Consider the following 125,623-nt stretch of genomic DNA (forward strand, 5'->3'; position numbering starts at 1 on the left):
ATTCAATCCCACGACATTCTATTAAGATGCAATGAATGTTAAAATAAAAACACTACAATTTAATACACTTCAATTTATTATATCATATTGTACAAATATAAAATAATTTCTTATTATTTGAATAAAATAAAGTATACGAGCACATTAATATAAAACTACTGTTGGCTTTGAGTTTTATATAAAAGCCTGTATGCAACACAAAATGCATTAAATAAATAAGTTCGCCTTTCATGTATATTAATAACATAATGGTCATACTAATCACGAAGTGCAGACTAACACTAATTTATAATTAATTACAGATTTGTAAGTATATTTTGCTGTATTTGTTATTATTACGGCGTTGTTCGAAAAATGTATTGTAATTTAAAACAATTTATCATAGAAATATACTTTAGTCAATATCCTCTTAGTGAATCGTTATTTTACAAGCCAAGCAAATTCAATAGATATTACTCTTGTACATCAATCAATACATACATACAGAATACACACAAATACTTATTATGATTAAAGCTTGCACAACATACAATAACATGTACAGTCGTAAATATCTCACGGCCGGGCTAAGGCGTCCTTCCCCTTTGAGGAGTATGTTAGGAGCATATTCCACCTCGCTGCTCCAATGTCGGTTGGTGGATTCACATGTGGCAGAATATCGTTGAAATTAGTCACATGCAGGTTTCCTCACGATGTTTTCCTTCACCGCCGCGCACGAGATGAATTATAAACACAAATTAGGCACATGAAAATTCTGTGGTGCTTGTCTGTGTTTGAACAACTCGGCCATCTCGGATCTCTCATGATTGCACGCTTGTAAACCCATACGGAACTGTGGGCGGAAACTAGTTTATTATTTAATACATTTATGTTTCGGTTATTTCACAAAAGGATATTTAAAAAAATGTTTTTTGTAATCAAGTCATTGAAAGTTGAAATAATATGATTTTTTTTAGTGTAGTAATAAATTGAAGGTCATAAAAACATCTACTGAAAGTCCGCAACAGCAATCAACGTTAAGAGCTGTGATTCGGTCAAAGCGAATATTCTGTGTATTGGCAGGAATGCACATTATACCGTCCTGTCTTTCATAAAAAGCCAATCATTGGTATTTGCGTGATCACCGTACACTACTGTGATCGAGATACGAAAAGGCAGACAATAATTTGGCCGTTACATCCGCAATAACCTCCACCGCGATTGGCTCCCACAAAAGATTTCATGTGCAGTAACGATCTCGTTGCTGTTTTATTTTATGTATCGATTTTCATTTCGCTTCAGTTTGTTTATTTAACCAGAATCATTACCATTGTGAAGCATTTGAACGACCGGTTTCAGAATTTTATAAACCATTATATATATATATATATATATATATATATATATATATATATATATATATATATATATCTTTAATATAACTGATAGATGATTTTGTTTGCAGTATTATTTATTTTCGAATTTCGAATTTTTAATTATTAATCGATTTTAATAAAGAACAATTTGTTGATCTGTTTTTTTTTTTAATTGCATTATTAGTGAATTATTTCCTTGCGGAGTTTTCTCATCTGATCATCGTATTTGAAAATCTTTGCTTATATTAAATATCAAAACTTAAACTAATCAGTATGATTTGCACACTAACATTGACAACACCAGTATTCTTCGCCTGCCTTTTCGATATACACGGAAAAACGTTGTTCAAAGAACCTCAATTTTCGAAGCTTATTACTGGATTCCGTATATTAATTTAATCGGCGGTAGAGATTGGAACCGATTATCTGTTGAGAAGATATCTGCTGTGAAGGAATCCAAGGGTTTGTTTATGAACTGAAACATACTATGATGATGTGCTATGTAATAATGACTATGTCTAATATAGATTGCGTTTACACGTAGTTTGGCTATTATACGAACTGCCACAGCCAGAATTAATCATACACACGTCCAACGTTTGAAATGGAATTGCGTCATCGGTGTACGTAATCACTTCGCATTTTTGGTCAAAGGCTTCAAAAATAATTGAGTAGGTTTTGTAAACATTTCACGTTATCTAAAACACGTGAATCTTAACCAATGATTGCGCGTTCAAACTCTGGTGAGTTTTCATTATGTTTGTGCCTTGAAAGAAAACTTTATAAAAAACCTATATTCGCATGAAATTTTGCCGTACGCATTTCTAACGGATTCGAGCAGCGTTTGGTATAACCAATGTTTATATATTTATTTATACTTATATAAATAAATTATGCGAAATTTAATTATTTTTCAAACTCAAATGAAGTTTAAAACACCTTTAAGAATGGTGCTCAACTTAGCATTAAAATATCAAAAGTGTTATCACGAAAAGTAACACAATAATAGCATTTACCATCGACTATCAACCTTTTTAAAATACAATAAGCATACTTAAGTATGATTTAAAGTTTAAATTAAAAATAACGAATTCGTATTAATTTCAATTTATTCATAGTATTTTTCCATTCCACATGTATAATATGCAATTGCTTTCGATTCAAACCTATTCTTTTATTGCAGACATACATTTTAAAAAGCGCCGAACTAACCGAGACTGTACAGTGAATCTTTTTAAAAAACACTGAAAACCAGGCTTCTAGCAACATTAACATTGTGAGCCAACATTCTGTCTGAAACCTTTGCTGATCCAACGTTGAAAGCTTAAACCACGCGCGCATTTTCCTTATACTTACAATAAAATTGAATCGTAAAACCGCATTGGTCCTCTACGTAATTTTACAAAACAACTATATGAACTCTCAAAATGTTTACGTATGGTACACATATAATATTATTATTATGTAACTACTACTTATATACTTAGTATTTATTCTATTCGAACATCGGAAATTGTTTGTGTATTTAAATAAAATAAATAAAGTGGGCTGGTCACATATGTCGAAGGACACATCGCCGTTGGAGTCCTAGAAATTAAATTATAGGCGCACCCTTCAGCCAGGTAGACTTGAAGAAGTGGACTGGTGGTGGACCGTGAACGTAGACGACGTAGACGTGGACGTAAGCCCAGCAGTGGATTGCGATTGGCTGATGATGATGATAAAGATAAAAGCACATGCAACTCAGTACATATAACAGAAGTAAGAAAAGCTGGACTAAGACCTAATCTTTTAATCACGCGAAAATCTAATTCAAACAAGAAGTTAAGATTTACATTTTCAAACCACTGGCTCACTTCAGTTCACCTCCGCTTTAAATGATGTATAAAATTTTATGATTTAACAACCACCGTTAATTTAAAATAAAACATGTTTATATTAAAAAAAGTTGTGTAAAATAGGAGTAGGCACTCGTGTATTTTAAAAAAGCTAAGTTTCATAGCTTATTACATAATGAGATAAACTTTAAAATGTACTAAAACCCAAAGCTGCCATTATAATAATTAAAATATATTTATTATTTACTTACCATTTTTTAATAATAATATTGTTAAAAAGATTGTTGTCATTTGCATCTTAAACGTATTTGGACTCAGTAACAACGAAAAAGTCAAAATGAAAGAAAAAAAAAAGATTTTGATCGTCACTTCGGTACTTATCGCTCTGCTCTTCATCAATTTAACAATTCACAAACATCGTATAATAACCCCCCTAATAATCATATCTATAGTACGTCATTATATTACAAAAAAGAAGCTTGAAGCATTTATGAAGTACCTACTTTAATAAGCAGGGTTATACAAGAAGTACAAATATACATCGATGTTGGTATTATTATGGGAAATTGCGTGAGACTGACATGACGTATTTTATATTTGTATGTATTAACCAGCACAAATACAAATATACCCTCAGCCAACCAATCTCCCCTGCATAGCACTCGCATCATTAGGGGAGTGCTACTCGTAAACCACGCGTAATGGGTTTTATCTTGGACTATAAAATTTATTTACACTTCTACTACTACATTATCGAACCTCATTCCGTAATGTGCATTGCAAGTGCGATCGCCCAAAAGCGATCAACAAGATTCCTTGCTACAAAGTGTAATTAGGGTAAGGGTGACAAAAACTCACGTCACATTCCTTTTTCAAATACATAACAATCTTGTCAATATGTTGCCATGTCAATTGTAAATAATTTTTCATTTACCAATCAGGTATCAAGTAGTCAAAATCAAAATATTCTTCATTCAAGTAGGCTCTTATAATCGCCATACTGTAAGATTAAATTAAATTACCATGTCTATTGGATTAAGTACAGATAAGTCAATTTAAAGAATAAAATCAACAAAATCTCATCAATCAATTTAATCTACTTTTTTATTAATTTGAAACAAATTTCAAATTAATAAAAAATACAAATGAAAAAAGGTTTTTAAACAGTTTTATTTAGAACGAATCAAATTATAAATTCAATCTACAATATTAAAAAACATCATTTCGATTAAATTTAAAACATAGATAACATACGAGTTAAATAAAGTTGAATATTTTTGAACACAATTGAAACCCATGGTCAATTTCAATCTAAATTCACAAGTAATACGCATGAAATATTTTGAAAAAGCTTTGGTATATCATAAAATAGAAGGCCTCTAATATAATATCCTTGTTTATACATACTAAAACCTAATTAATCTCAATTCCCTCACACAAGCCCGCAAAACATCTAGCGGCTTCTGCCGATCTGTGGACATAATGGAAAATGATCCCTTGCAGGCTGCATTCTCGGGAATGTCCCTTCGGTGCCATAACAAGTTGTGTCGTGAAATAAATCTTTCCACCCCAGCTGAAACGACGCTACACGGCCTACTCTCACGGTTGGGTAAAAGGTCTTTATTTTTTCCCGTTAAAGCCTTTTTATGTGATGTAGTTTGATTGGTTCGAGTTTATTACCAGTTGATTGCTGTTTTTACTTTTGATGTCTGTCTGATGAACCATGCGGTAATGTGAAAGTGATGAGGTTTTATTTTAATTATAAATTCAGTTAATAAATTTTAATCGATCTGGAACCTCTTGATTTTTGTAAACCGACTCTTGACAATACATTGAACGTAATATACCACATCTTCTTTACGAATTGTGTCTACTTAACGAAACGTCAAACCGATTTTCGAAAACAGCCCTCAAAATTCATTTTATATTAAAATACGTTCGTCAATATCAACATGAACATTTAAATATGTATGTATGTTCGCAGTCTCACATGTACGCGTAAATTATTGACAGAGGCCGTAGTGTAAAATTGAAATAAACTGACTTAAATCTGAGCGTGAAACGAATTTTTAATGGATACAACGTCAGAATTACAAACAAACCGAAACGCCATACGAATTTGGTGCAGACAAATAAATTAAAAGCCAATAGACATCGAGCCGGATACGGAACGTATTTCGGAAAAATTGGAAAAGTCTCCAAAATTTATGCTACAATTTTGGCTCCTTTGCCGAGACCATTAAAACTGCCCGTCCATCCGTTTGCAGATTTAAACCAAACGACTGACCGTCACGAATCTAAAAAACACTTTATCACTCTCGATTTTCCGCCCATAGCCGTGGGCTAGCACTGTGGACGTTACTATATTTTCCAATGCCGTTGAATAAACCGATGGGAACATTTTATGGGATCAAGGGAGTTTCAAAAACGATGTTAAGTTATTGTCTGAGGACGACGAGAAAATATACCTCACGAGTTCGACCAAACTATCTAATGAAGTCCTAAAATTAAAACATTCTAAATAATTAATAAATAACACTCGACACAAATTTTATAGATAGAATCGAAATATCCGTAAGAATGTTTGATAAGTCTTTATTCTACACATATGTCAAAGATTCGGTAGTAGATCTTTTTTTGCGTATATCATAATTATACTGTATTCTGGTAGATAAGTTGCGTGAGTTTTAATCGAATGCAATGAATTGGCGCATCAGCAATAGAAGGAAGAAACAATACCTCTCACTTTATAGTCTCTTTACTTATTGGAAGAAGTGGTTCATCTAAAGTCCAGGCTCGAAATATATAAGGAAAATAGCAATTCTTGCCAAGGCATTGCTCGCAAAATCTAAAATGATATCAGTTTGCTGTCAGACACATGACACATTTATCCAATATCAAAAATTAAACAGACACTAAAACGGATCGATTTGATGATATTTAAAAATGAAATTTTCGTATAAAATGTTTCATAATAGCTAGAAAAACAATATTTATATATTTGTGTATATAGACATAGATAAATTGATATATATATACTATAGTAGGTACGTATGAAACATATGGTTTTCGTTAATTATAAGTTATTTTAAAATATTTATTTGTATATTCTATACAATTTTTTAAATACACTGCACTTGTAGTGATGATTTGATATGCAGTGTAAGGCTTTATTTAATATTCATTATGAAGTTGAATAATAACCTTTTATACCATGCATTTACAGAACGATACACAACAAATATTAAACCTAAAATTATAGTTAACGCTAAGCGATGATAGTCCAACAAACTGGATAAAGTATTTTAACCGGAGCTCCGGCTTTACACGGGTGCAATTATTAATAAAGAAAATGAGAAGCCTACGCTCAGCAAGAAAATATATATTGATTTATTAGTTTATATATATTTTTATAAATGAAAAATATAAAAAATTATTAAAAGTTATGATTTTTTCGTGAAATATAGATCTAGATCGACAACAAAACCTATAGATTCAAATTTCGGTTATTGTAAATGTTTCATAGCGACCGATTTTTAGGGTTATATTCTAAGAAAAAATTATCAATATTTAATAGCCAAAATAACTAACATATTTATATGAATAAGGATTAATGATTAATTGGAGTCAATGGCCTCTCAAATAACCTATAGTTTTTTACTTATCTGTAACAGTTAAAAGTAGTTATTATGAGAGTAGCTTAGAATAAAGCGACATCCATACATTCTCTGTAGGTCTTTTTAAGATTGACAATTTTCTAGTACATTATTTTAATATATCTCCTATGGCTTAGCAAGCGTTATAAAAGATGCTTGTTTTATTCTATTTATAGATATACAGATGCATACAGATATACACTAATAAGGATTTAATGGTGCGACTCATTTATTAAATAATTAAAATAATGATCGTTACTTATTATAATACTTCATTCCGTATGAAGCTAATACTCTCTGTGTCTGTAAGCAAATGAATACGAGCTAAAATAATGCTTAATTGCAATATAAATGCCATACACGTTAACTCCATTACTTTGTACTAGTTGTTTTACTTTTCAACGTAATTTTACTTTAGGGCTACCCCACCTTTAGCTGTTTAAGCGTTCATTTATCTTTATTACAAATCTGCGGTAGTACTGGAACCCTCTCATACGCATCCCCCTCATTTAAGAATAACAGAAACACGCGATTTTGGAGGTTGATGTTTACTTAATATTTCAATATCAAATTGTTTCCGAAAAGTAAACAAGCATTTATTTAATAGTTATATACGAAAGTAACTTTATCCGTCTGCTTGTTAGGTCATAACGACTAAGCCACTAACGTTTGGTTATAATCAAGGATTTGTCTTGTTTCGTATGTTAGAATTGTCTTCAAAGCGTAATTCTAAAGCGTTATTATTAAAAACGCTTCATAAGTATAGTTGTCGTGTGTATTTGATGTGCAGAGTCAAAGGAACTACTGAGTTTCTTGCCAATTATTTTCTTATTCTCTTTATTTGGCTGTTCTTTCCGGACAATTAGCTTCTAAAATTGCTAGCTTTCTTTTAATAAAATTAACCTTTTTAAATATCGACTCTTAGGTGCAATAGTCTACTTGAATTAAGAATATTTTGATTTTGGTTTTGAATGACTTTAACGGCTTATAAAAATGCCTAGTGATTGAAGAACTAGTTTAGAAATAGAATATTTTTGTACCACCCGCTTATTATTATTATTCTACCACCAAGCAAGTGTTCCGATATGAAGAATGAATGCTCATTCATCCTTCATATCAGTGTAACTACAAGCACAGGGCACATAAAATAGTTCCAATAGTTGGTGGCGCAAAAATATATGAAATACACATATAAATTACGACATAAACGCAAAAAATAAATATTATGGACTAACTCGCGTTAACAGACTTACTGAATATAAAATGCTACAAAGAAGTATAATTACTTCTAGTTTCCACCCAAAGCTGTGTAAAGTGTTAGGTACCATATAACCTTTTTCGTAACCCTAAAAATGTGTATGAGTTGTTTCATGATGATCGGCTTAATAGTTTCGATGTATACAAACTTTTAAATTTATATTAATGGTTAACATTACATTGATATAAAATAAACAAAAAAGTTAAGTTCGTGGAGATTAAATAAAAAAATTACATTAAAAAAAAATGAACGTTAAATTTTGTATATTGGTAAATGTAAAATTTTCACTCATAGCCTCATCGACGTCCAATGACTGTCATCGGTTGACGCTGTGGAACAAATGACTTTATCATAATCAACTTGTTGCGAAACCGAACTCATTATTGGAACATATTCATCTCATAAAACGTTAAATTACCATTAATTGATTGAATATTTACGTTAATATTCATTTTATGAATTAAAATTAGCTGTTATGCTTATTTTAGATACTTAATTGCGTTGTCGATATTATGGCTAGTTTATAAGACTGGAAATTCAGAGTCGGGCCAATAAAAACATACGGGGTTTTTGCCCAAAAAAAATTAGTAGCAGCCCGTTGTCTTGAAGTCTGCAATGTTTATGAGCACGCTCCTAAGAGAGCACTTAAAGCAGTTGTTTTTGCGCCTGTGCTTTTTTCCGTTTGTGTCGGATTTCCTATCCTATGGGATTATGTGGGGGTGTTTATGCTTGCGCACACCTGTATATTATAATTACATAGTTGCCTATTTTCTATTGTGGATGGAAGCTCTGACTGAAATCGGTCTAAAGGACACCACCATCACAAGACTGCCAAAACTTAAGATCTATTGAGGATATTCAATTAAGTATTACTTGCAAAGATAAATTTCCTAAACAATTCGCTTTGGCTAAACTACTTAAATCGCAAAATATTGATGGCGTTATGAAAATTAAATATGTTAATCCTCATAAAATTCTTATGAGTTTTAACACAGAAGACTTAGCGGAGAGGTTTATGAACTGCGAAGGACTTCGTAGTCTGGGTTGGAGGAGCCAAAAAACATGAGAGGTAGGAATTACTTATGGTATTGTTAAGGATATCGATTCAGATTTATCAGAAGAAGATTTATTAAATTATCTACAAAGTGAAATCGAAATTTTGTCGGTTAAGAGTCTTAGTCGTAGACGCGGCGATGAGTGGACAGCAAGTGAATCTATTAGATTTGGGTTCAAAGGATCTTCCTTACTTCCTTATATTTTTATACTGGATTTGAGAATCAAAGTTGAACCTTTCATATTTCCTGTAACACAGTGTTCCAAATGTTGGAGATTCGGACATACAAAAACCTTATGCCCTTCTAATAAAATGATATGCCCAAAGTGTGGTGGACATCATGAAAATTGCGAAAGTACCTCATTCAAGTGTGTCAACTGTGGAGGAAAGCATTTAGCGTTATCAAAATCTTGTCGAATTTTAATAAGCTTACGAGATCGAGAAAAAGTGATAGTTTTACATTTTGAATTATTAAATGATAATTTGTTTCTTATAGTCCAGTCAACTACAGCATCGATATCACGTTGTAACGCTACACAGTCTTTAGTCTCAGTTACAGATAGGTACAGTTTCAAATCATCAGCAAACATAAGGCATTTGGCATTAGATATAACACTTGGTAAATCATTTATCATTATCAAAAATTGCATAGGATAAAAATTCTTTAAATAAAGAAATAAAAAAAAAAATATTTGATTACTTTTTAGATGACGAATGTATGGTAAACTTTAACTTTAATCATATTTAAATTATATATAAATATAATTTCATTTTTCTTAATTTAAAATTATATACAAACTTTAGGACACAAATAATCCCGTAGATATATTTAACGCTAAAGCTGTTGTAATAAGCGATAAAATCATAATCTCTTAACACGTAGAAAAGTCAATATTTGTATGTAATATTTATCCTCTGAATTAATTTCATATTTTCAAACTTCGAATCTTAATATTATTTTATCGACTTCGTGTTTTCAATATAAATACATAATCTTCACATATTTAACTATATAAAAGGGATTCATAATAAAAATCAAATGATTGTTTTTAATTGTTTATTTGTCGTTTGTTTCAATGCATTATATATTTAAATAAGTTTCATAACAAAATTTTTAAAGTAGTAAGTATGTATAAATAGTCTTATGCTATCACTATGACTGTACTATCGATTGAATAGGTATAGTTGATTGGTTATGAAGTAGGCATATGTTATGAAAAGTATATGAGATAAATAGAATTGTTAAAAAAGTATATTTTAAGATTAATTTCAGCTATAACATTACTCTCGTGGCTCTAAAGTTACTAACAGTAAGATAATTATTTAGGCAATTCAGTGAATATATTTTTAAGTAAACAATAATATTTTTCGAATTTTTAAATTATTTATAATGTCAATTTTTCGACCTTATTATTATTAATTAAATTTATTGCTTATAATATAAATGTAAATACTTTCTATTTATTAATAAAATGATTAATATTTATGTACGTCAAGAAGATATAAGTATACGAAATTTGAGCAACTTACGTACACAAACTAAGTAAACGAACTTTGTTAGTAACTTTGAACCACGTTTCTCATACAATTAATATTCCCTAAGTATAAAAATATTAATTCAATATCTTTTCAACAAAATGCTTCAAATAAGTCTCATGAAATCAATATACAAAAATAGCCAATAAATAATGTAATTATTTGATTTGTACCCCTCACCATCAGAGCAGCTGGTTTATAATAATATATTCTATATGATAAGTTTCAGCGCTAAAGTATTTGCCTTAATTTTTATTTTAAACACAAAATTTATTCCACTACAATATACTTTATTCGATTGGAATAGAGTTCATAATTAAAAATTTGCTAATCAAATATTTTATTAAAAGAATAAGATTTAAATTTAGAAAATAAATAGTTCCTATTAATCTTGGTAATATTTTACAAAAAGTAGGAAGACACAATCGCATAGTCCAACAAACATTGGCTTCAACATTGGCCCCGTACAAACAACTCCAACTCATCCTTGAATTCGAGACCTTGGCATTAGCTTGCATTATACCCAAACAGATGTAACAATGCTCAGATGATAATTGATTGTTCTATAATCTGCTTCAATGCAAGAATGTTAATTATTATTACAAATTTAGGCAAATACTCTAGAATTTCTATGCAGATAGGCTATGATTGTTCTAAGCAGTACATATACATGTTATTCTGTTTTTTTTTTCTAAATACAATTACATGCTATAACAATGATTTAATAAAAATTAACGTATTATAGTATTTGAAATTATTAATCTATATTGCTCACATTTGTACAAAGTTTTCATCATGTTTGGTGTTTTAATTCAGAAAATATATGCATAACTACTATGCAATTACACAGATATTTATCATACAATTACATGCCATTATTACTTTTAATTATATTACAAATCTCATCAATATTGTTCAGGAACTACTTAAACGAAACGATTAAACAATATAATGTGTACATATTTTATACATTTGTGTTATATCTGAAAAACTTACAGCATAAACTTAAATTCAAACATAACCACATCAGCTGATCATTACAAATCAATACTAAATCTAAAAGGATATTAATAATAAAGGGCGAATTAATATAACGACGTCAATATAACATGTCAAAACAATTTAAGTACAAAATCGAAAATGTCTTTATCGGTAATATTATATTTACATATCTATATACAAAGCTATCACATATTACAGTTTTAACCATCACTATTTACATTATTGCAAAATTCAATATCTTCGTCGATCACTATGGCTATTATGAATGTCCTCCACGACACGACGAAGGAATGAAATTAGTCGATTTTTATTGTCCATAATTGTAAACTTTTGTTAAACGTACACTATGTGTGGTTTTTCTGGGGTTCTGTGATGAGGTATAGTTTCATATGCGAATTGCTGGTAAATATGTTCTTCGCTATCTTCTTGATAATATGGATTTTTGTCCACACTATGCCAAGGAGGATTTAACGAGTGAAAATTGTTAGTTACTGACGAACCAATCATAAGATATCTATCCACTTCTCTTTTGTTCTCCTGTTCCCTACTACGCGTTGAGTATCCTAATCCATTTCCTAATTTAGATACGTCAGCGTTTAACATTACACTGTTCATAACTTGCTTTGATTTGTCTCCTTTACACCTTTTTAACGGACCCATGAAATACAGGAATCCACCCACCACACTTATAATTATACTCACAGTTAGCACCACAATCGCAACTACCACCCATCCACTTGAACACCCAAACTCTGATTCCGGAATTTGCACGAATAAAACGCCCCGTAAATGCCCAGGCGCAGCACATTTTACATCTTCATAGTCGATCCTCAATATAGTACTTGTATTATCAAACTTTTTGCTACGTATTTCGCAGTCTCTACCAAGTTTCCAAAGCCAAAGTAAAGAACAATTGCATACAAAAGGATTACCAGAAATCTCTAGTTCTTGAAGAGTATCAATTGGGAAGTGAGAAGCTTCAAGTGTTTCTAGGGCATTATTTCTCATATAAATATGGGTTAATTTTGGATTTCCATGAAATAGTCTCGGTGGAACCTCTCTCACTTTTAAATTCTCATTCATCCATATTTTTTGTAAATTAATATTATCTACAAACGCCCTGGAATCCACTTTCTCTAGCTCATATAGTCTACTCAGATGCAAATGTTTCAAGTGGAACAAACTTTGGAAAGACAACGATGAAATGTTATGAAAAAAGTTTCCGCTTAAGTACAAATGTGACAAGTTTGATAGTTTCGAAAGAGCAGATGTAGGGATCGATGTCAAATTATTATCGCTGAGATCCAAATGGCGCAATGAAGGTAAATTGTGGAGACCCAACTGATCGACACTTTCAATAATATTATTGTTAAAATCTAAATGCTTCAACTCTTTCAAAAATGGAATTCCATGCTTATCTATTTGTTGAATTAAATTTTCAGAGAGATCTAAATATTCCAAATGTACAACAAAAAACAGATTCGCTGATGGTATTTCCAAAATTGAATTATTTTTGAGAGAAAGTATCTTAAGCGACGAAAGTGGTTCAAATGTTTCAGCTTCGAAATTCACAAGTTTGTTGTTTGATAAATCGAGCCGTTCCAAGGTAGTTAAATCCTTAAATGTTTGCAGATGTATATTTGATATTTCATTATCTGATAAGTCTAAATCGATCAATCTCTTAAGACCCACAAAAGTGTCTTTATCCAGTCGTTTAAGCGCATTGTGACTAACATTCAGGTGAGTCATCTCCATATTGTTATCGAAATTCTTACTACCTAAATCTTGCACTCGATTGTAAGATATATCGAGGATGGTAAGTTGTGTATAAAAAGCGAAAGTGTACAAAAGATTGTCGATGGCATTGTGAGTTAGATTGATGTGTGTTGCTTCTGGGTTCAATTGGATGGGAACGATCTCTAGACCAGCGTTTGCGCATGAAGCTGCTCTCAATGCGTCGTCGCATGCACATCGTGGTGGACATAGAGTTCTTGCAGCGGCACCACATGCCCACGCTACGACTACCACCAACCACCGCCACTTTTCAATGCCGCGTGAGCCCATAACATCTCATGTAAATGCCACCTTGGACCTGCAATAAAAGAAAATAAAGTTGTAATTTCAATCACCAAAAAATGTAAACACTGCATAAACTCCCCAAAAGAATAAAAGAACCGAATAAGCAAGTCAGTAAATACAGAAAGTATGTTCGTTTAGAGAGAAGCTAAATACTTAAATTTATATAAACATTTATATCTCAGTTGTTATTTTTCTAATTCGTATTTCATATTGAAATAAATTTCGTACATTTGATAGACTATAAAACCATGTTACAATATGATTATAGAAAATTTTAACCGCAAAAATCGGATGCAGAAATATTTTTAGTTATCAGCGGAGGAATACATTTTTTAGCCCTAAATTAAAGCGATAAGGAGTCGTTCTTCTTCAGAAAGGGGTAAAGTGTTTTAATGCAAAAAGTTGGACATTCGTAGATTCTAAATTATACTTAATATACATAATAACTATTAAATTAAGCCATTCTTGACAATTGAAATCTAATCTTGGTAATAACAATTATGACGTGCATTTTAAAATTAAATCAAAGGAAAAGTTGTTGTGTTGATAGTTCAAGTAATGAAATTGATTTTGTAATAACAATATTACATACTTGCTTAATTATGATTTGTTAAGTACGTATATAGTTTTCTAAATATTGTATATCATAGTAACCGCGAAACCAGGACAACTGTACATAATTTTGACGTCATTTCTTGCACTGGCGCCAGAATAAGACCACATGGCGCAAGGAATAATGCTTCAGCTAGTCTCGTTCTAACCATTTAGAGGAAATATTGCGTGCCTTTATTTATCGTCTCGCGGTTGCTTGGCAAGATGAATGTATTTTATAAAAGGAAAACTAGAGCCTAAACCTGTTATACTAATCCGTCACCGCCCAAGTGATCCTTCGATAATACCTTCCAAAATGTTTCATTGCTCAACAAAGGAACATCGGTACTTTATATTAAATGTTCAGCTTTACATTTCGATGGAATGTATAATGAATAGCATCGTAACATCTGTTAACGAAGGCGAACGATCTCGAAAGTTTTCACGCGCGGGAATAACTAATTGCGAAGGTTGGAATTCAATTTATAGCTTCTAGTGTGCCTCTCGGGAGATCACGCTATGCCGAAGTATTAATAATGCAAAACAGTGTCACGAAAAGTTTTTGATTTCGAATGCAAATTGAATTAGAAAACAGAGTCAGGAATATGGCGCTCGTTCCATCTCTTTGTCAGTTATCGTTGATCTAAAATCAAATATTCAACGACTTACTAATTATAAGCGACGTACTCGAAATGCAATATTAAAAAATAAACATCAAATAAAATATAATTTAGGAGTGACGTTGCGTCGTTGACGTGAGAAGTTGTCCCCTAGCAATTCGATATCACCGTACGAATGGATTACGCCAGCTCGCCTGAATTACAGAAACCATACGTCTACACACTTCGTATACATTAGATTCCCGTATAAGACCGGATTAATTCCGTTATGTTCGAACGGTATTACTTAATCACGTGGACGAAAATGGTTGCATGTTAAATATCAGCTGCTGCAGGTGATCAAAAACATTGAATTATTCCAACGTATTAGTTATAATAGTTATAGCTGCGTTTCTAAAACATAATAGTTAATTTGATTATAGCTTTGACACCATTTCTTTAAGAACTTTAAGATATTTTGATAGACTCACTCACTTGATTGATTTAGCACTTAAGGCAGTATGGTTTTGAATAACACTTCAGCTATAATTTCACTCTCAGTCTAAGATAGTCGTGGCTAAGCGGCTTCGATAAAGAAGCGAAGGGAACGGCACGCCCTCCATTTCCGAGTCCACATTGTTCTAAGCGGCACTCTTTTGTCTTTTAATTTCCTGTCCACCAGAGCGCGCTCCGATCATGAATTTCGCTTTCGTGAGCTTCGTTAACTTGTATCGGCCTTTGTTGTTACCTATTGAACTTTTCCATTACCAATCATCATCGATCGAAACCGCTAAATTTGTTGGAAATTTTTTACACAACATCCATTCCGTGAAATGAGCAGTAGCTATGTTTTAATTTCCCTTTGATAAAATCAAATGTGAAGAAAACTTTGTTTTGATTTCGTTTCTTAAACGCACTCCTAATGGAATTTGAATGTTTTCTTATTGAAAAGTTGAGTAACGCTTTTGACATTAAGAAGAGAGATTTTGATAAGTCTAATTCCCTTTGAATTCTTTTACGACATTTATAAATACGATTTCAAAATCCCTAATCGAAAGATTCGTAATAAATGAATAATAATTGTACAAGAAAAGTCTTAAAAACTTTACCATTAGCAGTTCAATAAACGCAAAGCTCGAAGTTACATATTGAATTATGAACCAAAATTTATTTTGCCTATTGCGAAATACACAACCGAAACGAGCCATAACAACATTAAATGTAATAGAGCCGCGCGTAATTTACTGAACACCTCGTCCCAAAGCAAATTCAATATCAGTTTTGGTACTCCTATTAATAACAGTCAAAATCATCGGCCCATTGAAATTATCAAAACTATATATAAACTTTGGTATAATTGTGGAGGTAATAAACAGTGGCGAATGTTGGGAGCATTTACTAAAGTTATCACGGTGTTAATACAACTTGAGACATTACTAACACAAAGGAGGGTTTACAGGGGGAGTTGAGACAATAAAAGCAGTGTAAAAGTCGGTTAACCGCTCCTCTTCCCGAGAAATATCCGAACCCTCTCTGCTTTTATGAGTTGCTTAAGACGTGTGTTGCCGTTTTAAAAATAGTTATTAATTTTAAATCAATATTTTTGAACTGCGATACAAATATTATATCATGTTTCGTATCGAAGTCCACTAGTTGATGTTTTGTTTTGGAACGAAAATATTGTTTTATATTTTCAAATTGTTTAGGTTCAATTCGATACAACAATAAATTCTGACATATTCCAGCGATGCAGCTCGGTCGAGATATAAAAACATTTTTTGAACGAAACGAAATCAAATACGCACTCCAAATCATAAAACTTGCTATTACGTTACAAACAAATGTTTGTATGGTCTGCCTAATATTCAGAGTGGTGTCGGGATCTAAGTGGCGTAATGAGGAAACTTCTCTGACTAAGAAGTCCAACGGAGAACAAACAAAACCAAGCTGAGTGACAACGTTCGAATAGCTTTACACTAAATTTTAGGAGAATAAACGACAAAACTTCTCTTTAAGGAAGAAGAGTAAATTGAATTAGTTTGTGTGTTAAAATCAAGTGTAGCAATGTTGCAATACTTACTTTATTTGTAACAATTTTTACTATGGTCATTTCAATTAAAGTATGGCAACATAATATTATTTGATAATATAGATAATAAATGATTATTTTTATTTTATATATTATTATCTATACATATATTATATTAGAATTTGAATTCGTTATTAACGAAGCAAAATAAAGCAAAAAATAAAAACTTAAAAATGGGATGGACACGAAAGTACTTCTAATTATAAATTGTAGAATAAGAAGTTCTAGGTAGAAAAGATCTATGATCATCTAAAGTATATTTTCATTTAATTTATAAATAATGTCTAGTTCCATAATTTATCTCAATCGATCATAATATTAAAGGCTAATCATAATAGAAAAATGAACTAACGTATTTTGACAATTACCTAAACGCCTTCGTTATTTTAGTAACGCAATCGGTCTTTAGGGTCGTTTTAATTAAGGCGATATGAAAGTTAATCTAAATAAACGATGATAAAGTGTCCACACCCTATTTCGCTGCGGCTAACAAATTTTAATGTTGCGAGGGAGAACACCTGCCAATAGTTGTGTTCCGTAGATATTGATTTTGTAATCAATGCCAGATTAGAGAACCCCAACGCTTTCTCGCAATCACAGATGGATATATCAATTCATATTACGAATTTTACGTGTAAATAGTAGGTAGATTCTAAAAACGAATAATTGTGCTCTTGTTTCTACTTCACTCTGACAGATAGTTTGACATGGCCCTAAATAGCCAATGTGATAATAGATGACATGTTAATATTTGAAATGATAATAATATACAAACATATTCTATTACAATGCTCAAAATATATTAGGTGTTCTTGGTGAATTTCTTGAAAAATTAACGCTATTTGACAACAAACGCGTGAAATGTTACCTCGTTACATTCACAATACAAGACATTGGCACAAAAATTCTCTTTAGCCCGTCCTCAAAACAAACTTATAGCTAAAAGGATAAAAAAAGAACCTTCCCGAACAAAACGTCTACACAATCCCATTTTCTCTTTCATCGCAACAGAGCGGTCTTAGTGAATCAGGTTTCTCTATGGGCGCTTTTATAAACGCAATAATGAGGAGTGCTAAGGCGGCATTCAAGCGTGAGCCTTAACGAGAGGCGTCGATGAATCGTCCATGAGGCGAGCACAAAACTTGCCACTTGGCCCTGTAATGGCGTGAGCTAGAAGGCTGCTGCGCGGTACCAACTCGCTGTACTCGCCAAAGGGCTTTTAGTGAACACCGACATGCTTTCGCTTTGACTTTCGTCGTTTGGATTACGTTCAACTCGCCTCGATTGGATGCGGGCTACGGATGAATAGTCAATGAACGAATTTGGGCCAAAGCAAAAGGCGCAGATTAAAAGCAAGCTTGTATACATTTAACTCGATTAAAAAAAATACTCAGACATTGAATGCTTCGTTAAGGCCGGCTTTGTATCGTATATTTCACATTAAGTTTTCTCTTTGCACATTAGCGTGTGAGCGAAACTTTGCCTTTACTTTATCGAAAATTCAAAAATTTTAAGAGATAAGCCATGAAATATTAAAACAAAGGCATTTGTATATTATTGCGGTTATTTCAAAGAAAATTTGAATACATATCTAAAATATTATATAAAAAAAAAATCGAGAAAGAAGTAAAAGTTATGATTACATTTTCATAATTTCGTATCAAACGGATGAAATGAAGTCGTGGTATTTTAATGGAGATGACTCAGAGAAGTGCAAATGACGTACTTACGTCGGTAATATCGCGCGGATCGACCTCTAAACCTTCCAAATGGCTTAAACCTAATGAAGATTCGTAATGGTATGGAGGAAATACTGGAAATTAGTCAATCCTATCGGAAGCGTATCTTTGCAAAGTTGGTAAGGCCGAGTAATAAAATAGCTCATGAGGCGTTGGATCGTTATCATCACTTGGAAGCCATTGGGTGCCAACGCCGACCGAGCCAGGGCGAATATCCCTCGGATTTTGTATGAGATATATAGCGCCTCTTTTAGGGTTATTAAATTGAGTGGGTTTTAGGGAAATGCCTCACGGAAAACATTTACATTCTTTTTATAGTGAGAAATCGATGCTTACAATAAATTAAGATATCCATTGTTTAACGAAACAATTTGTTCGATTTTCAAAGAACTATATCAGACATACAATTTCAGCTCATTATGAGGGGGATTCTAAATAATTTACAATAATATTACATAGAAATCAAAATATATATACTTTATTTAATCGTCATTTTACAAACTATATTAAGTGACGCTACCACCGAAAGAACCGATAAGAAAATCAGTAGTTACGGTTTTTTAACATTTATGAACTGGCATTATTTTTAAATAAAGAGACTTAATTGAGCATTAATTAAGCTATTATTATTATTACAAATACGAGTTTCAACAATAACACAATGTCGCTAAATGAACTGAGATAACTTTTGATCCGTAAGTTCCATATTAAACTTCAAACATTTGAATACAAATGCGGAATAATCGATAATATTCTTTCAGTTTTATTAAAGGCGAATACAATACACAGACGCTTGATACCCGACGGCTGGATAAAGTTGCACACCCATACGGCTAAGCTTGCTCGCATTTCCGAAAGCGTGGCTCGCAACCAAATCCAACATTTCACTACTCATTCCCTATTTCAACGTACGAGGGATTCTCCTACGTATCCACAGCAGCCGAGACGGGGTTAGGGCACTCGGCGACAGTAATGCGTTTTATGAATGAACGAGCGAATGAATAGGAGGATTTCATTTCCAACTAACCATTCCGTCGGGCAAAACACAATCCTTGCATTGAATAAGAAAAGTTTTTACGCTGAATCGGCGACGTTACCTATTACACCGTCCGTCACGTTCAGCGCTAGCGATAAACATACAATATTACGAGTACAATATATCTTACAGTTCCCAAGATTTGATAAGCAATACGCGTATACGGTAATAAATATATTACTGCTGTAACGGACAACTTGTCGCTAGAGGATTTACGTTGCAGTTTTATGAGACATAAAGTAAAGATCTGACTTGAATAAATTTACGATTTTTGAATGAAAAGCAGTTTTAAAGGTACGGAAGTTATTTACGTTAAATTAAAAATTTAATTGAGTTACGTTTTCATCTATAATGCAAGGATTTTTTTACTATGTAATTATAAATTGATCAAAATTTTGATCCGTTGAACGTGAAACAAAGAGCGCCATGACCGTACTTATTGGTCGAAAGTCATTAACGTCTTGATTAAATCAATTTGAGTTAAATAAAAATAAAAGACAAAGCCAGCTTGACAAAGTGGCTTGAAAATTAAGCATAGCCTTTATTTATTAATATAACGGCGCACGAAATATTGTTTTAACGGGTGCACCCATCAATTGTCAACTTAATTCAAACGTGCAGAGGGTTATTTTTTTAAGTACTCGAAGACAAAGATTTTTAGACAAATGCTTTTTTGAGATTGCTTACGAGCGTGTCCCGTTAAAAACGCATAATTATATATTTTTATTTTTTTATAATATAAAATGACAATATTTAAACTTTTATTTTTATTATAAATATTTATATTTAGCAATTTCCAGAACCACTAATAAATTATATTATAATTATAAAACAAAAATAAATTATTATATATTACGCAAAAGTATTATTAAAACATGACCCATTTGTACTATCATTGCAAAGTCAAGTTTATCAGGAACCTATACGTTCCGCGACTGATAAAGAACTAACGGTCATAAAAAAGAAACGCATATCTGAAATTCTATAGCGGTTTCACATCCTGCACTTCGCTAGTAAAAACATGAATGAAGCAACCGTAAGATAAATGGGCGCGCTCTGAACCTGCCTTATCGCTTGTCAGCTGCTTCCGGAGGTCATTGTACCTACAGATAGCTGTCTTAGATTTATTGATGTATCTGTTAAAGATTCGATATTTTTGCAAATATTATACATAAGACGGATCACGTGTTTATTTGAGCGTAAATTACTTGGAGAATACAATTTTATTCGATCGTTTCCTCAATCATTTATAAAATGGTTTGTAATAATTAAATATTTCCCTTTTTTAAATTTAGAATCATAACAGAAGCCGAGTATAAATCATATAGTAAAATAACTTTTGTGTATGTCATTTTCTTACAAGCTCCTGTACGAGAGCGAACTTTACCTTATATGTAGAAACATTTCTACAAAGTAACAGGATTCATTAAAATAGCTAAGCGAGACTAAAGTGGCAAGATGCTGTGTTTTTCATTACTCGGCACTCATATGGCTGCATGGAATAGGCATATGCATGCGTGTGTATACACTCTATGAGTGTTCAACTAGGATTTCCTTACAAATGCGACGGAATTAAGAGCGAGATTATGAAACATACTGGTTTTTTCAAAACATTAGAAGCTTAACTTCTGGAATTTATACAAGGGAATATTCTATTGTTGTTATTTGTTATGTAACTAATAATCATATCATATCAAAACAATAAACATGTTTCCTAAAGAATAATTAAAATTTAATTATTTCTAAAATATATTTAGCCGTATTATATCTTGATTTTAATTTAAAGAACAAATTAATTGCTTGAAATTGGTCTAATTTATTTAAATCCAAAATGGATGTCGGTAATAACAAACGTGTCATACGGATCTATTATAAATAGAAAACATAATATCATTATTTTAAAGAGTATTTTGTAAAGGTATGCAAAATATTAACCATCAAATATAAAATACAACATACGACGTATTTTCCGTTTAATTTAAAAAAAAAATAGCTCGACGCCAGGCTCTTTAATAAATTGAATGAGTTCGCTAAAATTAAAACCTGCGTTCCTTTACACATAAATTAATTAATCTTCGTTTATTAAACATATAAATATAATAAGGAATAATAATACATCCGTCTACAATCTACAATTTATTTCGTTGCTATAAAACTCGTCAATATAAATCAAATTGAAATCCAAACGATTACTAAATAATTGTTATCTGTATTAATATACTGTAAATCGTTCTATTTTTTACGATGGAATTAAAAAAAATGTTCCCATGAAATCTCACTAAACGTCAAAACATGTCTATAGGTTTACAAAGCAACTCTCACGAGATTCGAAGTCTACCACAGTGGCCTTACCCTGTTATCCGATGATCTATGTACACAAGACATACAGGTATCGATTACAACTCTATTCGATTAAGCTATCTTGACATTTATTGTAATGTATTACAGCTCGGTTTTACTTGAATGGTTTAATGTTATGTAGCAAAGAGAAATGCAGTAGGTTGTACGATGATACTTAACCCATTGAAACACTATCGAATATCAGACGCGGTATATTCAAATATTCAAACCGATATTGGGATATGGACCATGAAACCGCATATTAAAAGTAAATAAAAGTATATTTTTATCTATAAATCTCGGTAAACGGTTTAAATAAACGTTAAAAGTTATTTATTTTGATACCTCAAAGCATTTATATGCGTCTACTAGAATATTATTTTACATTCAATTTAATATAATGAAAATATAATAAAGATCTATTCGATTAAATGCTTAACAAGCCATTATACGTAAAAGAAACGCGATTTGGAAAAAAAAATATATATATTATTAAATAAGTTGCTTGAACTTTATTTTCTTCTAACATATAAAGATTGTATATAATAATACTATAATATATTATTTGTAATCTACTTGAATTTTAAATCACTAAGCGTGAAATAATATAGCACGTTTGTCGTAAAAAAACAGTATCAACATTGTGGTCTAAAAAAACCACTAAGAGTTTCGTTCGGATCAAATGTAGATTAAGCCAAATTTAAAACGTTCCCACCGTTTCGCTTGACCGCCCGAGAATATAACATTTCAAACTTCTATAATTATTTTTCTCGTGAACCAATACAGTAATTATAACATTCGTCACGATCTACAAAGATTCGAGTCTATATAAAACGTGTTATAAAAAATCCGGGATTGCCTTGTAATTGATCTGTTTGTAATTAAACTCAAAGTAACTTGAATCGAACGAATTTTGAATTTAGAATAAGGTATTTTTTAACGTTTCGTTCTGCGAAGTATTTATTTATTAATCAATAACCTAAAAGAAGAATTTTCCAATTCCATCCCTATGAATATTTTATATTTGTCCGCGCATCTGTTCAAGCAGAGATGAATGAATTTTTATACAACACTCGTGTAGATTCACTCTACATTTTCAGAATAAATGTATGTTTTTATAGACTTTTTTATTCTCTGTGTATTTCCACACAATTCTTTTATAAACCTCACGACGTCAAAATGTTCAATAAACCGTATAAAGAAACATATTAGTCACGTCTAACTTTTATTAAACTGGACAAACTTATTATACTTCGTGGTTTCATAAAGATATTTTGTAATAACATCATTTTTCTTCCGCAGCGTTAAACGTATTTCTCAGTATTGAGCGGCTTACAGCGGCAATTTCACTCCGTGTTGGTTAAGTTTAGATATCGGAGTAAGTGTTCGCAACTTGTCGCACTTACTCTAAGATATAACAATATAACAAAGAAACTATATCCCGTGCGAGACCGAGGTACAAATAGTCTAACTCATTCGAATTCACGTCAAGTCAGCGTATTTGTAATTCAACACGGAGTCCCCACGCGGCGTATGTATTGTTTCAACTACAACCGCTAAAGGGGAAGCTCTTTGTTCATAAAACATTTATTGGACGCGAATCGTTAAAGAGAAGTTCGTGGCTGCTTTCAAATTAGGCAAGTGTCGGTACTGAACGCAACCAACGCATCCTTGACAAACAATATGCTCCCAGAGTTCCAGCATTCTTCGTTTCTCCTTTACATTACACAAGTACACTTAAATTAAAATTATTTTTTTGGTACCTTTTGAAAAATCTCTATATTACTACCAGAAAATAGGAAACCGATATATTTTTCATGCAATTATTATAAAACGAGTGGAATATAACCTTCAAAAATGATGATCGGTAGGTACTAATATTGTATATAGGAGTATATAATATTTATACATAATATAAATTCTTTTTCAAAATGTAATCAAACCCAATTTTACTAAATTTAATTTAATTTCAATCTACCAGCAGTTCAGTAATGCTATTTTGTGAGGTAACTTCGTATCTCATTCGCGGAAGGTTTAAAACCGAATTATTTTAACATTTTAACTATAAGAATAAGTGTTGAATATGATTTCACTTTCTAACATATGACAGTCGTGTTATGCGATGAATTATGAGTTTCTTATCACTGAATAACTCTACATAATCTATATGCTTCTGAGGAACTCAGACGACAGGGTACTGAGTAGTTATTATTTTTAACACTTGAATACATTTGATCATTCTACAAATAATAATCCATATTTAATATCTGTAATATTTACCCTATAATGCGAATTGCTTATAAATAATGATTTAATTCAATTGCTAAAACCATCTTAATTATTTTACAAATTACCTGAACATTTGCATCGGGAACTGACTTTGTGAAGCTCTCCTTAGGAGTTATCGAACGTATCATAAATAGCCGATACTAAATAACTTAAATATGATATAAACTAACAAAATACATATGTAAGTCAAGTAGTACTTGTAGATCTTTTAAGTGTTTATTGTATATAGTGTTAATGTATAGTAATTTTACCACAAGAAAGAATGCAATGAAGAAATTTTATATCAATAACAATTGAAGCCTAACAATAGGATGTGCTCTAAACTTTATAATGAATGCAATTCAATTCAAATTTTATTATTAATGAACACTAGTTATTATACAAAGGATATATATTACGTAAAATGTCATTAACTAACCTTGTAATTAGAAACTTTGATTACATTCGAACAAATTTAGGTATTCAATACATAGATAGAACAATATCGGGGCGATTCTAATTTCGTATAGTAGAGCGTTGAGATGACGAACCAGCTTCGAGGTCCGAAGAGAGCGTTAAGGCTCTTCATTAAGGGTGAGGGAGGGATTGAAAGTGGAGAGAGGGGACCGTGCGATGGCTTTATGGGACAATTTGCATTTACACGAGCCCAAGCACAGATTACGCCAGCACTTATCCGCCGGCTGAAATGAGGCTCACCTCCAAGCTACAACCAAACAAACCTTTGTTTATATTCTCTTGAATTTTTTACCCGCCATTCATTTCGACGGTCTATTTGAAAATGTTATGTTCTACAATGCTTGATCTTTTGTTTTTCTTTAATAACCTCGTTAAAAACTGTTTACAAAACCTATAAAAATCTAATTTTTATTTATTCAAGTAGGCTCGTAACAGCACTTTTGAATCGTCTTGTTGCTGTGTTGAATTAAATGTAAAGTTATCACCGGTTCGGAAAGTAGATTCTATCGAGAAGAACCGACCAGAAACTCTTTAATTAAAATTTTGGAAAAGAGTAACTAAGTCAGTAAATTACAATTATTTTTTTGTGTATCCTGCCTAGAAATCAATTCGATAATACTAAGTCTATGCTTTTTTTATCTTTAATATAATCTTGATTGAGTAATATGCCTTATATATCAACGTTTTTTTTTTACATGATTAAATTTTTAATAGACCAATTTATTAAATATTATCAACAAAAACATTACCTAATTATAAGTCAATAAAAATAATTTCATAATTACTGAATACCACTAATAAGCAACACGACACGCAAGTTTTTAAAGTACTTTTCACGTACCGCATAAAAGAAATAAAAGTAAGTAAGTAAATATATCGAAGTACCTTTGCCTAAAATACCATTCAGAAATCTCTGACCCATTTCCAGATAACTACCTTTGAATCTCTGACAAAAGCATGTCGATGCAGGGACAGGATGTCTGGCCGATCGGTACTTCAATTTAGTACCCGCATGGACCATCAATGTCAGCCCGAGACAACGAAGCAAGTACCCGGTATTATCTTAAAGATGTCATATAAAATTTCAGTAATAAATAACACATCAATTATAATAAACACTACTAGAATATTCTTAACTAAAATTCTATAATAAACACTACTAGTATAGAAATCTTAACAAAAATTCTAATTGTGATAGTGAGTTTGTTTGTTTGTTACCCGTAAACGTCTTAACTACTCGATGGGTTTTCGTGATTTTTTTAATACACAATTTCAGGAACACTGAAGATATTCATAGTATACATAGTGTACCTTACACCAAACGATACATAACCACTCGCTAGCTAAGCTGCAAGTGTCAACTAATCTGTACGAATATTATTATATTGTGCTGATAATATAACGCGAAACGCGAAAGTAACTCTGTCCGTCTGTTTGTTACGCTTTTACGGCTAAACTACTCATTAAAATGATAATTGGTACGAAGTAAACTTAAACCTCTAAGACAGACAGGTTACTTATTGCCTTTTAAGGGGGTAATTTTGCGAATAAAGGTTTGTAAATAAGTTTACATTTTTATCACAAACTGAATCCCAAGCGAGAGAAGATACGAGCTCGTCTAGTATATTATAATTTATCCTTTCGGTATTCCGTTTGATTCGAACACACATCGACGTGTTTAATAGTGAACGCTACATAACAATATTAAATTGAAATTGACATTATTTTGCATAATAAAAGAGAGATTTAATTTTATACCGCAATCATTTATTTCGGGTATGTCGATAAAATATTGAAGTCGTAATTGATACATGAATAAATAAATTATTGTTTTTCAAGTGGATTAAAATAATTTTATTATATTATATAAATTACGTTATTTCATTTTTAACTATATACGTTAACAATATAACGATTACGTAATAAATAATTTATGCGTCACTTATAAAAGTCGTTTCACGGGGTTTTTAGTTACACATTGATCTCTCTATCTGACATCACTGAATTGTCATTTGAAAGAAAGCGACAGAACATTGTGTAATCTATCAAACTAATCAACATTTACAGATATATGTTAATAAATAAATGACAAATTTATTCAAATATTCTTTATTCAAATATATAGGATACTAACTTCACTCTGAATAATATTGTATTACAAAATACCGTATCCAAATATTAAGTTAGCTTATCGCATAAATATTCATGAAACTGAATCGACCTATTTGCCGCGCTGTCGCCACCGTACATAGGTATCGATGCCCTTAATCAGGGAAATTGCTAAGTAACGGAGCTGAATTTATACGTTATAATTGTCACTGATTGGAAGGCATATTCGATGTAACGTTGTTATATATGTTCCATGTTAATATATAATCTTTTAAAGTATCAGTGGGATATTTCACTATAAATATATAAAAAACATAGAGAACACATACTTTATATACTTATTCAATATAAAATATACATTTCGATCTATGAAGACAATAAAGTGATCGCTTCGGTGTGAATGCTTTAAATTATAGTTTTAAATGCTCGTTCGTGTAATAAATATCAGGGGTTTTCGACGTGAGCTAAACAATCAAACAATAAAAGTTGAATTTATGGCAAGCTTGGTCCAGGCCGGCGTATATCCCGTCACTCACCCCGCGTGGTCATTTGAACGCAGTCGGTCGTGGGATTGACATATTGGAGAGTCGGAACAGCGAGCGCTTTGGAAATGACATCAAGCTACAATGTCGGCTAATTCATTTCAAATAGCTTAAAAAAAAAAAACCTCTATATTCTAGTTTAGTTCGTTTTTTAAATACAATTAAAATAAAGACATGATTCTATTATAATACTTTTTAATATAATATAAGATTTTTTTAAATAAATTAAATTAATGGTTAATGTAACAATTAATTGGTTATTAATGAATCGCTCTGAGCTGTTTTATATTCAACTGTTACTTGTAATTGGTCGTGCTTGATTAATGATTTTCTTCTTCCATCGGCTCTTCTAATATGGGAACCGACGTTATGTTTTTTACAAAATTCTTAAAATCATGAATTAACTAGATTAAACCGGTTTTTATAATTTATAACAATAATTCAAACTGGCATGTTTCTTAGCGTGATCATTTAGGGTATATAGCAATATCTACACGAATTCGTAATTATCATTTTTATGTGTAAATATTTATGCTCTCAACAAATAATAAGGTATCAAACGAAACTAACTAAATAGACCGCACAAAGTTTAAATATATACATCAAATAAAGAACGATTTTTGTTACTCCGACTTTGGTACCATTTCTAACACATTCTCGATGCTTAGTTTTATGACATATTTGAAAATACGCATCATTCAAATACATCACTATATACGTCCAAAGGGAGTGTCATTGAAAAATGATCGGTCATATTTTGTTTGTGAACATGTATCAAAACATGGACGCATAAGAGCGTAAAGTTGAATTGATTCTGGTAACCCCTTTTAAGGATTATTTGTCGTCGTATATCTATGTCCAATCTGTCAAAAAACTTAAAGAGAATTTAAATGTAATTTTAAATCAAATATTTAAAAAAAGAATTTATATTAACATTTTTAATTTTATTATAAGTGAGTTATATGCGTAATTTTTCTTTATTCAAAAACAATCGAATTAATTAAAGTGACATCAAATATGATTCATTCGAAATAGAATTCCTTTTTTAAAATTCAAATTCACTGCATTCTCACAATGCCACTCTTAGAGAATAAAAAAAATTAACATGTTTTTTGTATTTGGAATTTTCCTACAACATAGAGCTTTCAATGGCCTCTCTGAAAACGACCAGTAAAACCGGATATAAATACGAAAACCGGTACCAAACTGTTGCAGTTGTATGAAACAGTTTTTCAATCTAGCAACAAATGGTTCAACATTTACAAAGCTCGCAGCTTAGAGGAAACACCGCACAAATGGCTCTCAGGTGTTGCTATATTGAAAAACTGCAAGGGGTACCTCGTATGTTCCCAAGATTGATGTTTATTTAAGGCTCGTATTAAAAAAAGTGAATAGCTACGGTAGAAGAAAATAATTTAATAGATTTTATACGCTTATATAACTATACTTATAAAGGTTTTATATTATATGTAACCTTATTTACTTGAGGCTTTTAATAACAGATTGTATTTCCTTTTATATTTTCGAATAATAATTTCAGTAAAGAGAAAGAAATTGTACATTAAACTTGATTAAACTTTACCAAAGAGAGTTCAAATTTGATGAATCCATTACCTTATTTTAAAATAATTAAACTATGGTAAACCAGTCTTACTCACCGAAGTAGGCAGAGGCTTGTCGTTATAAAGTTTTCTTTTGTGGAGTCATGAGCCCTTATAGCGATACCGTTAACGTGTTTGCGTCTGTAACAATAAAATCAAAATTAAGTTAAATTAAATATAATATTATTAAATAGCAAATATTTATTTTAAAAAAAAAATCCAATGCAAGTTGGTGGATAGAAATGCAGCAGTTGTTTTTTTTCTACCGACAAATGTAGGTTTTCTCGCGACGTTTTCTTTAATCGCTAAGCACAAAATGATTTATAAACACAAATTAAGATCATTGAAATTAAGCGATTAGTCGGGCTTAAACCCACTATTTTCAGTCAATTTTAATGTGCTTTAACGACTAAGCTATTACCGCAATTATATATATATAACGTTAATAATGTAATTTACTCGATTATATTTTTAAATATATAGAAATAAGGTAATCAAAATATAATTACATAGGGTTCTTTTTTTTTGCTACAGATTACTGTCTGTGGTGTTAATGGATGTAGCCTATCATATTTATTACCTATTTCGGGCACTATTACTGCTATTATAATGAATCGATAAAAGTTTCTCGCGTTTAGGGCTTCATAAAACAGACCTTCATAAACAAGAAGTATTTCTTTATGGATACTCGTAATTCGTGTTTCTTTCTTTTTTGGGTAAGATGTCTAGTTGTATTATTTAAAAAAAGAATCCAACACATCTCGAAAATGTATAATAGCTAGCTATCCCTCCTGGCTTCTCACGAGTAGAATAAAGATTTACACATTAAAAAAAAAAGCCTTCTTTAGTTTTCTATTTTGCCTGTACTTACATTGGGATCAGTGTAATGTATGTGATGTTGTCCAACATTTATATTGAAGGACAAAAGTACAAACGGAGCTGACGTCGCCAGAATAACAAAAAGAAATTCATCACAACCTGATTAATAGTTTAGCAACGTATAGCGGACAAAGAAATACATATACAAATATTAATCAAAAAGATAATCGTAAATCAATTTCCTTTAAAAAAAAAGATAACGTATTAAGCTGAAAAGGATACAAAGTTCAAACAAACTCCATTTGCGTTTGCGTCATACAAAAGTCAAATGGTGCCCGCATCGGAACTGAACGATAAAACTTTGTCAGAACGGATCCGGATTCGTACAAAGCGTGCTGAAAAGTCAACTCTTAGACACAGGTGTCCCGGGCAACTGTCGTTCTCTAATCAAGTGGAAATGTTTGCTTGGACGCTCGGACGAATCTAAGCCGGAACGTACGGCCCCAGACTACCTTATTCACCTGAGCGCCGTTCACCCCATGGAATTCAAATCCCTCTTACAATCGGTTAGCCCTAAGTGAATGACCCAGACCTATTCTTTTTACCCGCTCGATTCGACTCATAAACATTTTTATAACGAAACTCACTCAGAGCTTTTTATTTCGAAACCTGAATACGCTTAGCTTACTTAATAAAAGTAAGATAAAAATAACAAAAACACAATAGAACAAAGAATGATTAAATACATTTACGTTTAATTTAACAAACTCCGTGCTTAAATTAATGCTTGTCGAAGTTACTGTCTTATCTGAGAGAGAGCGGTTGGATTGCGTGCGTTCGTTTGAACTGCGAAACACGCGCCGATGGGCGGATAGCAAGTGAGCATTCTTTTGTTTCGTTGCGAGTAAGCGTAGCCCGTTACCTCTAAGATCCGTATAAGCGTTGTGACGTTTCGCTAAAGGGTTCATTTCGGTTGATTAATGTTGTAATTCTCGCGGTCGCCGTACAAAAAAGATTCAAAGAACGTTTATTCGGCGACGGGTCGTGAGTGAAAGAAAAATGAAGCAAATTTATCAGAAACGTGTATCGTGGCAAACGACCGACTTGTTTCTATTTTAGTACGTCCGTTTTAATGCATAGAGTTCAAAATATATTCGAGAATATCAAAAAGGGGACAGTGGGTATTTCATATTTCAAAACCAGATTAATGAGATCTGGTTCTCGTACATAAACAAACTGTAGCAAACATGCCAAGGGGTATTTGTCATAAGAGTCCAGACAGCCTCTACAATAATCTGTAGGCTTGTTTATTGCATACGATCAGATGTACGATTATTGAGTATAATAAATTTTTCGTCTAAATAAAGATATGATCATATTTTAAATTTTATATTAAATAATTGAAATCATATGTGGTTATTTACTTGGTGGTAGGGCTTTGTGCAAGCCCATCTGGGTAGGTACCCACTCATCAGATATTCTACCGCCAAACAGCGTACTCAGTATTGTGTTCCGGTTTGAAGGGTGAGTGAGCCAGTGTAACTACAGGCACAAGGGACATAACATCTTAGTTCCCGAGGTTGGTGGCGCATTGGTGTTGTAAGGAATGGTTAATATTTCTTACAGCGCCATTGTCTATGGGCGGTGGTGACCACTTACCATCTGGTGATAAAACAGGGATAGTATTGTTAAATAGTACATAATTAATACTCAATATTATTTAGATGATAATAAATAGGAGTTAGTATTTGTTGATTTTCAAATAGAATTTATATTTAATTGGTGCAAAGAGACTAACTAACTAACTACTGAGTTTTTTGTTTTGTAGTTCTTCTTTGGTGAATTTACCTTTTAAAACGGCTGCTGTACATCTTACTAATATTATAAGTGTTAAAGATTGGATACATTGATGTATGTTACTCAATCAAGCCAAACGTCTGAACGGATCTGAATAAAATTTGGTACAGAGATAAATTTCCCTATTTAACAGCACATAAGTTTTGTCCTGGAAAAAATGCATTCCCCCTAACCAACTACCGTCATACGTGGGACTAGCTACGTTCGGAAACTAGTTTAATATAATCCTGTAATGTGACATTTGTAATTAAAAATTGCTCGTACAAAAATCATGAATAAAGAATATTATGACTTTTGATTTTAGAGCAACAAAATACGCCTTCATAAAAAAAAGGTATCAAGCTCATTAGTACAGTTAAATACCTTTTGCTGTCGTGATCTTCACAGATTAAATATGCTCATCAAATTTCAACGCGTTAACGAGGTAACTCAGTGTACGTAACAAAGTTACAAAATGCAACGACTTCGGCAGTAGCGCTTTCAGTCTGCGCCATTCCCTTAATTATTTTCTTTACAAACTCTTTAAATTTTCCATCGCTTTTAAGATTCGCGACTCAAAACGCTTTGCAACGAGAAATTGTGCAGCTACTGTGCAGGCTCGTAAAAGATGCAGCTATCGCATTCCAGGTTTGTTGTTTATGGCTGTTCATTTTCTTCTATTTCGACTATCCTTTATTTTCGTTCTTTGACTACAATTTTTCGTAACTATTTTAGTTTTAAAAAATTTACATAGATATAAGTATTTTTGAAAAATTTAATTAATTCTATATAAATATATAAAAACGTAATACCACTCATTGATAATTCACGAAATCTCTGAAACCATAACACCTACAAAACTACAAATTTTGCAGGTAAGTTTTTTACAGGGTGTAGACATCCACTAAGAACGAATATTTTCTATATCGTAAGGTATATATATACTCGAACTGTATTTAATATATATATAATAATAAATTAGTTTTATATATCTTTTAGTATAAAGCTACGTCTACAAAAGACAACAGAAAAAAATTGTAGAGTTGATGAAAAAAAAATGTTAGTGACTTACTGCTGAATATAGCATACAGTTTCAAATACAGAAACGCACCACAAGATCTTAGGAAGTTTTCTAAAGATTCCGCGAATCGTGACTATAAGACAAACATAGTTTATTATATCTCTACAAGCCGGTTTCAAATTTATTGCCACTTACTGCCCTGTATCACTCGAGTTAATCTTTTTGGTTGGCCGTATTCTTACAGATTTGTCAGGACAGGTTATCTATTCTGTAAGGCGTTAAGCAGGCGTGGGTAGGTTGTTTATTTAGGGACATCTCGAGCGCATATTTGAACAGACATACACTTGTAATGTCATTCGACGGGCCATCTTAAATTGGATTTACAAAGCTTTTAAATTTTATAAATGACCATTGATTAGACCACCAAAATTAAGCGATTTTTCTTGAAAATATCTAAAGTGTAAAGAGGTTTTATATATGTATATATTCTTTTAATAAGTACATTGTTGTACAAGATGTTGTAAGAATTAGTAATAACTAGTTTGAATTTGCGGCTTTGCCTGCGTGTCATGTACTTTTCAGTACCCCTGATAACATATTTACAAAATTTCATAATAAATTTCAGTAGTTAAGACGCAAAATAACCAAACAAATTTACAAACTTACTGATTAATTAATTATCTTAACTAGTGTCCTGACTTTGTACGAGGTTATTGTCACTTAGTCATGTTTTTTTTGGACATGAAGCCCGCATAAGCTATACCATCAATTACATTTTTATGCTAATATTAAATTTTAATATTATTTCCCTAAGTGGTAATTAACACGAAATAATAAAACACATAAATAGAAATGTTCTTGCTGGTATTAATGATAGCCATACATTATATACACATTTGTAATTAATATCACTTTTTCATTCGAATGTATAAAGTAGGTGATGTGTGATCTAGACGAGTCAAAACAGCAGTTTCTTCTTAGAAAATAAAAACTCGACGATAAATTCTAAGAACACTCGCCGTTCGACTCAGTAACTACTTATGAAACTTTATCTTATAATTATCCATCTGTATTCTGTTAAATTAAAAAAATAAAACTTTAACCTAAAGAGTTGCTTCGGATACAAAAAAAAAAAGAATTTCATTACTAATTAAAAGGTCATAAAACAGTTCTCTAAATTTTAAAATTATTGTATAGATTTACTATATCGAGTTGTAATATTCGTAATTTAATTAATAAATAAACCAAATTATTCAAAAGAAAGAAAGGAATGTTCAAATTAAAAGAAAATATATGTGAAAGATGGATTCATCTTTCTTATTAACGATAATCTTATTAATAAAATTAACAGAGTTCTGCTGTGTCAAATGTTATTTATAACACTTTAATAAACGTCCGAATTAAACTGCACTCCAATGTTTTGACAGTTACATTTTAATCGCTCCTTTATAATCTGTATTCTGATTTAATTATCAAGTAAAATATTATTATTTATATTGTATTTTGTAGCGTCTTCTGTACATATATACTATATATAAAATGCTAATTTTATGAGGCTGTTGACCTCGCAGTTCTATCTACAAGTCTCAAAGCCGGGATAAGAAAAAAAGATAAAGTTATGTTGTCGAAGTATTCTTAGCAGAAGCTCAAAGTTTGGAACTTGACCCTACTAATACTGCCTTGGTTCGGAAAACACATAGTAATCAGTTGGTCTTGTATATGAACACTTTCCGTTCGTGTTAGATTGTCATCCCATCTGAGTATCAGAGTTATAGAATAGATATGGGCTCAGTATTGAAGTAACCACTGTGGAACTATAAAATCTCCTACACAGTTGGCTAATCTTGAGACTGGACGATCGCAATCAGGCAAACAGAAAGAGACTATAAATAAATATGTATTAAAACAAGTTCAAATATAAGACAAGCACATACATTTTAAATTTTACTTTAAAATGTAAACGATAATAATAGTGTAAGCTGATGTAGACAAGTGATAATTTAACTGAGCGACCCCACCTTGTGCGGCGAGCACGCGAAAGGGGTGACGTAATGGCGAGTACAGAAGTACGACGTAATTTCGCCTTATTTATAATAATTCGCTTGTCTTTTTTCAAAATTGGATTCCTTATGTAAAATATAAAACATGAATTTATGTATGTAGAACTAGTTATTTAAAACAAATGAACACATTTTTTTATAGTAATAAGGCGGTGTAATTTTAACTGTTAAACTAAAAAAATATATAAATTGATTATATCAATTATTATTTTTATTCGATACCACATGCAAAATTCAATGTTAAGTCTAATTACGATTTTTTTTTAACGATTCTGATATATTTATTTCATATACATATATGTATTATTATAATATATTTTTTTAAATTCCTTAGTAGTCGAATTGAGTTAGAAAATACAAAAATAAACTGTTGTTTAAAATAAGTTTTATTGTTCAAGAAACGGAACAGTAATGAGGTTACGAGTTTATATACGATGAAAACACTGAAAGAGAGGATCGCAAATAAACGGAGCCCGTTTTTATTTTTCTTTTATCTGCCCCACTAAGTAAAATAACGAAATAAGGTCGATTGGTTAAATAATAACAAAACCAGTTTTATAATAGAAAAAAAGTAACTAAGTTTTATTCGTTGGTTCGTCTCAGTAGTATCTTACCTCTACAATTAATCGAACCTACTTGAATAAAGAATATTTTCATTTTTATATCATAGTTACATTTACTGGTAGTTGATTTGTATCTAACTTAATATTGTAAATATATTGGAATATTGAACACAATAGGAGATAAATTGAATATTTTATATATTATTTTATAACTAACGGTCTCTACGACTCCATTTGTATGGAGTTTAGACGTCAGGTTTGATTCCATTTTATTTTCTGGTATAAATCTATCATACCTACTATTTCACCTACTTGAATGTCGTATTGAAATATAATTGAACGTTATGCCTTGAGGAGTTTCATCGGTATTTATGCATCTAAAGTAGCTTTGGTATTATGAGTGCAAAAAAATTCAATTGATTTGATATTTATATTATAAAACATATATTGTAACAGTTATGTAATCGATAGTTCTAAAATAATTCTAAGTCGGTTAGATAATGACCACATGTCGTAACGTTTATGGTCGGTGAACAAAAAAAAAATATATGCAAAATACGTGGTTAATTTCCAACCCTATAAGGGGTTTACTCACCCTTATAAATTATAACCCACCTGCCACCTTTCTGTATTCTCTAATTGTAAAAAAATATTGCACGCAATCGTTAATTTTTTAGGCACAGTTGTTTATCTAAAACATTTTTTTATAATATTTACTTTTTAAATTGTCATCATTCGTTACAAGTATAAACAAACACGTCATGTTTTTTATTTTTCAAATTATATCATGACTCATAAATATTTATAATTTCATTTACGTTACAAATAGTCGAATGTCATAGCGAGCCGTTATGAGGATAAGTCCGTCTTTTTGATTAGAAACAATACAAAAAAAACTTTATTAAATATTAAAATAGTGATATTAGTATTAATATTATATGTAATCACTGTAAAAGGAACGATACGGGTCAAAATAAAAGACCGAGGCCGTCTGTAAGAGGCGGTTCGTAATATAAAATTAATCGCTTATTATAAGACTCGTATGTTTGCGCGGGTGAAACTTTATGAATAAATGGAAAATATAACGATGTTGACAACAATAAATATCCTTCCTCAAAGATTAGACACGAAGGCGGGCTTTAAAATAATGCTTCCATTATCAACTCATGTCCTTGTATTTTGTCACAATCTTCCATATTTTCATGTTTGAGGTTCTTCGCTAAAAATACCGGTTTTTTCATGGGTGGTTTGTTATTAATCATTTATTTATATTGATGGTTCGAACACGTGAATATTAACGGAAGATTGCGAGACTAGCACCATTTCATGTGTTTATTTTCTGTTTATAATTCAAATCTCGTTCTCGAGAAAAAATGTATGACGCAGCATGATGGAATAAGCTCCAAACCCTCACAAGGAAAGAGGAGCTTTAGCCCAGCAGTGGGATAATTTGAATTTGAAAATGTAATATTTTAATACATTAGTAAATAATCCTAGTGATTAAAATGCATCTATCATTGTAAGTAATTCATAGTATTCGATAAGATTGTTCGGTTCAGAAGGCTTAATGCGACAAAGCCTGTGAAAGTCGCATTTGTCAATGCCCGCCCAGGTGGGCGTTGTACAGTTATTACTTTATATTTTAGTTCATTTCATAGTAATGCTACCTTACTTTTGACGGCACAATGTGTATTTTAAAACCAAGCTTATCTGAGCTTCATGCATCTTATTTATATATCAAACGAGACACAAATGCAATACAATAAAATTCATATTTCAAGCACAATCTTCAATCTTGTGGCGTCTTTATTTCCGTCGTAGGCATACAATATTTTGACAAAATAATTTATGGATTATGGATCTCATCTTAGATAACGAACTTTACTGTTAGCACAGGCAGAAGTTTGAGTATCTGTGTACGAAAGCTTAATTGTAATTTAGATTATTATATATTTTGTTCGGAACTAGTAAGGTGATAAAGAAAATTCCCAACTGGACTACATAATATTAAAACCTATACTTTTTCATATTTATTTGTTAAGTTATTCTCACTGACAAGATCGTTCATTTGTTTCAGTTTCCGTCCATGTATACTATCCACGGGACCTGGTGATTAAAATATTTTAATAAACGTCAGATAAACGAGAAATAATACCAACCAGTCATTGACCGGATCATAACCGAATCTTCAGTAAGTAAGTGCCACGGGCCGGGTGAAAAACGACATACATTAAGGAAGTGAATACATTTAAAATAATCGGCTTAGTTGTCCGACGTTGACGTATATTCGTACTTATCTTACGAAGATACCGACACAGATACCCGGACTAATCCCTTACACAAATATCGGGAAAAGACTCGGCACTCCTTGAGCCGAGTGATTGAATGGGTCGAGTCCAGCGCTTCGATTTGAACAAAAGTAACTAATAATTTATGCCTATAATCTGACGCGCTCGGTCTTATACGTTTTTGGAATCGGGAGTACGTCCGCCTTTGTTAGAATCAGATATTAACTCGACAATAGCGGCGACAGTCACAATATTACGAACATGTTCTCTATTCGCTGTCAAGTTGCAATATTTATATGTTGCCGGATTAAGAACGCTCGTAGAGTGTAATATTTCAGTGAATATACAATCGCCCTTTCGCTCGTAAAATACGGTTTGTTTATCTTTGTATGTACAGTTTGAATACCAGCTTTATTGTAGCTAATAATATATACATGCTATTATAACTAAATCTACAGTTGTAATTAATGCTACGCCATCGCGAATTAGTCTATGACATTTTTATGTCCATTTCATTTATAAATATAACGACGTGTATCTGAGAGGTCATTAATACGGGTTGTCAGTTGACAACGAAACACAAGTGTGCAATTGACGCGCTTCGATAGAATACTCATATAACCAGATGTTCGCGCAAGTCGATAAAAAGGGATATTTCGTGTCACACAAATTAGATTATTACACATCGTGCGATACAATACAATAACAAAGGACGACAAACGATGAGTAACAAGATAACAATAGATAAGCTAATAGTCATTTCTTTAATTGAATTTTGAAATTGCCTTTGAATGTTTAAATATATTATGTAACTGGCTGTGCCCACGATTTCAATAAAAAAGTTATTGTTGCAGCCTAAGTTACTCCTTATTACGTCAGCTATCTGCCAGTGAAAGTCATGTCAAAATCTGTCCAGCCGTTCCAGAGATTAGCTGGAACAAACCGACTGACAGAAAAAAAATGAAAAAATTGTTATTTTGGTATATTTCTACCGTGTATACATATGCATTTAGTTAAAAGCGGTTATTTAATGTTACAAACAGACACTCCAATTTTATTATATATATATATTGAAATATAAATTATATATTTCTTTGTAGTTTAAGCTATGTAAAGCAATAACATTCTAAAACTATATTGTAATCAGGAAGCAGTCGTGAATCTTTAATTATTTCCGTCGTATTAAGGAGCTGGGTTTGTTTATTTGTACTTCGTGGCATCAGCCACAAATCGTTATATCAATGACTTATGTATCCGACAAGTAATTTATACTATCTATACAGTTTATTATGTAAGTAAATAAAATATATTAAATTTTATTTGATCTTAAAGAAAATTGTGGGTTTAAATTTACGTTTTCATCAATGAATTTTCATATGCTTATATTGCGTTGATAATTCACCTCGTGCTTGGTGATGATACGACCGCGAAGATACGAACTGGTCGAATAAAGATCTGCCAAATTTTTATCAACCAACTAACATTAGAATAGCATGGCGGAAGCTCCAATTCTTCTGAACGCAAGATTAAGCCTTGGCCCAAAGGTACATTCACAATAATTTTTATTTTAAATTAAAAATAAAGGCCTAACCCAAAGTCACCGGCACGTTAAATGTATTAAAGGAGATAAAATTAATTACATTAATCCAAAATCGATACGGACCGAGATCCCATATAAGTCCGGAAGCAATGCCTAAGGATAAATATTATTACGTAAACACAATTGCACGGAATAGCCGAGTTTGCTATAACTTAGTTATTTAGAGGTAAAATAGATTGTTGCTTCTCAACAAATCAAATAAAAAAAAATTATCTTCAATTATGACATTATGAAACATGGATTCGTCTATAAACTTACCTTATTCAAATATATATAAAGCTTGTTCAAAAGTTATATTTATGAAAGTGATCTAAGGGCCACGCTAAGGGTTTCTTCTCAATTAAAATCGTTTAAACAAATAAATATATTGTTACGTATTATATACGTATTGTTGCACGAGTTTATGCTCAGAAACAATAACTTTATAATCACTTACAAAAGTATCTAGTTTTTAAAGTAATCTAATTATTATTATTAGTGTATATCATTTCCAAAATCTTAAACTCAAAACGAATGTAACATTTAATTTTTGAACCAGTTGATATTATATACAAAATTGAATAACTTTACGTGTATTTAGCCTCTCATAACAATTCCCTGCCAATTTATCGATCAATTTATATAAAACACAGAACAAGTACTATAACAATACATAATTACGTTTGTGAGAAATGTTTTTACCAACTAAAAAAACCTCTACGATCATACAGTGCCAATTCCGTTAATTACGAGACGTGTGTAGATTTGTGGGACGCCTATTGAACTACGGTAAAATGGCAGAACTCAATGAGCTTTCGCGTGGTATTTAATCAAACAAGAACTATTGATTTTTGAACTAAAATTATAGATACGTGCCTCCAATTAGTGCTTACGCTCGTAGAATATTTACAAATGCTAGAGTCAGACTAGCATCGTTTCGTAGGACGTGAGGTCGCAGCTTTATCTGTTATTGTATTCCAGTTCTCACACGTTTACGTTATCGTGTTATTCTGTTGCAACTGCGTTTTATAAAAATAAACGCAACACGTAACCTTTTATATTTAGTATAATTGGAAAAACATTTTAGTCTGTTAAATATTTTGTAAATAAGCATTTTAAAGCTGAGGGTTCTTAACTATTTTATATTCCTTATAAAAATAATGCGAAGGTAAGCTCTAGTGACCCTTAACAAGTTTAAGAGTGGCTACCATCGAAGCGTCAGAGTGAATTATGAGAGAATCGAAATTTGAAGTTGTTTCGACGTCTCTAGACGTAATAAGCATTTAAGGGATTACATCCGTAATGTAATGGCTCTAAGGGCTATAGTTCTTCAACTGAACAGTCTCTTGCATTTTAGCTTCCGATTCAAGTGTACAAATAAAAACAATTACAGTGACAGTTCTCATAGGAATAACTTTGTACTCTTACCTATTGTCAAGTCAACGGAATTCGTTAATTATATCATCTGCGATGAGTCTTATATTTTCTAAGAATATACGCATATATGTACATAGTTTCTTTAAAAAACTTAAGTTACAATGCGTTATCATCCCACTGAGTTAAGACCTTCTTTTAAGAAGAAGGATTGGAGCTTACTCTACCACGGTACTTCAAGGACGGTTGGTAGACACACATGTGGCATCGTGGCAGATTACCATAATAGGCGTATGCACAATTTTCCCGGGCTTGAAGTTGAAATCTGAGGTTGAGTTTCATCACTTAGCTCATTTATTATCTTAATCTTTAAAGAAGACATACAATGAAAAGTGCTTTTTAAATAAAAACCACAACGAACCATTACTATAAAAACATATTTATCGCATATTGAAGAACCATAAATTAAGTTCTTAGAGAGTTTGTTTTAATACACAAAATCTTTTTAGAACATCTAAAGTAACATCTCTGTTGACTGATACAACTATTTCCGTTCAAAGAGGGTGTTAAAACGATGATCCTTTTAAGTCGCATCCGAAATAACTACCGTTTCAATAGTCAATAACTAAGACTCTAAAGAAGCATCGATCCACACAAATCGCTCTGCGGAAACTACACTTAATACGTTTTAAATGTTTGACATCGTGACGCATTAAGATGAAAACATACTAAATATAAAACGTTGTGTGAGATGTTACTGTTTTCATTGTTCATCTTTTCATTCTATTTAAATAAAGAATTAGTTTATTTTTTTGTTGTTGTAGAAAAAGTTGTACACGCAAATGATTCATATGGAAGACCGTTCAAAATAAAAACTCTTTTGTGATATATATATAATATAACTGATTTATTAATTTAAAAGCATCATAGAAATTTATAACAATGATTTAATTATTGTTTTGTACTTTAAACAGTTCATTTATACGTGTACATTATAATATTACATATTTAGATATAACAAATACATTTTAATTGTACTTTATTGACATATTCTGTAATTTAAATAATGGAAAAGTGTAACCACTGATTTTCTTGCCGGTTCTTCCGGAACCGATGGTAACTTTATATTAATTTAACACTGTAACATAACGATTCAAAAGTGCTTTTTACTGCTTGAGTCTACTTGAATAAAGAATATTTTGATTTAATTACTATTTACAATTCAGTATTGGTATGAATCGACTCTAATGTTTCTCCATCGGTACATTTCCCGGCGCCCGCGCTCATGTAACTAGTATGGCGTCGTTTGGAAATCCTCTTCCGCACCCTTGGCTCTGACGAATTAAGTTATTAACGCTCCAAACAGCTGCTACACACAAATCAAAGTGCCGATCGCCCAGCGCATCTAAAGCACGCTCGGTGCTCCCTACCACTGTTTACGACTATTTTATGAGCTCTCTCGTATTCAACTTTCAGCTACGAAGCTCTTAAGGAACACGATTGTTTCCAGGACGAAATAAATTAATATACACTCGTAAACGTGTTCATTTTCCGTGTCCTGCCATATCCACGATAACGACTCTTTGAAGATCCTAAACAGTTATTACTACTCGTCACCTTTGATCCTGGCGGCGCTCCTTAAATGAATTTTCATTGCGTATTTGTCATTCGACTGATGCTATATTAGTTTCAAATGCTTGAGTTGAATACGATTTGTATTGGGACCTTTGAAGTGCTTGCGTGGTGAAATTACTAAGCTCCAATGAGAAAATGTAACAACTAGAAATAATTCTACTTTACGCTAGCGCCGTGTGAGAAAGCATTTAATCCTGCCAAAATGTGCAACGTAATTTGAATTTTAATACGACACCAGATAGCACATTTTGCAATGTATTAAGTTAATAGATGCCGTGCCTCGTCAGGTGGCCCAATGTTTATTCGACGTGCAATATCTTTCCCTGAGCCCTGTCTTGTCATCGCTCCGAGTTAGAAACGTCGTAAAGCGAGCTGTTATAAATTATTTACAGTTTCCACGCGAAGGCCCCGTATTTGTCACCCCGGGCTGAGGTGAGTATTAAGATATTGCTTCGTATTCCTAAGGGTCTCATTACAGGTCGGGCAGGCACGCGATACCTCCAATATTTTATCCTTAAAAGGGAACGCTGATGAAAAATGCTACAAGAAAAAGGAAGACTTTTAGAAATTATGTATTCAGGGGCTCGTGTGATTATTCACTGAACATTAGCTATCTTTCAGCATGTTTAATATATTTTATTCTTAATTATATTAGAAGCAAACATTCCGTGGGAAAGAGCTGGCGAGCAAATCGCTAAAAGGTTATTTTGATGCGTAGTAACATTAAGGTAATTGGTTTACGACTGCGAAGCATTTTTATAGCCCATCGTGGCCGACGGTTTAGACCACTCCAGACCAATCATTGTCTTTGCCTCCGGCTTAAATTAACACGAAAAACGCTACAAATGAAATTCGAGTTATAAATCCAATGAATAAATTGGCTCTCAAAATTTATGGAACCACAAACCGCCAAACATATATTTAAATTAAAAGCCCGGTGTTTATGAAGCCTTGTCACGGGCATCTGTTATAAAAACAGTTACAGATGAAGTTCATAAATAAAATAAATTTAAATACCATCATTAAGACCATCCATATTACTTAACATAAACTATCTAACGGTCGTTATGGCGTCAAACAAGAAGAAAAATGTCATAGCATATGCGTAAGCAATTGCCTTAGCGCCCGCAGCATCGTCAAAGTTCAATTTACTCTTACAAGGATGTTAATATAATAAAGTCATCGCGGCTCAGTGACGAGAGTAACAATTTTCATTATAAAAATATTAAAGGAATACTATTTGATATTATCTCGAGCGTGAGTCGCGTGTGCGAGAGGAAACTGAGACGGGACGTTATTAAAAAAGCACATGTGGCCCGAGATGCGTATCGCAGTGTTTGTTAATTACTTTTGACACGCAGCATATGATTCAATTATCATATGATTTATACGGAACGATGGATCGGCGGGGGTAAACGCGCCAGTTTATTTAAGCGTTAAGTAGCACATTAATTTCGACGTATCGGATTCCAGGCAGATGGTAGGTAAATTCTCACAAGAACGGTAGCCCGCCTTTTTGTCAAATTGTTAAACACGCAACCGATGTGTCCCACACATATCGCGTTTTAGTTTTCTTAGATTTAGATATTCGATAAAGGAATAAATTCGAAAGTAACTCACCTAACCTGAACATTCTTTATAAAATATAATCTTTCTTTGTTTAATTTTCTTTAAAAAAGTAGTCATATAATAAATTCGTGCCATTATCGCGCGCCACATCTAAGACAGCATTCCCATTCAAGAACCGCTTTAATTGCTCAACTCATCCGTCCCTTGACCACATCACTCACTTCGGGACCGCTTTCAAACTCAAGATCATCTCGTTATAATCTTCAACCAAAACCTGCTGGTAATAAATACTAATTACTAGGGAAAATAATAACGATAAAATCATGACCAAAATTCTTATCATTATTAGACCACGACTAGTCAAATACTTATTCTTTAAAAAATGTGGATCCATTTAAAGTAAATCTTCCGTGACACATACTGGTGCTACAGACTTGATTTATAGACGTCAGTCGTTTCAAGTGAAATGTTTAATAAATATTATCACTCTTTAATTCATCAACAAACGTGAGAAAATAGCCGATGACCCGATTCGTGATATTTGTCTCGTTTTCGGGATTAAAATTGATCGCTTCCGAACGACACTCTTCGCTTTGTTGGATGTGTCTTGTAAATAACACAGATGGTTTATGAGTCTTTCGCGTCTCAGGACTTTCTTACAAATAATTAGTACCGGTTCAAATAGCTTTTGAGTATTCTCTAATAACAAAAGACGGCTTAAATGGATTTGTATATAGTAAGGTTCTTTGCTCGATTCTATAGACTCAATGACAACACTTCATCTCCGATTTGTGGAAGCATTTTTTTTTTCGTTTCCGTCAAAATCCTTTACACGTTTTGCTGATGTTTTTAATAAAAAGATAAGAGATAACACCTGGTATAAGGATAAAGTAGATCCATTTATTTGTGAATATATTTTTTACTGCGAGCTCTTTTTATTTTGAACTAATTTGCTTTAATTACTTAAGTAAAACGAACAAATTAAAAAGAATGTACCGTTGAATTTAAATGTGCATTGTAACAGCGTAACAATGGTGTAACGATGTCATTTAGTGGGGCAACGTCTTGGCGGGGTTCCCACATTTGCCACCACATGGCTCGCATTAAAACCTATCTCCGATGTAGTGTATTCAATAAATCCGGATTACTGTTCACTGATATAGCAACGGAAAAATAGAATCTTTTATCGGCGTTTCAAAACAGTTTTAAGTTTTAACGTCACAAGGTTCACTATACAATAAATTGCAAGCATTGTTCATTCCAAGCTCGAAGGAAGTGCGTGTTATTGCAGCTTATATTCCGAAGTTACCCGCTGAGACATTCGAAGCACCCGTCCGTTTTTTGTGACAGACCAACCGAGTGCCATAAATAATAGGTAGGGGTCGTACCATGCGCGCTTTGTAATAAATTCGATGTTCTTTTTGGTAGCAAAGAGCGGGCTATACGATTGAATTATGGTGATGCGTTAAGCCAGCTAACGCAGTTGGAATCCCGGTTTTTATTTTCTTTTCATTTCACTAAGCTTCTTCTCTTTGCGTTTGTATCGTTGATTATTTCTCTAAGTCACGTTCTGTTGCTATTTAAAATCACTACAATGGTATTTGTTCGTTTTATTCAGTTCATCCTGTTCCGAGTAGCGTATCAAGTTACTCTGTATTCCCGGCCATTTGAAAAAGACAACACGCAGATGGTACATCCGTATTGGTTTTCTCTTAAAACAGAAGACTTTTAAATCACATGAGACCGTCAATATTTTCCTCTACCAAACAAAGGAGTATTTACTTCGCTTCCAACTAAGATCGATTGGGTCGGGTCATATAAAGCAGCGGCTATACACGATGTATATCGCAACAAGTTGTAAGTTTAAATGAAACGTATAAAATAATTATTATAATATAACGTTTCATTATCGTGTGTGTATATGTCTCTATCAATAAATTATTTTACGTCTGTCTTAAGTTTTGTTACAACTATTCAATAATTTATATTATGTCATAGCCAGAGATTAATCGTGACTTCATGATTTTTCAAAATATAAATTGTTATAATAAAAAAATAAATTATAACTGATTAATTTATAGTTAACGCTTTATTACTTTTATGCATTCACAATTCATGAAAGAATACATTGCTTTAAAGAATTGAAGTTTAGTATAAACAGATAACAAGATTAACAAAGAGCGATTTGATTCATCCGGCACTTCAATCTATCCTTAATATATGCATCGGTAACATTAAAGCGCCCTTATTTTAATACCTGTCACTGTTGGTGCTTGTCGCTCGAGAGCGGGTATTGAGTTTCCCTCGGGAGGCAGTCGCGGTCCGTGCATCGCGCGACCGCTCACGTCGCGAGTGCCTCTCAAATTACCCCCGGATAAGTCAATCATTGAAAACGTCCACGTCCACGTTTGCCCAAAATAAAACGCAGTTCGAATGTTGCGTGTGGCGCTCCCGGCATAATGCGTTGCGACAGCCGACATGTTTTGTGCGAGAAAATAAAATTGATGGCACTGGGAACGCTTCAGATTTAAATAGCTCACTATTCGTGTTGAAGCTAAACGCTTTTGTCTATTTTATAACAGGCGTCATGTCCACTGTGTTCTTTTTTATTTGTGTTTTCCATATAACATATTAGTTTTCATTACAGTTCGCGTTGCGCGAAAAGTCTTAAATAATGATAACCTTTTGTGACACGTAATTTACAACTAAAACTGTATTAAAACGATTGACGTTTTAACCCGTTTAGCAGTTAGCTACTGAACGGAAGTAATTGGACAAGTGTTAGCGTAGTCGTATCGTTGGCGGGGCTCAATTTCCTGCTCTGTCCGAGGTCTTTGGGCAAATAGCTCTTTGCAAATCAAACAAGGGACCGTCTAGCGAGTCTACATATCAACTTCGTATTGTTTCACTCCCGTCGTTCTGGGCTTACGAGAGGCGTTTTCGATTATCCGCCCTTAGGCGAACAAAGCTTGCGACCGCAGAACCAAGTCAATTACATAGTTCAACAACTCAGCCCTTATAACTTTCATGGGCTACCACCGGAATACAGAAAAGGGTATCCTGTTTTCAATACTTCGGACACGCGATGCGATTGACCCTTTGGAGCGTCCGCATTGACTTTTAAATTACTAATCCCGCGGGAGCAAACAGCAACAGAGCCTCAGGCAGCGGTTGTTTACACGGTCGAGTGTGCTCGCATATCTTCATTAGCCGCCGCGTTCGACCGACTTGCCTTGCTTGCTCAGCACTCGTGTGGCCGACAGCGAAAGCTCGACGGAAAAGTACTTGACACAAATCCTTCATTTCCACAATATTCTTCAATTTCTAACAAGTTACCTCACTCTTTGTTATCAATCACAACGTTATTAAATACTTAATTTTACTGTTTAATTTTCATGTTTAAAACAAACAAACTAAAAAAAAAAACTAGCAACGCATAATAACAATGATAAAATCTTAACGCAGTAATTTAATTAGACTGAGTTGATAGCACATATGCACAGTACATATAAATCGTTGTCCGGAAATAATTGAAACAAGGGAATTTTTATTCGGAGTTGAATGGGTACCTATTAATGTTTATCTAAACATCGGAATAAGAATGCGTCGAGCGGTTGAACGAGGCAGCCGCCCGTTGGGACCCAGTCATGCGCGTCTATTTCGAATGACGGCTTCATACCCCGCTTTTTTACGTCAAATACAGTCTACCCTTTTATGCTGAATGAATTACTTAATTTTTCTACGCTAAACGAGTCTGCGGTAGTGCGGATGTCGAAATAAATTAGCGGTATAGAATCATGAATGCAGAAAAATTTAAAAGGTTGAATTATAGTATGAATTCTGACGAAATTTTCTATTGGTGCAATGAAACGTGAACTAACGGTGAAGAGTTCTAGAGGTAGATTTTTTTACGTTTAAGCTTCCAATTAAATGATGTAGCGTAATAATTATTTAATAACATACCTCGCTTCGTTTTATGTTTAACCTGAATATCAATGAATTCATTTCATTAGAAGTTGCGCATATAAATTTGAAATTTATTTTTTACCAGCTGCTCTGCGTGGTTTCATTCGAGTTAAATGCTATAGCTCCGAATTCGTCTAGTCATACCATGATGTTATAAAGTATACCCTTACAATAAATAAGCTATCCAATGCAATCCTAATATTCAAATTAAACGGGTTAATTCTGATATTAACATAACATAAAAACATAACATAATCAGCCTGTAAATTTCCCACTGCTGGGCTAAGGCCTCCTCTCCCGTTGAGGAGAAGGTATGGAGCATATTCCACCACGCTGCTCCAATGCGGGTTGGTGGAATACACATGTGGCAGAATTTCGTTGAAATTAGACACATGCAGGTTTCCTCACGATGTTTTCCTTCACCGCCGAGCACGAGATGAATTATAAACAAATTAAGCACATGTAAATTCAGTGGTGCCTGCCTGGGCTTGAACCCGAAATCATCGGTTAAGATGCACGCGTTCTAACCACTGGGCCATCTCGGCTCTCTTAACTATCTTAATTCTGATATTAACACGTTCAAACTTTTCAGCCTAATAATATTAGTAAAGATAAACTTGAGTCAAAAAAAGTTGAACATTACAAGCAATATATTATTTGATTATCGTTGCCAAAAGAATTAATCAGTAGGGGATATATATTAATTAAACACACGCCATGACAATTAGAACCCCCTTTTTATGTCACGAAGCATTATTCGACCGGAATGAAAACATTAAAAGATATTAATGTGCACGTTACCATTCGAAAATAATACGAGTAGGAACCTTTTAAGCGCGTAAAAGCATCCTCCGTCGCTCCACTGATTATTAATGAGATGAAATTGTTATTAACGACTATTGATACCGTATAAAAAATACCGATTAAGAATGTTAAACAGCCGTAACTGATTCGAGTTCGCTTCGCCAGTTTTGGAGTCCATTGTTCCGAATAAAAGAACTGTTTGTGTTCGGGTTGATTTTTTTTCTAATAAAAACGAAAATATATTAAACGCCCGCTTTACCTGGACAGAATCATCCATCACGCTTCATAACTAGAAATGATGATGTTTTTATTGCAATTCTAAGAGCATTCACCGTAAATAATAATGCAAAGGCCGACGTCTTTATTTGCAAACATTGTATACTGAAAACTGTATTACAAACAGCGACCGTAAAATATTATATCATTCGGACAATAACGTCGACTGGTGGAAAAAAAATAATGGCTCTGTTAATGAAATTCTGTACTGACTTTATTTATGCATACGGACTTAGTTTGAGGCCGGATAATTAAAAGTGAATACTTTATTTTACTTTTTCTTATTCAAGCGTAATTGGACCGTACTCCATTGTATATAGGACGTAGAATTGCGTGCACGAATTAACTATATAAGATGGTGTGTTAGACAGGAACGTCCATATGCAGATTAGAGAACGGATACTTGTTCGCCACCCCACAATGCGATTCATGTAACGTCCATATTAGTATCGTAGGGATAAATATATCATGCGACTTTGATTTGTAAGGTATAAGCATTAAAGATTATATTTGAATAATATTTTCAACGAGATTCAGGGTCTGGTCGGAGGTGTAGAGGACCCATACAGAAATTATTATTGTTTAACATGAGCTTTTACCGGTTTGTTTTATGTAAATACATGTCGCTAACATAAATCTAGCCGAGATGACTGGAAATATCATTGTCAATGTTATTTAGCGTGAGGGAGAGTCGTGACGGCACATATTATAACAAGTGAATCTTAACCGAAGATTGCGGGTTCAAACCCGAGAAAGCTGTTTTTTTTTGGTTAATTTCTGTTTACAATAAATTTTGCCTTTACGTCGAAAAAACATCGCGAGGAAGTGCACGTGTCGAATGAAAATTTGCCGCACGAATCTTCAAAGGACTAGAGGCCTGAATTAAATCACTGTTAAGTAACAAAATCTTTGACAGAACTTCGTTTGAGTTTGAAAAGAAAATTTTCATAATATTAGTTTATTTTATAAACCAAACTATATTCGCTCTGGAAGCTTCAGCCAGCGCAACAATAGATGCTAGATTTATAGTTATGCCGAGTTTTATGAAAAATGACGACATTATATTACTATTATATGGAAAACAAGATTTCCTTAGCGGGCACCGAGCCAGTTTACACAATAATTTGGCCTGCATTCAAAGAAAGGGGATGCTTCTACGAAACTACTAATAGGCAAACTATTTCATAGCAAACTACACTTTGCATACAAATCAGTTAATAAACTGATATCAGACTTGAAACTTTAGAAAATATATGTGAGTGTATTTGATACTAATTAAAAAAAATTATCACTGAAAAAAAATATCCGTTCCCACATTAAATATCCGTAAATATTGATATCTCGAAAAACATGAATAACTGAGACTTATTACTGAATACAATGTAATACATACAGACGATCATTAAACATAAGGCATTTTTAAGCCGAAAAAATTAAACCTTAGTGTATTTACATATAGAGCCGAGATGGCTCAGTGGTTAGAACGCATGCATCTTAACCGATGATTTCCGGTTCAAACCCAGGCACCACTGAATTTTCATGTGCTTAATTTGTGTTTATAATTCATCTCGTGATCGGCGGTGAAGGAAAACGTCGTGAGGAAACATGTGTATTCCACCAACCCGCATTGGAGCAGCGCGGTAGAATATGCTCCAAACCTTCTCCTCAAAGGGAGAGGAGGCCTTAGCCCAGCAGTGGGAAATTTACAGACTGCTAATGTAATGTATGTAATGTATTTATTAATATAACAACTTAATTTTATTCTTATTTTTCGGTAAAACCTACATCCCGAAGCGAACGTAGCGTATATTTAATAATCTCATTGTATGATATTAGTTCTAGTAAGAGCGCGAGTAAAGTTTATTTTGATTGTTTGATTGAAGATTAATATAAAAAATTATAGCCGACTTTTCACTGCGGGATATAATAAATACAATATCTCTGGATATCAAATTATATAATAATATTATGGAATACAATATACTTCTAAGTGTAAACTGCAGTGAAAAATATTAATTATGCATTCCATAGTACAAATTAGGCTTTAGGGTCGTGTGTGGCAAACAACGGTGTGAGTGGATAACACACACATAGGGTTGCCAGGCGTCCGGATAAAGTCGGACATAGGCTTTTTGATTTTGGCGTGTCCGGCCAAAATAAACGGTGTCCGGCTTTTGTTAGGATTTATAAATAGAATTTAACAAGATTTATGGTAATAATCAGAAAAAAATGATTTTATAATACAAAATCTTCAATAATTTTTGGCCTTTTTACCCATATATCCGGCCAATCTGGCTGGTCTGTCCGGTTAGGTTTTATCTATTACGTGTGACGACGTGACAACCTTATCCACACATAATATTCCATATCCATACTGATACGACTAGATGTTGAAATAAATGTGCATATCATTAGACTAACAAGAGAAGTGCGCAGGCGAACGAGTGTGTGGTCCCGTTTCGATATTCAATGTAGATATATTTTTTTTTCTTTCCTTAGCCTAAGGTTGCTAGGGATGAGTCTACGTAAAACAAACGCGAAAGCAGGTTTTATATTTTAATGTGTTTATTCATGTATTCAACACAACAAGATATGTGAATAAATTAGAGTAGGTTGTGATTTGATTATTTAAATTTACAGAAAAAGTAATAAGATACAACTCACGTTCACGATATATAATTACGCTTAACGATACGGAGCCGATATGGCTCACTAGAATGGATGCTCGGATCTTAACTTAAGTTCGTAGGCTTAGTTTACATTTTGTTAGTGAAGGGAACCATCCTAAATGAGCCTCCATATATAGAATTATATACCTTTGATTATTTATATTCAGTTGGCCACTATTTACACTATTAAGGTTGTATGAAGTTTGGCAAGTGTCAAGCGTAGCAGTCTCGCCCACCAAAATAATAAACTTAACTCGTTTGTTTTAGTAACTTTTTAGTTCGACATTCTACCGAGATATATACATATTCTAATAGTATAATCACATTTAACAACATCCATAAGAGTCGCGTGGTGGACTTAGATTCAAATATTTTTCTGAAGAGTTTCCTTTGCTGAATTTTGAGACATTAACATGTCATTACTAACGTAAAACTACACGGGACCTTTAAATATTAAACACGTCTGTGTTGCGAGTATTCATTAATTATTTTTTTATTGTGAGGCTGCAAGATGTAAGTGGCTATTTAAGTCATTACGATCATTAGTAAGAGGCTCGAATTTCGGGACGGTCTCTCGATTCTTTTGGCGTATAAGCTATGATATACCATATACCATTGTCGTTTTGTACGTACGTTAATACAAATGAGTTTTAAATATTAATTGCGTTTTGTTTTTGAACTTTTTAAGGCATGATGGTTCAGTGGCTTGGAAACGACTTTTTACCCAAGATTACGGGTGCAAATCCAAATAAGCTGAGTTTTTATGTATTTATAACTAGTCATTTTATGCTCGGTGTTGGAGAATTGTAAGGAAATTTACTTAAGGATCGGGTGAAATTCTGCCTGTATCTACTAAATCGTTTTATTCTTGACGTGCTTATCTCTCAAAGGTTAAAATGATCTCTAGATAAATTATTTATTATAACCGTATGAAATCGAGATAGTTGTCAACTATATACAAAAATCATAATGTCTGCCTTCCAATGAACAATATAAGCGAAGCCTTCATTACAATGCACTATATAAATATAGGTTATGTTTTTTTATGTTAATCTTTTAACTAAGCGATGTTACTTGTAATGTATTCTTTACAAAACGAGTCAAGGTACACTTTATCATAAAACATTGAAAGTTATAGACAATAGTTATTCTAATCATGCAAGAGATCCACTGTTTGTGCTCAGTCATTCCTCGCTGGTATTAAGCATTGTTGAGTGAACAACATAACATATTGATCGTTTAGTTCGTTCATTTTACGTTTATTATAAATTATTATTAAAACCCATAGAACATCAGACGCAACTTACGTAGTTTTTATTATGAGTAGATACACACCTGGCAGATTTTCACCAGACATGCAGGTTTCCTCACGATGTTTTCCTGCACTGCATAGCACGAGTAGGATTATAAACCAAAATTAAATACTTGAAAATTAAGTCGTGCCTATCCGGGTTCCCACAACCTTTCAAAATGCACTGGATGTCACCCAGTCAGATATCAGGCGGTAGGCATAAAAATAATCTATGTCATTCCTTGGTGTTCAAGCTTGCTTCCTACCAAACTTTATCGAATTCGTTTAAGTAGTTTGGCCACGAAAGAGCATCAGCCAGAGTCACTTACGCATTGATAATAATAGTATTGATATAAAATACATATTAAAAAATCTATATCAAAATCATCTTAATACACCAAAGCACTTAAGCCTCGCTTATCTGATGATACTCTTATGTATTAAGAATCAAAAAAAAAATACTCAATGAATACCAGAGTATGCTAATACGATGATAATTGTACAATAAAACAAAACAGCAGTGGTAATAGAATTACTAAGTAATTTAGAATAGGACCCATCAATCATTCGTGATGTAGGATATGATCTTATCTGAAATGAAACTCATCATTTATAGATCCGACGGGATTGGTCGATTATTATTTATTTATATACGAGAAGTCACCGCTAGTTGATTTGATTGGAGGTTTTTTTTTTTATTGTCTTAATAGAATCTCTTTAATTTCAAAATTGATTTCATATTCCGGAATTCAATCTTAGTTTCATCAAAGGATCACTAGACTACATATTAATCATTTAAAATATCGCATTCTGCAATATTTTTATCTACAATTTAATGATATTTCATATTATAATTCGGTTTAAATAATACTAGTTATTAACAGCGACTTCACGCACGTTTCAAGGGTCGGTCATCAAGTTAAAAAATAATTATACTTCCATTCGGTTCATTTTGGCCGTGAAAGCGTCATAGACAGACGAACGGACAAACTCACTTTCACATTTATAGTAACTAATTATTCCTCCGAATTAGTAGTGCTCTGTAAAAAATCCCATCGTATTCCAGTGATCCACGATTTTGACACGTATCCCTTAAACAATACAGTTAATTAATTATTATAGTTGATGTGACATATTACTTTCTAACATTTCACAATTACGTTCATATAGATAATATTACACAGAACTATTATACATAATAGAGCCGAGATGAGAGCCGAGATGGTCCAGTGGTTAGAACGTGTGCATCTTAACCGATGTTTGCTGGTTCAAGGCAGGCACCACTGCATTTCAACGAAATTAGACACATGCACCACATGTGTATTCCACCAATCCGCATTGGAGCAGCGTGGTGGAATATGCTCCAAACCTTCTGCTCAAAGGGAGAGGAGGCCTTAGCCCATTAGTGGGAAATTTACAGGCTGCTAATGTAAATTATACATAATAAGTATATTAGAATAGATCTGCTGAGATACCTTTGTCTGTCGGTACTATCAATGTCTATAATTAAAGGTTCAATGTTCCAGTTACGGGCAGTATTAAATCAATGAAATTAGACAATTCATTATTTGACTGAGCTGACTTGAACTGTATAGGATTTATGTATTTATTTTTTGTGTGCAATAAAACCTTTTTTCATTCTCTCTTTATCCCTCTCATTATATTTTAATCTGATTATGCTATGGTATCATTTCTTCGTGAATTACAGAACTGACATTCTTGAATAATAACACCAAGTAACCTGTTTTGTTTTTTATTCTTAGACATTTGGCTCTATCGTACGTTAAGTTGATATCCTGTAGCCCACGGCGATCGGGATAATACAAGTGTCGAAAAGGACATTTCTTTCGTCAAAAACAGTATATTATTTGTTCTTTAAGAGCTCACACATATACAGAAAAACTGTATCCTATAAATACGCACAATGATACAGTTTCAATAATATAACCTCTTTTTAGTACTTCTCGGTACAATCGACATTGTGTACTGGAAGCTTTAAATGTATCCTGTAGCGACAATCAAAATTACTAATAAGAGTCTATTCGAATGAAGAATCTTTTTGATTTTAAAATAACTCGGTTATTTAAAAGACTAATAATTTTAATATCATTCTCAAACATAGTCACACATATACACCCAAGGCTACTTTGTATTTCTAACGCATACAATAAGTTAATATAATTCCTACAAAACCTCACGACTAACACTTTATACAGTCTCATTATTTATTTTTTATTGAGACCTCAAACAAAGACTATCATGCTTAAGTCATTGACTTTTTACGATAAATTCGTTATAGTTAAAACTTGCGCTGGCAATATTATAATCTATGTTATGACGTCATTTGTATAATTACACTAGCTTACTCCATTTCAAACTATTCAAATAAACGGTTGGACGAATATATCTAGTACTTTCTTTTTCATCAATCATACATATATTTTAAACATTTAATAACAATATTCTGTCAAATTAACTCTGTGGTGAGTTCGTCTGGGTAGGTACTACCTATATTCAACCGCCAAGCAGTAATATTTAGTATTGTTACGTTCCAGTTTGAAGGGTAAGTATGCCAGTGTAACTACAGACACGGCGGTCTTAACATCTCAATGCCCATACTTAGTAGCGCACTGGCGTTTTAAGGATTAGTATAAGTATGTATACATTTTTCTTACGGCAATAATGCCTGTGGACATTGACGACCAAGAAAAAAAAAATCAACCAAATCAAATTTATATCATCTGTATATAATACTTACGATAATACTGAACAGAATTATATGGTTTAATGGTACATATAACTTAAGTGTTTTGAATATACGTTACAAGAATACTTCTAAAGTTGCCTCTAATAGCTGCAGTGCTATTTTGAAGAGAATGGAGAACGTACTTCACTTGTTACTCGTAATGTTGTAAACCGATTTAAACGTTATAATTGGTATTTATGTTACACGATCGTGTCCTGCGGTGAGTGAAGAGTCTGTTCTCACAGAATAGCTTTATCTAGACGTAATTACGTATACATATTCAAGCGTTGAATAGATAAACTATTTTCATTAATAAAATTAAATATTTTATCCCACATAGTCGATATATGTTATACAGTATGGCTAATAATTCGTGTAGTGATGATTACGAAACGTTACCCGGACATTCTTTAAGATGATTAGTGATACTGTCAGCGAGATAAGTTAAAACTCTTTTCTTGTACAACGATAATCACATAGTGCTTTGATATACCCGTAGATGCGAGAATGAGATAAAAGAATCCTCTCAATATCATTACGTAGTTACTACTTAACAAGATTGTAGGCTTCATTGCAAGATAATGATTGTATTTTATTCGATTATGTATGGTAAAAATATATTCGATCGTTGCTCAATTTGTATTGGACCGAACAACCGTTGGTTTTTCGGTATAATTTAATTCTTATTTAAATTTTGATCGTTGATACATAAGTACACAATGTTTTCGTATGTATTTGTTTAACCGAACAACACGTCTTCCAATGACGATTGAAATTTTTTTTTTTTTTATTAAAAAAAAAAGTACAATGTCGTCGATAATCGCCTTACAAATAATAATACCATAAACACTTATTTAAATGGATGTAATCCGATAATCGTTTGCCTGTCATATATTCATCTATCAATTTACATAACACCTCGTGGCAATGGTCTGCTTATATTAATAAGTTTACATAGACGAGTGCACTCGGCGAACGTTCAAACATGCCTCTGCCATACAATACTACTTATTCTAACGTTTATCTGCAGTTCTTATTGCTATTCGAATAGAGTTCAAATTCATAACCAGTTTTGCTTTATGGAAAACTGTCCTCAAATATATTCAGCAGGTGTCCACGTATTAACATACAATTTTCAAAGACTAACACAATAACTCCCTCTTTAGCAGCGGATCCGGTTAAATCATTTTTATTAATGCAGCCTATTATGAATGAGATTATTTGAATAAATATTGAATTTTAAATATGTTTACGATTACCGTGTTTAAATGAATAATTAGAACGATCACAAATAAATAACACAAAGGCATTTGTTTTATTCCTTAAATAAGCATACTTATCTTTTAAATCAATATTAGATAAACGTGTGGATAATTTATTTAGTTGAGACGGTTAGTCGTGCCAGTCGAATATTCTTTCATATGAATGATTCCTGTCTGAAATGAATATAGAAATTAGCCCAAATCCCACGTAATATAATAAGACAGGCGTTAAACGTTCTACAGAATGGAAGTGACAGTCTGACGTGGCATTATAATGTCTAATTACACAATGAAAGGAATGTACGTGGGATGTTTTGATGGCTGCTTATTGTTTCTTATATAGTAAATGATTTAAACTTTCAAAGTTGGCTACAGTGCAGGAAATGTTGGGCAAACAAAGCGTATTAGAGAATTGTAGGCCACCCTCAGGCTCGGGGCTGCACCGCCCACTCGGATCGTGACTTGGTCTGCCTACTGTACCACAATAAGAATACTTCGATACGGAAGCGAACCATTTTATATTTAGTTCGTTATAATTTCAAAATAATATTATTTAGTTCATTCATTTAGTATATTCAATAATATTTCATTATCACTCTGCGTAATGAAGCTGTACGTTTTATGATTCAAAAATAATTAACAAAATAAACAAAACAAACTCCGTAATATCATCTATCAAATTAGCATCTAACTTGTTTATTACGACACCCACACGCCCCTCAACAAATACACCTAAAAGTATTAAAGTACGCGGCGGTCGCCGGCATCAAATTAGAAATCTAACGACAAAAAGGTCCAAGCACATATCAAGCTATCGCACTGGCGTCCCAACTTTCATTATCCAGTTATGAGGTTTATTATTTCGGGACGACTTTTATTGTGCTGTAAATATTTTATTTTATGATAAGAAGTAGGTACGTAGAGATAAAGCAAATTGATCGGGCAATACTACGAGATCGGAGGTTTATGTGTTACGTGGGCGGGTTAATTGAAACGACGAGATTGTGCGAACGATGTCTCCCATATATTAATATTTAATATCCTATTTAAAAAAACTAACGCATAATTATTCAAGATAAACTATCGAATACGTCGCGTTGCATTCAAATGCATACATTCTTTGATTACATCTGAATTTAGGAACTAAGCTTAGTAATGATACTTATTATTCAGTTTAGATATGTAATCTTGTATTATACAAATACCTTTACAAAGTCAATGTACCAAGTAAAAATCAAAATATACTTTATTCAACTAGGCTTATAAAAGCACTGTTGAATCGTAATGTTAGTGTTGAGTTAAATCCGATATGTTCCTCAAAAATTGCATCCATTTCGATCCAGTTACGCTCGAGGCAAAATTGTAATTTAATACTTGAGCCGCCTTAAGCATGACTAATAATAATTAAATTAATCATTAAAATTGAAAAGGGATTATATTATTATCTCATTATAATTCCCTTTTCCATAAAGCGTCTTTTTATTTGGATTTAATTAAGCGTTTGATGGAAGCCTTCGACATTAGGCGCGCGTGCGTCGAGATTACGTCGAAGCCGTGGCAAGCGCCCCATACTCCTAGTAGTAAGCTATATTAAATATGCCTTAACCCTAATAGAACGTTATCGAACATCTTATGTTTTATTCAAAGGAGATTAACGTTGGATGCTTCGAGCCACACGCCTCTTAGAAATTTTCTTCATACTGATATTAAAACAATTTCAATAGGAAAATAAATTCTTAACGGGTGGAATATTGCACGTATTTCGTGTTGCGCTGAATTTATATTATTGAAGCGTCTTAATTGAGATTAATTATTCTATATTGATCAAGGAGCTACTTAACATAGCTATAGGTTTATGAATTGAATTGTTTAAAGAGATCATAACAATTTCATTTGTATATATATTATCGATATATTTAAAGTATTAATGGATATATACATTGAATGTACTATAATTGTAATGAAATAATGAGTCCAGCTGTACTCAATTTGAAACTCTTGTCGGTGTTCATTTTCGGAGCTATTATACAATCATAACATATACGAGACGGCTAATTCGGCGTTACGCCAGAAAATACCATCTAATTACAACTCACGTAGAGCGTAACCGAATGAAATATTAAAAATAATGACTGTCGGTTAAAATTTTTCTGGAATTCGTTATTATAAAAGGAAGAAGCAATGCGAGCTCGAAGCGAACGTCGCTTGACGGGCAGCTGCAGAATTAAATTATGACCATTTTTATCCCTCGGTCGGCCGGACGGTACACCTGCCTGCCCGCCACGATTGACACCTACCCCATTATACAAAGCCACGATAAGCTGAAAAAAAAATCTCAACAATGGCCCCTTTACAGCCGCATGAGAACTTATTATTGGCCCTTTACAAACTGAGCCATTCCTTTTTACGTCTTTATACAATCCTCGCCATTAGCAGAGGCGTGTGGGCAGCGTACGCTCATAGCCAAATAATACGTATTGTTAAACCTAACAAAAACTCCAAGTGAACATCTTCATAACGAGAAACATCTCTATCATTGCCTATTGTTAACTAGCCTTTTCGAACAATATTTTTTAATCACAATTTATTGCCAATTTCATGTTGTATCTATCTATTTAGAGAATATCTGTGCCCCGTCGCTTTAACGGCGTTTAATTTATATTATATACTGGAATCACGAAAAAAAAAAATTGATAACTTTTATAATATCTGTACTAGTTTGAAAATAGGCAGTTATTTCAATATCACAGACATTCGCTTCAATGTTATTTATTTGTAGAGTTCTATGGATGAACGACGAAATTGTAGACGAAGGAATTATCGTAACGAAATAAAGGAAGCCAGATTGAAAGCGTCCGATGGAAGGCGACGTTGTCGTGAAGAGAATTGTTTGATGGTAATGATTTATGGCGACAGAAGAACGGCGCGATTTTCGCGCGTTAATGCCGAGAAAGATAAATGTGCTGTGATTTTCAGAGAGTAAGGAAAACGCTGCATTTTTGTAAATTAATCATATCTCATACCAAGTCACTCACGGATAAGTACCAAGTAAGATTAGAAGGGCAAATATTAAATTACAAGAGATCTATAACTGGAGCGTCATGTATGTGAAAAAAAATCTTGTAACCGCAGTAGGGGCAAGCTGACCGCAAAACTCGTTAGACTGCAATCATCTCGTGGTACTTCTATATTTAGATGAGCGTTCCAAGCTGGATTAGCAACGCTGCAAGGTGCAAACTGTCAGTCACAGCTACACACTAAGACGTCACTTAAAGCACTTCGTTTAATGGTTCCATAAATGAGAGACTTACAATGTAAGTAATTGTAATTTCGAAGAATTATTGACGGACTTGGGTAAGTTATAGTCTTTAACTAGTGGATAGGTAGTTATATATTAGTTTTATATTCTAAATCCACAAAAAAAATAAACATCTTATTTATCATAATAACATTAATTTTGTAATAACGCATAAAATGTCTGACAATTTCATAATTATTCTAACAAATAAAAACTTGGACAGGAAATTTATTGGTACGACGACACTGTAATGGAGGACAATTCAAAATACTCAGCTACACTCAGCCCTTAGTCTTGTTCGAGCTCAAAAGCGGCAAAGTGTAGGCGATTACATCGAATCAAGCATTATAAATCACAGCTGAATAATCAATTCTCGATTAAATAGATATTTTATTTGATTTTAAATGCGTGCCTTAATTTGTATGCATCAGCACGAGAAGGCTTCCCATCACGAAGTCATAATATCCGCCCATATTAAAAAAACATCATTATTCTAGTAAATCACGCGCATCACTCATCCTGTCCGAAATCGCGTCTTTTAATCAGGAATGAGTCAAGAGTTAATATTCGCGATTCATGTTGCGGTCGCTTTGAAAATAATAACGTAGCCATTTTAATATTCCTCGTCCGCCAGAGAGTTCCTTGTAATAGAAACTTTTTTAAATGCTTTATTGTTTAATTTTTTCCCTTGCGTTGCTTAGACATTCTGTCAGTCAGATAATTCAAATTAAACACACCTACCGCACGCGGGCGCCCCGTAAATGTGAATGCTAATGTAAGAAGTGCCGCTGCGCTCCCTCTCCGGAATTGAAAATGAGTGTGGTGATGTTTTGTTTTAATAAACTCACATTTGCCTTTAAAGTAAGAGCTTTTTATTTGATTTGTTCACAGAGAAAACGAGTACCAGTTAAAGATATATGAACGCAAGTACGTTGTGGTGCTGTGATGAAAAAAAATTCCATAACTAAATACTATTTATTTATGGGAATCTATCTTTTTTGTTCGAAATATTGATTAATAAATCAAAGTGATCAATTAAGTAATAGGAAAAGACAAAAAAGAAACAATGCAATTTCATACAGAACGCTTAAGTAGAATCTACATCAAAACACGACATAGGAATTCGAAATTATGTGATATGTCTGTAACTATTATTGTTTCTGTGGAAATATTACGTCTAGACCAACAAGAACGCGATAAAAGCAAAACGAATACACGAGTAGATCGGTGCATAGCAGTTTAAGATATCAGCCTATTGTCAGTATTACAAGCTATAAATTTCCTATATACGTAACAAACATTTACAATAACATTCTTATTAGTTCAATAAATAATAAGATATATTTTTGAGTGTATATATTTTTACATTTAACATATTATAAACTCGGTAAAGGGGTTAAAACTAAGAAATTACGTGGTCTTTCGTCCCTATGGCACCATTTATTTTAATCTACTCTTTCGTAGTACACGGCGATGCTAAGCCCGCACTCATTTCAAATTTATCAAGTTACACCTGCAAATTCTTTGGTTTCTCGTTTCTCGTCTGAACCTTGCCTCCATTTAATTATTGATTAAGTATTCCGGTTCCTCTTATGATTAAATCATTATAAGGTATGAACGCCGGCATACGTCTGATCGTGAAGGTTTTAATTAAGACTTATTGTTCAACTAACCGCGGCGTGACTTTTCATAACTTGTTATCCGTCTTAACTTTTCAAATATTCCCATTAAATATCTTTATGATCAGATGTTTATTTTTTAAAAAGTAGGTTACCTATCACTGCGTATATAATTAATGGAGATAAATTAATGTTTATCATTTCGAACTACCGTTATTTATTGTAAATAGAGCAATGGTGAAAAAAACAAAAGGCATAGAAGCATAAAAAGTTTTAAATACAAAAGCGGTCCGCTATTCTGTGAATGGAGATTTAGACACGCTTCTATATTGATTTGATGTTTTGATATCGCAATCCGTTCGACTGCCTCGTATTTCAACAATAGTTTAACTGTTTTTTTGACTGTTGTATTGTCCATCACATGTAGTTAATAATTGAATTTTTAGATCAATTTAAATGAATTTAAAATCGTTTAATGTTTATACAAGCTCAGTTGATTGTTATTTTATTAAACAATAGTTAATCTTGTTTTTAAAATGAAGTAACGGTAATCTAATCGCGTGTTAAATACCACATATCGATCTGAAATAAAGTGAAAAAGAAAAACCAATTTAAACTCTTAAACAAATAGCAAGTGCAAGACGGACGCCAGACAGAAGTAAAATAAAACTGCGAGAACGAGAATAACGCTCACGGCAATGCAGGAGAGTTAAAAATCAAAACTACGCCAGAGCGAGACGGTTGAGAGCCATAAATTACACCTGTCCGATGAAATATAAAGAGAAGATATTGTTTTAAGAGTAAGTCCCGGGCGGGTGATTACAGCTGCCGACCCAGACTTCAAATTCCGATAGTTTTTGCACCGGTAAAAACTGATATTCCATCGCCCGCGTTCCGTCCGCCGTATATTGAGTTAATGTCGGTCGTGATTGTGATGCTATCTCTCTTAGTCTCGGACGCGTGAGCGAGATGACGCATTGTTTCAGTCAGGGTAGTGTGGAATCGCATTTTATTGTAAGTTGGCGGGTCGGCAGGTGTACGCGTTGCACCTGCGACGCGGTCGGACGGGCCGTGAGATGCGAAGGACAACGAACTCGCCATGATAGTTAACCAAAGTCGAGATCAGATTCTTTAAAAGATATTTTATAATTGATCATTTGAATCATTTGTTATCAGCGTATTGAGATTTAATACAATTGCATCTTTAAAAACTACATAAATACTTTAAGCATAGTTAATAAAACGCTGAACGTAAATTAAACGTAATTGCATGCGAATCGAAAATCTATCTAGGAACTAGTAGAATTTCCCAGCTAACAACTTAACCAACTAGCAAGGCGTCTTAACGAGTATCTCGACGGATAAGATCAGACATGCAAGCAATTCTAGTGAATTCAACATGAATTAGCTAATGATATGTGAGAAAACAGGAACGTTCCTACGTTTGAACTAACTGCAACATGAATTGGTTAACCATAATCTATATAATCATAATATTCGGTTACTGTTTTGCATTTAATTTACTTAAACGAGTATGAGTTTAAATAATGATAATATTATTTATCTTTCCATTGTCAAGTAAAAACATCAAACAAGTAGATTACAGTTTCAAGGTGCATACAGTTTTTTTACGTCTTATTTATTTTAATATATCCTCTATTGCGTATAAGTAATCGGAGATAAATCATCAGTACAAAAAATCTCTGACAAAAACAGGCACTATTATTAATCTTTGTGTAACGTTAAAATTATCGATTTCAAACATGTTTACAATAAGTATGCTTCGATTTATTTGTTTTAATAAAATAAATAATAATTTTAGATAAATTTATGTTGAAGCTAATATTTCTATGAGAATTTAAATATATTATTTATTTTGCATATACCAAGCCAAATATTTTTTTAATAATAGTTACCTAAATAAGAAATATCTCGTACGAAACTGTGGGGCAAAGGTCCTCTCTTTAAAATATAGAGTCGCGTGACAAGATCACGTTTGGAATTTATTTCTTCACACGATTCTATAGCATGTTGGTGCATAGAGATCCAGTAGTATTTTGTCACAGATACAGAATATCTCAAAATATTTTCCTTGACCACCAAACATGTAATGATACTCCGATAAAAGCTCAATTATATGTACCATGAATTGAACCAACGATCTTAGGATATGATCTACTTATTATCACTAGACCATCTCGGCTTTTGTACATTAATATCTATACGGTATGCAATTCAGATGAAGCCCGAACGACAATGAAGTGTTATTTAAAAGTATAGTTATATATTTTGGCGCCGTAGAATCGTGTCACGAGTAAACAATAATAAAGTTAGCGAAATTTTAATTACTAAGTTTAGTCTTGTAGTTTTAAAGGAGCTCTAACTTATAATTTTGTTTATTAGACGACGAAGAATATTTAGAGGAATAGTGTTTTGAAGTTTCAGCGCGTGTGTACCTACTTAATGTCGACCCGAGAAGTTGTTCGGTGTGCGATGTAGTTTAAATTTATAAGAAAATTGGAAAGTACGTATTTTCCTCATTAAGCATTTTAAGTTGTAATATTAAGTTATATCTTCACTTTAAGAGCATCACTTTAAAAAATGTGCGTGTATCCTATCTCTTATTACAAATCAATATATTATAAGTCATTATTATCTGAATAGGAAATTGGGGTATATTTTAGCCTGATTTATAAATCATATTATGTATGTAACAATCCAAGAGCTATCTCTCTTTCTTGAGAAAAGATTCGGAGGTTATTCTACCATGCTTGACAAACTACCTGACGAATATACATATGACAGAATTCAATCCGACAATTGCACCTTCACTCAAGATATTACTTATAATATAAATTATACTTAAAAACTCAATGGTAATGGAAACCTGCAATTTGATTAATTCACGTATTCTATGCACTACATATTGGCTCTTTCTTGAGATATAAATTTTTCATCAATCTTGTTCTATTTTCAAAATCTTACTCAGACGTTAAGGTTGTCTTTGTGGGATTGGTTAAATAAGACCGTTTTTCCGAACTTTTTATTATGAATATTATTTGTTACTTTTTAAATTGGATCTGTAAGAATATCTTCCTTTATATTATTAATCACAATCTTGATATACTAGAAAAAAAAACAACTTTAAGTCAGTACAAATACGATCGGTATTTTTTTTTGTAATCTCTTTAATCATACGATACATACACGTATATACATATAGTATATACATTCAGAAATGTTGCTTACATAGAAATGAGTTTGAGTTTTTTTTTAGAAATGAGTTTCCAATCGTGACCAATGTTACTTTATATAAAAAATATATCATTTGATTAAAAATTATAAAATTTTTTTTTAACATTTTTTTCATTTAAATTGTAAAAATAAATAACATTATACAAAGATTAGTAATGTTTGGATTAAACCGACTGTTAGTTTAATTCAAATTTAATAATAAAACGATTAAAATCACCAGACAGATATTAAAGTTATGACGCTCATCTATTTAAATAACAAATCAATTAAATCGTTAATACGTTTTCTTTATTTACTTGAAACCACCATACTAACCGTATTAATCGACAAACATTACGAGAACCTATCAAGCTATTGTAGTCGGTGTATCCGTAGACGGAAGAGGCAAATTCTGTCCGGATATTGAATATTGATCGTGCACCCTTAGCCCTGATGTATTGGTCGTTACCGGCTGAGATAAAGGGGTGTTCAATGGTTATTCTATCGAAAAACAATAGACTGATTCTATGTATTCATAGTTGGACGTGTTATAAATATTTTTGTGGATTCATATTTTTATTCATTTGATAAATATACTTTTATGAACTTGAAATGTTTAAGTCAGGTTTAGTATATAATATAGTATTATATATTATAGATTATGTATGTATTATTTTAAAATGAAAAAAATAAATGTCAATGTGGGTCACGACTTCCAAGAAGACGACAAGCTTAAAGTCCAGCGATGATCTGCTGATGTTTAGAAAAAATATAAAATATAAAACGCCAAAATATATAAATCGTATAAATAATATAAACGTATAGTTTAGTCAATATGTTTTTTTTCATGAATTTTTATTTTACTATATAAATATGTATTCTATGCACGAAAGTTATAAATATTCAAAGTGAATATTTTTTCTCATGAAAGACTGAAATGACAAAAATAGACGCGCTTAAACGTGTGCGTTTAACAGTGTGACAGTCGCACACATACATATAACTATAAAAAATACAATACTTATATAAAACAAATATGAATTACTTTTTGTAGGATTTACTTCACAATCAATGCTGTATCCGTAACGAAATCGTCACAAAATGTAAATATGGAATAAATATAAGCTCTTTGTATCATAACAAGCTCCTAAAGCGCAGAGAAAACACACTTGGATCTTAACCAAATGCATGAGTTCAAATCCGAATACGGCTTAGTTTTGACATCAAGATAAATTTTATAAAAATCTCTATGTGTCGGATGAAATTCTTCCGAAAACGTTAAAACATTCTCTTTAAGTTAAGATGAAACTTTTTCCACTTACGAACAAGTATTTACTTTTTATTTAAACATAAAAATATATTTCACTACCTAAAAATAATACGCTCCTAATTTTTCAAGTGAAATGATTTTGAATCGTAATAATAATAATGTTTTGTCTTCATTTGCCCCTATTTGCCGAAGTTAATTATAATTAATTTTGAAGAGGGTGCTCGTATGTGAGCCTTAAAATTATTATTTTATACGGAACCCGTGCAGTTCGTTGGATTTATAACGTTAACATCGACACGAGTTTAAATATTGGATGAGTGCTGCGATCTGTGTATCTTCGGATGACCATTTCTTTTAAATTCTTTAGTTTAATTCACATTGTATTCATCCTTGTCAAAATAAATACATACGTATGTATAATATTAAACGCGTTATGAATATAAATGTTGTACTTTAAATAGCCTTATAATTGTGCTTTAAAGAGCCGAGATGGCCCATGATTTCGGGTTCAAATCCAGGCAGGCACCACTGAATTTTCATGTGCTAATTTGTGTTTATAATTCATCTCGGCATGTATATAATCGTGCTCGGCGGTGAAGGAAAACATCGTGAGGAAACTTGCATGTGTCTAATTTCAACGAAATTCTGCCACATGTGTATTCCGCCAACCCGCATTGGAGCAGCGTGGCGGAATTTGCTCAAAACCTTCTCCTCAAAGGGAGAGGAGGCCTTTAGCCCAGCAGTGGGAAATTTACAGGCTACTAATGCTAAAAATACTTTAAATTTTACAATTATACGCACCATTTTAAGAAATATGACCGAATATTCAAATAAGCGAGTGCAAAAATGTGTTAATCTAATGACAATAAAAATTAACCCCTTTTTTTTATATATAACGACTACCAAGTTATAATAGTTTGCGGAAAACAGTCTACAAAACTGACTAGACATGTGTTAATAACTTATTCACACCGCCTGTACTTATGTCCATACGTCCATCATATGCTAATACTATACACCGACCGACGTACATATTCGTCTATATAATTAAGTACTTATGCGATATTTTCTTCATTGATGTATTCAGTTAGTATCTTCTTTCTTAGTATCGTTCCTTGATTGCTTTAATTGTTTTATAATTATATTTAATTGGCGCTAGTATTGACTTCGTATACCGTTCTTGTAACTGTTTTTTTAGTCGAATTTTTCTTTTTTTTTATATATTTATGCGGACGTGTAATTAGGCCACTGGGTTCACGAACGCTCATAAACAATGGTGCTGTAAGAAGTATGAATCATTCCTTACATCAACAATGCCCAACCTAGGAAACTAAGATGTTATCTATCTTGTGCTTGTAGTTATTACCTCACTCACCCTTCAAGCCGGAAAACAACTAGGTATACTAATCACTTCTGTTTGGCGGTAGAATATCTGATGAGTGGGTCCACTAGTGCTATCCCCACCATCAAGTATGTAGAATAATATCAACATCTTAAAATCTTAATTTATAACGTAAAAGTATAACAATTAAACTAATTGACTTTTTCTGATAAATATTATTTATTATATTATTAATTAGGGTTACCCGATTGAAATTACAATTTATTGATGCTTATATAGTATTTATATTGCTCTCAAATTTTTATACATATACTTATATACTAGTAGATATATTTTTCATATGTAACATTTCATAACCAAGAAAATATTATATAATAGACATCCGATCAAATGAATCACTTAATTTAGTATTTTATACTCGAGTTCTAATCGTTTCTTATTATTTCCGCCTTAAAAAATGTATTCTTTACTATAGTATACATAGCATATTTAAGGCTGGGACTCTCTAGTGAGCGTAATACATACTCATGTCAAAGGGTATCGCGACTGTAATACCTTATGATTCGTTTTGATAGAATTGCACCTGGCTGTCAATCCTCTACACGAACTCTCTTTGTTTACCACCAATAAAACATTCACTACACAAAAGTGTATATATTAAATTATATATGAATGGACGCAACATAATATCGCAAACATAATACAAAAATCTATTATGTGAGTGTATAAATTAGAAATGGATATTCTGATTCTGACTGTACTTAGTAAATTTTATGTAGAATTTGGTTCTTATCAAAATTAAAATAGGTTACTTAGTTTCACAGTTACAGAGAACTCAGACAAAGCTGTGAGTAAGTATTATTCAATTTATTATTTTCATGTTACGTATCAATAATTATAATTTTATTGATTATATCAACCCTATAAAAATCAAAAAAAAATATTCTTAACGTTAAATAGTTTGTTTTTTTTTATTTCACTCAAAGTATTCGAGTCATAAATATTACATATACCTTTTTTTTATTTAAAACTACGATCGAGATATAAAATTTAATAATATCATGTAACAACAGCAATTTAGTCGTTTATTATTTATGAAGACGAATAGCGAACCGAAAAATTTCAAAAGTTGTTATAAATTTTATAACCACTTAAGGCACCTATTAAGTTACGTAAAACTCCTATAAACGGCTGTAAAATTAGTCAATAAAGGATGTTATTTCACTGATAAGTGACAGTTTATTTGAATAAAAGCTACGGAACATCATAACATCGCTTTGGAATACTATAAAACCGATGCCACGTACGCGTGTATTTCTGACTTTAACATTTTAATGAGCAATTATTGTGTACGTTATTAAGACTTCTTTAATTTTATTGTAAAGACGTTATAATAATGAAACTAAGAATTTAAACGAGGTTACTAATTAGCCATGATTATATAATGCGACTAATTTTAAAATGCTTATATTTGTTTATTTATTTAATACTAGCTACTCCCCCTGGCTTCGCACGGTTAAACTAAGCGTCAATGTAAAGTATTTATATTGAAGAACAATAATACAAAGAAAAAATTCGGTTTTTTTTTTGGGTCAGGAACCTTCACGGGACTGCGTAGAATAACTTACAAATTTCATCACAATAATAATGGATGGTTCGGATCGGATATTTGTTAGATATTTTTGGAAGGAATTATATATATCGACTAGCTGAACCTGCAGCTTTACCCGCGCGAAATTTATAAAACACAAACTTCCAAACTCCGTTTCACAAAAAAAAACTACACCCTATAAGGAACCTACCCGCGAAATTTCAAGTTTGTGGGTGTCATAGTTTCTTAGATTTCGTGATTAATCAGTAAATGGTATTTCGCTTTTATAAATATATAGGTATATATAAATATTATTGAGTCTCACACAAATAATCTAAACATAAAAACGATTTTCTAATTTTAACTATTTAATATAACGGTACTTTCAGTAGGAGGTAAATTAATATCAACACAAAATTTAAATACTTACAAAGTTGGAAACGTTGACTAGTTTCATAGAATATTCCGAGGTGAATCATTTCCAATGTTTTGAATGTGAAATATTAAGTGTGCGGGATCGGAAGTTAGCAAAGTAAAATGTTTATGAATGTAAGATGAAAGTTTCGAGTTGGTGAACTTTTAACGCCTTTTCGCGGAATGAGGATTACACGGAAACTGCGTTAGGTCAAACTCCGACGTGCTTATATTAAGTGACTTTGTTTTATATGAATTATTTATTGACAGCATACTTTTTTATTAATATATATCTCGATTTTTAAAAGGTCAGTCATCTATTTACTTCCTTGGAGTTCAATCTTTCTTCATACCAAATATCAACGAATTTGATTTAGACGTTTGGCAGTGAATGAATAGACAGTTACACAGACAGACAAACACAGTAGCTTATGCATTTATAATATTAGTATAGATAAGACTGTATGTAATGTTTTTATTATATGTAAGTTTATCTAAAAGTAAAAAAATAATAATGTCTTAACGATCTAAAGATCAATTTATAAATAGATTAAGGCATAAAAGTTTAATACCTTTGCATTTTTATTTAGCATATATGTTATCAAAAAAAAAATGGAAATAAGAATAGAAAAAGATGAAAATTCAAAATTCGAATAATGGTTATTGTCTGAATCAATTCCGCGAACACTAGTATACGTAAATATATAATTATATCTCATGTCGAACTTTTAAGTACAATAAATAAGGCAGTTTCTTGAAGATCCCCAATACAAGAGGTTGAAGACGAAATAACTTCAATACTTATGTTTCACAATTTAAAGCTAACGACACAACTTTAATAACATAATTGTAGTAGTTTTAGGCATTTCAGGAAAACCTTCAATTTATTTGAAATAATTATATAAATAAGGTATTTTAAATATAACAAGTCATCAAACTCCAATCACACATTTTTTTAATTAACCTCTTCTAAATATCTCAAAATTCTTTAGTCACATGGCAATACTTTTATATATATATTTTTTAATTTTTTAACAAGCTAAAGAAGTAATACATCTACCGCCATTTGCTCGTAAGTGTCTGTCGGATATGTCTATGCGGTTAGAAGACGTATACTACATTATTTACCCACTGTGGCTATAATTATTCAAACTCACCGTCCAAATAAAGTTAGCAAAAAAATACGAATTACGTACCAAAATACCTATAAATGTTTAGTGGTGTTGAGTTAAAAAATACTGTCTTCTTCTATCTAATGTTAAATCGATTATGACTGAAAGAGAGAAAAAACAAATAACACGAAACCAGCTGTTTCTGACATTTCTTCTTAATTGAGCCGTGCTTACATAATTCATGTATTCGGCTTCATCAATATTATACTAAGCCACCTAATTGGTTCATTTATTATTAAGATTCTATCGATTTAATTACGCGAGCGCTAATTAGTGATTTCGAGTGCATTGTTGATTGAGATTATCGTTATCGTTTAAGAAGTGTTCAATGGGTTCGGAATGACTTCAGGGCGGTCCCGGATCTGGTTCGATCAATTTACTGTTTATAACCGTCTTACCGCCAGCCATCAAAGAAAACCGCCGCGTATCGTCTAATTGGTGGAAACAGTATACAGACCTCAGTCCCAAGCGCCTATTAAATAAAGTAAATTCATTTGATATCATCTTACAGTATAAATATCGAGGAATGTATTTAATAATTTATTGAAATTATTATATTAGAACCTATATGGCCCAGTGGTAATAACATGAATCTTAACCAATCATTAAGGGTTCAAATTTAATCAAGCAACATTGAAATTTCATGTAGCTAATTTGTGTTTAGTATTCATCGCGTGCACGGTGGTAAAGGAAAACATCGTGAAGAAACCTGAAATCGGATGAAACTACCTAAAGTATATCCAACTGTGGAAGCTGCGTGGTGGTGTAAGCTCCAATCCATAACCATGAAAAAATGAGAAGAGTCCCAGCAGTGTGACACTATCAGGCTGTTACTAACTCCTAAATATTACATTTAATTCAATATTATCTGAATACATTATAATAAATACTATTAATTCTGCGAAGAAAACTGATTGATAAATAATTGGGAATTATTTGTTCTACGAAATATTATCACTCCTGCTAGTGTAACGGTGCTTCTGTAAATTTTAAGCTTATCATAAAGTCAGCCTGTTTTCGTGGATTTTCAATCAAGTTGTGTAAGTACAATTGTATATTATTTTTCCATGTATATGATCGATAAATACGAGTAACTACTGACTTCCGTGACGGTTTCTCTGGGTAGAAACTGATGCTGTTTTTCAGATCTCGTAATATAACCATTCAATACTGCTTTAACAGCTAGTAAGTTTATATTCTGTTTTAAATTGTAAATGAAATCCATACTTAACTAATTTTACCATGACAAAAAATATATCTAAAAGGACAATAATCAGTTACATTGCTTTTATGTAAATAAAGTATATCGTTTTTACATACGCCCTTTCAATCTGAGAATACATAATATATATAATAAAACATACCGTAATAGGGGTATGAATATCTTTGATATTGTAGCAGAAAATTCGTTTAAAATATATCGTTCCTCCTCGTTAAATATAATGTAAGACTTCTAACAATTTTTTGCCCGATAAACTTGAATGATGTACACAGTTATATACAAAACAAGTCTTTGCTCGGAGTATGAAAATATTTAACAATACGGCTGAATGAACATTAATACTGTTTACTTTTAAATACATATTAAATTAATTTTAATTGCTCTAGTTTTTTAATATTATTTTTAAATTATAATCTATGGCAAAATTAATAATAACGATATAAATAACGTAAATATAATCTGGTTTAAAAATAAAACAATAATAATAACAAAATACAAAATATATAAAGAATTCTCATATGTTAAACATTAAACATACTATATTATTTAGGTCATCGTAAAAATATAAACACCTGTCTATAATATCGTCGAGAGATATATATATGTATAAATTTTTCTTATGTCGAAAAGCGAATTTTCCTGTCGGCTAATGTCCGTATAGTGGAAATTCCTCGCATGCCTCACTTCACCGGCCGCTCACTGACCGTCTATGTTATGTTTCAACATGAAAAAGATACGCCAATAAATGTTTTATATGTCACATTTGCGATACGACCGATCAAGCAACGTCTTATAAATCATGAAACGCTTTATTGCACAACTCTATGAATATTTTCTTTTTATGCCTTCTACGTATCGAGTGTCGCTTGTCATTTATATTCTTATTTATAAACATATATGATGTATGTTTAGTTAAATTAAATAACAGTATTTTATCGTGACACCACTTAAATATATGGTGTAATTTTAGAAACAATCTAACATTATTTTTTTCGTTAACGTCACAAATAACTAACATAAAACATTGTAAAAAATGCTGTATTAATAATATTTTCTAAATAAATGACCCCAAAACAATACATTAAAATTAAGTTATTTTATTTATCTCTGTTGATGCCCATATTTAGTTATATTTATTGTGTTTATAAAGCGTATTGAGAAACACGTTTCGATGACATTAAAAGCTTTGATAAGAATAACAGTGACCCCTTCTATAAATTAAATGCACTATAGATAACATAGTAATAAAAATTTAAATACGTTTTTAGTAAATAAAACGGAACGCGATAACCAATCAATTATCATCAATACTTAATATATGCTCATACCTTTAAGATAATAACTTCAGTTTTCAGCGAGAGCCCATCCACCGTTTTAAATTTAATTTATTATAATAACTCAGTCACTGAAATCGTGAGACACAGACACGTCCAAATCCAGTTCGGGCACAGAACACAGAGTTAGAACTGTATTAATTATTTTTCATTTATGTTAATTACGAACGAACGTGCGTCGATGTTGAAGCAAAGGGAACAGAGAGACGTGCACTCCGCCCGCAAGTTAAACGTAGACTGACGATCTACTGCTTGAAGCATTCTAAATATACACCCCCCGATGGTTTCCCGCGCACCCTACGAGCGCAACGCGTGTACCATGCAATTTTCTATAAATTTTCGCATAAGCTCCAAAGCCAAGCTGTCAAAAGCTGTTTTTGGTGGAGCTCAGTGGAGCCCGCTCTTGGTGCATTCTCTGTAATTGAATTACCTTTACCTAATTCGGAATACGTTAAACATGCTTTTAAAAATTTTGCATTACATTTTAAAGAGATTAGTGGCGTTGTAATTACTAAGTTTCATAATTAAATAATATTCCTTATACATCCGTTTGGTTTAATAGATAATGTTTGAAAGTCATTTCCGGTTATGATTAAGCTATGTATCTCATTTGAGAGTCATAGGCAACCACAGGAACGACAGGAAATCATGCTACCGTGATCTACATAAATATGTTAGTTAATTTACACCAATTTGATTTTATGTATGTATAATATATTAAATGCGAAAGTACGCTCTGTTACGCTTTCACGGCCGAACTACTGAACCGAATTTGATGAAATTCGTTTTGACGCAAGTTCGAACCCCAAAAAAGGGCATAGGCTACTTTTTATACCTAAAACCCTGGACACGTAACACATAGCTGAAAACTAGTCAAAATATTTTAATTCTAGATACTATTTCAGTAATCGATTTGGGACCTTCAATACTACAACCAATAGGACAAAACTAAACAGCAAAATAAACGAGAGGTGTCGTGGGACATCCGGTTAGAACGTAGTTGCTTTCGCAATTATGTATAAAACATAATAAATTTAATTAACAACGTACGAGAATAATGAAACGACAACGACCAATTTTTTATTAAAAGTCCCGAGTCAATAAGTTTAACTAACGTTATGTTAAACCACATACAATGGAAAGAGACAAATAAAAAGAGACAGAGATGGCAAGTGCACCTGAAGGGGATATAACGCTTTTTCCTCATGTGACGATTTCTGCCAGTTTACACTTCTGGAAGCCGCGTAAAAGAACTTCGTTCCAAAATATTTACGTTTGTCCGAGAGACAACTTATGAGTGGACTTACCAAAGCAGCTATCGAAGACTCACCACTAATAAATAATGCCATACATAGACATGAAACACAAATTGTCCAATACATTGAATGAGCACGCATTTAAAACCACGAATTCCTTCCAATCATTAGCCTAAATAGAGTTAGTTGGCATAAAACGTTCATTATACTGCACGTATAAATTTATAGATAGCAATAAGCCATATCACAATATTTACGGACAATAAATAGAATTTGCATATAAATCAGAACAAATTAATCGCGTTTGTATTAAATGGTTTACGCCCTTTTCTATTATTCTCTTATTTGGCACGGTGCCAGTACAGCCGGGTGAAGATAGAGGAGACCGTTACTCTATTCGACATTTCTGTATTTGTCATTAGTCATGAAAAATAACGATGGAAATAGAACGGTTTTTTTTTTTTTAAAGATCTTTCACAACTGTTCCAAGGAAAACCCAGACAGATCCAGGCTTTTGCAAATAAGTACTGATTACTGCTTTTATTAATCATTTAACAAGTTGAGGATATAATAATATTGAATTCCCAGTAATTAAATATTAAAATTGAAATTATAATTGTTTAATGAGCTGTCCAGGCTCGATATCATTTGTATTTCACACCTATGTATGATGAACGACGGCTCGTGCTTTTGTGGATAGCTATTTATATATTTAAAGCGTAGGGTGTCATCCAGATAGATAGACGGATACAACTTGTAAACTTGGCTTTGGAAGAGATATATCCAACATTCGGTTACGATAGGCTGATGATGATGATGGTTCTAATAAAATGGAATGATTTTTACCACAGTAACAGCCTGTAAATTTTCCACTGCTAGTCTAAGGCCTCCTCTCTTTTGAGACGGCTTGGAGTTTATCCCACCACGCTGATCCAATGCGGGTTGATGGATAGACATATGGCAGAATTCCGTTGAAATTAGACACATGCAGGTTTGAATTGATGAATTATAAACACAAATTAAGCACGTGAAAATTCAGTGGTGCTTGCCTGGGTTTGAACCCGCAATCATCGGTTAAGATGCTCGCGTTTAAACCACTGGGCCATCTCGGTACTTATGATGATTGATGATGATTCTTATGCAAAATTGATATTAAAAATGATGACCTTGACTTTTTATATACATTTAATTAAATTTAATACCTATGTTAAACCCTAATGAGTTGAAGAAGGAAGTTAATTTACTGGCACAAGAATATTTAGGCGTTAATTACATAAGGCCTGAAATAAACATTTGATTAAATTAAATAGCCCGACTGTTGGTCTCGTTTCTAAGTGTCCTCGGTTTTCTAGAATAAAGGCATTAAACTAATCATAAAATCAAAATAGTCACGAGAATCCGTTTCATATGAAGTATTTTTTTCGGAAAGCCCGCCCTTTTCTATTATCTTTAAAATTTTGGCGTTATGCCAACACCATGGCGGAGTCAATTCAAGATCTGACTGATGTTACTGGCCGTTGCTGCATTTGTCACCGCCCACCGACGTCAGGAAGCCACGGAGATTGCGATCTGTGACTCACGGTAACAATGACAAATTCAATTAAATAAGTAATACTATCGGCATTTGGTAAAAGATTAAAAGATTTATATAAAACGTAATAGACGCTACACAAATTAATAGTGCTGTAATCAAAAATTTTGTCATAGTTTAACTTAACGAAGTAAGTAATCAAATGCTTGAGTTCAATAGATTAACTATTATAATTATTTTTTGTAATTTGATAAATTATGTATCGATATAATTATAATACATAATAAACATAATCAGCCTGTAAATTTCCCACTGCTGGGCTAAGGCCTCCTCTCCCGTTGAGGAGAAGGTATGGAGCATATTCCACCACGCTGCTCCAATGCGGGTTGGTGGAATACACATGTGGCAGAATTTCGTTGAAATTAGACACATGCAGGTTTCCTCACAATGTTTTCCTTCACCGCCGAGCACGAGATGAATTATAAACAAATTAAGCACATGTAAATTCAGCGGTGCCTGCCTGGGTTTGAACCCGAAATCATCGGTTAAGATGCACGCGTTCTAACCACTGGGCCATCTCGGCTCATAATAATTTCCACCAATTCGCATTGGAGCAGCGTGTTAGAATACGCTCCAAACCTTCTCCTCAAAGGGAGAAGAGGCCTTAGCCCAGCAGTGGGAAATTTACAGGCTGCTAACACTTTATACATAATTTACATTGCCGCACTTCTGTACTAGGCTTAAGAGATTTAAAGAAAATTGTTAATTCTTGTAAAATAATTTTAAAACGAAAGGACAATATTGATTTTTAATTTCATATTTAAAATACCTTGTACATTACATATTATAAAAGTCGAAATTCCTTTATTCTAGTTCTAAAAAGATACTAAATTTTTATATAGAACCTCCTTTTAAATAGTCGTAAAAATTGTTACATAAAATTTTTATTCTCATAGCTACGACTCTCTGACTAAGTAAATATTACTTAAGGCTTTACTATGGTTTTATTTTATAATGGAACTTTATGTTGGCTGCTTTTCTGCTCCGCTCAAAATATCTCAATACTTCTAACCTGCTCAAAAGACTAACATAATTGATGTATTATTTTTTACGTTCAATGTTCGAACCACATGTTGGCGTTCGCTCAGACAGTCACATTTTTAAGTAGTTTTTGCAGTGTTCGAAATTTAAATAATTATTTACAATTTGAGAATTTTAAATAGTGTTCGAAATTCAAATCAATATTAAAAAATTAAGAAAATATCTGTAAATTTATTTGTTTCACATTTATTTTTCTAATATTATTTCTAATTTTAACTCGTCGATAGCTATCCAAGGGATTACAAAAAAAAGTTAGTTAATAAGCAGAGGAAAAAAGGGTACTGAACTGTTTTGTCATTGCCTATTGCCATTGTGTATAGTTGGTTCAAAATTATTTGTATCGGTATAATTATATCATATATACAGACATACAATTTTAAAACCATGATACTTTTTACGACCTACAAAGTCGTTTAAAAACGCAAATAAAAAAAACTTAGATAATGCCTATCCAAAACTTATTTAGCAAGTTCATCTACACTAGTATATACACTTAAATATGTACATTTATTTTGTTTATATATTTTAACATGTAATAATTCACTTTGCAAGACAGCAACAGAAACAGTTCCAGGATAGAATTACAGTTCCGAGACTTATACGACACAGATAATCTATTTGATAGACTAACGAGCTACTAATCTGCAGCCAAGGGTTCGTTTACTTAGGGCCGTCTGATTATATTACGACAAAGGCACACACGTGTTTACATAAATACCTTAGATTATGATGTGGGAAAGATTATTTCAAAATAACAAATGATATGTCATTTTGGTAACATCATAATGTGTACAAGTTGTAAATAATTAAAAAAAAAAAATTTTTTGTTTTTTTTTTTACCAATAACAGTATTAGTATTATAGTACTTGTACCTCTTATTACACTGGTTCTATCTCACTCACACTTTTGTTTGGTGGTTGAAACAATAAGGACGGTACCTACGATGAGCTTGTGCAAAGATATCATACTATGAAAAAATATATTATATATTTCACAGAGTTTTAACGTGATTTAAGAAATAATAATGTAAGAAAGGAAATTTAAAGCTAACTTTAAAGAATAGTGATGTTAATATAATAAATATCGATATATCTGTATATTTAGGAATCGAAAAAAAATATATAAGAATATAATTAACGACTAAAAATCATTTAATATTCACATAAAGATGTAGTTCATTTATAACCTTATTTTGTTTCTACTAACCACTAAGTTTCTTAATTCGAATCTAAATTCCAAACCGGTGGTAGCTTTAATACAATTCTGTAAAATGACGATTCAAAACTTGTAAAAACCTACTTAAATGAAGTATATATTCAATTGAGTTTATTTTAAATTCAAATTTCTTTATAGAATCATTCCACGGATCCGACGAATGTTACTTAGCAGGTAACATGTTTTTTTGTCAAATGTAATAATTGCCTCAAATTTTCAACGAAAGAAAGATCCAGGAAGCGATCGATTAATTCTCAAGGTGTGCTATCATCTATGAACTTATTACAATCTTCCCAACAACGTTCCTTGTCATATTTCTAAATTTAGCAATAGAAGCAGTTTGGAAAATTTCTGAAATGTTGTTCTAAAGCTGTATATATTGCCCCACAAAAGAGTTACTGACTATGCATTCGAGATACACGAGTAATAAATTCGTGTTTGTTCCTCGTATTCGTGTTATGAGTATCACTATTTCTCACCTATTCATTATTATTTTACCGAACATAGGTTATTTGCCTATGTTCAGAAAAAAAGCTATTAATTAATATTTATTTTTGTATCTAAATAACAGCTATTTGCATTACAAGACGTACGGGAATTAAAATCGTAACTTTCTATTATTAATAATATTATGTACATGTAGCACCCCAAGTTAATATTGTTTTTTTGTGTTATTTTATTTATGTGGTTTCCGCCTTATTATATTCTGATAATATGTAAAGCTAAACAACCCAAGTTTCATTCATATTACCCTCCGTACTAAGTGAACTATAGTACGGTAAACATGCGTATTATTAACCGACGTGAAAAAAGAAAGAGGTTATCAATTCGGTTAAATTATTATTTTAGTTATAGAACTTCGTCATTTATGAACCGGTTTGGAACATTGTTTTTAATTTTGAAGTGTAATATACACTTCCAAATTAAAAACACCGGTTTGGTTCCATTTAAATTTGTTATTTTTTTGTTAAAATTTTATATTATTAGTAATCAAGTTAACATCCGTTAATTTATAAATATCCATGTCACCCACTAACATGCATGTTTGCTGTACACAGCTAGTGTACATAGCCAAATGCATCTCATTAGCTAAATACCAATAGAGTCCGCCAGATTGACATTTGTGGTTACCGATCCGGTCCTTAAGATCATAGCGTGAAGTTGCCTTTAAGATTTCCCAACAAATTAATTAATTTTGTTCATACAACAAAAATAAATTTCGATGTCCACATCTGCCGGGCATCCTAGACGACCATATTATTTTTAGTCTATTAGTGGTCATACTCTTACCATGAAGATACCCGGATTATAATGCTGAGGATACACAGACGCTGGAAGGACATTCCATAGTCGTGCGCATGAGAAAGGTGGAATTTCGATTACGTAGCTTTGAGGACGTCTAGTACAGATAAGGTTTAGATCCATAGTGACGTCTACTTATCCCATGGTAGAAGGGTGAAGGGTATATTACGTCACGTATCTCCAGCGAATATTCTCCTAGCTTACATCGATGTTCCAAACTTACAATATTACGAAAACATTCGACTAATAACGAAATACAAATAAATCAACTAAATTTAATAGTTAATATCGCAAACAAATATAATTTATGTATCTATTGTAATAGATAACAAAGGTCATATTGAAACGATAATATTCGTAGAAAACGTATCTATTCCCGACTCCAAAATGAAATATTACTAAGCATATTAAAAATACAAAAGCGCACGACGGGCGTGCGAATTTTTTTTTATATACCAATACAATGGATATTCGTGCGACTGCCTAACAGTAGGAAGATATTTTTACACCCGTTCTTATTTCATCTGTCATCACAAATAGAAAGCATCCGCCCACTTTTTCTATCCATAAATCAGCTGCTATGTGCCTCTTAATTAAGCTTTGTAAATATTTATATTACACGAAATAGAATTTAGCGTTTGTTATTGTAATAATTTATAAACTTTGATTACACATTATTCAGTAATCGTTTCCTATTACGTTTTATTTATAAATTAATAATGCTGTTTGGCGGTAGTAATCTGATTAGTGGGTAGTTGGTACTACCCAGACGGACTGCAACAAAGCCTACCTACCAAATAAGTTTACTTAATTATGCAGCTTTGGCGCATTACTACTAAAATGTTAAAAATAAGTTTAAAGTAACTATATCATTTTTAACATTATAATATCACACTATTCGAACAAAAACGAGTATTTTGTATATAAATACCAGTTATTTTTTATTTATTTTACGACCACGGGTTAACGAGATTCGAGTAAATTTAATTATATTATTTTTATTAATTATTCAGTAATGTAATACTTTTTAATAAATATCTTAATAATACACATTTGATTTTTTGCTATACAACCGGGTATTCCGGCAACTGTTATATTAATAAAGTATTCGATACGATGGTTCGTACCGAATCAATTATATCGATAAGGTTGTTTAGCGCACGTGATTTACTCAATCATAATATGATTATATAGGGATGTTTGGGAAACGGCTTTGGTTAGATGTCGATACAATGCAATCTAAACTGAGGTCTGCACGTGTGTGCATTGTGATTAGAAAACAGAATAAAGGAACGGATAAGAATGAATATTAACAAATATTACTCGATATATATTTATTATTTAATAACTACTTACTTCTGATATAATAAAATATGTTTTAATTTAATTAGTATTTAAATTGGTATTTTTTTTTTATTAATATTTTCTATCGAAACTTACTATATTTGAAGTCGATAATAATTAGTGAAAATTACAGGAAACCGTATACATATGTATGTTTCGAATATTTTTCAAATTATATTTCTTGTGGAGGCAGCAGTGGGAGCAGGCAGCCACCACTGAACTTTCATGTGCTTAATTTGTGTTTATAATTCATCTCGCGCTCGGCGGTGAAGGAAAACATCGTGAGAAAACCTGTATGTGTCTAATTTCAACGAAATTCTGCCACATGTGTATTCCGCCAACCCACATTGGAGCAGCGTGGTGGAATATGCTCCAAAAACCTTCTCCTCGAAGGGAGAGGAGGCCTTTAGCCCAGCAGTGGGAAATTTATAGGCTGCTAATGCCTAAACACAAGCCTAGTCGCGCTTGTAAGCTAGTTTAAAAAAATAAGCTTGTAACAAAACAATATTCAAAAAATCAGTTGGCAAACAAACAGTTGAAAAAGGTACTGAACACTTTGTTTGTATATATTTATAAATAGATTTTATGAATTGTATTGTATTTATTCTTGATTTAATCGCTACGCTTTGAATACGAAATACTAAGTTATGATTTTAGAAAGCGACAATTACGACCTCTAGTAGTAGTTCTTAAGTAATAACGCTCTTCACGTAGTTCCTATATTTATCGATAGACGTCGCTGTTTAGTGACGCAAATAATATAAGAAGATTAAACATTATAATGTATTTATTTATTTTACGTGGTGGTAGGTCCTTGTGAGAGCCCAACTGGGCTGGTACCGCTCACTCATACATTGTACCGCTAAATAGCTATACTTAGTATTGTTCCGGTTTGAAGATTGAGTGAGACAGTGTAACTCCACTCTGCAGACACAACAGCCTAGATATTATTTTATACAAAATATATATTTTTTTAAATAAATCTGATGTATATTCCTAAAATTAAAAATATACTATTAATACTAGGAAAAGAGGTCGCCCCCTTGAAAGATGGGAAGACGAGCTTTTTAAATTCTTAAACAAAGACTAGATGAGAATAGCTCAAGATAGAAAAAAATGGAGTGAGATGGAGGAGGCCTATACTCTTCGAGAGGTCCTTAGTTAAAATTAGATATATAAAAAAAAAAAAACTCTTATTACTATTATTATACTAAGGAATAAATGAGGCTTAAATAAATAAATAAATAAATAAATAAATAAATAAATAATACTAATACTACCCTACTAATATCATAAATGCGTGCGTTTGTAAGAATGTATGGCTGTTTGCTATACTCTTTTACGCCAAAACTACTAAAAGGATTTTAATGGAACCTTACAATGATATAGCTAATAAATTAGAAATATAAGCTATAATTTATTAAGAAATTTATTAATTAGAAAAAATCTACGAGGCATTTTAGGGTGCGCTACTAAAACTGTAAGACTTACACGAATATAATGTAAGGTGGAAATGTTTCGTTTGAATAGTTCTAAATAAAACCGCAGCAAATATATGCCAAAATAATGAACCAAAAATATAATTAAATTTGATACTTTATTTCCAATGCACATTTTGCAGTAACTAATTTATTTTATTATTAAAACTTTTATCGCTTCTGATATTAAAACTAGATAAACTTTGTCTTTTATACTACGTTATTTGGTAAATATTTTAAAATAATATACTTAGGATTCTTATACTTATAAAAAAATTGTAAATCCAAGAACGAACTATAAAAACGAATTAAACAATTAATTATAAATAATAAGTACGTATTAGTATTGATTTAATTAGAAAACTAAAATTAAAAAAAAAAAAATTTATGCTAATTATATTTTAAAAAAAGGCAAGATAAAAAAAATTAACAGTAACAAAATTTATTTCAATTAAAATTCTCTAAATTTGGAAATGTTTTTGAGAAAAGATGGGTAACTTTAACATAATATTGTACACTTTTGCTCTCTCTTTGAGAGTGGGTAAACAATATTTAATGAGTTTGAGAGACAATTAGTACCTACGTACAAATTACAATAGAACTTGTTACCGGCAGGTTCACACGGACTGTGATTGGACTAGAAAATTGCCTTTAGGATATTACGAAAGTTTCATTGGTTTTTCATTTATAACAAAAAGGAAATTGCGTGAAATATTTGGCCGTACCAAATTATCAATCGATATGTCGTAAATGACAATAAAATTACGTAAAATACATGTGAAAATAATTCAAGTAGGCTCTCACAGGCACTTTCGAATCGTCATTTTCGAAGACTAAATTAAATTTAAAGCTACTAAAGACTAAATCAAATTACTTTAAAAGTATAGTACTGAGTTTAAATACCAAAATATTAAATATCATTTTTCTAAGAAATTATTTTATTAAATTAAAAAAAAAAAAGTTAATTAATCGCCCGCAAATGTTTTACAGCTTGGCGTTTACATCTCTTATTTGAAAGCTTATTTCTTCAAGTTACTTTAATCCGGAATGGCGGCCAAATGTTTTAGTTCTCAAGTATAATTATATATTTCATATTTTTAGCGAGATCGAATATTTTTTATTACGTAAGTATTTAGGGTATTGTTTTTCAAATATACCTAGTCCTACCCTGTGAAAATGGTTACATATTCGCGTCAATATCACATGTATAATAATTCACTATAGATCAATTCACTCACGAAGGTGTGCCTCGCTGCGTTAAATTTTTATGAGTGCATAACTATGAGTGAGTGACACACGTGCTTACATTTAAATATATATCATAGTGTGCATGAGACAACTAAGAGTAAAGACAGTAAAAAAATACTAATTAGATTATATTTTTACCTCATGCACGCCGATATACTAATGTAGACGGGCGCCTTTCTGAATTATACTTCGTCGGACTAGCGTCTAGATTAAAGAGATGCAAATAATTACTACTGGGTTCAAATAACAGTTTGAGCTATTTAAACGCCATTGGGTTTAGACAATGAATTCTCAATAGTCCGGAGTTTGGGAGCAGAAAGTGTTTTCACTGCCAAACCTTGAAAATCGGTTGAGGGGACATAATAATTATCATCATTATCAATTTAAACGTGTTATTGTTTACGTCGTATATTGTACTTGAAACATACAAGTCTAGTAAAAGAATCGGAATATTTCGTGTATTTAAAAATAATATATGTAAGTAAGAGATCATTTAAGCGTTCGGTTTAGGAATCAGTTTCATTCAAAAGTTTTGACTGTCTGCTTTCGAAATAAACATCGTTTATCAAATATTTCATTATTTAAACATCGTACAGAACACAACTGCATTATTTGTGTAATATCATTCCACTCAGTAGGCGGTACTGTTTGCTTCGTAACGTCACATCGTTTCTTATAACCTATTTTGCCATTAAATTCTTTGATATTGCAATAAAATAATCTTTAAAATGTTAATTCTAGTGATGATAATACGATACGGATTGATCGAACATTGTTTATCTTATTTCTAAAAGGATTTACAAGTGAAATCGGTTTCAAATCGTATGTAAATCGTAATTCATCACAACCCGATTCAAGCATACAACGATAAGGCGTTTATCGTAATCTGCTAATACCAGCGTCCGACGAGTGGCGCTTATCAAATTATTTTTATCAATCATTATCAATTGGACTCGAGCTTCTTACGTTGGTGATCGGTATTTGAGGACTAGTTGAAGACAAATATTTTTGTTTATTGTGACCTGTGAAATTTGTTTTGTTTTATACAAGAATGTTCATTCATCAATGACGATGGTGAGTAATTTTATATAATATATTCTATGTTAAATAAATTAATTATTAGTATAATTTTAACGATGTATAAATATTATTTCTGACGATAAAGCGAGTTGTGCATTATTTTTAATAAAATTATACGTTAATAAAAAAAAATGAGTTTGTGTTATCGTCAATGTTATGTACGTTTGTCCTATACGCATTCCTAAACTATTGATGGCATTGTAATGAAACTTTGGTGCATTTTTTGTGCATGCCCGAGAAGGACCTCGACCCCAAAAAAACACGGCTTTCTGTATGTTTTTCCTTCAACATACATTATGTAGAATTGAAAAAGGACGGTATGCTAGTAAATAATAAATTATGATTAGCTATAAGGTCAATCAATAAAATTATTATTGTCTACTAAACATTTTTCAACATGCAATGCATTCAATTAACTTGATGAATTGATATGGATCCTAAAAGTATGTAAGCGTTATACCATTCAGTGTTCTCTAATAGTGTACCCTAGTTTCAAAGCATTGAAAATAGGTATAAATATAGGTATTTTTTATTTATTAAAGCTACGTTAAGCGTCATCAACTTGTTTAGCTGTTGCCTGCCATTAGTGTATTTGTTGACAGTCGTCGCGTATAAAACAATGAGTATAATAAATCCATATATAAAATTCTAGACTATATAATATGACCCCATTATAAAATGAATTATAAACACGATGAAACACTTATCATGTTAATATTTACTTATTATATATATATATAATATTTAAACAATATACGAGTATGTAATATATTACTTTTTAATACTCAACTCTCTTATAGCGACATTTTAAATCATTGTTATTAAATATTCGCTAATTAAATTATTATCAATTACATACATATGTTTATTGAATTCGGGTTTTTACCGCGATAACACCTCTTTTAATTTTGCCTGAAAATGAAAACATGATGCTGCAATTAATAAATTTAATTAATTGTAGGTTTGACTAGCTTCAAACCCTGATAGGAACCAATAGTTATTCAGTTGTTCGTCGAGAAATTCTCAGCGGCAGCCAGGAGTCTTGAAGTTGGCAGTGTATACGTTCCCGTGCTTCACTTGAAACTAAACTCATTCGGGTTGTATCGGATTTGCAGTCCCATCGGATTATGAGTGAGATACTGGAGAATACACTTGTGTTGACCCCCAAACGTGCACGCTATAATCAATTTGTCCTGCGCTAATACCTTGTAATGCCATCTCCTTTGAGAATGATTGCCGTAACCAAAAGTGGTCGGGAAAGTCTCATTAGATTTTAAATGAAACTTGGCCTTAAGGTAACTTTGTGTACATATCAAGTTATTTATTCGACTATCAATAATTATATTTTTTTCCCATTTAACATGTAAAATAAAAAGAGTTTCTAATCATCTTAATATTATTTGAAACAACAAGCGTCATATTTTATGTAGTAACACTGACATTAGTTTTGACTATTAATAAATGTATATTTATATATAATGAGATTAGAGCTGAGTCATGAAAATATAATACGTTCATGCCAAAGTAGTTACTATCGCCTACAAAATTAGACACAGTATCCTTTGAATGGCAAAGGAATTGCTTTAGTTCATTTATAATGTTTAGAATCATCAAAGATTACATTGTTATAAAAAATTTACAATCACCTGTTAAATATTCCACAGTGTCTTAGTCATTCACAGTGTATTGAAGTCACTGTTTGTTTCGAATTGTATACAAAACATACATAAATATATTCAGAATATAAACCGAGATGGTTATAATACTTACGTCAATCTTAACAGAAGATTCGTTGTTCGAATCCGTACAAGTACATAACGAAATTACATGTGCTTAATTTATAATTCATCTGCTCGGCGTTGATGAATGTTTTTCTTTGGAATATTTGCTACATCGACTCGTATTAGACCATTCGTGGTACAACTCTTTAAAAATCAGCGAAAGTACATATTCAACAATAAAATTAATGACATTATAATATTTTATATTTTAAACGTAATTTTTTTATCATTTAAATTCTCGTTACTTTTATGATATACACCAAATATTCCTTAACATATGTTTTTACTTTTAGCTTTAATTTTTTTTATTATGCACTTCCTAATAACAGTATCAAATTCCATAGACTAGAGTTTACAGGGGTTCAAAACCGTTTTTTAAATTAGTACACAGTTCATTTACAAATTTGAAGGCATTACTTATCACATAACTTATAACAGTAAGGAAGGATTAAAATATCTTCTAAATTCGAAACAATTCTCGCTCGCAAATACCGACATGATTAAATATATAAGAGTGGCAAGTATATAACCACAATCTGAAATATTCAAAATCTGAAACACTGCGATCATGTTTGTCCTTAACCTAATTCTATATTATATGTTGACCTATATCTTCTATCAATTAAAATAAATATTCTAAAAATACGTACAATTGTACCTTAATAAATATAGGCACATAATTTATTAATAAAGAAAAATAGTCTCAAAGGTTTGTGTCATATGGTCAAACTATAGACACTAGAATTAGTGATATGTCAAAGTTTACAAGTCAATACTAAATTGTTCCATGCTAACGTTCTTTATTGAAAATCATTTAAAATTTTGCGCTTGTTTGTCTGTTTACGTACGAGTATAACCATAGTCAATAAAGTATCTTATTAACGTAGACAGTTTATAGAATCGGGAAGGCGCTATTTTATCGACGTACATTAACAAATATAATCATATTGTGTAATTAGTTAGCTACTTCGACTTGACAATTTTTGGTAATAATTTTATTTATTACCAAGATTTAGTATAACTCTACTTATTTTTTAATATATTTTTCACATTGTATACTGTTGGCCCTAATGGCCTTCACAGCGCCATCAGCTGGGGAGGCGAGTTAAAATACTCAGAGCAGAGGGGCCCACTTAAGGGCTCAGAGTATGCGCGTCCTAAGGGTGCTTCCTGTGAGCCGGACCTCGGCTTAGGACGTCGTCAACGTCGGGAGAGAGAAATTTTTGATTGTATATATAGCAAATGTCAAAGAAAACATTGATAGTGTGATTTAGGCAAACTACCTAAAGTTATAAACAAATAAATAAATATATAACACAACTTTCAAATATTATATAATATTTTTTAATTCGTTGCAATCATTTCACAATTACTAATAAAGTTATGATTGATTACATTTTATTTGGAAACTTATAAATAAATATGAAAACTTAATTTATTTTAATTAAGTATATAAACACATATATAAAAACAAGGATTAATTGCTACAAGATAAATAAAACATTTATTTAATAAATAATAAAGATTTTATATAACACGATCATAAATAAATATAATCAAATAATAAAATATTTTGAATTTAATTACCATTATATTCGATGCAATTTGTACAATAATAAAATATTTTAAAATAAAAAACGTAAAACGCTGCGTCGCGTGACGAACGTAATGAAAGGCGAAAGTGTTTTAGCTTTTTGTACTACTTCATGGTCCCATACTATAATTTTATACTTATATTAAACAACAATATGTAAAAGGAAAACTCTTTTGATAACGGAAAAATTGAGGTTATATCATCAATCAAATGAATAAATTGAATTAAATAATTTCTGAAATTATTCAAGTTTCAGGCGGTAGATTACCTAAAGAAATTTACCAAAGTTGACAAGTTAATAATTTTTAGTAAGTCTTAAAACATGTCCTAATCGTATCGTATAATATCTCACATTTCCAGCGAAGTCACGGTTAATAAGCTAATATAGATACACTAAAAGATAATTTTATCAAAATACTACACTTATTACCTTATAAATAATTAAATAATAGATTTTTTTGAGTAACGTCGACGTCAGACAGATACATATGAATAAATAAATGCTATAAATAAAAGCCTAAAAACTGTGACGCAATAACAGGCTTAGTTTTTATTTAGAATCCCTAAAATATTTTCGGAATAATATTCAATTGAAAAATCAACAAACATCCAAACAGATATAATTATTTTGAAAACGATAGTCCTATTAACATTGGATTTTGAAAATGACTGTAGTGGATCATCCTTACTTTGTATAAATTCAAAGTCACGTCTGAACTGCACAACCGATCGTCTTAAAATTTTGCTTGCCCTGATCATAAGCGAGCGAAACCGGGGGCGGAAACTAGTAATCATTTAATTATTATTAATTCGATCAGGGTAAAATATTTTTTATCATACTTCGTTGCTACATGAATAGTTGTGAGTAATAGACACGTGTTTTAAAAACATTAATTTCTTATCTAGTGCAAATATAAATAATTCTTTTAACCTTGGAACGGGTATTTCTTATTAAAGTAAATCCCATAGTGTCGGATGCATGTTGAACAACAGGTTACTAATTTTTCCACACCGATTCCCATCTGACCTTCGCGACCGTCTAATCTTATCAGTGGCACGATTTTTTATAAATACAGAAATGTCTATTTCGATATTTCTTCTTTTGAATTATAGGATTTACTCACGATAGTTTTACACAATTACTAGTTATAATATACATACCACCAAGGGGGGGGTGTTAACGCTAAACATAATTTTACATATCGAATTAAGCAGTATAAATTATTAAATTAAAGTATTATTATTAGTATTTATTTTTGTATTTTGGGGAAGAGTGGTCGTAGGATTTAGGTATAAAAAAATTAGAATATATCCTTCCTCGAGTGTTCAAGGTCACTTTCTACCAAATTGTGTCAAATTCAGCTCGGTGGGTTGATCGTGAAAGAGTAACAGACTGACAGTGTAAATTTCGCATTTATAATATTATAGATCAGTTTATGTGTGGACAATTATTTGCAGAAAGATATCATCAGAACTGTGTCAGTTTTCAATGGCGGATATTTTCTTTTTCATTAGTTCATTATGCTAGACACACTTCAGATGCAATTAGTTTAGCGTTATTATCATTATTACATGAAATAACACTAATGTTGTGATGAATGACCTCTTCTAAAGACAGAAGTACAGAATTATCTCCCAAAAAATCGTATTTAAACAATTGTCCATTTTTGTAAATACTCGAGTTAACCGTGTAGACACAACAGCAAAAACGAAGCTTAAAACCTGCGCATGTATCACAGAAGCGCATGTTTATATGTTTCTGTTTATAATTACTCAACGTCAAAGGATAACATTTTGAGAACACCTGTATTTGTCGGATGATATTCTGCCATTACATTATTAATGTGAAATAAACCAAACTTTCTCCTTAAAAGGATCAACTTTGCCTAGCAATAGGGTATTTACAGGCGTCGATTAAATAAAATCTTACTTATAAACAATATGTTAATTGTAGGACGATGGCACACTGTCAAGAACAACGGGCTCCGTGGTGCTCCAAGTCGGAGCTCTGGAATTACTGGCTCGATACTCCATGAATTCTGGGAGAGCGACCAGTGTATTATCATCTCTTCACGAGTTCAGAAGTCAAGAGGCAGAACAAAATGGCGGAAAACAATGGAATTGGAAATATTTAAGGGTACCTTGGATACAATTAGATTAAATAAAGATGAAAGTCAATTGGCAAATATTTTATTAATATTTTATGGAATTTGTTAAGAATGAAAACACTATTATGATATGTGTGATTATATGTAAATCGAAAATTAAACTGAAAATATATTTAACATGTACTCTGAATGTTTGTATATGAAAATATTGCTTTATCATCGAACGTGTATTGCTATGACAGATTCTGATTCGATTAGTAATTGATTGCAAACATTTTGATAAAATAATTATTTATAACAATAAAATATTCATAGTATAGTAGTGATAAAAAAGGATGGAATCAGTCGGCCAGCGTTTTGCCTGCAATCTGCAGATCTTGTTCTATTTATTTGGGACCAATGCAATGTTTGTCTCTTCCATCAATTTCTTTTTGGATATACACTCAGCTAATTTCTTCTTGCATCTGATTTTTTCAAACACTTTTCACGCCTTTTATTTTGGTCATCTTCTTGCCTTTAGCCGTTTACCGTTATTGTCGTATGATAACTTTACTTGTTGATAGGGCTTTGTGCAAGCCCGCCTGGATAGGTACCACCCACTCATCAGATATTCTACCGCCAAACAGAGGTGCTCAGTTTGTTGTGTTGCGGTTTAAAGGGCGAGTGAGCCAGTGAGCCAGTATAAGTGTAACTACAGGCACAAGGGGAACATAAAATCTTAGTTGCCAAGGTTGGTGGCGCATGGCCAAAAAAAGGAATGGTTATAATTTCTTACAGCGCCATTGTCTATGGGCGAAGTCACTTACATCATCAGGCGGCCCATTATTTCGTCCGCCAAACTGTATTATAAAAAAAAATAACACTGTTGCAATTAAGATTTTCTGTGGATAAAGCTATATTAAATTTGCATATTTCAGGATCAATTTTATCAGAAAGATCTAGAAGGTTTATATCGAAAATATGATGACAAGTTGAGAGAAACACTCATATACATTTATGTATCGCTGTTAGTATTATTTTCGACGATTCACATAATTTTGGTAATTGCTAGTACTTACAATGAGGTAAGTTTTACCTCATATTATTGACACCTTGACCTTGACACTCATAATATGCCCTTAATGTTTGCTTAAAATTCTTTATATAGATCAAACCAAAGTAAAAATTAGATTGTAAAGATGAATTTAATGTCTCAGAAAGAGAAGAGCGATTAATTTGTAATTAATATCCCAGTTTAAATTATTTTGCCATACTTCGAAAAAAGTGAGAGGATCATTTTAATAAATGACTTTTTACCGGATCATCACGATAAATTCAGTCAAATCAATGAAGCATTTACGTAAAGTATTGCTGTAATTTGGACTGACCAATATTTTTGGAACAACGTGTTAGCTGCCTTGGCTTAAGGCATGTTTTTCTTCTTATGTTAATATTTATGGTTGGTGATTACCATTGAAACATCACGTGGTTTAAAGTAAAACATACATCAATGACAACAATGATTATTTATTTAAGCTTCAACAGCTCAAGTTTAAAATCCATCTCCTATACATAAGAAACATTTGCGCATAAGTATCATAGACAGCGGCAGTATTTTATATTTAATAATTCTTATAAATTTACATTTCAGCAAGTACAGTGGAGATCAACATATTTGTCAATGGGAATGTATTTTTTGAGGATAGCAGTACCAACACTTTCCTTCTGCTCTAAGTGTTTCTATAAACCGCTAAAAAAGAAATGGTTCTGGATTCCAATTATGATCACATTTATTCTCACCGCTGATCTCGTGATATCAGGTAACATTATTTTAAAGATTACATTTGTGGCAAAATATTTGAAGAGTTCAACTTGTGATTAATAAAACATAAAATGAATTCAATATGTATGTATGAGTAAATTTTCTTTTCCTGTGTAATGTTCGTCTGCCTCACTGATAGTGATCATAGACTTTTAAACTTACAATTTCCTAGATTCTGAGTTTAAAATCTATAAGTTATTACGGCGTTGCGAGGTAAAGAAAGCCGTTGACTGGATTAAATTATGATATATACTCACTCATATACAATTTTTATAACTGACATAATTAAGCTGTGAAATATATCAGTAATTAAGTTTACAAGAACAATATCATATAAATAAAATAACAATGACATATGTGCACTTAAAAAAAAGATACAAATAAAAATACTAGAAGTGCTATGTCAAAAGAAATACGACCTACTAAGGGGATCCATTCCTTACAAAATCTAAAAGCATTGCACTGTGTTGATACGCAGTAAAACCTGTTATATAGTAAATTAAAACGATCGCCGTCATTCTAATAAGCTGCTAAAATTTATCTTAATATGTTATAACTATTTAATAAACCCACTTGGTGGTAGGGCTTTGTGCAAGCCCGTCTGGGTAGGTACCACCCACTCATCAGATATTCTACCGCCAAACAGCAGTACTCAGTATTGTTGTGTTCCGGTTTGAAGGGTCAGTGAGTCAGTGTAACTACAGGCATAAGGGACGTAACACCTTAGTTCCCAAGGTAAGTGGCGCATTGGTGATGTAAGGAATGGTTAATATTTCTTACAACGCCATTGTCTATGGGCGGTACTTACCATCAGGTGGCCCATTTGCTTGTCCGCTTACCGATATCATAAAAAAACTGATATTAAACTAAGGTTTATTTCAATCAAAGTAAGATTAACAAATTTCATTCGAGTTGGAATGGACGATTGCACTTGATGACGCAATAAACAACGAACAAACATTCGGCATTTAATCTGATTACTAAACCTGACTTTATCCATCACTTCCTAAAAAATAAAAAAGATTTTTAATTAATATTAAAATATTTTTTATTACAGATATCACTGTTGCGATATACAGCGCGTTTGAAGGCATGGCTTTGAGACCAGCGTACTCCACCATGGCTCTTCTATCGGTATATATATTTCTACCGATGCGAAATAACTACCTGGCGATCATTTTGGGAGGCATTGTCAGCATTGTCTATATCTTCGTGTTCGCATTCGTCACATACATCGATAACCCGAACATCGAGGTGGTGGTAAGGGTTAGATATCTTTTTATTTTGTTTACAACTTTGTTTTTGTTAACAAATGTGTCTGTTTTTACCAAGTCCCTATTTAAATTTAACGTGAACTCAATGACTTAGTTAAAATGTTTCTGGTGAGCTGATCCATCAAGATAATACTTGTATTCGTAGCGCTCGTAGTATTGTACCAATAATCATTCATTAAAATTCTTAAGTTCCATTTCATCAAAATCAGATAGTGAAACTGATAAATATCTAGTGGTCGAGCAGTGTTCGAAATTCGAACATAATTAACGTACCGATAAACTAATTCTGGTTTTTCTATGATCGAATTTTCGATTTGGTAAAAAACCAAGGAAGGTAAGATTGACTACAGAATATATTTTTTTAACATTTATAATACACATTGAATAGCATGTATATTCAATATGATGTAATTCAATAGCGCATCTTTAAAAAGGTGTACATTATTTTATTTACACTTACCATGTTAAATATCAAGAAAATAACACTCGAAACGGGAATATCATATCGGCTTTGAATAATTTTTAGGCACCTTTCTATTGTCTTAGAAACACTAAGCACCTCTGTATATTATTCATGTGTCTGTCAAGTTGAAATGTTTCGTTTGGATATTGGAAAGTAATTCAGTAACAGCGGCTTATAATATGCTTAAATAAAAAACATTCAGTAATGCGAATGTATAATAAAATATATTTCATTTAAATTTAATAAAACATTTAAAGAGATTTACAAAATTTTAATCTAGCTGTCAAATCGGATTCATTTTTTTTTTAATGACGAAAATTGGCTTCGTCTGTTTGTATTATAAATGTTACTGTATAGCACGTGCACTTATTACATTCATAGTATATACATATATATAACTTTCGGTCTATATTACATATTATGTGGTATAATTTGCTCGTACATACTCCTTAAAGCGTATCCGTATCATTTAGTTTTGCGCAACCCTAAATGCACCTTTTGCCTAGAGAACAGTTTGTTAGGCTGTAGATTATGAAGCCACCAGACCTCTCCCAAGTTACTTCATCATCGTAATCATCAGGTACTGTAATGATAAATACTAAAGCAGCATTACAGCTACTACTAATCATACAGCTCTTATTAATTGACAAGTAATTACTGAGTACCAAACAGCATTATTTAATTTGTATTGTTGTGATCCAATTTGAGAAACAAATGATCCAGTGTAACTACATGCACAAGTGATATATCATCTTAGTTCCAAGATGGTGGCGTATTTTCAATGTATGTTTCGGTGCCAATGCGACGGTAACTACTTACTAACAGGTGGCCCATTCGAATACGAATAGTGTTACAAAAATGTTCAATTTCACATCAACGTGACAGAAATTGAACATTTTTTATAAATCTATGAACACAACGTATTAAATAAGTACAAAAATAAACTCAATATGATATTGTTTACACTACACAACAGTCATTGTACTATTTTCTAACAAACAATCGAGGGATTAGTCGCATGTAGTGCACATCGTTCATATTCTTTATCATTTCTATATGTATTTATATATTTTATAATCTCTTCATTTGTAACAAAGAAAAAAAAACAAAAGCATAATTAATTTCAATTATCAATCTGTTTATCTGAAACTTATGATATTATAGTTTTAAGTTTTCGTTCGATTAAAGATTTTTCGAAAGGGATTACAAATATAAAAATTGTCTTAATTCTTAAATGAAGATAAAGAAAAAAATAATTTGCTCTTAAAAAAGCTTTGGATATAGGAAATAAGTTAGAGTTAATTTTGTACTTAAAGAATCGTACTATCGCTAATCGTCAAACTGTTAAACAAATTTCCCTTTCGTTTATTTACTGTTACTTTCATACACTCTCTTGACAAGAAAACTTTTATTTAATTCACTAATAAATACCAGATTAACAATCGAGATTATCAAACCCGTGTAAAAATGCTAAGCCGTCATAAATACTCTTAACTATGTAGGTTTCAAAATCCTTTTACTTATAATTATAGCAAGTTAAATGACAAGTTATACTAAGTTTTTCAATTCGAAGTAAATAAATAAATATTGGACAACATCACATACATTACTCTGATCCCAATGTAAGTAACTAAGTAGAATCGAACCCGGGACCTGGGAGTGGCGTTCCCATGAAAACCGGTGTACACACTGATCGAAATGATCCCAAATATATGAAAAAACCTTTAATATATATTTTTTATGTTTCTACCTTGATATATAACCACTGAAGTAATGCATTGGAACCTCGTTGTTACATAACCCCGAGGACAATAGCATTTGAATAAGATTAACAGTCAGGACCCCTACATTTTCAAACACTAGACAAAGACACTTAAAATGAATATTTGGAACTCACTCCAGCTGACTGTTTCACTGAATTCTGTATATATATCGCAGAATTTCACCCGATACAATTCTCCTCACAATATATTTTTTAAATAATGATTAACGATACAAAAATGTTGCAAATGTAAAATTTAGTCAACGACCTTTAGTCTTCCATCCGACGGAGTAATCTCTGCTTCTTAATAACGACAAGAAACATTTTATTTATTTATTTAAATACTTTATTGCACAACGTATGAGTACATAAAGAGAAACCGAAAATGTTTGACAAATGGTGCGCAAAGGCGGTATTATCGTTTATAGTGATCTCTAACAGACAACCATTGGTGAGTTAGATAATAGAGGAGATAATAACTATAATATAAGTATATTTATACTAAATTATAATAATAAACTACACATAACTATATCCCAATAATACACACATAATAATATAATATATATTATATAATCATAGATTATCAAAATATACATACATATGTATGTACATAATTATAAAAAACATATTATTTCTTAGTTGCACACTAGATGTAGATAATAGTTATCCAAACGAATATTGTTAGTATTGATTAAAAAATAAATAGTATTGAAACTACTGACAAGATGACATTCTTATCGGAGCCGAATATTTTGTAATCGTTAAATCATTTCTTAATCTTCCAACTGAAAGCTATGCCTTCTTATTTCAAAATGACATTATCTTACGAATACGATAAATAAATTAATGATTTTAATTCCAGGTTGCGTGTGAAGTTATTTATCTGATTGGAGTCAATCTCATGGGTATATACTTCAGACTGATGAACGAGATAGTCACGCGACGGTCATTTTTAGATAGACGTGCCTGTGTAGAGAGCACGCTAAGACTTAAATTTGTCAAGGACCAAGAGGTATATCCATTTTATAATAGTACTAGCGATTCGCACCTGCTTCGCACGGGTACAATACTGTGACAAAATACACTACAGTCTCTAAATACAAGTTTCACAGTTTTTGTAATACATTATTTTGATCTATCTCGTAGGTTTGCAAAAATATGTCTTTATTTACGATATCACATTAGAAACCCCTAAAATAATTAGTGTTTCTCAACTATATTATGCATGTATTTTATACAAATAAACCTTCCTCTTGAATCCCTATATATATATTAAAAAAACCGCTTCAAAATCCGTTGCGTAGTTTTAAAGGTATAAGCATACACGAGGACAGACAGACAACGGAAGCGACTTTGTAGTAATACTATTTAGTGATTATTGTTAAAACTTTACATTGACAGCTCATTGCAAAATAGGATTTTGTGTTGGCTTAGTTAGGTACAGACGAAGCGCAAGCTAAACAACAATATTATTGTTGTGTGTTTGAGGACTGCATAAGCCAGTGTTGTTAAGTATATAAGATCTTAGTTCCCATGTCAGCTGCGTTTTATTAGAGTATCAATTGATTTGTACCTACTTCTCGCAGTTCAAATGCATATGACAAGATTTTCTGGTATATTAATAATAATAAATTTATTTTTATAGTACTAGCTTCCAAGGTTGCAAAGATACGAACTATGCTGATATTAATAATAAAATTGAACTTTCAACTGAATGACAGATTTTTAATAAATGTGAATTTAGTACTTGGTTCAAGTTTGACGTTTAATTGACTATATTCATTTATGATATTGTTTATTAAAACGAGAGATATGATCATATCGAGAACTTTTTAACGTTAATTTAAAATTATTGCTGTAAATGAGTAACATATTTAAATCTTTGAACAAATTCATCGCTCGCTTATCGTTTGAATGATTGCTTTTTGTTTTATTCATAAATTTCTGAAATGAAACGAATATCCAGTACCACATAAATATTTTTAGTATAGAGCGTAACATTTCTAGAGTAGAAATTATTATTTTTAAACCAATATCTTACTGCTTATTAAATTTAATACGAATTTATTTACTGATCCGCAGAATTTTATATTAATTATAATATATATTTTCAGGAACGTCTCATGTTGAGCATTTTACCTGAACATATCGTTTCAAGGGTGCGGCAAGACATACGAAACATGTTCTTGGATATCCGATCGCAGAGTCACAGTCATAATATGAAATCTTTTAGGTAATACTACTTTTATATAAAATAAATTTATATTTATAAAACATTTGCTCTCTCTAATATTAGATTAATCTGTATTGCAAACAAGTTGTTGCGCACGTTTTCATCCCCGCTATGAGGACTAAGTAACTAGTAAGTAGGTATATACAATAGTATATACCTACAATTATTATAAGTGCTAAACAAGCTACTGCACCGATTTCGAAGAAAGTTGGTATGGGGATAGTTTGAGTCCTGGGGACGAATATAAATAATCTAATATCAACGAAATTCTGCCCCATGTGTATTCCACCAACCCGCATTGGAGCAGCGTGGTGGAATATGCTCCAAAGCTTCTCCTCAAAGGGAGAAAAAGCCTTAGCCCAGCAGTGGGAAATTTACAGGCTGCTAATGCCAATGCTAGAACACCTCTCCTACGTGTTCGGAATTTGCAACGTTATAAAATAAAATTTATTATTTTAATTTGGTGTCTTTTAGTCAGTTATATGTAGAGGAACATGATAATGTAAGCATATTATACGCGGATGTTGTGAACTATACGAAAATATCGACGACCTTGTCCCCTATGAGAATGGTGGAACTACTCAACGAACTGTTCGGAAGGTTCGACGAAGCTTCTGAAGTAAGTTGCTGAGCTTTTATGAACTTATATTGACTTAAATTTGAGTTACAACATCAGCTCTTTTATCAGCAGTATATTGTTATGATATTTTGAAATTATTTAAATTTTCAGGAACACGACGTTCTACGTATCAAATTTTTGGGTGACTGTTATTACTGTGTAAGTGGAATACCGAAACCGACGGAACAGCACGCAAAAAACTGCGTTGACCTTGGACTGGAAATGATACATATCATTAAAGATGTCAGGTATGAAGTTATTTTTTTTATATAAAATAGTTAGACGGACCTATGGGCTGTTGGCGCTCATTGGCACTGATAGAAATACCAACAATTCCTTACACCGCAAATGCTCCATCAACCTTGGGAACTAAGATGTTATGTCCTAGTGCATGTAGTTATACTGGCTCACTCACCCATCAAACCGGAGCAAAAAATTATTGCCGTTTGAAGGTAGTATACGTGAGAGTACCCAAATGGGCTTGCACAAAGCTCTACCAAATGATATTTATAGAAATAAATTTATTAGAAATATAATATATAGATATATTATTTACATATAGAAATAAAAACGGTATCGTGTTATATATTTTGGCTGATTTTAAACATTTCATATTGTACACAAATAGACATATATTTAACCTACAGCTTAAGCTCTTGAACGTCATCATTATTTGTATGTACGTGTGCTACTTATATGAAAAGATATTCGCATTAAAATTTTAAGCACGTGTAATATCCATATTATATAAATTTACCTGAAACTCAATAATCTGTTTGGCAACCGGCCAACTCCTCAAACTAAGTCTTCAGCTTATGGAATGTCTTCTTGAAGCCTAAATGTTAAATATATTACACGTTTATGTTATTTAATATAAATCCTTTACTTTAGGTAACTTATACGAAATTATTTTTATGTTTAATTTTACTTAATAATACTCTTGGTATTTTTTTTAAAATTATAATAACTGTAAATTATTTAACTCACATTTTCTAATATTAAAACCATTGGTAGATAATTGTAGCTCTAAACTCTAAGTTCTAAGAAATAGGTAATAAAATGCAGTACAAATCAAATAAAGACTAAATACTTTTATTCGAGCCGAGATGGCCCAGTGATCAGAATATGTAAATATTATCGAAAGTGGATTCAGTTCGTGCTCGGTGGTGAAGTAAAATATCGTAAATAAAACTGAGCATCGTGGTGAAATAAGCTCCAAAAAGGGGAAGAGGCCTTACCCCAGCAGTGGGATATATTAAGACTGCTACCCATTCAGCTACATGAAAGTAACATAGTACATCATGGCACGGACAGCACTCCTCTAGATAAACTATAAAAAAATTAAAAAAGTAGCAATAGTATTTGAACTACATTTCGAATACGTTTTTATGAAACGCAAAAGAAGTCGCCAATTTAAATATAATGTGGATAAAAATGGCGACCGCTAAAAATAATATATCTTTCCAGAGAAAAGCGCTGCTTGAATATTGATATGCGAATCGGCGTGCACTCGGGGAAAATCTTGAGCGGTTTGATCGGCATTCGAAAATGGCAATTCGATATCTGGTCGAAAGACGTAACTATTGCGAATAAAATGGAATCCACGGGAAAAGCCGGGTAAGATTTTTAACATTTAATATAAGTTAAATTCAATATTAGTTAGCTGCGCCCTGAGGTTTTACTCTCGATAAATTTTATTATACAGTGACGTCTCATACGATTTGTCGTATTGATTGAAATTGATTTCTGCTCAGTCGACCTTATTCCCCAGATATATAGTCTAAATCTTAATAATATTATAAACGAACAAGTTTACATGGGTGGATGTTAGTCAATCACACCGAAACGGTAGATTATAGTCAGGGATAGAACATAGATTACTTTTAATCGTGGGCAGAAACTGGTGTTTGTTAATGATATAATTTTAGACCTTGTTTATAAATTCTTAATTTGCAAATTGAAATGAAAAGTTAACAATACTTTTTAGGTGAGTTATTAAACATAGATAAATATGATTGTACATTAACTTGCTACTAATTTCATTGTAACAATTGCCAGTAAAACTAAGAAAATAAACACATACGTTGTTAGAAATTGAACTTATGTAAAACTTATAAAAACAATTAAATTAAATTAAATCAAGCACTACATGTAGCACTGAGGCAAGATAATAGTATAACGCAGTGGAATCGACATAACAATATTTCAACAACGGACCAACGTACAATCTCGTAATTGTTTTGGCCCACAATATATCCTGGCGCAAATGCACAAAGACTGAATTGCTTGTCATTAAAACAATAGTTCTGCAGTTTCATGCAGACAGACCGACATGGGACAGAGAGATTGATTATCTGCATGCAACAAAACGTTGAACGTTGGAACTTGATTTGTTGGAAGGCTGCAATGTAATTGAATAAATGAATTTGATACAATTTAGAATATACCTGTATTGCGGCAGTACATTTTTATTAATAGTAAAAACGAGTTGCAATCGTAATGGCCGAAGTAGATTTGATTTCAACGAATATTGTTATTCCATTTGCTTTTAACACTGCGATTTAAAAACATAAAAAGTTAAAATTACGTCGAGGCGTGTTAATCGAATGAAGATGGAAATATTTTTGAATTTCGAATCATAAATAAGGTCTACTCGATACGATCAATCTTTCTTTGAAAATATTATATTATCTGTGAAAATGAAAATTAATTAACATAATATATTTCAGTAAAGTCCACGTTACGAAGCAAACCCTGGAACTTCTATTGGACTATGCGAGAGAATACATCATCGAACCGAACTTCGCGTCTCAGAGCGACCCATTTATAATTAAGAACAAACTCGAAACGTATCTGCTCTCGAGACCACCGAAGGTATTATAATATACAGCCCACAATTATTTTAATAATAGCAATAAAGAATAAAGTGGCTTCGTCTACCGTTCTAAATAATAGACAACATTTAAATTTTTCAATTTGTTTTCGTAGCCTCCAGCGGATTACAAACCATTTCGAAGGGCTTCTGTTGGCTTCAACAAGATAATCACATCTCGCTCGCGCGGTAGAGTAAGTAGTTATTACTCTATGACGTTTATTCTATCATGACTATCAAACTTTATTTACATTGGCTTTTATTACGTCGACCGTGAAAAGTGAAATCTGTCTATATTTTGTCTTTGTATAAATTAATGTCGTTAAGCATCTCGAAATAGCGATCGATTGTATGTGTTACTAACATCCGTCACGGATATTTTTTATTTTTATATTAGTAGGACAACCAGTAGACAGAATATAACATCTAAAAACAAAACTACATTCCGAAATTATCTTTGCAAACGCTGTGTTATTTACAAGTAGTCTCTGGATGCACTGATAACATCACACTGTCAATATTAACAAAACAATAAACATTAATTAATCACATACATATAAATCTGAACAAATTTAAATACAATAAAATTTATTTGATTGAGTACGATCTGAATCAACAAACTATTACATTTTTAATGTACTTTACACTCCAAAGCAATTTATAATATTATTTTTATTTTTAGTAGCGATCGGAAAATAGAAGTTCATCAACATTTCGTAGGACAACCGCTTTCATGGACGAGAACCTCGTTGAATACCAACAAATGCTTAAGGCAGCCGATGCTCAAATGGCAAAGGAAATTGAAGATATGACAAATGGAAAGTACGTACGTAAAACATTTTAACATTTTTTTATTAGCATTTCCAATTCAAAACTTTGAATTCTATCTTTAAAAAGTTCGACATTGTTTTGAATGTCACTCAAAAACCTGAATATTTTGACATTAAATTTAGTACGATTTCATTTACCGTACTTCGGAGGGTTTTAGCTAAACAATATCATTCAACCTAAAGCGTAGCCATAGCAACACGTGACTGGGTCTGCTTGTAAATATACCTACATATGTATTCACTCATTGTCAGTTTCAAAATGATGAGTCAAATTAGCTAGTATGATTAAATATTGATCGCTGATAGACAATAGGTTTCCACCTATTGTCAATCAGCTGCCATCTTCCAATTAAAATACAGATTAATATCAAATTGGTTAAAACTGACCAAAGTCAATCAAAACCATTGCTTTTGATATTGGAGATTAATTTAAGAAGTAGTATCGATTTTTAAATTAATTAATAATTGGCTTAAACGTACTTAAATAATAGCTAAAAAATATGGATTATACTTTGCCGGAAATCACATATCAGCTTTGAAAACAATAACAAAATCTTTAGAATCAATAACGTCGTATTCAAAATAAAAAGGTAATATAGTTAAAAAATCTTGTATCAATTATAAAATCTTAAATGTAATCCAAAATATGAAATATTACACGTCACATTCTAGGGAACATCTGAAACACGAATCTAGTTTAAACCGGATAACATTGATGTACAAAAATTTGAAGCTGGAAGGATCGTTTCTACAGCAACCGGATCCGTTATTTAAATATTACATAACATGTTGTCTCATTATTTTGATCTTAATCATGATAATCAATGGAGTGACTACTAATTGGTAAGTATGATAAATGTCCATTCTTTGTTCGACCTATTATTATTATAACGGAAAAGTATTTTATACTGAACTAATGAGATGGATGGACCCGAGATAGATCCTCTAGGATATAATCATTTTTACCTTAAATGAAGATCGGAGGTTCATATCCAATATTTTTAGTAGCGATTTGCCCAAACCAATGATGATATGCTCGTAACCGATCTTATTCAATCGTCGCCAATCTCAAAGGAGACCAGTCAACTACGAAGGACATATAGTGCCCAAATCATTATAATTAATTTACTTGGTGGTAGGGCTTTGTGCAAATCCATCTAGTTAGGTACCACCTACTCATAAGATATTCTGTAGTTTTCAAACTCACTGTATAGTTTTTTATAAAAGTCTATATATATCTTTAATGATAATATCATTACGGTTACTTACTTCTTTGTCAGTCTTCTTCAGCCCTTCTATCCAAGTTTTATCCATTTTGAGGTCCTTATAAGCCTTTTTTGTGCTACTGGTGAGGTTTATATGTTTTTTTATATATTTGTTTACTAATTTATAGAGTGCCGCTAGTTCATTTTTCAACGAATGAGATTTGTTTTTGATTTGCTGCAATACTTTTCTTCTTTGTAATAGTTTCAATGTTCGTGCCGACAATACTTTATGGCGATTATGTTCATTTCCTGTTACTTGGGCTGATTTTAGACTACACTTGATGTCGTTAGTGATATTGTCATAAAGGGTTTGTACTTTAGTGCTTTTCTGACGATAAGATGTTTTTGATAGCATTTGACAAAGTTTCCTTGTAATTTGAGATTTCTAGTTCGCTTTTTAGCTGGTTTATTTGTCTACTAATAAATTTGACTCTACTTTTCTTTTGACTTGTTAGTTTCACTATTGCTCTGATTATCCTGTGGTCTAACGGATAGTTCAAGTTCAAAGTACCAATATCATGAAATATTCTGGGTTGGTTTGATAGTATGTAATCTATTTCGTTTTTATTTTTTCCATTTGGAGATTTCCATGTCCACCTTTTGTTTGGCTTCTTTTTGAAACATGTATTTATTATTGTTAATTTATGTTCTAATGCAAAATCAACAAGCCTCTGTCCTCTTTCATTTCTCTTACCGCAGCCGAATTGTTTTAATACCATATGTTCACCTCTCTTGAGAACACCAATTTTTGCATTAAAGTCTCCCATTAGTATAACGATGTTGTGTGCTTTGTCTAATGCAGAGTCGACTGTTTTGTAGAATTCGTCAATTTCCTGCTCGCTTGCCGCTTCTGTTGGTGCATATACTTGTATTATGATGGCCATATATCCTTGAAAGTTCATATTTAGTACTGCGACCCGCTCCGTTAGACCAGTGAAACTTACTATATTGGTTTTATGCGATTTGTGTATTATAAAACCAACCCCGTATTTGCCGCGAGTACAGCCTACATAACAGAGTATTAAGCTCTCGTGTTCCTCTATTTTAGAACCTAGTCGCCTCACTTCAGATATTCCTATTACGTCGTACTTAATATCTTTTATTGCTTCTTCCAGTTCTAATAAGCGGTCGTATGACGATAATGTTCTGACATTGTATGTTGCAATATGTACTTGTAAGATGTTGTTTATGTTTTGTTTTCGTTTTGTTATTTGAGAGTCCTGTGTAGGAGGAGGCTTGACTGCTATGTTTGCTTGTTTTGAGCGCTGTTCGTATGTGTTGTCTTTTCGACTACGTAGTTCAGTATTCCCGGCTTTATGATTCCCTCGGAGATACTATTTGAGCTCTTGACATCCGATTGTAATACTTTATTTTTTTTTAGTTTATTTGTGTGTTTTTTCAGTATTTGATACAGTGATATTTTCAGGCGAAGTAGGAAGTCTGCGTTTATTACTATTTTTACCACTAGATACTATTAGCTTATCATATTTTATTTTCGCTATGTTTCCCTTCTCTCTTTCTAATAGTAGCTGTTCTTGTAGTTCTTTTGTCTTCTCCAGTACCTGCTTCGGATAGTCCTCTTTAATATAGTACTGTGTATTTTTTAGCGTTTTTTTTTGTTTCATAATTTTGATTTTTGTTCCTAGAGTTGAGTTTAATAATAACAAATTAAAATACTTTCAGATTGATATCTTGGAAAGGATAATAAGTGATAATAGGTGACTAGGAATTTAAATTTTTAGTTTACCTTCATTATAAACCTGCAAAAGATTGAATATTAATTAATACATTCCAACGAATTTATTTAAGTTTATTTATAATTTTCAATGCAATTTTGTCAACAAAAATAATTTGTAGGATGTCAATGGTGTGTGAATTTATATCATTAAAATTAAAATTCAAATTGTAGATAAATGTTTATACAATATATAAGAGTAAGATTAGAACTACGATTATTTTTATCTAAAATTTTGTTATGAGTATTAAATGTTTTCAGGTATTTCGAATTCGTATGGTATACGAAAACGTTGTGTTCGCTATTAGTCATCGTACTAGTTATAACGCAGCCATTGAGTTGGTTTCAATTAATTTGGATAAAATGTAGAGGTATCGACGAGCCTCAAAATCGATGGCTTCGAAAACTTTACGACACGTCTCTAACAATAATAAAATCAGCGAAAATAAGAACAGCAATGTATGTAATAATAAGCTTGGGTCTAACCGCTACTTCGATGGTAAATGTCATTGCTTGCACCGAGGTTCAAGTAGAACCTTCGATTGCAACCGTTTTGTCGAACTGCGTGTCGTCGTGGGTAATCATATTTTCTTTCCATTTTATTATTTCATTAAAAATAACAACATTATTAATCTGACGTAAATATTTTTTTCAGCATGTCACTCAGTGTTGGAGCTTGGCACTGCTCTTGAACTTTTTATTTAGCAGAGTATTTTTTATATTCAAATGGATTGTTGCTGGAATAATGACCACTTTCTACCTGTGGGTAGTATGGGAAATTAAGTCATCGCTCTTCTCTACAGATCTCACTTGGAATGTGGGCTTAGACCCGAGAATATCTCACACATTGTCAGTGATATTTATAACAATTACATTATACTGGATTGACAGAACTACTGAATACAGAAATCGATTAGATCATTTGTGGCAAATACAGCTAAGCGAAGAACAGGAGGAAGCTGAGACGATGTTGAAAGTCAATAATATGCTCCTTGAAAATATTTTACCTGCTCATGTGGGTACGTATTAATATACAAATAAAACAACCTAATGATGTCTACGTGACCGATTTCGGATATGGGGCCCATTTGAAAATAGCCATGCGATTGGGACATATTATAGTGAATACATACATAATGACACATTCTCTTACTCTCATAATCTGATAGGACTTCTTAAAAATGTTATACAACCGAAACAGTTAGTCTCAATAGAAAAATCCAACAACGTTTTGAACTGAGCTCAGGCTGTTGCGTATAAGCTATCCAATAGAATATCATGAATTATTATTAGTGATATTTTTTTAGTAGACTAGGAGACGTAATTTATTTTAATGCCAATTTTTTTTTTCAGTTCAAGTATATTTAGATCTAAATAGGTCTATAGATGAATTGTATTATGAGAAATATGATAATGTGGCGGTAATGTTCGCTTCACTGACGGACTATAAATTAGGACTCGAAAACGACGCAGACTTAAGTGATAAATTCGTTCTTAGTATTTTAGACGAAGTTATATCTGACTTTGATCGGGTGAGTTTATTAAAATAGCAATTTTTATTACAGTTTAATACAAAAAATATATTTTCTAAAAGTCATTCGTCGATGTTTTTAGCTTCTTCTAACTGGTACGTCAATACATAAAGTGGAAAAGATCAAAATGGCAGGCTGGACGTATATGGCAGCATGTGGATTAGACCCAAATCGACGGGATTCGTTCGACTCTTCGTCATACAGCTCAGTTTTCGATAGAGCGAAAAATACGCCATATAATCAAACTATCGTGGTGACAATGGTCGAATTCGCAGCAGCTATGATGATGCAGTTACAAACTTTTAATCGCGGTTCTTTTCAAAGTTTCGAAGGATTAAACTTACGAATAGGTATCTGGTATTTAAACTATTTGCAATTTTATAGAACAATTTATCATCATATTCACAGTATTGGCAAAGAGCAATGTTTAAGAAACGTGTAAGGTTCATGCAATAATATTTTCTCTATTCATTTAAATGCATGGAAGATGTTCAAACCCAAGCAAACACCATTCAATTTCCCTGTGCTTCATTTATGTTCTTAATTTATATTGTGCTTAGCTGTAAAGGAGAATATCATAGCAATCTGCCTCACGTGTATCCATTACATTGATTAACCTCAAAAAATACAGAAGGAAACAGCCCATCGGTGGAACATTTCAAGGCTGTCGCTTTATTTATAACAGTGTTTTATTTAAAGGAATATCAAACGGCGAAGTAGCAGCCGGTGTCGTTGGGTCACTAAAACCTCTGTACGATATCTGGGGTAATGCTGTCAACATGGCCTCGCGAATGGATTCTACTGGTGAAACCGGTAGAATACAGGTTAGTTCTATGACTTAACACTATATTTATATTATGTTAGCAAAAAAGTCGTAAATTATGTTTTTATTATTTATGTTTGATAATAAATAAAGATTTTGATTGATTGCTTCTTGGCATTGTAGATAATAATCAAAAAGCTTCAAATCCTCTTATGTCAAGATTAAATGTTTTATTATAGAAATAATACATTGTATTTTTTTTCAAGGTTACAGAAAATACCGCGATTATTTTGGATGAATGTGGAATCCTGACAACTTACAGAGGAGAAACATTCGTAAAAGGCAGAGGCTACATCAAGACTTATTTCGTACCATTAGATGATCATTTTAATTTAGTTAAAAAACAGAACAGCTCAGTTTATTTTAGATCAGGTGGTAGAATACAACACAATGTAGTTAGAAATACAATATTAACCGATACTTCTGAAGGAACTGGTACTTTTGATACAGTTTCACAGAATTCAACATATAATATAGGATACGTTCCCACCTATAATCAATCGGATTATGAATTAGATGAGAGTAATCAATTTAAAAGCTTTAATAAATTAAACAGATCCATTAGTTATTTAGAAAGTGTTGAAAATGTTATTCCAATACCGCCAAGAGATGATCTTAGCGATTCTTCCTTCGAACCTAATATTATCGAGACTCGTTGCTAATGTATGGAGTACTGTGATTGGGATTGTAATTCGAATGTTTAAAATCTTAAGTATTTATGGAATACTTTTTTAGTAGGTCTAAGATGAAATGTTTGTGATTGTGAACGAGTAATATATATTATGTCAATATTTAAAATATATACTTTTTTTAAACTTTAATATATTGGTATGTAAGTTATCCGTGTTATATATTTTAGTAAGGTCTTTACTGCGATTTTTTTTATTTTCGACTTTTTGGCAGAATGGAATCTACCGTAGTACTGTAACCCTATAAAATATATAAAATGTATATTATAGTTATAATAATTTAATTTATATTAACATTTTCAATCTCACGAATCTGCCGCTTACGCGAAAACAATTTGTGTTCGTTTAAAATTAGAAAAGAAAATTTGTATATTTTCTGGTAAGTTGTAATTTTTATAATAGAATATAAATTCTTCGTGACAAAATTTTCACAGGAATAAATAAATAACTCATATTAGACGAGAAATAAAATTTAACCAAAATGTTATATTTCGTTTTATTTAAAATATAATATAGTATAAGAACAGAGTTTTTTTAACTAATAATTACAATGTAAATAAAATCGGTGACTTTTGAAGGAAACATACCGCCGTTTTGTACATAATTTCATCCTTACTAGATCCTTTTGAACCATTGCACTCATCGATAACTTTACCAAGTTCATTTTTGCTCCTGTGATTACCAGCTAGTTTCATAATTCTGTCTTTCACAAGGTAACCGTCCTCATCTGCGTATCCGATTGACTTAGCGAAACAGTATATATAATTTCTAGTGCTTTCTGTATCTTCTAATTTCCAGACAAGGATTTTTTGCAACGATTCAGCATCGATGCCGGTTTTTTCAACGCATTCCGTGGAACGACGAAACATATTCGATAATAACTCCGGAGGAATGCTTACGAAGCTCTGAAAATAATTTATTGTAAATTGTAAAATAAATGATTCAAGATTGTTTTTAATTGCAGTTTTAATCGAACACTGAGTATGTCAGCAAGATCAAAAAACTAATTCTATAATAAATATACTGCCCAAAAAAAACATCGGATCACAATTTATTGGTTAATTTAATAACAAACGATATTTTAAAAAGAGTCTTGTTATAAATTCTGTTACTAATAGCAAAAGAATAATGGGCCCCACCCACTACCAAAAAGATATTAGCGCTGTAAGATATGTATATTAAAAATTCCTTGCATCGCCCATGTGCCAAGAAGATTATGTCCCTTGTGCGTGTAATTACCTTCAAACCGGAACACAACGAATGCAGTTGTTGCCATTGTTGGTACAATAATTTAAATGATGTATAATTATTTAAAAGTACTTGACAAATAACTTAGTTGATTATGAAACTCAGTCGTAAAAATATACTTACAGTTTTTCCGTAAACCAAAGCCGCCGATACAAGCACGATGTACAATATTTTAAACATCTTTAACATAATTATTACGTACTTAATTCTTTTTTTTTTAATAATATAATGTTAAATATATATTATATCAAAGCAAGGAAAATTCTCCAACGAAGCAGAGCATAACACTTGTCAATCTCTCGGTGAGCCTGTATTTATAAAGATGCACAAATGAATAAAAACTTCACACGTTTTTATTTAAGAACTCATCTTTACAATAAAAGCTATATATGTATATAAATACTTAGTGACATTTTGTAATTATTACAAACCAAGGCTTTTTTATTATGTCGCAAGGAATATTTATCATAGTAAAATGGATCACAATGTAATGTTAATATCTCTCTTGTTAGAAATGAGGATAGCCGAAGACTTAAAAGAATAAATTATTTTAGTGCGACCAGTGAAACATGGCGTAGTTCTCTTGATCTAGTTTTACAATATTACGAGTATACATCGTTTTCTATGCAATCTATACATCTTATATATATAAAAAATTAAAGTAGAATTGTTTGTCTGTGTCATTTTAAGTCATTATGCGTATTTGGTGGTTAATTCGGTATGGTGGCCAATCCACTGACACGAATTAGTCAAGCATGGTGGAGTAAAATTCTAAACTTCGCCTCAATCAGGGTTTATCCAATATCAAGGCTTTTATAGAAATAACTTTTATTATTAATTTTAATATCGTTTTAAGTGCATCTGGCGAATTCTTATTAGATTAATGATCATTGTATACGCGGATTTGGTTGAGACAAATACAAGAAGACTTTGGCTACAATGACAGCAAAATTGCAATACCGAATTTTGAGGCAATATAATTTGTGATAATGATATATGTACAGCCATTCCTGAAGAACAATCTAGAAACTCAACACAGAAAATGATCGTGCAATGTCAGAACGTTATATGAGACATTGACTTCAATAATAATAATAACATTTAAATTATACGAGCAAATAAAAAGCGTCCTTCGTTAATGTTGTGACGTCGTCAACGTAATGTTGAACATATGAATATGAAATTGAATCGAGTAACACAGATTAACACTGACTGTACTAATTAGAAAAGAACCTTGATTTTACCCGTATGAAGTTCTCAAGTCATTTCTATTCTACATAAGAGTTAACATTACTTATTATTTATTTATTTATTTAAAAATCATTCTGTAATAGCTGTAATAAAAAATGCTTTGTTCTCGTTTTTACTTCGACAATTATCATACAATTGTTACTCGGACGAATAAGATTATTGCATAAAATTAGTTATTCTTAGAAATATATAAATTGCAAGTGTAATGTTGAGAATAAAATTACTCCATTTAATGTTTTTTATAAATAACATAAGTATTAGTATGTTCAAAAATTGAATCGTTCACTTCAGAGCGCTGAATTAGTCTAACTTATAATGCTTATAATGCGACTCCCTGGTCTTGATTTGAGAAGCTGGCAGTATTTCTACCTTCCTTCATTGAAGAACATATAAATCAGTTCATCCTACACCAGACCTTTCTTCCGTCGCGTCGTGGCAATTGTAGTATGAGTCTGGGAATAGACAATGCTTCTGTTTTTGTCCACATAAAATCCGTTGCATATTTAGCTAATCTTGCTTGGGGGCTTTGTACAAAATTGGGTCCATATTAATATATAATATTTTACTTTATAAAATAAAAATTATGAATTACGTTTAATAATAATTTTCTTAAATATATAATATTAACAACAGTATAATACAACACAGAAATTCTTTATAATATATTTGACTACTCAAATAAGACATGTTGTTTCGTATTGGTGTAATAACATTTGAATATTTCGAATACGGTGTCCGCTTGGGTATCACCTTTCTTGTTTTTACATTCGTTCAACGTTTTGGCTGCAGCGATCTTGTCAATACCGGTTGGTAATTTCGATAGAGCTACATCACTGTTCAATTTTCCATCTGGAGTTATTATACTTGCTTTTTGAAAGAAGCAAAGTATGAACTTCTTCAAAGCCTCATCATCAGATAGGTGACCCTTTTTTGCTTCAGCTAAAATTTCTGGTTTTACGCCCGTCTCTTTGATACATTCCACTGTGTAGCTTTTTACCTTTTCTTTTTGGGTTTCCGATAAATGGACGTTCTAAGAAAAAAGAAAAAAATATAATATGATACATAATAAAATAACATGTCCGGACAGGTTTGGTATTTTCTATTACAAATACATAATATTGTCATTGTGTCGATTTAGTAGAATATTGAATATATTCATGTTAATAATTATTACGACCAATATTTATATAATCAGCGTTGCTTTTCTGGACAATCTTTCTAACACTTCGTATTTCATCCGTGAATTGTTAATAACGGAGTTAAGGTGATACGCTCTTTTGATACAGGAATCTTTTAATCATTATTGCAGTCAATATCACATGTCAATTTCTGACATTTTACGGTTGTGGTCAATAGTGAGCTTCGAGTTCGTTCTTACGGAATAGCGCTACAGGTGTGAAATGGTCAAGATACAGTTGACAGACTTAAGTCTGTTAATTGTGGTTGGTGCTAAATATTCTTATAATTTGTGGTGGATAAATTTAATCAAATTCAAATAGAATTACCATTTGAAATTATGATCATGGATCAGATCTAAAATTAAAGATGCAGCGATTAGAATTATGGCTAAGTCATCATAATCGAAACACACTTCGACAGAAAGCGGATACCATCACCCATATTTACTGGCTTAGAACGTATAAATCACACAATTTAAGAGAAAACTCATCCATATCTACTGGCTTAGAACGTATAAATCACTCCTCATATAACAAAATTCCACCAATTATGGGCTCTAAGGTGTTATTTCTCTTGTACTTTAATTTGGTGTAGAGCTTTGTGGTAGCCTGGCAAGGTATATACTACCCACTGATCATATATTCCACTGCCAAACAGCAATACTTAGTATTGTGGTGTATCAATTAGAGAGATAACACTATTGTTCTCAGCGGTGGCACAATGCTAGCACAAAGAAAATAGAGTGAATTTCCTTGCAAGGGCAGTTTAACATCGTCAGTTGCAGCTATGTTGTAAATTTTGATACACCACATCCTTCACCTGTGACTCACTCAATCTTTATATGAAAATTAACTATGTACTTAATCTATTCTTACTAAACCCTCACATAATATGAAATATAAAGAACATACACACAAAACTATACAATAAGAGACACCTAGTATATAATTATTTAGCCAATTTACTTACATGCGCTTCCAAACTCGCAATTATAAGAATACAAATAAATATGACCGCCTTCATATTGAATCCTTGTTGATACGAATCCTTTATGGAATGAAATAAATGAGAAATCAGACTTAACAAGTTTTTATACAAGTATAGGAAGGACGTCAGGGCGAATTTGTTACGTTTTAAAAACGTAACTTTCAATAACGTCCAGTATTACATAAGGCCTTTACCCACTGCGGTCAGATCACTGACTTGCATACTTAAACTTGTATTTGTATATTTTATAATGTACTAACGACAGGATCCGGCTTTAGACCGATTCGACATTCCACTTTTAGAGGTTGGAGTAGGTTAGTTTTTATATCACAAACATTTTGCTCTATTTTGTTTAATTACATGATACTTGTATTACGCCCGGCAGTTTTTACATAGCTCAGGGTTCGGAATTACAAATCATCCTGTATTCCTTCATATTCTTGTTACATGCTTGAACTCAGATTGGACTAATTGTCATTTAATTTAAACTTACTAGACACATCATCACTTCGTACCGTAATTTGAAATAATTTGTCATATTATATAATATTTGATTGTTGATATTAAAATTGTCGTAAATAATACACACCGTATAGCGAATTCTTTTCGATTTAAGACAAATTAATATAACTAATCTTGGCCGAATATCAAAGAGAAGAAGAATCTACACAGAAGATATTATAATGAATACGCAATCATAGGTACTTGCACTCAGACATGACCAATCCGAAGAGAGTTAATGTCCGATAAGTTGTACTTGCTTTATGGATATGTAAGCACTACCAAGCTCCAAACTGCCAAAACCCTAAATTATTTTGTATTATTGTGTCCAGACTTTAAATTACATCCCACGACATCAGAATATGGAGCCATGTAAAGTATCCATCAGATTATTAGACAAATAAAGCTGCTTTTAATAGGACACATAAAATTTTAATACAATTTTAGGTTAGATCGGGACAAGGATAGGTATAATTTATGGTGACACTGTCTGTAATATTACTACATCCAACTATTTGATAACAGACATCGTCCAAACAAAAACTATTTGTATACAGGACTAATTATATAGAATCAATTTCGCCAAATCAACGAGAATCTGTAAACGTAAAGAAGCACTATTTACTTAAATATAGCTAATAAAGTGAAGATTTTAAAATTCCTAAAAAATAATCTACCTACTTATAGTTTTCCTTAATAATTGTTTATGTTGCAATATCATTGCGAATGCGATGTCACGAGGCACAATTTAAGCTTGTTTTTTAATGATACAGGAAGGACAAATCGGCCACCTGAAGGTGCTGTAAAAATATTTACCAACCTTGGGAACTAAGATGTTATATCCCTTGTGCCTGTAGTTCCAAGCACTCTTGTACAAAAAATATGTATCAGTTTATCATTGGTTTTTCCAAATACCTGTATAAATAAATGAAACCCAATCAAACTAATTATGACTAAGTTTGAGATAAGATTTAAAAGATTTTTGGACTATTCTCATTAATCCGGTTTTTCCAACTTATTAATCTTTTATCAAAATAAATCTTGACCTTCGTAGACCTTCAAAGGTAAATTAGTATCGCTTGTTCTTTAATACCAGTTATTGTATTATATATAAGACATTGATGTGGAGTTTTATGGTATCATTAGGTGGACAGGCAATTGGGCGAATTGGCTATAGTACGACACAACTTAAATGTAGCATGGAAAAATTAAAAAAGAAAAAACACCAATCGTCAATTTGGCGAATGTATTTAGTTATATGACATTACAAATTTTATTACATTTGCGTAAAGATAATTTTCGCATTAAAAAAAAATATTGATGACTTTGAAGGCGTTACATAATTCGGATGTGATCGGTTTTTCTAATTTTGCCGATGCTACATCTAAGTTGTGTCGTACTATAAGTGGTGACAACTGCCTGTAGACATTGGCGCTGTAAGAAATATTAACCATTCCTTACATGCCCAATGATTGATGATGACCAACTTTCGGATCTTCGATGTGTTGTTCTTTTGCCTGTAATTACACGGATTTACTCACCCATCAAACTGTATAAAAACAATAATGAGTATTGCTGTTTGGCGGTAGAATATATCTTCCCAGTCTGACTTGCACAAAGGCCTACCAATTAAATTAATATTCTACATATGAATATACGTATATGTTACTAAAGGTAAATATGTTAAAAAAGGTACTAGGGTAAATCTTAAGATTTTCCAGGAAAATCTTAAGATTTACCTTAGTTCGAGCTTTTACAGTAACATATATACCTATGTATATATATAAATTTATTTTTTTATTTTTTGTAGTTCGTAGATAAATTTAATGTACAGTTTGACAGATCTTAAAGTATAGCAATACAATGATGAAATAAAATAAATAATTTAAAAAAAAATTTACATATATTTAAAAATAATTTAGATTTGATTTAGTATATTTAATCAGTCTTGTGGGTATAAAGGTTTTCTTAACATCGCTGTCAACCTTTAATTATCTAGACCACGCCGTATAAGGGATACTTGTATCTGACCTTTACGTGTACAAGTTCACAGTCGATTCCTACTAAAACTGGTATTGTTTTTATTGAGGATATTTCATAAATTTAAAACTTATTTTATTAAGCTGGTTTTATTTACGCTTTTTTGAAAACAATATCCGCAACTGAACTCGGTATTAATTTCATAAGTATATTATATCTGCCGTTGCAAATAAATAAAACTGATTGTCTGACTGCAATCTCAAAATAAATTATTTTTAGGCTAAGGCTGTAGCTTAAAAGTTATCAAAAGCGACTACTTTTTTATTTGTCTGTCTGCTTGTTCAGGTTTGAGTGAAATTTACAACTGTAAATTTGAGATTATTATCGAGGATCTTCCAAGGTCTTAATTTTTTATCTTAAATTTATCATCAAAATCGTTGTGTCATTCAAGGTTTAACTAGTTAAACTTTCTTATACATATATACAAACATATGTATCACGTGTAATTCAAATTTGACGCAGCTTGAGAATAGGCCGGAGTTACAGGCATTCAATTTATTGGTTGTTTGTTTATTAAACTACTCCGCCCCCAAACTTCAAAATCCTGAGAATGTAGTGAACTTATATAATATTAGCTCTTCCAATACAAATTAACTAATAAATAAATATAATTGTAGGTCTATATTTAGCGCCAAAATCGGTAAATTTCCAATTTCAAAATTTGTCAGGAGGCATATTTTTTATTTTAATCAGATTATTTTTCAACCATCAAGCACCACTCATCACCATTTTTATTATATAAGCTATGTACGCTGCTTGTTTAACCTGCATTAAACGTTACTGCTGCCAACTCTGTAGATCATATCATGATTATATATACTCTATAACCAGTCTCATTTTCAAATAGGACTGATATTTACTATTACTTAAAACAAACAAACTGTACCGCTTTATATATGTAAAGATAATTAATAGATTATTATCTAATGATAATATTAGTACCGAATGTGTATTAATATAAAGCAAACCTATTTATTACTGTATCCTAATAAAGGCTGTACAATTGTAATAAAGATTGTGTTATATCAATCTGAACCATTCGATTGGTATTCTTTGTCTTTAGACGGCTAATAGATATTATGCTGTTTTTTTTTGTATAAATACTAAGCTTTGTATAAAGGTCAAATTGTTACTCTTTACCATGTTATTAACGTATTGTTCGATCCTTGATGACTATAATTCTGACTTTTGTGACCGAGTTATGACTTTGTTGTAAGAAGGTATATTAAATATAATTTATTCATACCTTAATAATATTTTACAAGGCACTCGATGGTCGCTCGATTTTCCTTAACTCACGATACGAATTAAGATGTTTGTATATTTATTTATTATTTATTGCACCAATACTTAAAACTAAATTTTACATATGGATTAAACAAAAGTTGCAAAAATGCAGCACTACAAACATTTGATATCTTCTTTCTCGACATTTTTTTAATTTCTTATTTGTAAGGAACGGTCGAAAGAATATTTGACAACGTTTCGAACTCACAGATTATGATACTGTGTTTAGAATAGTGTTTTAAAAAAATCAAAAACTTAAGTAAAGTAGACAATTTCACAAGATTAATTAAACCTAACCATGCTAACGATTCGATGTGTAGATTTTGAAAAGCGCTGATGAAGAACGAAATAACTACCTTTTCATAAGGTTGAATGTGTATGTATCGCTTCTTCTCAACGCGTATTCAATAATCACAATATCGATTCTAATCCGATCTCATGCGACGTAATAGAACAATGAACATTAGGTTTTCATTAAAGTATTTTAACTGTTCAATTTCTACAGATGTTTGGTACAGGTCAATTTACGTGGGTACCCAAATATAAAATGTAAGTATCAATTGCTTGTCCAAGAGGACAGTGAAACTATTCAATTACGACCAGTACACTTCTCGAGTTTGTGATCATGATTCGATTCTGATAAAAGCGTGTTTTTATTAAAAATTATAAAGATTTTATGTGTTACCTCAAAAAGTTTTATTATTGAAACATAAATATTATTTATTCGATTTGGAACATAAAAGGACTTCAATCGTTGTTATATAATTGAACTAAAATTTTTGAAACTAAGATTATTAATTATTAAAATTTAATTTAAACCTAACTATAAAAAATAAATTAAATTGTAATAAAATAGATTTGATGTACCTTGTACATATCTAATCCCTAAACCACCCCGTTGGTTGCCTGGAAGAGATCGCTATGTTGCGATAAGGTCGCCAAAATTCTACGCCTCTTTTATTAAGGCTGGATCTATGTTGTATTTATTTATTTTCTCTGTGTGGTGGGCGTAGTATAAAGTAAAGTACTTTTTGCCTGTGTCTTCAATTATTTTAAATTTGTGTTTTATTATGTATAAATAATCATACTGAGCTCGGTAAAGCTAAGCGATCAATTCGCCCGTATTGTTATCAATGTACCTATTTAAAACTACTGGTTCTAATTGTTAAATAAATCCAACATATTTCATTCAATATATCTAAAACTATAATAGTTTAGCTAAATTGAATTATGTAACGTATTCTATGAAAAAAATATTATTTATGCAACGATCGTATCTTCATAACTAATATGACTAAAATGTCATTTCATATTTTCAGTTAAGATTTTTTCTTTATATTTTTAATAATAAAAAAAAAAAAACAAAGTTAAATGTTATATTAAATTGATAAATGTAATGTCATTTTTTTTTATTTACAGCTACCGCCTAAAATTAAAATGTCGACTTCAATAAAAGGTATAATAATACTTAGCCCGCCGTTGACACAAATTATCACTTTCCTTTTTTGTCCACGAAAATATTATAACAATCGATTTTAATTTTCTGTGTAAGTTACATACATTTTTTTTCGAATTCGTATTATAATATTGCAACTTACCGTCCACTTATCGACATTCCTCTACTCCCCCAAACCTTGAAAATCAGATTATTTACAACACGAAATGGATATTTATAAAAAAAAAACTGTTTACTCTCTGCCATTTGGATCAGTACTTTCAGATAGGTAAAGGCTACCGTTAGCTACCCACCCCGACTCCACACGGGTACAATACGTGTACGTAACAACTTTTATATTAAAGAACAATACATAAAAAGACAAGCTGTTGTTTTTTCCTGCTAGGAATGTTGAAATTCTTGGCTTTTTCAACCATAACATATGTGTATTATACACACCTATAAACTATCTCTTGAATCACTCCGTTTATTGATAAAAACCGCATTAAAATCCTTTTGCATAACTTAAAAGATCTAAGCGTAGGGGAGGGAAGCGACTTGTTTTATACTATGTAGATATTATGTGCTCGTCGGTAAAGAACAACATCGTGAAGAATCTTATATCTGTCAAATAATATTCTGCCTCAATCCGCTAACCAGCAGTTGTGTTGTTTGGTAGAAAACTGTAGAAACATTTTCCCTAAAATCGGAGGAAGCCTTTTGCATAATCAGTCGGATATTTACGCGCTGTTTAATTCTACCTGTAATTTGTACAAATACTTATATTAAATCTGCGATTATGGTTTGTTAAAATGTGGGTTATTGTACATAACGACAAAAGTTATTATTTGAGTAGGTGGTGAAACCATAAAAGTGACAGGGGTGGAAAACCTTTGCAATATTTATACAAAATCGCGTCTTGTCATAATATTTTAAACAAGTGCTGAGAAAATACTTTTCATAAATAATGACGCTTCGATAAAATGTTAACTTAAATTTTTATTTGATTATTAAAATGGCAGTGACGTTTACTTGAGGCTGGAGGGTTGATCGCCTACGACATTAAGTTCAAGACGGTTTTCATTTGAAAATTAGTACTTTTTTGCGGTCACGCACTACGGGTGTAATATAAAATATTGGCCTCAGACAGACACTTAGGAATACACACAAATATGATAATGTAATACTTTATAAGATATTATGTGTATTCAAGCGCCAAGTTCTATCGTTATCATCATTTTTCGCTTTTTATAACATCAAATTAATATGTTTTATTCTATTCTTATTAGCTTGCTTTTATAATAAACTATCATAAATTGTCCTATGAGATAATTAAGATTTATCGTTATTTCTAATAAAAATACAAAGTTATTTGCTTAAGTTTATTATTAAATTCTAATAAATCTATACACGTGTAACGAAATGAAATAATGTATTTACTTACGTGTAAGTGACTTAGGGGAGTTATTCGCTTGTACAACATTATAAATAAATAATAAAAAAAAATATTCAAAATATAATTGTTTTAATAATATATGTATAATTATTAATTATAATCACTTTTATTTTGGTTTAGCTAATTAGTTCGTGTTTTTCGTCAATCGATAAAACGCGATTGAAAACTTTGTGTCACTCCCCGATTAGACGGAGATATGGGATCTGAAGAAAATATAGTTAGTAATGTTGTATGCTATGCTATAACTTGTAGGCGAGCCGGTATACATGCACTCAGAACACATCTTAGATTCCACAGTTCATAATGCATACTACACGGTTTGAGATGCTTAGATGATGATGTTATATTCAGCCAGTATATAAGGGGGAAAGCGGACCATTTAGCACCAGTTTTGTCATTTTTTTGTATTTTGTGTCACATCGTTAAAGTTTATAATAATATACATATTATAAATATATAATTGCATCTAATATTATATGAATTTTGTTTAACAGTAAAAATGTTTATTCCTACTGTAACCGAACCCACAGATTAATGTCATATGGCTTCATGCTGATGCGTCCAACGTTGCTCCTTAGTCATTCTCGGCATTGTTCACCTGAAAGTTTATCTAGGTTTCGAAAAAAAGTTAATTAAAACAAGTGAAATAGTGAAAGTAGGTAAACATCGTTTCGTTATCAATCACCTGTGACGAAAAAGGTAATAATACTATTTTATCTAATTGTATTTAAATTTAAAAATAAATATTTTCTTCGTTTAAATTATTTTTGGGCATATATTTAGAAGAAATTAAATATTTTTACTAAAACTTTGAGAAAACCTTTTATAATTAACTTTTTTAATTTAGTAAAATAGATTCAAAACAATGGCCGAGGAATCAGGATCTGGGTATCATCTACGAAGGCGACGTGGTCTTGGTAAACCGCAACTGGCCTTAAACCTGGATCCGGGTTACGTGAACGAAGGTTGCAGTAAACTGGGTACCCCCTCACCAAGTTACGTGAAACTAACGCCCAGCGTCACCCCCAGCTCTGCCAGATTGCTACAAGAATTTAAGAATAAACAACAATCGTTCGATATACGGGTATGTTCAAACATATATAATATTCATAAAACATTTGAAGATAAAATTATTAATTTAATTTGTTGTTTTTTTTCTAAATATATGTTGGAATAGGTAGAGGATTGCGAAGAAATAGAAATTATTATTGAGAGCGACGAAGAAGGTGAGGCTGAGGAAAATGCGTCGGCGGTCGTACAGAATCGCCCCGTCACTCCCACACCCGTACAGGATTTCGGTACTAGTGTCGTCTACATGGAAGGTAATATTAAAATATTTCATAAATATTTTTTGCACTAATGCAAATCAAATTAATACTTTATCCGTAATACTTAAGATATCGTTTGAATCGTACTTTACAAGATTAAATTAATGTAAAGCTACTATCGGTTCTTCAATTAAATAAGAAAATTACTTTAATCATACGCAATTAACGCTTATTAATTAATGATAATCACGCAAGAAGATCAAGCTGCTAAATGAAAGTAATAGCAATGATAAACAAGGGTACTGACAGGAAAAAAATACAGAAATAAAGTAATGCTTAGCTAATTGTTGTCCCGTTTGAAACGTTAGTAAGTCAGTCTAACTACGACGTGACGTAACATCATAGGAATGGTAAATATTTCTTGTAATGCTGATGTCTATGAGCAGTGGTGGCAATTTACAATTAGATTTACCAATTGTTTATAAGCAAAAATATTTTCATTAAATTTACGTAATGACTCCTTGAGAAATAGCCAAGACTGATTATAAACATGTTTTAAGTGAATCAATACAATAAATAAAACTGGTAACGGTGACATTTAAAAACTTAACGCAGTAAGTACTCGATTAAAGTAAGGTATGGTTATCATCGAACCTATTATTCGATAATACAATATCTGAACAACACAAATCGAAATAGAATAATGGGTATGGACGGGATCTGCTGTGCGATTCTGTAAGAATTCACTTCGTATCTCACTCGTAAAATGTTGACAACCTACTTGCGGTGATACGCCGTTTTGATACGTGTATCCTATACATTTTATAATTATTTTAGTCAAAACCGTATATCACATTCTGACTTTTCACTCTTCATATTCTGAGGTGAGTTTCCAGTTTTTCTTACAGTACGAATTTATATATATAGAAATATTATGTAAGACAAACCTTAAAATTCATCGTAGATCACGATCGCAAGAAGTTTAAAAGTGATTTGCGATATTGATTATAACATTTAAAATATTCAATCATCAAAATATTTAAAATATTCAAGCATATCTCTGTAAGTCGGATTTAAGATCACGTCTGATGTACAAAGTGAGTTCTTATTAAATATTTCCTTTTCGATATTTGTACAGTCAGAGTAAGAAAACCTTCATCAGTTTTCAAAATCATTCCTTTATCAAGTCGTAAACTCTTAGTACCTTTTGAAACTAAAGCACTAACCAGACAACTGCATATAAAATTAAACTAAAATAGTATGATAACTTGGTTCAAAATAGTGTAACATCTTTGGACTACGTCTAGTGTCATAACAACATGAAACCTTTTTAATGGCCTAATTAGTCATTACAAGATTTAAATTAGATAGGATATCTTCTACTGAATTGTCAAAGTCTGTCAGTGTCATATATTTTCTTGCAATATCTTGCAATTTTACAACAATTAGAATAAAAACGCTTGTAATATTATTCGGCCGTTGATTTGAGTGACGGTTAATGTAATGACGTGACGTGTGATGAGTGGCTCCATCGTCACTGGGAAGTGGTGGTGATTCCTTGGCCTGCAAAAGCGGCGGATATAAACTCTATCCAAAATATATGGGGTTTGATGGTGCAGCGGTGGAAAAATAATAACGATAGAACCAAAGCAGCTGTCTTAGAACATTGCCGAAGTGTTTGGGAGAGCTTCAGAGGAACCGACATATGCTCTCGCTTTGTTGGATCAATGCGACAGCGACTACAAGCTGTGATTGATACGAATGGCGGATATACTCGTTTTTAATAAAATAAATAAGACTTGTTCAAATGAATAAATTTTACCATAATGACTATTTCATTTACTACTTCCGTCCTTCGGTTTCATCAGCGTTCCCGAAAGATTTTATGTTTTCCCGGGATAAAAAATGTCCCATATGTTATTCCAGTACTTCTATCTGTGTAAAAAAATTTACACGTTCAGTAATTTTTACGTGAAAGAGTAACAAACATCCATCCATACCTCAGAGAAATCAGCCAGATCCATACGCACAAACCTTCGCGTTTATAATATTAGTAGGAAGTAGGATTACTACTATGCACTCTCTTTTATAAGAGACAAGACAATGTCCTAATCTCCGATGTTACACGAGCATTCACGAAGGGCTATGAGGTTTCATGAAAAATTGGTAATTGTCATCCCGATTGACTCGGCTTCTTCTTATTAGTATTATAGCTTTTAAACGCTATTATACTCTTTGCTAGATGCGACTTATAATGACATTGCGACGCAATATGTCATACTCATCGGTAAAACAGATTATCGCTCATACTGAGCACACGAAAATAGATCTTAAGGTGACGAACCTTTTCTTACCCCGACTGTACATACACTGAAATCTTTCTGATAATATTGCATGTTTACCGACCTTAACCATATCCGTTAATATGTATAAGGTTTAAGCAACATTTCATTGTGTTTTGTGCTCTTTGCAGGACCGCAAGCTTCCGATTTTCTGAAAGTAAAAACATTTGAGCAGGATTGTTACACTGACGTCTCGGATGCGGGTTCAGACGATGAAGACGAGCAATAGTCTGACATATTCATATTTCACACTACTCATGTTATAAAGCACTTTAAATAGTATGTTTATTTACACAATTATATAAAATAATAAATAAATATATTTCTATACTAACATACCTCTTTTAGAAGGAACTGCATTTTGCGAATTTATTTTCAACCCTTGTCTACCCATGGGGTCAATATCATGGAAAAATAAAGACTAAAAATTTAAAAATACGAACTACTGTTACAGACCACAGTCAAAGCTTAAGTTCTTTAATGAATATATACGCGACATTAAAAAAATGTGACTTTTTGGGCAAGTCTTCGAAAAATAGCAGCGTGAAACACATATCTGCAGTTAAAGATTTTGTGTAAGTATTTTGTTTGGTATTACATGTTTCAGAATGTATATGTGAAAAATAAACGATAATATTAAATAATTTTACTTAAATAAAAAACTTATCTAGTTAAAGTATCAATATGATTAATTCCTTCTTTATAAAAATTAAATTTGTCGAGTTTTGTGACATTTGTAACTCATAATAGCCATTTTGCGACTTAACACTACGCTGGCGATACATAGGTTAACCAACAAATGGATACGTGATCAAACATAGAATAAATTACCTAACCAAGTTAAATTGGTTTTACTGCGAGGCGTTTATTGACATTAGTCGATAAATTAATTGATAGTGTAGGTACATAATGTGTACGACTGTACGTACCAACTTCGCACTGGCCGGCAAATAAGGTTATATGGAAACCTACCTTTTTATGGGCATTTATTTATTATATCAGCTTTGCACTCAAACAAATACAGTGAATACATTTCAGTTTAATATGTTGGGTAAAAATGATTTAAAATCAAAAATCATATTTTAAAAATCATTACCATAAAGTTAATATATTTTTAAACGTTTAATATATGCTATATGTTTGAAAATACTTCAACTAAAACTATTTTTTATTCTGTGGCGATAATATGCATCACCACGCCACTTCGTGTTTAAGTTCTGTAATTCTCTTGTATATATGTTAAGATTTATCAGATTATTAACTTTGTCGTATGAACTTTCAAATATATATAATTTATTACTAGACTATGCTTGGTTATTACAATAAAGATTTTATTTGACAGGTTTTTTTTTTTTTAATTTCAAAATATTTACGTAATGATCACAGATATAGAAACAGTGTGCAATGAATGGATTCAACGCTTCAGTTTAGACGTCGCTGCTGTCATTTCTAATAAGTTTAATTAAATAAATACGAACTCTACGTAAGTGGAGTCGGCGTTGACGTCTATAAATAAAATGAGTACGGAGTGCAGATTTATAACTGATCCTCGCCCATGTTAAGTCTTAACATATTGGAAAAAGGCTTGACTGATTAATGTTATATAATTTTATGAATGAGTATCGCGTCAATGAAATACGCCGATTTTTAGTATTATTTAATAATATGTGACGTAAAATATTTATTTGCTAAATGCCACAATATGAACTAATAAAAGATTAAAGATTTGTATAGATTAATTTCGATTGATTTAAATTATATTTCCCTTTTCATACTTAATATTATATTATTATTATTATTTGTTTACGTAATGTATTGTTTCTAAGGCGCGTCTTCAATATATCACTAAAGCTTCTTAAGAGGTGAATACGTCGTTGACCTTGCTCGATCGAAACCTCACGGTTCACCCCCTCTGTGCCCTGTAATAGAGGAGAAATGTCACAGGTCCATTCAGAACAACGTCTCGTCCCGGACTGATTTATTATCGCTGTCTTATGGTGACGACGGGCACCAACCCACAACAATCAATAATTAATTGTAATACTTATTAAATAGGGTACTTTCGTTACATTACATTACATTACATTAACGGCCTGTAAATTTCCCACAGTCGGGCTAAGGCCTCCTCTCCCTTTGAGGAGGTTTGGAGCATATTCCACCACGCTGCTCCAATGCGGGTTGGTGGAATACACATGTGGCAGAATTCCTTGAAATTAGACGCATGCAGGTTTCCTCACGATGTTTTCCTTCACCGCCAAGCACGAGAT

The 125,623-nt window shown here is 31.9% G+C and overlaps 3 protein-coding genes and 1 long non-coding RNA gene across 5 annotated transcripts; 2 read left to right on the forward strand and 2 right to left on the reverse strand.

The window, feature by feature from the left end:
- Window positions 1-10,204: 10,204 nt before the first annotated feature.
- LOC113399758 (protein artichoke-like) lies at window positions 10,205-73,650 on the reverse strand. Its single transcript, XM_026638977.2, has 3 exons — window positions 73,418-73,650; window positions 29,227-29,310; window positions 10,205-13,791 (listed from the first exon to the last, which is right to left on the reverse strand). Exon 3 carries the CDS (start codon window positions 13,761-13,763, stop codon window positions 12,033-12,035), a length of 1,731 nt encoding a protein of 576 aa, XP_026494762.1. The 5' UTR covers window positions 13,764-13,791; window positions 29,227-29,310; window positions 73,418-73,650; the 3' UTR covers window positions 10,205-12,032.
- Window positions 73,651-84,708: 11,058 nt separating this feature from the next.
- Window positions 84,709-108,389, forward strand: LOC113399712 (adenylate cyclase type 7-like). 2 transcript variants are annotated; one of them, XM_064215016.1, is made up of 20 exons: window positions 84,709-84,972; window positions 90,308-90,490; window positions 91,379-91,525; window positions 92,092-92,260; window positions 93,320-93,528; window positions 96,627-96,776; window positions 97,879-97,997; window positions 98,472-98,616; window positions 98,728-98,864; window positions 100,084-100,233; window positions 101,346-101,490; window positions 101,605-101,682; window positions 102,174-102,310; window positions 102,991-103,161; window positions 105,580-105,895; window positions 105,974-106,337; window positions 106,672-106,850; window positions 106,933-107,200; window positions 107,550-107,674; window positions 107,880-108,389. In XM_064215016.1, exons 1-20 carry the CDS (start codon window positions 84,964-84,966, stop codon window positions 108,333-108,335), a joined length of 3,657 nt encoding a protein of 1,218 aa, XP_064071086.1. In that variant the 5' UTR covers window positions 84,709-84,963; the 3' UTR covers window positions 108,336-108,389. The 2 variants fall into 2 exon arrangements, with proteins under 2 accessions (XP_064071086.1, XP_026494690.2); XM_026638905.2 differs by having other exon boundaries at window positions 93,320-93,522.
- Window positions 108,390-108,873: 484 nt separating this feature from the next.
- Window positions 108,874-110,177, reverse strand: LOC113399719 (uncharacterized). Its single transcript, XR_010309153.1, has 2 exons — window positions 109,734-110,177; window positions 108,874-109,267 (listed from the first exon to the last, which is right to left on the reverse strand). It is a non-coding gene; the product is annotated as an uncharacterized LOC113399719 (long non-coding RNA).
- A 10,145-nt stretch (window positions 110,178-120,322) lies between these two features.
- LOC113399718 (uncharacterized) lies at window positions 120,323-123,690 on the forward strand. The gene is made up of 4 exons (XM_026638912.2): window positions 120,323-120,445; window positions 120,594-120,830; window positions 120,924-121,068; window positions 123,488-123,690. The coding sequence occupies exons 2-4, from the start codon at window positions 120,612-120,614 to the stop codon at window positions 123,583-123,585; spliced, it is 462 nt and encodes a 153-aa protein (XP_026494697.1). The 5' UTR covers window positions 120,323-120,445; window positions 120,594-120,611; the 3' UTR covers window positions 123,586-123,690.
- The last annotated feature ends 1,933 nt before the right edge of the window (window positions 123,691-125,623 follow it).

The sequence above is a fragment of the Vanessa tameamea genome, chromosome 2 (assembly GCF_037043105.1).
Source record: "Vanessa tameamea isolate UH-Manoa-2023 chromosome 2, ilVanTame1 primary haplotype, whole genome shotgun sequence".
NCBI lineage: Eukaryota > Metazoa > Arthropoda > Insecta > Lepidoptera > Nymphalidae > Vanessa > Vanessa tameamea.

Coding starts and splice junctions, on each gene's coding strand:
- LOC113399758 (XM_026638977.2), bottom strand. CDS start 13,763: ATGGGCTCACGCGGCATTGAAAAGTGGCGGTGGTTGGTGGTAGTCGTA.
- LOC113399712 (XM_064215016.1), top strand. Junction 98,617..98,727: donor GGTTCGACGAAGCTTCTGAA/GTAAGTTGCTGA, acceptor TTAAATTTTCAG/GAACACGACGTTCTACGTAT. Junction 107,675..107,879: donor GTGAAACCGGTAGAATACAG/GTTAGTTCTATG, acceptor TTTTTTTTCAAG/GTTACAGAAAATACCGCGAT.
- LOC113399718 (XM_026638912.2), top strand. CDS start 120,612: ATGGCCGAGGAATCAGGATCTGGGTATCATCTACGAAGGCGACGTGGT. Junction 120,831..120,923: donor AACAATCGTTCGATATACGG/GTATGTTCAAAC, acceptor ATGTTGGAATAG/GTAGAGGATTGCGAAGAAAT. Junction 121,069..123,487: donor TAGTGTCGTCTACATGGAAG/GTAATATTAAAA, acceptor TGCTCTTTGCAG/GACCGCAAGCTTCCGATTTT.